The sequence below is a fragment of the Thamnophis elegans genome, chromosome 1 (assembly GCF_009769535.1).
Source record: "Thamnophis elegans isolate rThaEle1 chromosome 1, rThaEle1.pri, whole genome shotgun sequence".
Lineage (NCBI taxonomy): Eukaryota > Metazoa > Chordata > Lepidosauria > Squamata > Colubridae > Thamnophis > Thamnophis elegans.
Window position 1 is genome coordinate 156,143,984 of NC_045541.1, and position 144,179 is coordinate 156,288,162.

Genomic DNA, 144,179 nt, shown 5'->3' on the forward strand with positions numbered 1-144,179 from the left:
CATTTTTTTTTCTCCTTGCAAAAAGACAAAGCAATTACTGCAAATGGAAAGGGAGATGCCGAAAACAGAGGAGAGATTTTTGTATCCACAGGGGGAAACTATATGGCTAAATGAACAATAAATACTGTCTAATTTTATGAGTTGTTCTGTTTATAAATGAATAAATGAAGAGGGATTCAGCCATTCATGATAACAAAAGCCCTAGAAATCTGTGCGAAGCCTGCAGTATACTGCTTGTTGATCATCACCTCTCAAGAGTCACATTCACAGAATATATAAAGCAGCCCTGTCTTTGTATACTCAAGAATATCATATGCGCTGGGAGACTTCAGTGAATAGATTTCCAGCACATCTTCATTATATGATTCATACAATAAATTAGACATGTGCAATTCCCTCCCACTCCTTTAAATGATCTCACTCATCTGTGAACATCCCTATTCGCAGAGAGAACTTTCTTCTTTTATGGGATGAGGCTCACTGTGTGGTCTAGTGAACTTTGGGTGCCTTCCAGGATAAAAACACAGATACTCCCTGGTAATTCTTATTTCCAGCTGCATCCAGTTCACATCACAACCTTGAAATTGGCTTTTGGATAAAACTTTTCAGGGACACTCAAATTTTAAACAATTAATGCTAGGCGAAACAAAGGTTTGTTTTCTTAAGAACTGTGTAATGTTTCTTTCTAAATCAGTGTTCTTGATAGCCATGAGCTATGTTGACCTTATCTAGACCAAATTTATTCATAAATTGTCTCCTTAGCATTCACATGGATCCCAAACTTATCTCTTAGAGGCCAAATTATTACCTGATTGAAACTTGTCCCAACATCACCAGATTCTTCATACATCGTACAACAATACATGTCCAATATTGTTTCTTTGACAGGGCTGGTGAAGTGCTTGTCAATGATTTCCTGAGGTCAAGCCAAACTGTAGGGCTGTTTGGAGTTTATTTTGCACACCCATTAAGAACAAAACTTTGGCACATGGCACATTACGAATTTGCTGCGGCTCCCCAGAGTGCCACGTGCATAGTTGGGGAACTATGTATAAATATGGCATTAGGAAAATTGTACAAGAACATTCAATTTAGAACTCGTGTGTAGACAAAAAATACAATTGAAAATGATTCATAAACTGTGAGGTTGCTACCACAAGTGTAGTGACAGCTGCCAATTGGGAGAGCTGCCCACATTCAAGGCTATTAGTGGTTACTCATCATGTCAGAGTAGAACCAGGGAAATCCAGACTTGATTTCCCTGGTTCTACATACACAGCTATGGAAATACAGAGTAATCCTGGGTTAGCCATTCTTTCCCTGACCAACTTTGTCTGACCAGAGTGGAGGTAACATTGGAAGAGAGAGTAGAGTCCTGCTTCACCTCACAATTTTTAAACTTCCCAATGGCCATAGTTATCCCTTCTACTTTGAGATGCTGAGAAACATCAGGTAGAAATCAAACAATTGCTCTGTTTTCAATTCCTAGACAACAATAATCTGATAAGCTACTATAAAGAAGAGGGAATTAAAATATTTAAAAGATTTGTGGACCATCCATTTTAGAGTACAATCTGGGCATCTCACAACAACACATCAACTTAACCATCATTCCTCATTTTCCATACTGCTCTATATGTAGTCTTGGAGTTATGACCATAATGGAGTCTGCCCATTAAAGCTGTAGGTCGTAATTATTGTAAAATTTTATGATTTTTTGTGGTGGTTGTTAAGTGAACATGGCAGTCATAAGTGTGAATGCCATGGTCATCAAGCAAATGCCATGGTCATCAAGTAACCCCATTGTGTGCTATAGCATGGTTTTGCCAAAACCAAATGTGCTGACTTTTGGCAAAATTTGTAAGACATAGTCAAAAGACAACAGGATGCCTGAGACAGCCAAAACCTGGTCATGTTACCAAACACCCAAAATGAAAGATGTCAGAGTTTGTTGCAGCAATCAAATCCAGAAGCACACATAGGTAACTGATTCAGCGGGATTCATTAACTTTCTTTATATATAAATAACACATGAGACATATATACAATACCAAGAGTGGTTCTTCCAACATGGTAGAGAGGAGAGATTGGTTTCCAGTTTAGTTCAGAGTTGCAGGCCACTTTTAGCTTTTGCACAGACTCAGAGCTATAGAGCTAAGCCAAGCCAAAGCTCCAAAGTGTTTCAGCTCCCATTGGTTGACCTTGTTCCTAAGCCCTATTCCAGTTCATGTGTATATCTACTCTGACACAGTCACATGACCGTGGGGAGATACATCCATCAGAACTTTGGTTGCCTCATTTTTCAGGTTGGTCGTAACTTTGAATGCTCACTAGTGCTTTTACAACTGGTGGTAAGCTGAGGAATAATATCTGCCTTTCTCATGAATTGGTGCACTTTTTGACCTTAAATATTTCTGGTCTTCCTGAGAAAAACTAGAGGATAATTTTGTGACTTTCCTACATCCAGCTGGGAATGATACTTCAAGAACAGGAAGTGGATTGTCCCGAGAATCATTGAGCTTGAAATCTCTAAACCCTTTTGCTACCTCACTTCCTGAAGTTTTATTTGTTGGGGGCAATCTTCTTCCTCTGAAACATAAAGTAAAAAAAAAGACTAAAAGCCAGGTTGAAAATCACCATATTGATCAAGTTTAAAGCATTCGAAGCAGAGCCTTCTGTTTCATTTTAGAGGCAAATCTCCATGGTTTTTTAAAAAAAATTGAGCTTGGAAGGAAGCCTAGAAATTCCAGGGGTGGGGGCAATGAAGGTGGTGGACGGAGTGGTGAAAACAGGAAAGGGAAAAAGAGAGTGTTAATGTTACAATGAATATGCAGAAAAGCTGATCAGATTGCTTTGGGGGCTTCCTGGTCACTTGCCAAAGTTTTATGATGTAATTCCCTATGTAAACTTTGACATAATAATAATATAGGAATAATAATATTTCACATAGGGATAACATAGGAATAGTAATATTCCTAAAGGCCATGCATTTTAGATTTTATTTTTCCATTGTATGCTTTTATTGTTGTTTTATCTATATATAAAATATAAAAAGAAGTAGAAATGGGAAATTAGGAGAAGAAAAGGGAGAGAGAGAAGGTACAAGGGAAAAATGTGATTGGTTCTCTTTCGTTAGGTTCCCTTTTTTATATGTGTGTGTGATTATATATATGTAACATGTATGTATGTGTGTATGTATGTTACATTTTCAAATTTTAGATTAAGACTTTTTTCAATTACAAATATTGAACAAATAAAAATCCATCCTAGATAAATTTAAGTCACTCCTTTCAGCTTGTCTTCATGGAATACAAACTTTCCTCTCTGGAAAGTTTATCAAGCAGTCAGAGGCCTCCCTTTTTCTCAAGGATTTCTCAACCTGTTAATGTCCTTAAAAGTCCCAAACTTGTCTTTTAAAAGTTCTGAAAGCTCTTCTTTCAGCTGTGTTGAGAGATTTATGTTTAAACCATTATAATAAAAGTTGATGTCAGGTTTGTGTTCCAAAATTGCAACTGACTCCTCTGCATTTTCAGCTACTTGTGAAGATGCCTCTGTAGTTTGGTAACTTTCTACACATTTGCATCTCTCCAGTAGTTTGATAAGGTGTTTTTTATCATCCTTGGAGAACAGCTGGTCTACAAACTGGTGGCTTTTGTTTAGAGAATTTTCAAATACGTCTCTAATAATTTGCTCCTCCATCTTGATCCTCCTTTTTTATAAATCACTTAGAAATTGCTAGCCATTCAGGAATCATAAAAATCTGATTTTTATGATTTAGCCATCCACAGCAAGGCAGATCAAACTACACATTACTACAAATAACAAACTACCACAACTTTCTGCCTTTATGTTTCTCCATCATTTTTTTTTGCTCCACACTTCTTTATTTTGGTTTGCCTTAGCAGCCGTCTTCCTTATTGTTTAACACTGAAGAAATCCCCAAAATGGGGCAAATCTTCAAAAAGGCATAGCAAGCTCTGACTAAAGGTGAGCCTCTTTTAACTTAGTAAAGATTAAGAGTGCCTAAAGATTTAAATTTTGATGTGTGTTATTTAAGGTGACCAGATTTTCAGATTGGTAAAGAGGGACACCTTTGACTGGGGGGGGGGGGGGGGGCTTGATTAAAATTTTTATACGGAGCAACCAAAAATTTCATACAACGCAAAAATAGTATTGTATTTTTTTATTTCAACATAACTACAATTTACAAATATAAATTGTAACTGTTGCCAAACATCAAAATTTTGATCACGTGACCATGAGGATGCTGCAACGGTCGCTAAGTGTGAAAGGGTCGCTAAATGTGAAAAATGGTCATCAGTCACTTTTTTCAATGCCATTGTAACTTTGGTCACTATACCACCTTTCTTGCCACAGTTCTTAAGTGATAACTGCAGCTGGTATTTTGTATTTTGGATAGAATCTTTTTTAAGACAATTTAAAAAAGATTCTATCCAAAATACAAAATACCAGCTGCAGTTATTCACTTAAGAACTGTGGCAAGAAAGGTGGTATAATGGGCTTAGTGACCAATGTTACAATGGCATTGAAAAAAGTGACTGATGACCATTTTTCACACTTAGTGACCATTTTCACACTTAGCGACCTTTGCAGCATCCTCATGGTCACGCAATCAAAATTTTGATGTTTGGCAACAGTTACAATTTATATTTGTAAATTGTAGTTATGTTGAAATAAAAAAAAATATTACAATACTATTTTTGCGTTGTATGAAAATTTTTGTTGCTCCGTATAAAATTATTCATTTACCAAGACCCTTGAATCCAGATAGGCGGCACAGGCTCTGGTTATGAAAACCAGGATTTTGTAGCTACGGTTGTTATGCTCATGTTATAAGGCTATAACCATACAGAAAAAGAGATCGTTCTGTGATAAGTTGTCTTTTTCATAAGACCTCATGTCGGTACTTCAGCTGAGAAGTTAAATACCTCTCCACTGATTTTGTTCTAGGGAGAACTTTCTGGTTACTCTAGGGGAGGGTTACTCTAGAGGAGATTTCTCCTCCCCACTCCTCAAATTTCCTAGTCCAGTAACCTTCTTCTTCGCTTTAATTTCCTAGTTCTGTGGGGCAATACAGGTAGTTCTCGACTTACAACAGTTCATTTAGTGATCATTCAAAGTTACATCACTGAAAAAGTGACTTAAGACAGTTTTCACAATTATGACCATTACAACATTCCCATGGTCACGCGATCAAAATTCAGATGCTTGGCAACTCACTCATATTTATGATCGTTACACTCTCCCAGGTCGTGTGATCACCTTCTGTGCCCCTTCTGACAAGCAAAGTCACTGGGGAAGCCAGATTCACTTAACTATCATGTTTATTAACTTAACACTTGCAGTGACTCACTTTTGTGGTACGAAAGCTCATAAGATGCGGAAAAACTCCCTTAACAGCTGTCTTACTTAGCAGAAGTTTGGGCCCAATTGTGGCCGTTAAGTTGAATACCATCTGTAATCCTTCATACCTGCCAAACATTTCACAATCTGCAGAAGTGATTTCAACGTGTATTTTTCCCTTTTCTCCCGGTCTTCAGAATGCATTCTGTCTCTCAAGCCCTAAAGGGAGAGTCTTTATATAAGTCAAAGTAAACAAGTCATCCCAAATATTGATTTCTCTATGTTTTCATCATTATATGTTTACACTAGGGTGAAGGAATCTTTTATAGCCGAGTTCTGGGAAAGGTTTCCAGGGCCACTTTTCCAGGTCTGCTGGAGCCAAAGATACAATGAAAGCCAAAAAGTCCTATGCAAACAAACACATGGACCTTTCCAAAATAAGCTAAGATGTCAGCTGTAACACGGTTCTATGGCATGCCTGCCGAGGAAGGGGTGTGAGCTGAAAAGACATATTTGCTGCAGCTCTACAGAAAACGGAATCTCATTTGATATGGGCCCTTCTAGCAAACAAGAATTTCAGCTCTTCTGATTCCAGCTTAAAAAACATGTGAGATTGATCCAAGTTGTTCATATTCAGCTACAGGATTCTGGGGACAATGTATGTCCAGAGTCCTTGTGAAGCAGTATTGTCAACCGGTGCTCATCTTTTCTGAACAGAAGGTAAGCATAGAGAATCGTCATCAGTCAGTGCTTGCTTGCCAGCCAATAACTCAGAACTTTTGTCTTGCTGCCCCATCAGATCCATGTCTAGGCACACATTGCTTAATTCTCATCAGAAAATGAAATATTCTCCCTCAGGTTTGCTTTAGTAGAAAATCAACAATTTTACGCGTGTAAATCTCTTGCTTCAGCAGGATTCAAAGGTTGGAGAAGTTCAATTCCTTCCAATGAAGAATTTCAAAACAGGAAACAAGGCCTCCCCACTCCTCCCCACAAATAGAAACCTCTGGTTCAAAACAGATGTTCCTTGTCTATTGATATTATCCATATAAATCCAGATGTTTCTTAATTGTAAGCCTCTTCATGACATCATCTGATTACTGTATACCAAACCAAGGAAACACTGAGAACTGCACCTGGTCTTGAGGCTTATTTCCATGTGTTATAACACTATAGCCACCTTACAAGAATTAAACTTATGACCAGTTGCTTACAGTTATGATGGATCTCCCTGGAGAACTACTGACCTGGCTCAGATGTTTTGATGGCTAACCTCCACCTCCAGTCCCTGAGTATTGCTGTTTGCAATGTCTCATGGTCACGTGACCTTGTTTTACAATGTTTTGGCCAAAAAACAGCATTTACTTCTGGTTTTTGGCCAAAACGGCCCATTGTGAACAATTGGTTCATTTAATAACCATTGTGTTTCTTTACCTTATGTGTGGCCAGAATCTGAAAATAACATTTTAACACAGCACAATACTTAAGCAAAATGGTTCGGTTGAGATCTGCATATGTGGGACTGATTGGGGTAGATTGTAGGGTGACACCGAAATATAATTTTATCTACATCTTAAATTATTGTATTTTATTCCAATTTCATTTTAAATTGCTTTTATCAAATTTCAGTTATAATTTGTTTCTGGAACTCTGCATTTTGATATGGCCTAAGGGCTAATCAATCAAACAACCAACCAACAATGTTTTTGCCAAAAAGTAGCATTTATTTCTTGTTTCTGGTAAAAAATGGCCCGTTGTGAATAATTGGTTCATTTAATAACCATCATGTTTGTTTAACTGCTGCAAAAAGGGTCATAAAATCACGTCAGTCATGTGGGTGACCTGCTTACAACCATCATGACTTACTATCTTAATGGACAGACTCTATTACAGTTGTAAATTGAGGACTATCTTCATTTTGCTTCACTTTATATATCCCAGTTAATTAACTGATCAGGCTTGGGCATGTTTCTTTTTTAACTAAAATCTTTGCTTTTCTCTAATGTTTAAAATTATGTCTTGCAAAATCTAAACAATTATGTCTCCCAAATTATTCCAAATTTATCTGGACTCTTCATCCATTTCTAGGATCTTTCTAGGATCAGATCTTATAACTTTTTGCTGCTTATTTGATTTTTAAAACATTCTTAAACTTATATTTTAAATTTTCATTCATTAAGAATTAAAAGACAATTCACTTGGAGATTCAAATGCCTGTAATGACTTAGAAATAGCTAAACAAGCAATTTCCAAATGTGATTAGAAAGGAAATTTGCGAACTTACTATTCCAGTGCAAGCAAGATGGCTATTCCCATTGTCACCTTGTATATTAAAACCCACTGTCTTGCAATCTCATTGCAAGGAGCAACTGTTTGGGATGCATGTGGGCAATCGCCTACCTTCTACTTATCTGGAGAGATTCTGAGTCTACTCACCAGCTCTTTGCCTCTTTGCTGCAGTCAAGGGCTTTGCATTTTGTGGAGCTAACTTTAGTCCATTTCTCCTTTTGGAAGTCAAGAACATAGCAGTTCTGAGAATGTTTAGAAAAACTGGCCTGTTCTGTCCACCAGGCTTCTCCCATTCATTCCAAGCTGGAATTAGCTGCTCTGAATGCTTGAGGTCTTGCCATTTCTTTATATACTGCTTCACAGTGTTTTACAACACCCTCTAAGAGATTTACAGAGTTAGCACATTGCCCCCAACAATCTAGGTCCTCATTTTACCAACCTCGGAAGGTTAGAAGGCTGAATCAGTCTTGAGCATATTCCTTTGGAAACCCTGATGAATTTGACTTTGATACGTAATACTAAAGACAATAAATAGCAATCTAATGCACCTACTGTATATTTCACCTTAGCAACTTACATAGATTGTAGAGCAGCTAGTGAGAACGAAACAGAGCTTAGGTTCCTGGTTTAAGGCATTCTAAGCTTATCTTGTGTTCAAGCAGTAGTGGGATTCAGCCGGTTCGCACCACTTCAGGAGAACCGGTTGTTAACTTCTGAGCAGTTTGGTGAACTGATTGTTGGAAGAAATCATTAGGGCAGAGAACTGGTTGTTAAATTATTTGAATCCCGCCCACTGGGTCCAAGGTTCTTGCTACGCCTATCATGGTGAGGGAAAGATTATGAGCCGAGATGGTGCAGTGGTTAGGGTGCAGTACTGCAGGCCACTTCAGCTGACTGTTATCTGCAGTTCAGCGGTTCTAATCTCACCGGCTCAAGGTTGACCTCAGCCTTCCATCCTTCCGAGGTGGGTGAAATGAGGGACCCAGACTGTGGGGGCGATATGCTGACTCTGTAAACCGCTTAGAGAGGGCTGAAAGCCCTATGAAGCGGTATATAAGTCTAATGCTATTGCTATTGCTATTATTTTGAACAGGTCAAGTTTGTGGAAAAAATGTTTCTCATGAGGTTGGTGCTTGCCAATACTTGTGTAGCTAATTTGGAAATCCCTTCAAAACCATCCTTCTCTCAATGGAAAAAAAACACACACTGCCAAATTTCCAGTAGCCAGACAGCTTAAACAAATATGGCCTTTTCAAGCCATCCAAGGTTTAGGTGGAGCTGGGACAATCGTTTGGTCTGGGCTGGGGGGGTGGTGGCAGGCAGCCTCTCCCAACAGGGCTCTCACAGCAGTGTTTGGTGCCATTGCTTTTAGAGTGCTGATTGCACTAGACTAGAGGAAGGAATGACCTCGGATGAAGGGTTGTTTTCTGGAGGGCAAGAGTGACGCAAAAGAAGGCACAATAGAAGAAAGAGAATCTTCCCCCATGTTCCAAGTTCCTGCCTTCTAACAACTCACTTATGTTAATTTCTAACTTCTGTTTTCTCCTCTTTTCCTTTCCTCCCTCTGCCTTTTGGGAAAGCAACAGCCTCCAAACTCCAATCTGTAAGGGGTTTTTTGGTCTATGCACCATCCTGTATCTCTGATGCTTCTTTCTTGTATTTTTAATAGCTAAAACATCAGAGTCCGGCATCTGTACTATAAAAAAAATACAATGCCAAGTAGTTAGGGACATTTAAATATTTTTGGTGTATGTGGTTTCCGACAAAAATGCTTGATATATGCATGACTCAGCGTGAGTTGCTATTCTAGATACACCACTTAAATGGAAGGAAGCCAATTTAAAAGAGTAAGTCTCACACAGATGGACTAGCCCCACAATCTTGTTGCTTGAGATAAAGTGGGGGATATGAAGTCTTTCCACACAAGAGGGTTTACAGCAGCATGTTATCCCCAAATTTGTGGGTTTAAACAGCACCAGGCAGCTTTTTAGTCATGCTTAAACCCTGAGCTCTTCTGTCAGGTTCTTTTTGTGAGTGAAAAACTTGAGATTCCTCTGGTAATCAGAATCTAGCTCCATGATGGCAACCTATGGCATGTGTGGGCATGCACGCAATCGTCAGCTGCTCTTCTGGTTTCCAGCTGGTCTTTGCGGGCACTGGAGCACCAGAAAATGGCCTGAAAACAGCCCAAAAAACAGGTCACTTTTCGGGCCATTTTCAGGCCGCTTTTCAGGCTGTTTTCAGGTCGCTTTTTGGGCTGTTTGGGGGCTGCCTGAAAAACCACTCAAATGTCCTGAAAAACAGCCCAAAACAGCCAAAGACCAGGCATGTGCAGCCAGCTAGTCTTCGGATTTCTGGTGCTCTGGTGTGTGCCCAAGCACATGCATTCCAGTTTGGGCCCTTGTGCTGAAAAGATTCACCATCACTGCTCTAATTTCTCCAATCCAACTGCTATCTCTATGGTTTTGGTTGTGGAGAAAGTGGAGAGATTATCACTGGTTTTGTGTTTATCCACTATGAAAGTTACTTCATTGCTGACTTCCCAGAAGGGAGACATTTCTGCTCTTCCTCCACCTCTCCTTCTTTCTCTCCTCCTTCTTCTGAGCTAGGCTTATGTGGGCTTTGTGCTCATCTCCCCACTCGCCTTGAGATAAACATCCCTTCCTACAAAGGATGGTTGTGGTTAGAACCGGCAAATTGTTGGACTAGAGGGCATAAAGAGAAGGAATCCATTCAGTCTGATTTTCATTCTGTTGAGTTTCTCTGTAAAGGTCTAAATGGGCTTGCAAGGTATAAACTCCATGTGTACTTTGCTCAGATAGAAGGATCAGCAATCTAACAGGAGGCCAATTTTAACCAATTTTAAGATTTAAGCTGCCCACTGGGACCTACAAAACAAGCAAGGCTGGTAAAGATGATGCGACAGATTATTCTCAAAGCATTTGATTTTTAATTTGCTAAAGACGAGACTGGATATTACTAAGATGTTGTTTAGAAATTTTGTTTATTATTACTTTAAAAAAGTCTCTGTATTCTAGAGCAAACATAGCAGTCATGGGTTAAGAGAAAGGCTTCTCTTATGGTCCAGTAATTGGCTAAAGATCACGAAGGAGAATGAAAATAAACAAAATAGGTTAAACAGTTGAAAAAAAATGTATTTATTAACCTTGAATTTAGATGGAGTATGTGCATTATTAACAGAAATTCAATTCAACGTTGGAAAGTGTATGCATCTCTTAAAAAAATAACCACATATATATATTGAGGTGAGTAACTACTATAAGGATTTGATTTATTACATTTATAGGCTGCTCTTTTTAAAAAACTTGTAAAATTTAAGGTTTCAGAAGAGAGCTATTATGAAAGATACAAAATTCATTCAGGGATCATGAGAAATAAATTAAGAATTGAGATAGAAATGGCTAGTTATATATTCATGTGTAAAAGCAAAAGGTTGAGCTTGGAGTTTGTTTATCTTGTACTGTGCTAGGAAGAGTTGGAAGTCAATGCCCACTTTTCTTTCTTTGTCTCTTTCCTCTTGTATCTCACACCCCCCTTTCCCCCCCATTCCCTTTCTCTCCCTTAATTTCCTATTTTCTTTTCTTCTTCTTCGTACTTTATATAATAAAATAAAAACGATAAAAGGAAAGAATTGAGATTGAAGGAAACAGCTTAAGTTGCAAACATTAAACCAAAGTTCTTCAAACTTGGCAATTTCAAGACTTGTGGACTTCAACTCCCAGAATTCTCCAGCCAGCATGCTGGCTGGAGACTTCTGGGAGTTGAAGTCCACACGTCTTAAAGTTGCCAAGTTTGGGACCCCTGCATTAAACTGTACCGTCAATAGCTTTCCAGTGGTCCATTTATTCATTTAGAATTTATTATACACATTGATATGGCTGCCCAGCTATCCAGTGGAATTCTGGTTAATCATCAATTACAAAGAATAGCTGTATTTCTTTAAACATTCTTTGATAGAAAGGTTTGATTTCCAACAGCTGTAGGCTATATTACAAAACAGTTTTCTTAGGTGATGACCTGCAAACCTTTTTTTATAAGAAACAGAAGTCCTGTCAGCAGAAAGTTGAGAACTGCTGGAGTATTCTAGGGAGAATTCTTGAATTAACACTCATTGGAAATCTTAGAGTACCCTCTGTTGGATTTCACATGCTTTGCATCAAGCATTATCAACAAATAGCAACCATTTCTGGAGATGTGATCTGAGCTTTAGACATTTTCAGAAGGGCTGCTGTTGAGTTTCCTTCCATAAGAATGTACCTGTGAGTTACTCATTACAAATAAGTAAAGCCTTTCCTTGGTATAAATATTTTGATTGTATTCTGGGCTTTATAAGCCACACCAACCAAGCTAACTCTGAGCAGCTTATAAATACAATATACCTCCCTAAGTGTGAAAAGCTAATGTCAAAAACAAGAACTTTGATTTTTTTTAAATTCCAGGTGTGTAGATTTTAAGCATGCAGAGATGGTTTTTGTAGTACCCTACAAAATCTATATGCAATAAATAAATAAATAAAAATGACAGCTACAACATTTGTAAACAAGGCATGGGGCTTCATGTGGTTGCAGAAGTGTTGACTGTTTTGAACTTCTTATTGGACACTCCTGTTCTACGTTGTGAAGTTTCCCCCACATGGTCACCTAAAAAGTTGACCAACGTTGGATGGAGCAGAAAAGGAGAAAAGGCTCCAGCATGTTATTTCAGCAAGTGTTTAACGGAAGCGTTGTGACAGAAAGAATCCGTCTGATATGATGCTGTGTTTTGATTAGCTCCTTTCATGTGGATCAGTTCAATCATGTTTGCACCTGCCTGCTGTGCACTACACAGAATTGTATGAACAGAGCAGTTTACAAATTCATCGATTAATCAATAAAATAAAATGCTTCTGCTGCAGCCTCCTTTGTTCTTATTTGCAGCCAGACAAGTACTCATTTATAAACCTACAGTTTATATTCATTTTATAAATTCTGTTCCCACCACAACTTATTGATTCCCAAGTAACTGTACTGAATATGCTGGTAGCCCAAGTGAACTGATGCAATAGTTCCAACTCTCATTTTATACAGCAAAACTCCATATTACTGCTGCAAATTATGATACGGTAGCCTAATTAAAGTGAGTGTCTGATATATCAAACAGCTCAGGTACCAAAGAATGATCAAATCTGGCAAGTTTGTTGGTTCACTTAACATGGTAAGAAATGTAGAAGCTGTGTAAAAGGGAGTTTTAAGAGGAAGAAAGCAACAAAGGTGATTAGGGGTCTGGAGAACTGGGTAGGTCTAGTTTATTCTTGCTATTCAAACATTGTCCTAATTTTATTATATTTACCCTTTCTGGTGTTCACAAAAGTAATTTACTTAGCTGATCATCTGATTATACTTCTCCCTGACTCCATTGAGAGCTTCAGTAGAGTTTTTGCAGTGCTTCAAGTAAGCAAGTGGATGGATCCTTGGAATGGAGAACCACAGCAAGTTCTACTGTTGTTGGGCATGAAGATTCATCAGCTCCAGAGACTGTATTTGCTCAGAAATCATCTGTAAGCCAGCAATTAGAAAAACAATTGAATAGTCCAGAGTGTCATGTGTGCTTCTGAGGACTTCTTTGAGATCTAGAATCTGAGATCAGGAACTGCATCCTGTTATAACTACTTGTTAGGAATCTTCTCCAAAAGGAGAGGAGGGTTGTTGGATTGGATTGGATTGAATTTATTCGACTTGTATGCCGCCCTATTCCCGAAGGGGCTCAGGGCGGCTGAACAAAAGCCAAGGGGAGGGGAACAAATACAACAAAGACAAAAAACAAGACAACAATACAACAATTTAAAAATCACAACAAGCACAACCAATTCGAGTAGGGGTGGAACTCAACAGCCCCAGGCCTGCTGGGACAGACAGGTCTTAACGGCTATACGGAAAGCTGAAGGGTGGCGAATCTATGCCTCCCTGTGAAGGGAAGACCTTGCAGTGGCCATCATAAGCTCTTCCTTCCATAGGACTTTAAGCAGGGGTGGGATTCAGCCAGTTTCAGACCAGTTTGGGCGAACCGGTAGCTCCGACAATCAGCTGGGGAGCGAACCAGTTCGCTCCACCGATCAGATGAGCCCGCCTGCCCCTGCTCTTTACTTAGCTATTTCCTCTCAGCTGATTCTGCCGCGCCTTAGTTGTGTTACTCCCCAGAAGTAACGTGGAAAGTAAGTTTTGTTAAGACTGAACACACATGCGCGTCAAGCACGCAATCACCGAAATTGTTGTTAAACCGGCAGGATCCCACCACTGACTTTAAGGCAGTCTGCTTTCCAGCTATAAACTATGCACACGTGATTGTAATACTTGTTTGGACTGGAGGCATTTTTGTGTTTTGTGGGAGGACAGAAAGGAAGAATTTGCAGCTGTCAGAACAAAGTATAAAACTTAATAGATGACTAATAGTGAAGGAGGAGCAGATTTCAGCAAACAAACAGTGCATGAGCTGAAAAAGGAAGCCTCACCACTCAGCAGAGCTGGTATAAGCCTTACCACCAGCTACCAGCTGGTAAAGCACTTTCTTCCTCACCCACCCCTCCACAAAGCAGATTGAGAGGCTGTCATGTCAGAAGAGCAGTTGACAGCAACAGAAGCCAACTAACTAACCAACTAGCCATTTATCTGAAAAGGTATAGGGTTTCCTGCCTAGGCAGGGGGTTGGACTAGAAGACCTCCAAGGTCCCTTCCAACTCTGCTATTGTATTGTATAACTTGAAAGTGATTAAACAATGGCTAAAGACTTTGTTGTAAGCTCAGGCAATTAAGGAGAATAGAAATGTTCATAGGACTGTGCCTAATTTAAATACATACATACAGACATTACTGTAGCATGGATAGAATATAATAAATAGTATAGATTAGTGATAAATATTAACTTTACCTAGAAAGAAATATTTTTTTTAAGTTTTTGTAAAATGAAAGCACAGAGAACATAACCAAAGTTTTTTTTGTTGGTGACTGGACTATTTCCCCAAAGAGCCCCCTTGCAACCCCCAGGCATAAGAGAGCAGAGATAAATAAGGATGCAGGAGAAGAGTGGTCTGCTCCATCTAGTAATGAGGCATTACTCAAGGGAGATGCTCTGCTTGGTGGATTTAAGCCTGCTTGCCGAGTTCCCTTAATCTTTACCTGCGTACCCTAAATTGCCTGAATCCCTTGGAGTACCCTGAACTGTTGAGTCCTCTTTTCTATACCACTTCCACCTCTAAACTTCTAATATGACCAGGTTATGAACTATGGGCTATATATTGAAAAAAAAAACCTATATTAAAAGGCATCCTTTTTTTCTATCTCATAACGTGTTCGTGAATAAAAAGTCTACCAAATTCCATCTGATTTTTGGCTACTAGAGACTAACTCCGCCCCTCCCCCCAGGAGTCCCCCTGCGGCCCGTTTTGGATGCAGGTAAGTGCAGGGCGCGTGTGGAGGCTCTGGGAGGGCAAAAAATGGGCCTACCAGAAGTTCAGGAAGACCATAAATAGGCCTGTTTCTGGCATCCAGAGGGGCCTCCGGAGCCTGGGGAGGCCGTTTTTGCCCTCCCAGAGGTTCAAGGAAAGCCTCCAGAGCCAGGGGAGGGCAAAATTGCCAAAATTTTTGAAGCCCACCCCTTCTTGTATACTCTTTCCCTTAACATACCGTAATTAATTCTGGAACCCAACATGTAATGCTGGGTCCAGACAGAGCTCCAAATTTACAAGTCATTTTCACACCGAGAATTCTGCAAGGAAGATTTGGTGGAGAGGTGGGTTCCTACCAGTTCGCACCAGTTCGGTAGAACCGGTTCGTCAAACCTACCGAACTGGTTAGAAGAGGTTCCACCAGAAAGCAGGCGACACCTACAGAAGAAGTTCCAAATTTTTTTGAAACCCACCACTGACACACAGAGAGAGAGAGAGAGAGAGAGAGAGAGAGAGAGAGAGAGAGAGAGAGAGAGAGACAGACAGACAGACAGACAGACAGACAGACAGAAAGAGAAAGAAAGAAAGAAAGAAAACACATGGCTGGCAAGCCACTCCCACAAAGGAAGCCACACCCACAGAGTAGGTTCGAAATTTTTTTGAAACCCACCACTGATTTGGTGGTAGACTTGGGTGGGAGTTAAGAGAAAAGAATCTGCCTCCATGTTTCAATTTGCTACTGCCACTTAACACAAGGCTTCCCCGCCACGGCAATCAATTTATTCCCTTTTAGATTTAGCTACGTTAGGTAAAGTATACAAAAGGAGTAAGAGGAAGCCAAAGAAATTAAAGCCATGAAATATATAATCACTTCCATAATTCAAGACTTTTTCATTATCATGTGTTTTCTCTGCATCAACAAACATCAATAATCTTTCTTGTTCACTTTCATACATTTCTCAATGACCTGCATAAATCCCCCAATTTTACTCATTCTCAGCTGCCATATCTTTTCAACAAGGATTCTGAAGAAACCATCTTTAGATCCAGCCATTTTAAACAACTTTCGTCCTGTCTCCAACCTCCCCTTTATCGGGAAGGTTGTTGAGAAGGTGGTGGCCTTCCAGCTTCAACGGGCCTTGGAGGAAGCTAGTTATCTTGACCCCTTCCAGTCCGGCTTCAGACCTGGTTACAGCACAGAAACCGCTTTGGTCGCATTGACCGATGATCTCTGGAGGGCCAGAGATGGAGGCTATGCGTCCATCCTGGTTCTCCTTGACCTCTCAGCGGCTTTCGATACCATCGACCATGGTATCCTTCTGCGACGTCTGCGGGAGGTGGGAGTGGGAGGCACTGTTTTACGGTGGTTCTCCTCCTACCTCTCGGACAGGTCGCAGTCGGTGTTGGTCGGGGGGCAGAGATCGTCCCTGAGGCCCCTAACATGTGGGGTGCCGCAGGGTTCGGTCTTATCCCCCCTACTATTTAACATATACATGAAACCGCTGGGTGAGATCATTCGGAGGCACGGGATAAAATACCACCAATATGCGGACGATACGCAACTGTATCTGTCCGCCCCGTGCCAACTCAATGAAGCGGTGGACGTGATGAACCAGGGTCTGGAGGCCGTTAGGAACTGGATGAGTGCTAACAAACTGGTACTCAACCCGGACAAGACCGAGTGGCTGTTGTGCTTCCCTCCCAATAATTTGGCTAATACACCAACGCTTAGGCTGGGGGGTCAAATTTTATACCCCTCAGATAGGGTCCGCAACTTAGGAGTCCTCCTGGACCCACAGCTGACTTTTGACCACCAGCTGTCAGCTGTGACCAGGGGGGCATTTGCCCAGGTTCGCCTGGTCCGCCAGTTGCGGCCCTACCTAGACCGGGAGGCTCTCACAACAGTCACTCGAGCCCTTGTGATCTCTAGGCTGGAATACTGCAATGGGCTCTACATGGGGTTGCCCTTGAAGTGCATCCGGCGGCTACAGCTAGTCCAGAATGCAGCCGCGCGAGTGATAGTGGGCGCACCGCGGTTCGCCCACGTTACACCTGTCCTCCGCGAGCTGCACTGGCTACCTGTTGGTCTCCGGGTGCGCTTCAGGGTACTGATGACCATCTTTAAAGCACTCCATGGTAGTGGATCTGGGTACTTGAGAGACCGCCTTCTGCCGATTACCTCCCTAAATCGACCAATTAGATCGCACAGACTGGGCCTCCTCCGAATTCCATCTGCCAGTCAATGCCGACTGGCAACCACACGGAGGAGAGCCTTTTCTGTTGCAGCTCCGACCCTGTGGAACGACCTCCCCGTTGAGATCCGTACCCTCACCACTATCCAGACCTTCCGCGCAGCCCTCAAGATCTGGCTCTCCCAGCAGGCCTGGGGATAGGTTCCCAATTTACCCGCCCGAGTGTTTGATTGCTGAATGAAAGTTGTGTTTTTACTATGTTTTCTTTGTTCACATACTGTTCTGTTTTTGACACTGCACCCCCCTCCCTTGTGGTTGTAAGCCGCCCTGAGTCCCCTCAGGGAAAAGGGCGGCATATAAATCCCAATAAAACTCTAATAAAAAAAAAAAAAAACTCTTAAATACTCTCCCAGCCATCCTTAATTAACTCCTCTCCCCGCCATTTGTGCATTCACCCTTGCTATCTTTTAATTTGGGTAGAGGAATAATGGTGGATTTTCTCCCAACAGTTAAGCACTGACTTGGTCTTCAGGCAACTGTTAAATAGGTTGCACCGCCACTCGACACATAAATCACATTTTCAAAATTCTCCCTTTCTGCTGTCCACACCTGCAGATGGAACATTTTTCAACATATTCTCACATTGAAATCTTCTTTTTCATCTTTTCTACACTAACATTTATAACTATTGTTTCCATTCCCATTTGACGCTTCACTATAATTCCTTCAAATCAGTGGTGAGTTTCACATTTTGTTAATGTGTGCTTCGTGTGGGCGTGGGCGCTGTGTGGCACATGCACCCCTTCCGCACATGCGCCCAGCCTTCCGCACATGCACTTTGCTCACCCGCGTGCCTTCCGTGCATGCGCCCATCCTCAAAAAGTGCCTAAATAGGATGACATAGAGCCAGGGCAGATGAGAAGGCCCCTCCGTGATTTCTGGCACTGGTTCGGGTGAACCGGTGTAAACCAGCTGAATGCCACCTCTGCTTCAAATACTCCTGCCATCCTTCTATCACTTCAATTAGATCCCATATAGATTTATCACTTTTATTTGTAATTCTATTTATTCTGCTGGAAGCTCCTTGTTTAGCCCTCTTGCCCCACTTCTAAAATATTTGTAAAATATATTTCAACAAAATTGCTCTATGTTTTCTTTACCTTTTTTTAACTTAAACATTCCTTGTTCTCTTTGATTTACATTTTAGTTTCATTTTTAATCTCATTTCATTTTTTGCAGCAACCGTTCTCTTGTATTCATTTGTTTTCATTTACATCTTTTTTCACATTATAATTGTTTTTGTTATAATATTTTTGTATTTTTCCTCCCCTTTTTGAATTTTGCTCTCTTCTTCATTTTCTAATTTTTATTTTTCATTTTTCTCTAAAGCAATCCAATTTTTTAAAAAAATCTAAACCACCTTTTAATCATCCTAATTTTCTTTGTTGGTGAAATACATAGGAAAATGAAAGGAGAGGTATATTACTCCCATTATTTTTCAAGAATAAGTCTGCCTGTGGGGGCACATACAAATTGTTATTTACTTCCTTAGGAGGTCAGAAACAATGCAAGCAGTTCTCGACTTATAACGACTTATATATTTAGTGACCATTCAAAGTTACAATGGGACTGAAAATTGTGACTTATGACCATTTATCACACTTACAACCATTGCAGCATCCTCACAGTCACAAAATCAAACATTCAGATCCTTGACAATGACAACTGGCATGTATTTGTGATGGTTGCAGTGTCCCGGAGTCATGTAATCACCTTTTGCAACCTTCTGACAAGCAAAATCAAGATGTTGGTTCAATTAACAGCTGTAGTGATTCATTTAACAACTGTGGCAAGAAGGGTTGTAAAATGGGGAAAAAGTCACTTAACAACCGTCTTGCTGAGCGATGGAAATTTTGGGCTCAATTGTGGTCATAAGTCCACAATTAAGTACCATAAGGACTATGGTACCTCTAAACAGCCCTCAGAGAGGGCGGCTGTGGGTTCGCAGGGGTTTGGGAGAACCTCTAGCTAAGATTCTGTGCAGTTTGGAGAACTCCCAAATTCCACTCCTGGCTGGCCCCACCCACCCCATCCCTCCCAGGAGTCCCCCTGCGGCCCGTTTTGGATGCAGGTAAGTGTAGGGCGCACACGGAGGTTCGGGGAGGGCGAAAAACGGGCCTACCGGAAGTTTGGGAAGGTTGGAAATGGGCCTCCAGAGACTGGGGAGGCCATTTTCGCCCTCCCAGAGGCTCGATAAAATCCTCCAGAGCCCACAGAGGGAAAACACCCAAAACGCTCAGATCAGATCAGCCCAGCATCTAACAAACAGAGAACTAACAGTCATTCTGGCTCCCTCTTATGGCCGATTGAGGAAACAGCAACCAATCACATTTTACAGTATGATTTAAAGAAACAGGTTCAGCATTGTTACATGATTTATATATTGCCAACCCAACTGTTAGATTATATTCCTAACATTCTCCCCTTTAGGTAGGACAATATATAAATCTCACAAACTGAGAAGATTAACCAGCTACTCAGAAGGTTTAGGATGGAACTGTTATCCAACACAACTCTCACAATGCTTCTCTGAATGCACTCACTCTCCCAACGGGGAGCTTACCTAACAGTGCAGGAAGCTGACTAGGCCACGCCCACCATGGCCACGCCCACCCAGCAACCAGAGAACCACCCCTGCTATTCCTGATGTCATCAGTATCCTTACAGCAAAAAAAACCCCACCTTCCCCAAATGGCAGTCATGTTAGTCTGCAGAAAAAAAACAGTAGCACCGACACAATCTTTTAGCATCTTGAAAAACGTGTCATAACCTATATAAGCTAAGTTGGATCACAACTTTATGGATAGTTGACTTACGGCAGAGTTTTGCCAACATGTGTGTGTATATTGGAACTATGTGCACGTTCATGTATAGCTGTGCTTATATATCCCTGTCTCAGAGCGTATGTATAATTTTCCTTTCTGTTTTTGCATTCTGTCTCTCTCTGCGAGGTTCATCCAATTTAAGTCACAGCTTCTTTTGCAAGCATGAGCCACCACTAGGGGGCAATGCATCCTCTAATTACACCAGTAAAGTCAAGGTCCTTTGGCAAAGCCACCCCTGATGAACTTAAATGGATTTTAAACATTAATATAATAGGTGTTTAGTTCAGAATAGGGAGGGCGAGGTGAGTGAGAGTGTGTGTCTGTGTGGGCTTTAAATGAGCCAGCAGGTTCTGAAGAATGCATTAGGAATGGCAAGTTCTGAGTGGCTACTAAATTTATTTCGGTAGTTGTGAATTCCAATTGTCAAGGAGGCTTGGGGATGCTAATTTGAAGAAAAGCTCATTTTGATAAATGCCGGTGCAATGACCCTCATAAATCGTAGACTTATTTCTGGAGTTAATGGAGGGTTACTAATTTCACAGCAGCAGAAGGAGCTTCTTCATTTACTTATGATGCCTCCTGCAGGCCAAGCGGAGGGACTTAAAAGAATGCGAACAGAGGCGGCAATGTCTCCTTTCGAGAAGAATTGATGTACAATTCTGCTGGAATTACAAATGGAAAGGAAAGGGCAAAACCCCAAGAGGCAAAGTATAAAGTTTTGTGTAGTTTGGCTTGACACTCAGGTAAATGGGTTTCTTATTTAAGAATGCAGAGAAGAGGAACAAAGATGATTAGGGGACTAGAGGCTAAAACATATGAAGAACGGTTGCAGGAACTGGGTATGTCTAGTTTAATGAAAAGAAGGACTAGGGGAGACATGATAGCAGTGTTCCAATATCTCAGGGGTTGCCACAGAGAAGAGGGAGTCAAGCTATTCTCCAAGGCACCTGAGGGTAGAACAAGAAGCAATGGGTGGAAACTAATCAAGGAGAGAAGCAACTTAGAACTGAGGAGAAACTTCCTGACAGTTAGAACAATTAATCAGTGGAACAACTTGTCTCCTGAAGTTGTGAGTGCTCCAACACTGGAAGTCTTCAATGAGAGGTTGGATAACCATTTGTCTGAAGTGGTGTAGGGTTTCCTGCTAGAAGACCTCCACTCTGTTATTCTATTCTATTCTATTCTATTCTATTCTATTCTATTCTATTCAGGTGCTAAATGTGATCTGAAATTCACCTTGGAGGAGTGGGCTCAAATGCCTTGAATGTTCCTTTGTACTTGATAAATCCCTACAGGTAAGACAATATGAGACTAGTATCAACCAAATGATTTTCCTATCTATCTATCTATCTATCTATCTATCTATCTATCTATCTATCTATCTATCTATCATCTATCTATCTATCTATCTATCTATCTATCTATCTATCTATCATCTATCTATCTATCTATCTATCCATCCATCCATCCATCCATCCATCCATCCATCCATCCATCTATGTATCTATGTATCTATCTATCTATCTATCTATCTATCTATATCTATCTATCTATCTATCTATCTATCTATCTATCTATCTATCTATCATGTATCTATCTATGTATCTATCTATGTATCTATCTATGTATCTATCTATGTATCTATCTATCTATCTATCTATCTATCTATCTATCTATGTATCTATCTATCTATCTATCTATCTATCTATCTATGTATCTATCTATCTATCTATCTATCTATCTATCTATCTATCTATCTATCTATCTATCTATCTATCTATCTACCTACCTACCTACCTACCTACCTACCTACCTACCTACCTACCTACCTACCTACCTACTTACTTACTTACTTACTTACTTACTTACTTACTTACTTAGTGAAATTTAGGTACTGCCTATCTCACCCTCAGGGAGTATCATTGCACATAGTTCAGTTATAGGAAAGCCTCCCTGTAGACAAGCCCAGCTCAGTTGGCAGTATTTAGTCAGGTTTTGCTGACCTAGAAAGCTAAGGAGAGTTGGATCTGATTGGTACTTAGGTGGGGAACTGTCTGAGAAATCCAGAACCACTTATTAGACTGAGGTTGAAAAAATATCCCAGAAGATAGCAGTGCCAAATGATTTCTCTATTATCGTTGAGAAAACTACATGCTTGTGTCACAAGGAATTAAATTCATATTTAATGTTAATAAACATTAAAAACATTAGAATCATCTAATATAAAATAACAGAACAGACAAAATAAAATCTTGCCTTTCCATGATCACGTGATTTTCAAATGCCCAGATGCTTGAAATAATAAAAGACTTTTAATAATGCCCTAGAAGTCATGAAAAAGCCAACTTTGTATATTAGTCTAAAGTCATTAGACTAGAAACTGAGAGAATAGAATAGAATAACAGAGTTGGAAGGGACCTTGGAGGTCTTCTAGTCCAACCCCCTGCCTACGCAGGAAACCCTATACCACTTCTGACAAATGGTTATCCAACATCTTCTTAAAAACGTCCAGTGTTGGAGCATTCACAACTTCTGGAGGCAAGTTTTTCCACTGATTAATTATTCTAACTGTCAGGAAATTTCTCCTTATTTCTGAGTTGCTTCTCTCCTTGATTAGTTTCCACCCATTGCTTCTTGCCTCAGGTGCTTTGGAGAATAGCTTGAACTCTCTCTTCTTTGTGACAACCTCTGAGATATTGGAACACTGCTATCATGTCTCCCCTTATCCTTCTTTTTATTATACTAGACATACCCAGTTCCCGCAACCGTTCCTCATATGTTTTAGCCTCCAGTCCCCTAATCATCTTTGTTGCTTTTCTCTGCACTCTTTCTAGAGTCTCCACATCTTTTTTACATTGTGGCGACCATGAGTTCTAATCCTGCCTGAGTCACAAACCCAGTTGGATGACCTCAGGCCAGTCATTTTCTCCCAGCCCTGGGAAGAAAACAATGGCAAACCATTTCTGAAATCTTACTTTAAAAAATGTAGGAACTTCTCCAGGCAGTCACCCAGGGTCAAAACTGACTCAAAAGTGAAAAAGAAATAATATCTCACGATGTTCCATTACTTCTTGGGTCATTATAATAAACAAATGTAAAATATACTTTCTAGCCCTCCTTCCTCTGATCAGTATAACAGCTCAGAAAACAAGTTGAATACTGTACATCAGTGTTTCTCAAAATTAGCAACTTTATATGAATTCAACATTCATAACGTTCAATTAGTGTGGAAACTGAACTCCACACATCTTAAGGTTCCCAAGGTTGGGGAACATTGATGTAGAAGTTTAACGGCTTTGTTGTCACTTTCATAACATTTTCAATTGCTCCAAAGGTGCTTTTTCAAAGGACTTTCTTTGTTTTTCCTTGAAGATGTTTCGCTTCTCATCCAAGAAGCTTCTTCAGTTTCTCACCCAAGAAGCTGTCACCTCTGGGATAACCATGACCTAGATGACTGAGAATCTCCGCAGACATTTTCAGTTGCCCTGGAAGGCATTGCACTAACATCTAAATAGAAGAAGTGTGTGTGTGTGTGTTTGTGTGTGTGTATAATCTAGCCACATTTCTTTTATGTTTTGATGATGCCAAACTCCAAATTTTAGAATTCGTGTTTTGTGGTGAGATAGAGCCAATAAGAGCTTATGCATCTGGTGGACTAACATGTCTCTTTGACCTGAGATGGGTTTCTAGGATAAACTCTGGAAACTTCCTGTTGGAAGAAATGTCCATTTGGGTTCAGTCCCAAGTGGGAAGGAAGACACTGGAAACATGGAGGCTGTTTGTAAAGATGGTTTAATGGTGGACCATGGCTTGAGGTCCTGGGCAGTTTAGCCCAAGGAAGAGAGAGGAGAGCCCTGCCTTGGAGCTTCCTGTTCCTGTGTAAAAGCAGGTATCCCATTGGTTGCTGTAGGGGTCATGTGCAAATGCTAGGAGTTTGTCTGAGATAAGTTTTGTTGAACTGTGGGTTGATGTAATGTCCCTAGGTGATTTCACAATGCAGTGAGTCCTGCTGTTAGATGGGTAGAAGGCTAATCTTATCATGTCCTGAGGGCCATGTCTTAATCCCATCACCCTGGAGCTGAAGGCCTTTTGTCTTGTAGATAGGATGGCCCAGTCTTTCTGGGGCTATTAATAAAAGTGGGGGCTGCTTTCCTTTTCTCATCCAGAGTGGTGTAATATTCTGCCTTTTTAGTATTTCCTAGAGGTTTAGAGGTTTTAGAGGTTTTATTTGCATTTGTAGGCCGCCCTTTTCCCTGAGGGGACTCAGGGCGGCTCACAGAAAACCAGGGAAAGGGGAAATACAACATTGAGACAACAACACATAATAAAATAATGAGCAACATGCATACAACATTCGGGCGGGGTAGAAATCCTTATCCCCAGGCCTGACGGGCGAGCCAGTTCTTCAAGGCAGTGCGGAAGGCCTGGACGGTGGAGAGGGTACGAATCTCCACGGGGAGCTCGTTCCAAAGGGTGGGGGCTACTGCTGAGAAGGCCCTCCTCCTTGTGGTTGCCAGCCGACACTGGCTGGCCGATGGAATGCGGAGGAGGCCTAATCTATGGGATCTTATAGGTCGTAGGGAGGTAATTGGCAGAAGGCGGTCTCTCAAGCAGGTATAGGTGGTGTAGAATATTATAGCAGGTGTAGAATATTTCATTCTTCTAGGAGAGGGTGGGTGCTAACTTCCTCCATTTTTTGGCTCAGTCTTTTCTTACCATCTTAAAATGCAACAGCATACAGCTGACAATGAATTGTGCTGGGATTTGGACCCAAGGCAGAGAAGTGGTAGCCAAGAACTTCACTTTGAGTCTCTAATTACAAAGCAAGGTGACCCAGGAGAGAGAAATTGTGCGTACAGGAGACGGAACATTTTCCTGGTATTTTAATCAAACAAAGAAAAGTCCCACCCAAGGTTCCTGAAAGCAGATTATACCCATTTGATATTTGGACAGGTTTTTCTGCCCTCAGTCTGTGGAAAGGGCAGGCTGTGAATTCAAAGGGAAGAATGACTCAAAAGTTGAGAAAGTGATTATTCCGAGGGGGCTCTAGCTCAGATGACATCAAGCAAAAAGGCTGGGTGGGAGGTAGAAAGCACCTCTAGGCTAACCTGGGGTCAGCATGAGGTCTGTGTGATCTGAGCAATGAGATCTAATGCAGGTTGGATATTAAAGGCTAAATGGGATTAAACAAAAAGAAATTCCCCTTGTAGCAAGTGGGAGGAAGCTTCAAAGGTGGATTTTGTCCTTTCTCAAACAAAGAGAAGTCCTGCTTGCTGGCATAGCCTCTGGGCAAACCCACTGGGTGGATTTCAATGTGCTCAAGCGAGAGGCTTCTGTTGGTTTTTGAGCTCCAAAGATATCTCGGGGGAAAGACCTTCACATTCAAAAGCTCAGGCTGGGCTTACCCTGCTTGTTCTCATTAGTTATTAGTTGTTGGCATGGGGAATGGGTTGGGCCATTCTCCCATCTCCCAGGCTCACCTGGAGAGAATGGACAGGGATGTTCGAGACGCTCATTCAATTGGCACTGGGAAACCAGCTTCCTTAGTATGCTAGCAATGGGGAGAGACTCAAATTCTATTGACCTTTCAAGGACAATTACATTTTTAGAACTGGGTTTGCATATTGAGCTAAGCATAATATGATGGAATCTGATTTGGGGCTGGTGTGGGAACCTGGCTATTTGTTATTTAGTCAATGTAAATTAAGGTCAAGGTCAAGGTTCCCCTCACACATATGTGCTAGCCGTTCCCGACTCTAAGGGGTGGTGCTCATCTCAGTTTCAGAGCTGAAGAGCCAGCACTGTCCAAAGACGTCTCCATGGTCATGACTCAATGCTGAAGGTGCATGGAACACTGTTACCTTCCCACCAAAGGTGGTTCCTGTTTTTCTACTTGCATGTTTATGTGCTTTCAAACTGATAGGTTGCCAGAAGCTGGGACAAGTAACGGGAGCTCGCTCCGTTACGCGGCGCTAGGGATTTGAACCGCTGAACTGCCGACCTTTCTGATTGACAAGCTCAGCATCTTAGCCACTGAGCCACCCTCAATGTAAATGAATCCAGTCTACATTTGGCAGCCTAATTCTTAGCTGAAAAGCATATCCAAGGGGATATGAAGTCAGATTATGTACACATCAAGATAATGGTGCATAATGGAACACTGAGCATCTTCACTGTGGTCTGTAAAGACCTGGATATAAAGGATAAAATGTCTTTATTGTTGGAAATGGCTGAAAAAGCCAATTTGGGGGGCATTGGGGAGGGAAGGGGGGAGGTATCAAAAAGCTAAGATGGCATCCATGATGTGATGCACTTAAAGTGGAACATGGATGTGGTTGTGGGCAGCCAATTTGGCTTTTTTTACTGCCCGTGTGGATGTCCTCAAGGGGATCTTCCCCTTGGCATTTTAATTAACTGCTGGAAATAAAAGTGTAGAATAAAAACACAGAACACTCAGTCCCCATGGCCACCCCATAACTCAATAAGTATAGGAACAACACCTCCAACGTTCCAACTCAATTGTCTCTTTCTCTTCTTAAACATTTCAAAGCACATTCTGGTTCATCAAATTGATTGAGGACAGGTAGAAGACCCATACAAACTGTGTTTCCTTTATGGCATTACAAAAGGGAGCGGCCATGTACCCTATGAAGGAGAATCCTTTATAAGTGTGGCTGTCAGAGGACAGTTTCATTTGTGAACTGCTCTTCCTTTCATATCTGATCTGACCAGATACCGGTATGTTCAGAGAATGTGAAGCCTTTTGTTTTGCATAGAATTTTTTTTTATTTTCCATTTTTATAGCATATAATCGCATGTATACTATTGCATAGTCAATACCATGTTGTATTATTAAGTAATTACATCAATTCATCTTACCATCAACTACCAAAGGGAAAAAAAACCAGTTATTGGCTCTTCTGCTCTCCATACACCATATTTATACCTTATCCGACAGAGAATGTGAAGCCTTAAAGTGGCCAACCTGAATAGATTGAACAGCAGAGAGATGGCGTGGCTTTCTTGTTCACACACTTCTTTCTGTAGGGAAAGATACTGATTTTTTTTTGTGGTTTCTGTCAATTCTGTACTTTTAAAATGGGTAACTTATGCAGGTACATTTGCAGACACACTTTTAAACATATTTGGAGTCAAGTTGTAATAATTATTTATCAATTAGTATGCAAATCTGAGCACTCTTCTTTCTTTTTTTTTTTGATGCATTTCCACGTTGTAGGGCAATTCAAGGCCAGCTTAAAGCCAACTAATTCTTTTCAAAAATAAAACCATGATCTTGAGCAACGGATGCTTCTAAATGCCTGTTTAATTAGTTCAGGTAACCCAATTATACAATGGACTTTTAACTGAGTTGAAAGGAATGTTATTTTCTTTATAATGTCCAGGGATACAAGCCTCTCAAGGTACTGTACAGTGACCAACCAGAACAGTGCCAAGGTCTTCTAACTAGTAAGTGCCTCAAAGAGCCGAGGTGGCGCAGTGGTTAGGGTGCAGTACTGCAGGCCACTTCAGCTGACTGTTATCTGCAGTTCAGCGGTTCTAATCTCACCAGGCTCAAGGTTGACTCAGCCTTCCATCCTCCCGAGGTGGGTGAAATGAGGACCCAGACTGTGGGGGCGATATGCTGACTCTGTAAACCGCTTAGAGAGGGCTGAAAGCCCTATGAAGCGGTATATAAGTCTAACTGCTATTGCTAAGTGATACTGGGACCCACAAATGAAGACATGATAATATTACAGGATCCAATCTGGGGTTGGTCACCGGGACCAGAAGTTTAGCCTTCCGAGTTTTCGGATTCGTGCTGGGGCCCATCCTCAGGGAACTCCTCTCTACCGGAATATTCTGGTAGAGAGAACTTCCCTGACGATGGGCTCCAGCTTGGAAGATTAAACTTCTGGTCCCCAGATTGGATCCTGCGATATTGGGATTCTAAAGAAGATTCTTTGATAAACACAGGGTGCATTAAGTGGGTTTACACTTAATTGCACTAAACCAGAGTTCCCTCACTAACTATGATTTATTAAATCAGTCATAATCCCAATGGTTGTGTTCACTTAATATTTGGAAATGCTAGTCAAATACATTTTAACTTGGTAGATTTTGTGAACTTGGTAGATTTTGGTGAGATGAATGCTCAGTGTTGTATGAAACCATGAAATATGGAGTCTATTCATAAAGTTATGATTACATAAATCCATGGGTGCGTGTCATGGGAACGGAGTCAAAGGAACTCAATAAAATTCAGGAATCCATTCAATATCTGATTTTGCTTTGTTTCTACCCATCACTGCTCAATGATGTCACGGCTTCTATTAAGCCATTGGATCACTATCTGAAATCAACTAGGTGTTGTGAAACAAGCCAGCAAACAAGACAGAATTTATTCTCTTTAAGAAGAGACAGGATCGCCACTTGTCTGAAATGCTGCAGAGTTTCCTGCTTGAGCAGTGAGCTGGAATAGAAGACCTCTAAGGTCCCTTCCAATTCTGTTTATTCTGCTAAATAATGAGGTTTTAGGAAGATGTCTGTGAAATATGGCTTATCTACAACTTCCTATCGAATGGGATTCTACTGCAATATGCAGCTGACCTTTCTAGAGTTTGGCCTCTTAGATTTTCCTCCCGTCAAGAACTTCCACATTCAGAAGCAGTATATAAGCAACCTTTTATAAAAGGACAAGCCAAATAAGGCCCCCAAGAGTCACAATTCAAGCACATCTGCATCTAATGCAGATGAAAAACAGAATGCTGGCTTACAGGACACAACAAATATCTAACTTCAAAGTGCGTCCATAAAGCTTGATTTATTTATTTAAACAATAATAACCATGTTATTTCTGGACAATGTCTGATCTACATCACAAAGAAGAGGGAGTCAAGCTATTCTCCAACGCACCTGAAGGCAGGACGAGAAGCAAGGGATGGAAACTAATCAAGGAGATAAGCAACCTAGAACTAAGGCGAAATTTCCTGATAGTGAAAACAATTAATTAGTGGAACAACTTGCCTCCAAACATTGTGATTGCTCCAAAAACTGGAAGTTTTTAAGAAAAGGTTGGACAACCATTCATCTGAAATGGTACAGGCGTTCCTGTCTGAGCAGGGGTTGGACTAGAAGACCTCCAAGGTCCCTTCCAACTCTGTTATTCTATTTCTATTGCTATGAGAGCAATGAGGATCAACAAATTGTCCTCTTGACAGTTCCAAAACTTGAAATGACTTTCTGGGGCAAGATGGAAGAACAATCTATGGCAGTCCATTTGGAGCGGTGATTTTCCAGGACCTTGGTGGCACACATCACATTTGCTTGAACGTCATTTAAATATTACTGGTCACGTTACATTGTAGTTGTTTGGAAATAATTATATCCATATCACAGACAGTAAATAATAGATGTGCTTTCGGTAACATTTGATTCATGTTCTGTTTTAATATGGCAAACTTAGAAGTAATTTAATCTCCCAGTAAATTGAACTGGTAGGGGGTTCTTCACACAGAAGATTGCAAGTTATTAATTCCAGACAGTCTTCATCTTGTACAATTAGTCACTGTTTGCAGCTGGAAATGTTTTATTAATTTTCTATAGCAGTTGATTTTCCACAGTTTTCTCAGTTTAAATTAAGCAGTAAGAGCTGCTGTTCCTTCTTAAATAAATTTCCTTTCTGCAAAAAGACACATGCCTCTGGCTATGTCAATTTCCCCATTTGATTAAAGTGCCAGCAGGCAATTAATAACTTAATGCATTTTAAAGTACTTTTGGAAAAGTAATTTGAATAGCCAAACTTGAGGAGTTGAATTGATTGTTGCACAAGATTTAACACATGCTTTTTATGTGTGTGTACTGTATGATATACAGTACACACACACACACACAGAGACACACACACACACCTTGCAAAGGACAAAGAAGAAAGTATCACAAACTTGTGCAAATAGTTCTTTTTTCCTACTCCATAGCAATAATTTATCGCTGTAGCTATTAAAAATATAATATATAACAATACAAATGAAGGCAGAATGACAAGATTAAGGCATCCTGAAAAATGCATGGCTTAACCTGTTGGATGAGAACATATTCTTGTGGCACAAAGTATCTTCTAATCTAATCTCCTTCCAATTTTACTCTTCTTAATTTTTACATAAATTAAGTAATGTACAAGGTAAGTGTTGATGAAACATGCTTGTAATCTTGCACAGTTGCTTGATTGCTTTAGTCTGTTTATAATGTTGGAATCCTTGCAGACTCAAGTTTGTTCTAGATAGAACAATGCTTTTCAAACTTGAGAACGTTAAGATGAATGGAATTCAACTCCCAGAATCCCCCCCAGCATACTGTCAGAAAACATCACCAGCAGCCAACACCCAGGCAAGCAGGGATTAACACCGGACAAACAATCAAGCAGAAAACAATACCCTAGTCAAGGAACTACTAAGGAAATAAACAAGCAATCAGGCAGACAAACAAATAGAAAACAATATCCAAATCACAGGAATCACCAAGAAGGAACCCCCTCTCCCCAGCACTGGCAGAACAAGTTTTTGTATATAAACAGGGAGTAAACCTCACATTCACTAGCATTGATGACAGTATATGGTTGGGTATTGAAACGTGTACAAGCAAACAATCAGGCTCAGACAGTACCACAGAGTCCACGGAAAGTTATTGTGTAGTAGCTTCAGAAAACCTGAAGGAAGCAGATCAAGTAGACACAGTTTTGTCGGCTTTCAGGTCTGCACACCTGACCAAAATGGCATTAATCACACTTGTGGATGATCTGTAGCAAAAGCAGGATGGAAGCAGGATCAACCCATCTTTGCTTTCCTTATTCTCTCAGTGGTCCTTTAATACCATCAACTATGATAACTCCCTGGGGAGGGAGGGCTATGGGGAATGGAAGTGTGTTGCACTGTGGTTGGGCTGGTTCTCTTCCTTTTTTCCCCAGAGCTGGTTCCAGGCAGTGTTGATCCAGATGGAGAGAAGTCTAATTCGCAGCTCCTGTTTTGTGGGGTATCTCGGAAATTGACATTTCCCCATTCTTGCTTAATATCTATATGGAGCCATTGGTTGAAATTGCCTGATAGCATGGTGTGTACGCTGATGACACCAGTGTTATAGCTGCAATCTGGGCTGACAAAGGGGTACTGTAGAGGCTCTCCTTTGATGTCTGGAAGCTGTGAAGGTTTGGATGAGGAAGAACCAGTGGTCCTGGGTTTTAGGCTCCCATAGTTTGTGGGACTTTTCAACTCGTCTTTTGAATAGGGTTCCATTACGCCAAACTTCATCAGTGCACAATTCGGGGCTCTTCCTGCATTCAGGCTCCTGTTTGAGGAGCAGGCAGCAGACCTGGCTATGAGGACCTTTGCCCAGCTTCATGTGTAACAATTGCACCACATTCTGCTTTGCTCATTTATGCCATAGTCACTCCTGCCTGCATTCTATATGGGGCTACCTATGTCTACAGTATACAAAACAAAGCAATGTTAAAAGTGTACGGGCTTGTTCTTTTCAGGATATGAGTTCTATTAAAATTGCATTGAACTTGAATGCAATTAATTGGAAAATGACAACTGGTCCTTGAATCAGAAACGGAGCTGGTTGGCGATGAATATAGTACAAAGTGGTGATGATGATGATGTTGATGATTACTGGTCTAGATTAATGTTTTTCAAGCTTGTTAACTTTAAGATGTGTGGCCTTCAACTCCCAGAACTCCCCAGTTGAAGCCTACACATCTTAAAGTTGCTAAAATGGATAGACATTGGTGTAAGTTACACAAGTACTAATAAAGGAGAATATTTGTAGCCCAGAGCTGAAATGAGGGGTCCTTGGTCCTCAGCCCAATTACCTGGTATCAGAGTGCCATAAAATCAGCCATCAATAGACATTAACAACATCTATAGTTTATGCCAGTGATGGCGAACATCAAGACACCAAGTGCCCAAACTGCACTTGCACGCATGCCCAAACTGAAGGGTATGCACACACATGCATGGACATGCACCCATGCATAGCAGAGACCCGAAGACCAGCTGGCCAGTGGGAGGTGGGGCATCCCAATACCCGCAGGGTGGCAAGAGGTGAGATCTTCTTTCTTTCGTGAGCTTCTGTTTTGTTGTTTGTGGGGAAACAGAAGTTCACGAAAGAAATGCCATGGAGATCTGACCTGGGATGACGGCATGCGTGCCAGCAGAGAGGGTCTTGTGTGCCACCTTTGGCACGCATGTCACAGGCCAGTGGTGGGTTTCAAAAATTGTTCGAACCTACTCTGTGGGTGTGGCCTCCTTTGTGGGAGTGGCTTGACACCCATGTGACCAGATGGGAGTGGCTTGCTGCCCATGTGACCGGATATGAAGATGCCGACGACACTTGTCAGAACCACCTTAAATTACCTCACACACAGCACTGGCATGCATGAGAATATGATGTAAACTTGTTTTTTAAAAGGCATCTTTGGTTTGCGTTAAAACAACTTCAACACACTCAATGTTCTGATTGCACCACAAACGCAGTAGTTTAGTTTAGTTTTGGTTTATTTGTATGCCGCCCTTCTCCAGGAGGGACTCAGGGCGGCGAACAACTCAAAGGGGAAAGGGAACATAAACAACAGTACACATAATTAAAATACACGAAAACCGCACAGCCATACCAGTTGAGAGGGGAGGGGAACTCATCAACCCCAGGCCTGCCAGCACAGCCAGGTTTTGACGGCTTTCCGGAAGGCCTGGAGAGAGGTGAGGGTCCGGATCTCCGCGGGGAGTTCATTCCAAAGGGCCGGAGCTGCTACAGAGAAGGCCCTCCCCCGGGTAGTAGCCAGATGGCATTGGCTGGTGGACGGAACCCGGAGGAGGCCGACCCTGTGAGATCTGACGGGTCTTTGGGAGGTAATTGGCAGCAGGCGGTCTCTCAAGTACCCAGGTCCAATACCATGAAGGGCTTTATAAGTTACGACTAGCACTTTGAAGCGTATCCGGAGACTGATCGGTAGCCAGTGCAGCTCGCGGAGGATAGGTGTAACGTGGGTGTACCGAGGTGCACCCACAATCTCTCGCGCGGCTGCATTCTGGACGAGTTGAAGTCTCCGAATACTCTTCAAAGGCTGCCCCATGTAGAGTGCATTGCAGTAGTCCAGTCTTGAGGTCACGAGGGCGTGAGTGACTGTTGCGAGTGCCTCCTGGTTCAGGTAGGGGCGCAACTGGTGCACCAGGCGAACCTGGGCAAATGTCCCCCTGGTCACAGTCGACATGTGATGTTCTAAAGTCAGCTGTGGATCCAGGAGGACTCCCAGTAGTCATCCTTACCTTTCACAGAGGCACTGAGTTTTATAACTATGAGCATGATAGTGTAGAATAATCATATCAGTGACCAGTGATGGGTTTCAAAAATTTTTGGAACCTCTTCTGTAGGTGTGGCCTGCTTTCCGGGTCCACTGGTGGAACCTCTTCTAACCAGTTCGGTAGATTTGACGAACCGGTTCTACCGAATAGGTGTGAACTGGTAGGAACCCACATCTGTCACAGGCTCACCATCATGGGACTATGCAAAAGAGACAAATCAGCCAGCACAAAAGAGAAAAAGACTCCAATACCACTCCACCAGTCACCAGCACTCAGATCAGCATAGATGAACTCCAGGGTCAACTTCAAATCAACAGTCAAGTAAACAACAACCCAATCAAGAAACTGCCGAAGAGCCATCAATAAACAGCCCAACCAAAGAATCTCTAAGACTCCACCACCCCAAAGACAGGCAAGACACCAGACTATAAACTGACAACAAACAGCATTCCTTACTAGCACTGATGATGTTACCCAGTTAAGGTAATGAAACATCTGCAAGGAATCAAGCAGGCTCGGAGAGCACCTAGGACCCCAGTTATACAAGTACTAGCTTTAGCTGCCCAGCAGAGGTCGCTATTGTAGAGCAGCTTGGAAGACCATCCTCTGTACTAAATTTAGCCAACAAAGCTTTTAATCGCACTTTTGGGCAAACCAGTCCATTAGGATTACTACAGGCATACTAAACATTAAGCACTTGTTTTATGGCTTTGCTGGATCAAGGCCTAAGTGAGTCTTGATATTATCTTGAATCCATTCCAGGAATTGTCAGTCAGTGAATATGACAAACACTGGAAATGGGGAGCCTATTTTTAACTACCTTTTAAAACCAGTTATATTTCCAGGCTTAGAAATGGAAATATTTTCAATGAAACAGCAAGTGCTGCTAAGTGGCCAGTCTGGATGATAGTGGGCATAAAGGTCATATGAAAAGTAGGTTGTCTCCATCTCCAGGGGCTCTGGCTCGGAATTTGGCTCAGTTTCTCCATTATGCTGCCATGTGCAATAGAATGGCACAGACTCAATATGTGAATGGGTAAATTATAATATATGTGTGTGTAAATGCATACATGTGGTCCTTATCTAACAAACATGCATTTAGCAACTGCTCAAAGTTATGATGGCACTAAATGAATGGTATTTATGTTTGGTGCATGAAGTTGCCACTATCACATTTTTATCACAGAAGAGGAAAAGGAAAACAGGAAAGGGAGAGGGGAGACGGAAGAAGGAAGAAAAGGAGGAGGAAGAAGAAATATCTAATAATTGGTGGCTCTTTTGTCTGGTAATATTGGCACTTTTTCCAGGTTAAATCCCTCTGGAAAATAGATGGGATAATATCTTGATTCTGAAGAAGCATGATAAGTATATAGCCTTTGCAATGCTTGCTAGTTATCATTAGATGGGGATAAATAGTGAAATGCAATTCAATTTATTAAATTTATATACTGTACATGGTTGCTTATCAGCAACATATGCTTCAGTAAAACATAATATGAAATTATTCAATAAAATGTCATCAATGAAAACAAAGAAAAGGGTATTCTTAAAATCATTTAAACAAAGACAGTATACAACAATGAGGAAAACATTGTATGTATGTATATACATTGTATACTTGAATACATTGCATGTATTTATATACATTTTATACATTGTATGAATAAAAAGGAAAAATGTTTATGAGAAAAAGATTCACCAAACATTTTAAAGTTCGACTTGGCAGTGTTAAATGTGATCAGTGGGGGGATAAGCATAGTTGAAACAAAGATTTACACTTTACTTAGAAAACAGCTGCTTTGAACCTGTGTGCCAGAATCTTGAATTGTTATATAATTTAACTATTAAAAGTATATCTAAGTTTAGATCAAGAATAAAATAATCTTTTCTGAAAAAAACAACATGTTGAATTGAAGTTGATTCTCAAGGCTAAGGATATATTAGGGGTCAATTATGATTATTTTTTTGTTTTTGCACTACACTAATATAAATAATCTACTAGTATAAATAAACCTCCAAGTGGCCTCAAGAGTGCTAACAACCAGATGGCTGCAAGGAATATAAATCTTTCCACCTTCCACCATTCACTCAGAACCGAAGAAGCTTCTTGGATGAGAAACAGAATGTGGAAAAGAAACACAAGGAAAAACAGAAAAAGTCCAGTTGCCTTTTGAAAAAAGACACTGGAAACATGGAGGCTGCTTGGAAAGATGGTTTTAATGGTGGACAGGACCACATGGTTTGAGGTCCTGGGGAAAAAGGGGATTGCATGCCTTGAAGATCTTGAAGAAAAAGGCAGAGATGCTGAGGGTGCCTGGGTTTTATGCCCTCTCTGGGCTTTTCAATTTGAGCTTGTATTCTGATTGGTTGTCAGACTCCCACGGGGCCATGCAGGGGCAACTCTGTAGGTTGTCTTTTGAGTCCCAAGCTTGGTTGACCTGTTGCTGGGTGATGACGTAATGAAACGGCTTTGGGAGTCCTATTATGGCTCTGCCCGAAGGAGATAAATCTTTGTTATGTAGAATAGACTGGCTCAGGCCTTAATGGCCCATTGACAAAGGTGTGTGGGGGGGTGAGTTTCTGTCTCCCTTTTAGGGGAAATATTCTACCCTTTCAACATTTCCTAAAATATTTCATTTTCTAGGAGAGGGGTGGGTTTTAAGTTCCTACAGACCGTTTGGTGTTTTCATCTTTGAGCAGGGGACTGGACTAGGAGACCTCCATGGTCCCTTCCAGCTCATTTATTCTAATCCCATTCTAATCCCAATGAATTCAGAATGGTGAAATCTGGGCTCCTAAATTGAAGATAGCTACTGTTGGTGAGAAGGGGCTTGATTGATTTCTACTGCTTCCTCTGAAATGTGGAACAGAAATAATTTTTGAGACGGAGAGTACTGCTTTCCCAGACCAAAGTAGGAGAAGCCAGTCCATTTCCCAGAGAATCCATCTAAATGTAACTGACCAAATCCTCAAATCTCCAAATAATGAAAACAAACTGATCCAAGTAACACAAATCTGCCGGAAGGCAACCATAAAGTGCCCTGTATCTCAGCTGGCTTAGGGAAAAATATCCATTAAGGAGGGATTATTAACATTAACACAAGAGGGGTATACAGACAAGCAATATGAAGTCAGAAAAGAGTTATTTCTACTTTAAAGCCATTTCAGAACCCTGGGACGGGGAATCCACAGGCTAGATTTTGAGGAACTGACAACTATTTTCTGAATTTTGTTGGGAGACGCGTATACTAGATGTAATTGCCCTTTTTTGTGTAGTTATTTCTAATTATCTAAAAGGGAATGTTCATCTTGTTTAGACAAATGTTGTAAGGTAGATACTCATCCCACAGTCATACTGAATAAAGTATGTGTTTGAGCAGTTCAGAAACCTATTCCAGCCTGGATGATAAGATTGTCAAAACTTCAGTGGTTTACAGAAAGTACTGCTGTGAATCATATGATTTGAAAACACACCCACACCCACACTCACACCCCCACACACGCAATGATAAAAGTTTTCTTGTCAGTTGTGTCCAACTCTAGGGCATGGTGCTCATCTCTGTTTCTTGGCTGAGAGAGACAGTGTTGTCCAAGTCCATTTCCATGCTCATGTGGCCAGCATGGCTATCCACCAAAGGCACACAGAACACTGTTACCTTCCCACCACAGTGGTACCTATTAATCTACTCGCATCTGCATGCTTTTGAACTGTAGGGTGGGCAGCAGCTGGGCAAGTAATGGGAGCTCAACGTATTCTGTGGAAAACCCAGTTCTTTAAATATTAAAGTATTCAGAATGGCAATGGCAATTTCCAGATAAATCATCACCATCACCACCACCACCACCACCACCACTATCATCATCCACAAATACCACCAAGAGTCCTATTAAGACTGGACGTAGGAATAGACTCCATTCCTGATTGAATTAGAATTAGATAGCTACAAGTCTCTTTGTTGTCTTACTATGCAGACTGGCATGTCCTGCAAAAGAAGAAGTCCAGCTTCCTGGGCTTTGCATTGTCCTGGAACAGCTCATTATAGGCCTGGCTTATCTGTTTCTGATCACCTCCTGAAATCACCAGGTTGGCTGAGACTGCCAGCCTGCGAAGACTCACCACTGCCTTTAAGTAGTAACTGGGAAGCAGCCCCTTAGTCAGAGGGAATATGAGAAGGGAAAAACAAGAAGGGGAAAACTGCCTCCAGCCATTCTATACGTTAATTATCACATCTTCTGGTACCTTGAATGGCTGTTCAATGACAGTGTCAGCAAGTGGAAAGAACCAAATTACTTTAATTATGGAGTAATTGCACAGAGTGATGGTAATTAAATCTTGATCAGTTTAAGTGAGCGAATTAATTGCTCCAACTTGGAATGCAAATCCCAGCAAGAGGAGTTGTTTTGTAGTTTAATTAACACCAGCCACGAAATTCCTCTACTCTATCTAAAATTCAGTTCATTAATAATTTGGGATATGCGCTCACCTTAATGGGAACTCGGACAGAACGCATGCTGTGCGAAGTAGCTGGGCTTGAGGAAAAGGAAAAGAGAAAACTTAATATTCTTGTCGGTGGTGGAGATATTAGTTGCGCACTCCACTTTGCCTTCTAGTGAAATGTGCAAATGGAAATATTTCTATGTAATTACCTTCTGTCCCCTTTTAGTCAACATCCTCCGATTTGCTAAACAAGGTACCTTTTCAAATTTCAATTCTCATTTCCCTCCCCCACCTGGTCACACCATTTTTACATTTGCAACATGATTTTTATTATTTATTTATGCCATTTCTATTCTCAAATCCACTTTTAAAAGTCCTTTCCATTTCTGGACTTGTATTCCATCCTAATGAGGATACTGGATGAAGAAGGTCCCTTGATGATATCTAGTGTTACAGAGACAGGATGCTTCTGCAAAGACAGTGGGGGAACGGTGTGCTCGATGGGCAGCTCCAAATTCCCAAAGCATTCCTAAAACCTGGATTTAATGTGCTTCTGATATAGCTAATACCTAACTATTCCTTTCTTCGTTTCTGCCCAGGGGACTCTCTGAATTACTGGCACAAAGTTTTCAAAATTAGCCGGGGGGGGGGGGGCACAATACAAATCAATAGCTCTAGGACCATGATGGCAAACCACAGGTGGCACACAGAGCCATCTCTGTAGGCATACCAGCCATCGCCCCAGCCCAGCTCCACCACGCATTCACAGGCACCTCCCACTGGCCAGCTGGTCTTGGGGTCTCTGCTGCGCATGCGCGGGTGGTGGGGTGCATGCATGCCCCCCTTGCATTGTATTTTGGGGGATCATGCAGCGCTCCTGCACCCCGTTTTGGGTTCCAGGTTGGTGCAGGAGCCTTTCAAGGCTCGAAATGGGGCACGGGGATGGTGGTGCTGTTCGTGTATTGCACTATGGGTGCGGGTGCACATGGGCACTTTTGGCACACGACAAGAAAAAGGTTAGCCATCACTGCTCTAGGATCACAAGTTGTCCACCCCATTCTGGTGTTTGTGCTTCAGGATTTCAGGAACCAATGTGATCACAGTTAAGCTGTCAGATCAGATACCCACTGGATAGCAATAACCATTAGACAGCAACAAACAGCTACAAGTCTCTTTGTTGTCTTACTATCATCTTATTTCTTACTAGCATCATCAGTCAACTGGTTGCCTGCTAGTCCAGGAGAATTGGACAGAGTAAAAGGCTCTGCATCACAGTGGCACCCAAGAAAGAAAAGGCCTGGAACAGTGCATTGTGTGAGGACTCTGGGCCTTTCGGGCTCCAGGAAGAGAGTGGACATCCAGGCCTACTAGGAAATGCCTTGTTTTTCAACCACAACTGTCTGCAGCCTATAGGATAGACTCTCAAACACCAGATTGACTTTCTGACTTGAAATAGAAGGTTGGACTATGTTGTCCTATTGCATCGGAAGCTGGCAGGTTAATTGGATGCTTCAGAAATCCATTTCCCAGAATCAATTTGGAAAAAATCAGATTTGAACCTCTGAAAAACTAAATCAAATCACTCTGTTTTGAAGATAGGAATTGAAGTGCTAATTCTGATTTTCAGAATGGAACTCAAGCTGCTCAGAATCACCTTGAACTGCGAGATGGGTGGCAAATAAATGTAATAAAAATATATAAATGAACTAATAAATAAAAATAAATTAATGGGTGACAGTTTAAGGCCCACAGAAGCCAAACTGCCCATTGTTTTTTTTTAGTGCAATTTCTTCCTGGGGGGGGGAATGCCTCTCCTACATTTGTTGATCCAGAATCTGCTCCTAGGTTAGTCCAGGACTCAATGCTAGCTCAGGCTGGAATTGCTCTTAACATGGAATGCCAGAGAGATGTCCTTGAAAGGAATATTCAAAATCCACTTTATAAACAAAAAGAGGGGGGCAAAACTATTTGTTGTGTCCTAGCAAAGGGAGATAGCATTAAACAGAAACTCAAGCTGACACCTCCTATAGACTTTGTGGGGTATAAGAGGGAAGGGTGGAAAAGCACCAACTGGCTTGAAAAATGGTGTTGTTAGAGACTAGTTCCATAAAACATAGCACTAACTTTCATCTGAAGTCGGTTTTCCAGTCCAGTCCACCTCGCAGGGCTTGAAATTGTTTCTTCTACAAAGTTTGGGGACCCATTACTCAATTTGGCCTGATTGGACAGGGAAGGTTAAAGGGTGACCTTTATTGTAACCCACAATGCACATTATGTAAAAAAAAAAGGCCATCCTTTGGCTCAGGGTTCGGTTCCGGCAGGCATCACTGCCGGTTTGCTCGTGGGTGTGCTGCGCACGCAATTGATACATGCTGTGCATGCTTGATGCACACTGTGCGCGCATGCACGGTGCAATAAAAATTGTTCTGTGCATGCGTGGAAGCAAAAAACAAGATGGCGGGCCTATGGCGCCGCCGAAAGAACCAATTTGGGGGTGTGATAGACCTGGGTCACTACTGGTTCCAGCAACCCAGGCTGCTAAACCACTACAAATTCAGCCAAACCGGTCAAAACCAGTAGTAACCCACCTCTGCTTTGGCTTGATGCAAACTTGATTTCATCCTTACAACCAATGCCCAGCTTTGGTGGGGTGAAAGTATGAAGAAAAGAAGCAGCTGGATTCTCCAAGAGCACTTTTTCCTTTCTCTCATGAGAGATTTGGGTAAGGATTTTTTTTATTTTTTATTTTTAAAGCATTTTATTTTAGTCTCCTCCAACACATTTCTGCAAAGCTGCTTTGGGCTGAGTGCCTTTTAGCCTCCCTTAGCGTTTCTATTTAAACATATGACAATGTTTTTAAAAGCATGCGGATGAGAAGTTGGGCGGGAGGCTTAGTCAGAGCAAATTGGAGATATATTGCACTTGTTACTCACTTACCACCCGGCTCAACAGCACAATACATGCGACAGATTAAGATTTCCACTAAAATCTCTCCCTCTTTCTCACTCTGGGTATAAATTACAAAAAAAAAAAAAAGTCTTTGCAAAGTGCCGAATCTATTAGTTCTGAACCTTCTGCTTTAGTCTGAAGAAAGTGGCTTTGCACTCCATGAAGTGTGTTAATGCATAGCTAGAAGCCTTCTTATCCTTTTTGCTTTCGCCAGTTCCAATCAGCGGAATGGATTATACTTTTAATAATCTGACATTAGTATTAAAAGTGATATTTAAAGCATTAGTCTGTGTAACTGGTACAGAGTGTCAGGGGCGGCTGCTCCTGTTTTCCTCGGGGGACACAACATATGTTTATGAAACAATGCATTAGCGGCGTCCGTCCAGATTCACAGAGAGATCAACAGAGAAACTGGATTACTTTACTTCCCCTCTACTCCCGGATAGTGGTGACAAGGGCAAGATTTGAACATTATGAAACTGATTTTGGAAGTCTGGCTTAAAGAGGTTGCAGTGTACGTCCAGTGATGGGATAGGAATACAGGGAGGAAGCTGCTATTAATGTCGATAAGCTCATATTGACAACACTTTCTAGCCAGAATTCCATGGAAAAGATATACATCAGAGCTGTATCCTATTTTCAGAATAGTACAGTGGTGTCAAACGCAACTCCCGGGGGCCAGATCTGGCCCATGGGATGCTTAGATCTGGCCCACGGAACCACCTTGGAAACATTGACTGGCCCGCAGTGCCTCCGGCACTCCGTTTTCACTGGCAGAGGGCTTGGAGGAGGCCATCATGGCCGAAAACGGAGCTCAGAGGCCCATTTTCACTGGCACCCCAGGCCGCCACATTCCCTTACGTGAATGATGTAAAGCTGGCCACACCTATTCTGGCCACGCCCATCCCGGCCTCGAGGTCAAACACCACCCTGATGCATCCCTCAATGAAATTGAGTTTGACATCCCTGGAATAGTGGATTGCAGGTGCCAGATTTTTTGGGGGGGGGGGGGTAGTCTAGTATTAAGAGGGGAAAAGTCCACAAATTATTGATTATATTTGAATTATATTTCCGATTTGTAGCTCACTAGGTGATTCTCAACTTCTGATCCTTACAAGGGGTCTGTGAAGTCTTGAAGAAATGTTATGATTTAAATCTTGAGTTAAGTCTTGGGGGTCCATGACCACGGTGTGTGTCAGTGGTGAAATTCAATTTTTTTTACTACTGGTTCTGTGGGCCTGGCTTGGTGGACATGGCAGGGGAAGGATACTGCAAAATCCCCATTCCCACCCCACTCTGGGGCCAGCCAGAGGTGGTATTTGCTGGTTCTCCGAACTACTCAAATTTTCCGCTATTGGTTCTCCAGAACCTGTCAGAACCTGCTGAATTTCACCACTGGTTTGTGGCCAGAAAAGATATTTAAAGGGGGTCCATGGTGAAGAAAAGGTTGAAGTGTGTACATCTGTTAAAACCTATATTGCGAAGTAACCCTTGAGGAAAACCAGAAATGAAAAACTTACTGGTGTATTTTTACTACCACAGATAATCATTCTTCTGTGGAGTCCTTGGTGTTTTGTGACTTGATTGTTTTCTTGCCGATGTTTCGTTACCCAGCTAGGTAACATCAGCAGGGCAAACGACCAAGTTCAGAGAGCACCAAAGACTCTGCAGTTCAACTCTAAGCTACAGGTATTCTCTTTTGTTGGAATCATTCTTCTGTTGGTGCCAATCAGGGGTGGGTTTCTTGCCCCGTTCCAGCCGGTTCGGTTGGAACGGGGCCGGCGGCATCCTCGTGCACATGCGCGGTGCACGCATGCATACTAGCGTCTGTGCGATGCTCCAGCTGCTCCTGGAGGATCGCGCAGGCGCTGTATGCGTCCTGTGCATGCGTGGAAGTGCAAAACTCGTCAAAACCGGGTAAGGAGCGCGGGCGGGCCAATGGGCCCTTTGCCGTTCCCGGAAGTTACTTACTTCCGGGTTCGCCGACCAACCGGTTCGCGGGGACCGCCGCGAACCGGTTGAAACCCACCCCTGGTGCCAATGTCTGCATTTGCACTGCATCATAGAAGTCTTTGTTTTATTTAGACTGATTTTCTCCTTCCTTTCAGCTTTTGTGAGTTTATGCATTTGATATACAGTAGTAGCTTCAGTAATTTGTTCTGGAAGACACGATGAATACTAAAATGGGGCTGCCCTTGAAGAGCACCTGGAGGCTTCAACTGCTCCAGAATGCGGCTGCGCGGGTTGTCATGGGGGTACCTAGGTGTTCCCATGTTACACCCCTTTTAGGCGGCCTGCACTGGTTGCCGGTTGTCTTCTGGGTGTGATTCAAGGTACTAATTATGACCTTTAAAACGCTCCATGGCTTAGGCCCAGAGTACCTGCGAGACCACCTACTGTCACCAGTAGCTTCCCACTGTCCAGTGCGATCCCACAGGGTTGGACTCTTCAGGGTGCTGTCGGCCAGACAGTGTCGGCTAGCGATCCCCAGGGGGAGAGCCTTCTCTGTGGGAGCGCCTTCCCTCTGGAATGAGCTGGCCCCGGAGCTTCATATAATCCCCGACCTCCGGTCCTTCCAATGTGCCCTAAAAAGTTGGCTTTTCCAGCAAACCAGCCTGACCTGAACAAAACAAAATGAATTATTGATCATTGTTAATTTTAATCGATTTTTTTAAAAAAATGTTATTGTTAATCTTAATTGGGTTTGTTTTGGATATTCTATTTAATTTTTTTAACTTTTGTAATATGTTTTTTTTTTAATGTTGTACACCGCCCTGAGTCCTTGGGAGAAGGGTGGCATATAAATCCAATAAACCACAAACCACAAAAACGACGGATGCCGAGAGAATCAGGGGACTTACCACATGACCCGCTATTTCAGCTGAAGAAGTTATGAGGAAGTTAATGTCAGCAAGTTCTTGCACGTTGACTGCTGGGAGAAAGACAAGTGCCATGGACTAGATTTCTGCTTCAAAATGCGTCAAATAAAGAATTTAACGAGTTTTGAAGCAGTCGAGTGCCGAGGTTGGGCAGAGATTAGAGAGCCCTTTGTCCAGGATGGAATAAGGTCTTTTGCTTGAGTCAGGGTTGGACTAGGTGACCTGTAAGGTCCCTTCCAATTCTGTTATTCTTTCATCCCAGAGGTATCACTGTATAGTCTATTTCTGAAATAAAACTTTTACCAGGGCTACTTCAAGGCAAACACATTAAATGATGATGAACTTGAATAAAGAACTCCTGTGATACAAAGTTTAACGTAAACATGGTAAAAGTAGGATGAAAACTAATTAACTCATGGTTAATTGTTTTTAAAAGGCCTCGAGAAATCAAAGGAACTTTACATTCTACTCCAGAGCCTGAAGGGATATTATCAGTGCAGAAGTATCTTTCTGGAGAGAGTATAGAGGGACTGAGCTCACCAAGATTTTATTTTCTAAAGGTTAGTGGTTCAGGAGAACAATTCCTAATGATGGCCTAAAGGAATAACCCTTCTGAAATGCACCATTCACAGCAATGAACCTAAGAATTCAAAATGCAACCATAACAGTGTAATTAAAAAGGAAAAAAAAGCAGCAAGAGGTTGGCACAGAATTTAACCAAGTATAGACTCACACAAAACATCCAAGCTTTAAAAAAATCACTTATCACAGACCTCATACTGCACATTTTCCCCCAGATATTATCAGGGTAGTATTAGAAAATAGGCTAAATTAGTTTTCTGAGCCTGTCAGTTCCAACATTAAAGTGGCACAATTGAAGAACAACACATTTTATATATGCTCACCAAGTCTCTCCATCAACTGTCTTGAGTAGTGTTCCTTAACCTTGGCAATTTTAAGACTTCCAGAATTCTCCAGCCAACATGCCGTCTGGGGAATTCTGGGAGCTGAAATCCACACGTCTTAAAATTGCTAAGTCTGAAAAACACTGGACTTGCCATGCATTTTTAGGGAGCAAAAACTGTCCGTTGCATAGAAAGGCATGCTAAGTGGCCAGATGCACAGAAAAGTTTTTAAATGTTGATCTAAGAAAAGTTTAGCGGCACAAACTGGCCTACCACATTTGCATTGATGGAGGAATTGTGCTAAGATATCTCAGAGCAAAGGAGATGAAAATGGAATAACTTCATTTTGCATTATAGAAAGCCTCCTTTCTTAAGAACAGCGTTTGTCAATCTTGGCAACTTTAAGGCAGTGTGGATTTCTGAATGCTGCCTGGGGAATTCTGGGAGTTGAAAGTCCATACTTCTTAAAGTTGTTAAGGCTGAGAAACACTGCTTTAGAACGAAATGTGTTTGCAGTGGTGGGGTTCAGCCAGTTTGCACATATTTGGGACAACCGGTTGTTAACTTTCTAAGCAGTTCGGAGAACCAGTTGTTGGAAGAAATCTCATTTTGTTTTTTCCCTCACTTTACAGGGCTAATCCTGTAAGGAAGGCAGGAAGGAAACATTCTGATGTTGTTTCTAGCCTAATCTTTATTGCCCTGCTTACAGAAACTGCCTCTCCGGTTAACCCTTATTACATTGTAACAGCTAAGGCAAAGCGCCCACCGATGTGACTGACGTTGAGTTGGCCACGCCCACCTAGTCACATGACTACCGAGCTCCGCCTACCCAGCTGGTCAATAGGGCAGAGAACCGGTTGTTAAATTATTTGAATCCCACCACTGTTAAATGCCAACCAGTTTTTTTTCTAGTTACACTGAAAATATAGAAATAAAAAAAGCATTATTGAGTATTTGCCAGGTGCTATCACTAGCCTCTGGTGGAGGAATGCCGTGGGTTTGCTCACCTCACTTAAGCCTCTCATCTGAAATGGAAGCACTTATATTTGGGGTTGCATTCGATTTTTTTCCCCCTTTTGATTGCTGTTTGTTAAATAAAGGGCAACATACCTTTTCCTAGCAGGGTAAAAAATGGCAAATACCCAATTTTACCCATTCTCAAACTCCCATACTCAGATGCATGGAAAGGGCTCACTTTAGACAACTTGCATTGTCTTGGTGTTCCCCAAGAAGTCTGAGGAGTACGGTCAGTAAAATAAACAAAACGCTTAGAAGCTATCCCAGATCCGCCCTTTCCAGAATTCCAGGTAAATACAGAAGGGCTATTAAACCTCTTTAAGTTGGAATATCTTTTGTCTTATGGTTGGCTTGCGAGTTTTCAAACTGCTACTGCCTGCCTCTGATGTTCCACCCTGAAGTGTGGCCTCAAGTGTTTTCCTATTATCCTTATCACCTGAGGGACAAAAGAAAGGGTTTGACAGAAGCTTAGGCCTAATTGGATGGTATTTCTGTATTTTCTTATGTAAAACTGGTTCTGGTCCATTGTTTTTATTTATTTGCAATAACTGTGCTCATTGGAGTTTGTAATGACAATGCCATGGGTGAAGAGAATTTGCTCTCGGCATTATTCTCTCTCTCTCTCTGTGTTATCTCTGGCCTTTCCTTTAAACTGGGTCTCAGGGGAAAAGCTGCAACAGACTCTGATGCTGGAAAAGACACCTTGCTGAGTACACACAGCTGCAGTTGTTTGGGGTGGGGGGGAGATGCGTTCTCCAGCTGGGTTTGAAATTGCTTTGCAAATATCTTGTTTACTTCACCTCCCCACCTCCCCCACCAGTCACCTCCATTCCACCTTGCAAATGGGAGCAAGGAAGAAGACCCTCTTCGCGTAACCTTAGGGCTTAGAATGTCTGTCTTATCAACTGGGAAGTTCACCTTTTGGGATTTTCTTCTGGCAGAAGGTAAACTGAGAACAAAATGGGCTGCCCCTGAAGAACATCCAGAAGCTCCAGTTGATGCAAAATGCAGCAGCCCGCATACCTCAATGTGCACGTGTCTCACCTTCTTGTCCGAGAGCTGCATTGGTTGCCGATTTGCTTCCGGGTGCAATTCAAGGTGCTGGTTATCACCTTTAAAGCCCTTCATGGCTTGGGACCAGGTTAACTAAGGAACCATCTGTTGCCAATCACATCTACCTGACCCACTAGAGCAGGGAACAAGGACTATTGCATGTCCTGTCTCGTAGGGAGATACATCTGGTGAGACCCAGAAAAAGGGCCTTCTCCGTGGTGGCTCCCTCCCTCTGAAACATCACCCCCCCCCCCCCGAGATTAGAACGGCCTCCACTCTAACTCTCTTCCATAAAGTGCTAAAGGCTTTCTTCTGCCAGCGGCCTGAGGAACCCAGAACAGACTGGAGCCTATGAAATGGTTTGGGTAAATGCGTGTTGGGAAGTGGTGGTGGTGGGTATTATTTTATTATTTTTCTTTTTTTATATGGTGTTTTTATATCTGTGTAAGCTGCCTTGAGTCACCAGGTGCGAGTAGGTGGTAATATAAAATTTTAAAATCAAATAAATCAAATAAATCAATAAAATGGCACTCTATCCCATCAGCATTTGAAATCCAGCTGACCTGGTTTTAGACTTTTTCCTCAGCTTTAGTATTGGGCTATTCTTGAAAACATGTTGGTAGTTTAAGCCAGTGTTTCTCAACCTTGGCAACTTGAAGATGTCTGGACTTCAACTCCCAGAATTCCCCAGCCAGCGAATGCTGGCTGGGGAATTCTGGGAGTTGAAGTCCGGACATCTTCAAGTTGCCAAGGTTGAGAAACACTGGTTTAAGCGATACAAGAAATGCTTTATGGCATGCGGATTTTTCTTCTTATATGTGTTCATAACTTCCAAAATCTTTTCTGAGTTGTTAGCACTGTTACTATTATTCCTGTCTTAAGTATATTTAGTATTTAGTATTTTATTGTCACTTATAGGCCGCCCTTTTCCCTGAGGGGACTCTGGGCGGCTTACAACTCATGGGAAGGGAGTGCAAGACAAAACATAAAGTAATATGTGAGTACAAATAATAATAGCAATAAAACACAACATTCATTCAACATTCGGGTGGGGTGTATGAAGATCTTATCCCCAGGCCTGATGGGATAGCCAGATCTTAAGGGCTGTGCGGAAGCTCTGGACTGTGGTGAGGGTGCGAATCTCTACGGGGAGATCGTTCCAAAGGGTCGGAGCTGCTACTGAGAAGGCTCTCCTCCGCGTAGTCGCCAGTCGGCACTGACTGGCGGATGGAACTCCCACAGGAGTGGGAAGTTCTTGGCTTACGACCATAATTGAGCTCCAAACTCCTGTTGCTAAGTGAGACAGTTGTTCAGTGAATAACTGCACTTGTTATATTAGTAACTCTGTTGTTAAGTGAATCTGGCTTGCCCTTGCTTTGCTTGTCAGAAGGTTGCAAAAAGAAATCACGTGACCCCCGGGACAGAGCAATCGTCATAAATATGAGTCAGCTGCCAAGTGTCTGCATTTTGATCACATAGACCATAGGGATGCTGCAACGGTTGTAAGTGTGAAACGTGATCATTAAGTCACTTTTTTCAGAGCTGTTATAACTTTGAACACTCACTAAATGAACTATTGTACATTGAAGATTACCTGTACTCTGAGTAGATTACAAAACAGTTAAACACAAACAAAATGGTAATCAATCAAAATATAATGTAAAAACACACAGTGCCTTATTTTGCTGAAATCCAGACGTTCTAAAGTTGTCAAGTTCGAAAAACACTGCTGTAGGGTATAGTAACAAAATATTGGGTGCCACCAGAGTGTCCCTGTGGCCTCTCCAGTGGTGGGTTTTAAAGCTTTTTAGAACCTCTTCTGTAGGTGTGGCCTGCTTTGTGGGAGTAGCTTGCCAACCATGTGACCGGGTGGGGGTGGCTTGGCAGTCATGTGACCGGATGGGGGTGGCCAACTTGTAAAATGTGGTGAAACTCACTTAACAACGCTCTTGCTTAGCAACCAAAATGTTGGCTCAAAAACTCTGGCATTTGAAGCACGCAAGTCTTAAAGCTGTCAAGTTACAAGACCCTTGCACCCCTAACCCTTTAGAAAAAAACCTCAGGGGTGTTCAAACTTGATAGCTTTAAGACTTGTGGACTTCAACTCCCAGATTTCCTCCTCTCACTCTTCATCTTGATGATGTGCAGATGGGTGAGGGGAGGGAGCTGGAACCTGTTCTAAAGGGCACTGTAGATTTGTGGAACCTCTTTTATAGAAGAGGTTAGAACTGGCAGGAACCCACCCCTGGGCCACTCCTACAACAAAGAGGATCAAAGGGGTGTTTGTGCGTTTTGACTTTCCTTCTCTCACCTTCCATTTTACAGAACCAGGACTCAGTTGTCAGTGTTCATTTAGTGCAGTGTTTCTCAAACTTGTGAACTTTAAATATATAGGAACTTTAGAAGGTTGAGAAACGTTGTTTTAGGGGCTCCATAAAGTCCTTCATCAAGGTTACCCCCATTTTCCCCTCACACAATATTTACATGGCTTCATTGGGTTGACATACCTTATCTGCAACAGGTAAGATTTAGAGGGATACATTTCACATGGCTGTTACAAGGATGTAATGTCAATTACTACTACTCTTGTATATGTGAAATGCTTCAAATATTCCAAATGACTCCCTAATTGCTTACATTTATTTGTATTAATATTAGTCACATTAATAGGATGAATTTTAAAAAAAAATCAAAGCTGTTGAAAAGAAGTGATTATGGTGGCCACAATCCCCACTTGTTAAAGGATGATCCTCTGTTTTAAGAGCAATCTAGCCCTAATCTCATTTAAAGATAAAGAAGCATCAGAAAAGAAAATTGATCTGGAAGTTTGCTTATTTATTTATACAGCAAGCTATGTAATGCTCACTCCAAAGACTCTAGGCATACAATAACATCAGCATACAGGAAGGCAATCTACAAACAAAGAACTAAAATCCCAATCAAAATCCTATAATAATTCATTAAAAACAAAACTAGGATAGAATAAGTCAACCTAACACCACCATTAGCAAGCAAATGCTTTCAGAAAGCTGGGGGTGGGGAGGCCCAAAAACTGCAGAAGGCCTATCATTTCGCAGTGTGGGGCAATCCCTTAGGAGGACCACTGCTATCTAGGCCTCCATCCGCTTCATATCACATGGATCGGGATCACTCGGGAAAAACACATGAGAGGGGCAACATCTGACTGGAACAGAAGGTTCTATAGGAAGGCCAGCCCTTCAAAGTAGTCCAGACCAGGAAACAAAAACTAAGAATACTAATACTATCTTCAATTGAGCCGAGGTGACGCAGTGGTTAGGGTGCAGTACTGCAGGCCACTTCAGCTGACTGTTATCTGCAGTTCAGCGGTTCAAATCTCACCGGCTCAAGGTTGACTCAGCCTTCCATCCTTCCGAGGTGGGTGAAATGAGGACCCGGATTGTTGTTGGGGGCGATATGCTGACTCTGTAAACCGCTTAGAGAGGGCTGAAAGCCCTATGAAGCGGTATATAAGTCTAACTGCTATTGCTATTATAAGTGCAGCGGTAGAATTTTGCAAGTCTGAAAGCGCTTCTCCCCTCCCCTGCCTTTAGATTCTAGCTGGCTGGGGAATTCTGGGAGTTGAAGTTCGCCAGGCTTAAAGTTGCTCAAGGTTGACGGTCCCTGTTCTAGAGAATATGAGAAGGTCAATTTTGAGGTGCTTTCTCTACCCCCCCCCCCCCCATTCCTGCTTTAGACTCAGATTTCTCTCATCAAGTGGTTGTCTAGGTTGTGGTGCTTCGTCCTTTTTTCTCAAAGTTATTCCCACAGCCCATTAAAACAACCTGGCAACTAAGCAGTTAGGCCTGGAAACCTATGGATTATCCATTTATTTGATGTAATAACCAGTATTACACCAAAGCACTACACTGGTGTAATAGGTAAAGGTAAAGGTTCCCCTCGCTAGTCGTTCCCGACTCTAAGGGGTGGTGCTCATCTCAGTTTCAAAGCCAAAGAGCCAGCGCTGTCTGAAGACATCTCTGCTGTTACCTTCCCGCCAAAAGTGGTCCCTATTTTTCTACTTGCAATTTTTACATGTTTTCGAACTGCTACGTTGGCAGAAGCTGAGACAAGTAACGTGAGCTCACTCCATTGTGCAGTGCTAGGGATTTGAACCGCCGAACTGCCAACCTTCCGATCGACAAGCTCAACGTCTTAGCCACTAAGCCACCACATCCCTTTTTACTACCGGTAAATATTACTACTGGTGTAATACAGTAATACCAAATCAACTTATATGTGGTATGGTAGTAAGTAGGCTGCTGCAATGGGTTCCTTGGGAAGTTTCTGAGCTATGTTTAAGAATAGCATGCATGTCTAGAATTAGTTTTGCTCTCTCAAACTTGGAAACCTTTGGTAACTGAAGACCATACGTCTTAAAGTAGAGTTTGAGAAACACTGATCTAATTGCATAGAATGAAAGCTTCACAATTGAGAAAAGCCTGTAATTGGTCCAAGATGTCCCTGGATTCTATTTAGTTGCAACTCCATTGTTGGAGTTAACAATTGTCCCTGGACAGCTGGGGAGCAGAAATAATCTTTCCTGCTTTAATAAGACAGACCATTTCCCCACTTATACAATACTAATGCTTTTCAAATGTTCATCTCTACATATAAATTAGCATTTGCAATATTTATGCAGATATGCCACATTTCCTTTGGGAGTTGTAATTCTCCCCCTTTTTGTAGTTAATTGATCACCTTACCAGGCATTTTTTTAAAACTGTACTTTCTACTCTGCTGATTTGCCACTAGAGGGTACTCAAATGCTGCAAGTTGTAAATTGTTGCAGCAGCAGGAGGAGGAGGAGGAGGAGGAAAAAAAAGTTAAAGCTTAAAGCTTAGGAGCAGCCATCTGCATAGAGGACAATGAAAGTGGGAAATTTTAGCTTAGATCCAACCTTTTTTTTTTTTTTTGCAAAGGTTGCTGTAACCAGAGAAAAGTATGAAAAAATATCATATTGACCATAAATTATACTACTCTACTACTACTACTAATTAGTCAAAGAGCACACTGGAAAAATGGGACTAAACTTAAATATAAAGTACACAAACTAATGACCATGGGTACAATAGCCAGCCTTAGAATTGACAATGGAGACATCAAAGTGGTGAATAGCTTCTTCCTTTTAGGATCAACCATCAACAGTAAAGGAACAAGCAATCAAGAAATACACCACAGTAGAGCAGCCTTGGAAAAGATTCAAGTGTTATAATATGTCTGTATTTCCAAAGATCAGAACTGTGCAAGGCATGGAATTCCCTGTGACATTCTATGGAAGCCAAACTTGGATTTTGAAGAGGCAGGATAGGAAGAGTACGGATGCTTTTGGACTTTGGATTTTGGAGAAGATTCGTGATAAGACCATAGACAACCAAGAAAACAAACAACAGGATCATTGAATAAATCAACCCATTTGCATGTTTGTGGAAGACTGCAGGAACAATTTTTTCAGTTTGACATGCAGGCAACATAGACTCATCCCCAACAGCCTGCACCTGTCTTCAACAGTGAAGAGACACAGGGCAGAAAACATCCAGCAGCCAAGAAGTCTCCACACCCATTTGCACTACTCAGGTGACCCTGAGGACATAGTTAAACCTCCAAGTGGCCTCAATGACTCTCTAAAAGAATGCAAATGACCAGCTGTCTGCAAGGAATATAGATCCTTCCATTCTCCACTATTGTGCCAGAGCTGAAGAAGCTTCTTGGGTGAGAAGCAAAAGTCTTCAAAGAAAAAAAAGCAGAAAGTCCAGTTGCCTCCTGAAAAAGCACCTTTGGGGAAACCCACTAGAGGCACAAATGACCAAATTCAAATTATACTTTGGACATATTATGCAAAGACCCAACTCTCTGGAAAAAGATCTTAATGCTGGGAAAGACAGAAGAAAAGAGAATATGAGGACAACTGGAAGCAAGGTAGATGGACACATAGTGGTGATGATGCACCATTGAAAGTCTTGAAGGAACAATTAGATCATCACAGAGTTCTATCTTTGTGGTCACAAGGAACTGAAAATGACTTGAAGGCACATAATCATACTAATCATATCATATAGTAGTAAAGCACCATTAAAAGCCGTATCAGTAGATCACATTTCAAGAAGTGACAGGCTTATGTTCATTTCAAAGAAATAAGGTCTTCAATCGAACTAGAGTACAAAATAAATCTCTAGCTGTAAATTCAAATCTGGAAGAAAATATGTTAATGACATTGAGTCTTTATTGATTACCAGTAGACCTTGGGCCATATCAAAGTGCAAATTCCAGAAACAAATTATTACTAGAATTTGAAAAAAATGAATTTAAAATGGAATTTGATAAAATGCAATTTAAAAGGAAACTGGAATAAAATACGATTTAAAATGGAATTGGAATAAAATACAATCTAAAATGAAATTAAAATAGAATACAATAATTTAAGATATAGATAAAATACGATAAAATTATATTTTGGTGTCACCCCTGCAATCTACCCCAATCAGTCCCACATATGCAGATCTCAATTGAACCCTTTTGTTTAAGTACTGTGCTGTGCTAAATGTTATTTTCTGGTTCTGGCTGCACATAAGGTAAGTTGTTTTGACATGGGGATACCAATGGGTCATTCGTTTGGTATATAGACCAAGGTACCTGTGTCTCAGCCCGGAAGAAAATGTTATTATAGAGGCATGCCTTGACTAGTCCAGCAAAATCTTTTAATTTATACCTTATGAAGGAACATAAGAGCTGCCAAGGTTTAAATCATTTTTTTTGTACTGGATCTCCAATAAAAGTTGGTCTCAAATATTAGCACGGCACATTCATAACATTTACCTCTGTGACTTGAAAAGGGTGATTTTTTAAATATGTTATTTTCTGAGCAATTTTTACTAAAACTTTGTAAGTTTCAGAGAAAATAAATTGTTTGTTGGACAGTTCTAGTGACATTACAGAACATTAGAAATTTATATTTTTCAACTTTAATGTGACCCCTTTAGCAATACTTGGGGTGTTGTACACAAATGAATGATGTAAAATGTTTTTAATCGACATAAGAACATTTTAAATAGCCAAAAGGCAAAATTAAAGGAATGAAAATTAATTCCCCAAATATCTCTGATTAAATGTAATCCACATAGCTGATTTATCTACCCTGATAATTTTCACCTATGCTACCTTCTGTTATAATTATATTCAGTTTCTTCTTTTAATCATCTCCCATATTCCAGATTTTTTTGTTACAGTCCCATTATTTCGCTGTCGACTAGTCACATATCAAGACTCTTTACAATGCAACTGAAAATCTTCTGTAAATTTATGCTATAGTAGTTAGAACTGACATGGCAATTTCAGATGATCACTAGAGGGCAGCAAATATATTTGGAAAACTTCCTTAGTTGCTCCCCCTAGCGGTCATCAGGTATTATTAATATGTATATATGTATTTGCTTGGTTTTCTATTCCTTAAATCTTCTTTAAAAAAAAAAGCATGGATTATTGTTCAAATATGGACCAGGGAATGGGTGAATGTCATATATATCCATACACATATACTTCATCTTTTATGTTCTTACCCTACTTATGACCCAGCCTCCCTCAGAATAACTCAGAACTGTTAGGTAACCCTAACAACTCCCTGTAAAGCAGGTCAAGCTGAGAAAGATTAATTTAGCTTGTAGATATTGCTTGTAGATAAGAGCTGTGGTAGGGTACAGTGATTAGAATGCAGGACTGCAGGCTACTTCTGCTGACTGCCAGCTACCAGCTGTTCGGCAGATCAAATCTCACCAGGCTCAAGGTTGACTCAGCCTTCCATCCTCCCAAAGTCAGTAAAATGAGGACCCAGATTGTTGGGGGCAATATATTGACTCTGTAAACAGATTAGAGAATGCTGTAAAGCACTAGGAAGCGGTATATAAATGCTATTGCTATTTTCCATGTCAAAAATCATTGGCTATTAACCAGTTATTTAACTAACTTACTACCTAAATTGTCTACAGCAATTTCCTTGTTTGCAGTATAACCTTTTGGGTGAATAAGGCAATCCTTGACTTATGACCACAATTGAGCCCAAAATTTATGCTGCTAAGTGAGACATTAGTTGAGTTTTACCCCATTTTATGACTTTTCTTGTCACAGTTGTTAAGTGAATCATTGCAGTTGTTAAGTTAGTAATACAATTGTTAAGTGAATCTGGTTTCCCCATTGACTTTGCTTGTCAGAAGGTCACTAAAAGTGGTCACATGTCCCTGGGACATTGCAACTGTCGTAAATATGAAACAATTCCCTAGCATTCAAATGTTGATTCTGTGACCATGGGAATGCTGCAATGATCGTTAGTGTGAAAAAAGGTATTAAGTCAGTTTTTTCAGTGCCGTTGTAATTTTGAACGGTCACTAAACTAATTGCTTTAAGTCGAGGACTACCTGTACAGCCTACATGGCAAGCAAACAACGTACAATTGATTTTAGAAGCCTAATGTCGCTAGACGCAATACATCATCCAAAGATACGAGGAGAAGCATTTGCAAATTTATGCAGAATAGAAGGTGTATGATTGTGGTCTGTTGACAGTGAATTTGGGAATAATTCCTATTTTTTTTATTTTATTCTGACTACTTTTGATCTTGAAATGTGAGTGGAGATGACTAGGGTTTGCTAAATAGAATAGAACAGAACAGAATGGAATAGAAACGAAATGAAACCTCGTACAGTTTCGGGATGGATAGGGTCACCTTGGTTGCGTACGGCTTATGCGCGCTGGGCTCCCCCGCCTGGGGAATATCAGCATTGCAGGATATCGGAGAGCTGGGTTGGTAGCACCCCCTCTCTCACACATACACCCCCCCCCCCGGTCCCATCATATTTTTTTAAAAAAGGTAATATTTTGGGTAATACTTTGGATCTTGTTTTCCGGGCAGTTTGTCGAAACCCGGCTGGAAGTTGACATGTTGGAACGCCACATCGTAACCGTGAAACCTGGATCCCTTCACATGTTACTTAGGCTCAAACTAGGACTTAGAATAGAATAGAATCGCAGAGTTGGAAGGGACCCCCTGCCTAGGCAGGAAACCCTACACCACTACAAACAAATGGTTATCCAACATCATCTTTAAACATCTTTAAACAGTTTAAACATATGAAGAACTTCTTCAAGGCTCCAGTCATAAAGGAATCTCCTGATTTTCTCTTGTGGCTGGCCAACCAAAAATGCTTCCTCCTGAGTCTATGGGTGACTGTCTGAAGGTAGTGATGGTGAATAAACATCCAACAGCATCTCTTTCCTGCCTTTCTTACTTCGTGCTTGTTCTGGCATGGTCCAAGCCATCTCTTCAGGGCAAAGCAGTGCTCATCCTCTAAACAGTCTTTTCTTCCAGATTCTAGGAGGTGAAAATTGGTTTAGCATAATTGTTGTTTTACCTAGAATATTATGTCTGTTTTTTTAGGTAAAGTTGGCCGAGAGCTACGACTTGATTGGAAGCAAAAAGTTGCTGTTAAAACTAATGTTTATTTAATGTATATATCACCCAGGAACTCAAGCTTTGTCCTAACTGATAATAAACAAAACAGACAGAACAGAATAACAGCATTGGAAGAGGTCTTCTAGTCCAACTCCCTGCTCAGGCAGGAAACTCTATACCACTTCAGACAAATGGTTACCCAACATCTTCTTACAAACTTCCAGTGTTGGGGCATTCACAACTTCTGGAGGCAAGCTGTTCCACTGATTAATTGTTCTAACTGTCAGGAAATTTCTTTTTAGTTCTATTTTATTGGCAACACGGGTTCTTGAAAATAAAGATTTGTTGGAAAAATACTTCAATTAAAAAAAACTAGTCTTCTTGACACTGGAACAAGTAATTTTTTGTAGGCCCGAGTGAATTATTTTGCAATTTTTTTTGCTGTAATGTTTGTTACCAGGATATTGAGAAAGTTAAACCATTATTGTGTTCTCCTTACACATCCCTGTTCACTTTTTCAATTATGTCCTCCTTTACTTGTTCAACATCTGGCAATGCTAGGCACAAGGATGCTCCCTTGATCTTTGATCCTGTAACACAAGGAATATTGTGAAGTGCTATCCTCAAAGACCACTTAGAAGTTTCCAGAATAGAACAGGGTGGACCCTGGTAGGCATAGTACATTATCTTCAGGTCCTTCCACTCCTCTGCAAACTGCATTGATTGCCCTTGTGCGTACAATTCAAGGTGCTGGTTAACAACCAAGAAGTTGTTTGGGTCATGCGGCCTAGCCATCGGAGAGAAAGCCTATCTCCAATAGTTTCTGCTTGTCCTACACAATTTATGCTCCAAGTCCTTTATCAGAAAGTAGGCCTTTCCTGTTGAAGCGGCTCTCCTCTGGAACAGTATCTCCAGAGAGACTCTCCAGGGCTCTGACCATAACCAAGTCCCTGAGAACGCAGATGATCCTCCAGGTAGTGGCTTCAAACGGGTCCTTATCTGTTTGAGGATTTTTAAAAAAATGTTTCTGATTTCTTTTTGGTATTTTGTTTTGCTATTTTTTATTATGTGCTACCATAGTGTGATGAAATTGTTTTCTAAATTCAACAAGCAAATTAGAAAAGGGCAGGCTTTGGTGACCAGGGCAACATGGTAAAAATCAAAGTAGAATTAACACAAATATCTTCCCATCATATCCCACTTTTACATGGTCTGAGTAGGTCATTTAATATGAAGAGCTACCATGTTTTTGTGAGGGCCCAGGCAAGCCATGAACTCTCAGCTATCCACATCTACAAAATGGATGTGATATTAATTTACCCGAGAATGTAGAATTTAGAATAACAGAGTTAGAAAGGACCTTGAAGGTTTTCTAGTCCAACTATCCAACATCTTCTTAAAGACTTCCAGTGTTGGAGCATTCACAACTTCTAGAGGCAAGTTGTTCCACTGATTAATTGTTCCAACTGTCAGGAAATTTCTCCTTAGCTCTAAGTTGCTTCTCTCCTTGATTGGTTTCCACCCATTGCTTCTTGTCCTGCCCTCAGGTGCTTTGGAGAATAGCTTGAACTCCCTCTTCTTTATGGTAGCTCCTGAGATATTGGAACACTGCTATCATGTCACCCCAAGTCCTTCTTTTCATTAAACTAGACATACCCAGTTCCTGCAACCGTTCCTCATATGTTTTAGCCTCCAATTCCCTAATCATTTTTGTTGCTCTTCTCTGCACTCTTTCTAGAGTCTCAACATCTTTTTTTTCATCATGGCAACCAAAACTGGATGCAGTATTCCAAGTGTGGCCCTACCAAGACATTATAAAGTGGTATTAACACTTCATGTATTCTTGATTCTATCCCTCTGTTTATGTAGCCTAGAACTGTGTTGGCTTTTTTGGCAGCTGCTGCACACTGCTGGCTCATATTTAAATGGTTGTCCACTAGGACTCCAAGATCCCTTTCACAGTTACTACTGTTGAGCAAGGTACCATCTATACTGTACCTGTGCATTTTGTTTTCCTTGCCTAAATGTAGAACCTTACTTTTTCACCATTGAATTTCATTTTGTTAGATAGTGCCCAATGTTCAAGTTCGTCAAGATCCTTCTGTATCTTAAGTCTATCTTCTGGAGTGTTGGCTATTCCTGCCAGCTTGGTGTCATCTGCAAATTTGATGAATTCCCCATTTATCCCCTCATCCAAATAATTGATGAAGATGTTGAATAGTACTGGGCCTAAATGAGAGCCTTAAGGTACTCCACTGCATTCTTCCCTCCATGTAGATGCAGTTCCATTGAGGATTACGCGTTGAGTGCGATTGGTCAACCAGTTACGAATCCATTTGGTGGTGATGCTCCCCAAACCACATTTTTCTACTTTATCTGGTAGTAGGTTATGGTCTACTTTATCAAATGCCTTACTTATATAAAAAGAACCTTGTTGAGCTCAATCCTTCCACAATAGCTACTGAGCTTGAGAGACAAGCTACATTCAGTTCCAGAGTCCCTTAGCCACCAAGATTAGTAGCATCTGACATCCCATTTTCTCTTTAAATTAAAAGCCATCATTCCTAATTATGATCCAATATGTACTTCCATGGCAGAACCCTTTTGGATCCAAAAATCATTTTACTGGATTTATTATTTCTATCTATATAGCAGATGAGGGACTCATTTGCAGCATCACCTTTCAGGCCACACCTACTGCAACTCAACATATAATTAAGACTTTTGCAAGAAACAGGAAAGCACCAAGCAATAATTTTGCAGCTGGCTGTTGCAGCAAACCTGAATGGGTCAAGAAGAGCACCATCCTCACCTTTCATAAACAGTGAGGTGGACACCTGTATAAAAGTATACGAATTTCAAGGTTTTTCTGCAGGTTTTTTTTTCCTGTGGTAAAAATTCTGTGCCTTAAGAAGTGCAACTGGCTGGGTCATCAATCCATTTTGGCTTTGAAACAAGATCTTCGAAACAACAAGTCACCACAATGTAAAAAAGGTGTTGAGACTCTAGAAAGAGTGCAGAGAAGAGCAACAAAGATGATTAGGGGACTGGAGGCCAAAACATATGAAGAACGGTTGCAGGAACTGGGTATGCCTAGTTTAATGAAAAGAAGGACTAGGGGAGACATGATAGCAGTGCTCCAATATCTCAGGGGTTGCCACAAAGAAGAGGGAGTCAAACTGTTTTCCAAGGCTCCTGAGGGTAGAACAAGAAGCAATGGGTGGAAACTAATCAAGGAGAGAAGCAACTTAGAGCTAAGGAGAAATTTCCTGAAAGTGAGAACAATTAATCAGTGGAACAACTTGCCTCCAGAAGTAGTGAATTTTCCAACACTGGAAGTTTTAAAGATGTTGGATAACCTTTTGTCTGAAGTGGTGTAGGGTTTCCTGCCTAAGCAGGGAGTTAGACTAGAAGACCTCCAAGGTCCCTTGCAACTCTTCTATTCTATTCTATGTCCTACTTTGAGCCTAAGTAGCATGTGAAGGGCTCCAGGTTTCAGGGTTACGGTGTGGTGTTCCAACGTGTCGACTTCCAGCGTGGTTTCGACAAATTGCCCGGAAAACAAGATCCAAAGTCTTACCTTTAAAAAAAATATATGATGGGAGCGGGGGCGGCTATCAACCCAGCTCTCCGATATCCTGCAGCGCTGACCTTCCCCAGGCGGGGGAGCGAAGCGCGCATAAGCCGGACGCAACCACCGCGGGAAGAGAAAGGTGGCTCTCTCCGTCCCGAAACTGGGAAATGGAACAATCCAAGCAGGGTCCCTCCCACTCCCCAGCGAACCCGGAAGTGGCGCCCGCAGGCGGGAGCGGCCTGCAGGAGCCGGTTCTTGCAGCTAAATGGGGGCGTTGAGTGGGGCTGGAGCGATGGGAGCGGCTGTGGCGGCCTTTTACGTGACAGCTGCCCCCCACTCCGCGCTCGGGGGAGACTCTGGTAAAGTATCAAGATCCGGCCTCATGTCCTGCCTGGTTTTTTTTTCCCCCGCGGATATTCCCCGCCCCTAAGTTATACTGCATGCTTTTTTTTGCATATTCTAATTTATGATAATAATTCAACCCATTGGTTGGAAACCCAAATCGGCTTTTGTTGTGCATCTGTTCTAGCAATGAGGTGCCTTGATTTTTTTTTAAAAAAAACCCACAGCATTAGACTTATTAAAAAAAATAATGAATGGCTTTTGTGGCAGAATTTTAATCCTTTGGGGTACAGTGGATCCCATGTTGTAGATTGGGGACAACCTGAAAATTCAGTTCTCCCTTCTGTCGGATAATCTGCATATCAAGCTTTTTTTTTTACGATGGTCAAATGAAAATGTGGTCCTGCATGCATTTGATAACTGTCCAAATTTAATTGCTTTGGGCAGATAACTTGGAGTTATATGAGTAAAATGGAAATGGGGGGAGTATATTAAAAAAATTAAATTTCAGCATGTCAAATTTGTGGTGAACTGTTCCTATAGTCATAGGTGGCATCCATCATTAGATTTATATTTGTGCCACCTAATGTTTCTGGGACACTATAATAAAATACCAGAAAAGACTGTTTATTTACTGCATGCAGATTTCACGGATATGATACAAAAGGAAATTCTTTTATTTTTCCTCTTAAATACCTATGCACAGGGTGCTGTTTTTTCTCTGATGGAGATACCGATGTTTTAAACTCACAGAGCCAAAATATGATTCGGTTGTTTACCCCCTACACACAAAATGTAGTGCACATGCCATCATCTGGAATGCACCCAAAACATTTTTTTTCTTATTGGGGAGTATGCAAAAATGTTGATTGATATTTGCAGTTCAATCATTCTGTGACATCTATGGACTATCTTAATGAATAATAATAATACTCGCATGGCAAGATTATAGTGGAAAAACCTTCCAGTGTGAGCCAATCTAATGCAAATAAGATGAAGCAGTGGTGGTATTATTAAATAGTTGTGTGTGATGATTAGAATGATGCTTGACTGGCATACTTCTGAAAATGCTCTGGGTGAGAGAGTGCAATTTGCTTATAATATGATAGTGATTTCCCCACAATAGTTGAGGAGAGATTAAGGTGTTTTTCTAGGATTAGCGAGACATGGGTTCAAGTCTGTTCTTAGTTCTGGAAGTTGTCTGGTTGACTTTAGGGTGTTTACTTCGTTTTAGCCTAACTGACCCTAACCTTAGCCACAGAACCTTGGGGGTGATGGTGGAGGAGGAAGGAATGTTACATATGACATGTTGAGAGCCATATTGAGAAACGTTAGGATATAACTCAAGGAAGAGAGAGAGGGAGGGAGAGAGGGAGGGAGGAAGGAAGGAAGGAAAGAAGGAAGGAAAGAAGGAAGGAAGGAAATCTCATAGTTTGATTTCTGCACCATTCACCATCTACAACATTCACCATCGTCCTTTGCTTGTTGTCTTTTAAAAGAGCTGAAATCTAATTTAAGCAACCATGAAGGATGAGAACACCCAGAGACCTTTTTATAGCAGGCTAGACTTCCAATCAAGGAAGCTAACTCAGACAAAATGATTAAAAAGCAGCAGAATAACATCAACAAAATCAAAAATCAATTCATCCATTGTTCAGAAATATAAAAACAGATTTTAAAGTATTATTTTAAATACTTTAAAAGAGAAGCAATGCAAACATTGGAAACTCCAGCAAAGTTCTAAATAGCAGCACCAATTTAAACGGATTTTTTTTTTTAAAAAATAGCATATTCAGGATTAATGACATTTTCCAGAATTATGGGAATAGATATTAAGTGGTGCAGCAGTTGGAATTAATTTTTTCTTTCACATAGCATCCTCCAGATATGATCCGGAATTTTCCCGTAATTTTCTGGTATGCTTTTGGAGGGTGTACAAGCTGCTGTAGAGAGGGAGAAAGCCCTTTTCCATTAGCAGCATCTGTTTTGTTCACGGCTACAGACATGCGGAGTGTTAAATATAATCTTATGAGTAAATCTGTATCGAACATGAAAAGGAATATGACTCAGGAAATGCTCTGTGGAGCTTTGACAGTTTTAAGCTAGGGACAGGCAAGCTGCTATGCTCCAGATATTTTGGACACAAATCCCATAATCTCTAACCAGCATGACCAATGGTCGGGGGGGAATGGATATGTGTCCTCCAGATCTTTTTGTTTATATGCCCTATATATCCCCATGTATTTGAAGGTGTCTTCTCTTTGAAAAGCTGTCCAATCAACACCCATAAACAAGAGTTGGAATCTTGGCTGTTGTCTCTTAATTTGCAAGCAGGATGTGCAGCAAAACATACAGGTTACTTATAAGTAGGCTATCTTTCTTGTTACAGCATTGATAATAATGATGATAACAATAATAATGATAATGTACCTGTACCAAGGCACAGTACAAAATAAGCAACCCCTCCCCAAATAATGACAAATTGCTCCAACAAGATTTGCTTAGAACTCAGTAAACAAATATTATTGTTCTAGCAGTATACTTAAAACAGTTGTTTAGGATAAGACTAAGTGTTAGACATCCATAGTTATTTAAAATGGGTGTTAATCTGAACCTGGAAGTGAAATAAGAGTAAGTTAGAACAACCTGTATGAATCTGCTAATCAAATAAAAAAGGTCTTTACCTCTCTATTAAAGGCCATCAGATTTCCCTAAAGAGACAGGGAGTCAATCCCAGTTTTATGGGGCCAGATCCCTCAAGAAATTTAAGATGTGCACTTGTACATATGAATCAATGTGCAAATTCTATGCAAATTGAAATCTTCTTTTCTGTCCCTCTTCCCTTTTACTTAACAGTGTAGAAATATAGCACTGCCTTTTGATTCTTCCCCTGAGCCAATGAAGTAGATTATGATGTTTTGACTGTGCGTGAGGAGTTAATGATTGATTGTACCAATCCTCCATAGCAATAAAGACCAAAATAATCCTAATAGAGAAAACTCTTGAAGAACCGTGTTGACAAGTTCCTTTAACAACAGTACAGATCTGTCTAGAAAAGGGGAAGAAGGGCTTGGAGAGAGTGTAGTTGCTGTCTAGTTTATACTCCCCCCCGCCCATAACTGAAATATTAACTGCACGGAAACTTTTTTGATGTGTCGTGGGCCATTAGATACTAGATGAATTATCAGGCAGGTTGTGAAAGGACATTGGCATTTAATCCTGTCAACCGGATTTCAAGAAATAATATAAAGGAGTCAGGACAATAGTGGAAAAACTGATTGATTCCAGCCAATGACTGGAGAGATCTAATAAAACTGGTTTATTTAAGCTAGCATAGAAATACAGTGACCAGTCAAGGCAGGAGTCCTGATGTCAGAGAGCATTGGCCCTATGTAGGTTCCATCCCATTAGATCATATTCTAAAGGTATTTGAATACTTGTTTTGCAATTATCAAGGTAAGGGAGTAGATCTTTGAAAGGTGAGGCTCCTTATTCACCACATATAGGCAAAAACATATCAAGTTAAATTGGCCTTTTATACTATGAGTCTCTATGTTCTATAAATTGAAAACTCTGAACCAGATGATCACCTTTATACTTGAGTAAAATCGGCACAATTGGAAGGCATTTGACACACATCTCAAAGCCTCCTTTAGATCCAGAGAGTATAATACGTAGCAAAGAATTGGGGTTTGGCTAATATCATAAAGATAGCAATTTAACCTTGATTATATAGGAAGTGAGAAGACTGCATAGCACAGCAAGTAATTTTATGCAATATGGACCAACTGCTATAGCCTTCTAAATTATTACAAAATTATTATAGGGGGCTGGACTAGAAGACCTCCAAAGACCTCCCTTCTGACACTATTATTCTATGTTCTACATGCTACTACTTCTAATGCTACCACAGGACCTGCCTGCATTAGCACTTTCTTCCTGCTCATATTTTATCTGTGATGGAACATTTTATCTGTTATGAATTTCTGACGTTCTTCGATAGATAATTCTTATCAGAAGTTCTTGGATTTTATGTTAGCTTGCCTGAATAGTTTATAAAAATAGTTAATGTAGCTGCCCTAAACAGTTGCCTGTAGGTTGAAACCTGATCCCTAATCTCTAAAATATTTTTCTATACAAGAAAACTTCTGGGCTCTGTGTAGGCTACACACGATTTTACACAATTAAAATGGAATATGTATACAGAGTTGCACTAGTAGTTTTTCTTCTTTTCTTTGGAAAAATACTTAGCTCCCCCAGAAATTTTTGAAGGGGGGGGCAGATTGGGACAGAAAAAAAAACCTTCATTAATTTGCCTTCTGGGTATTTTGCAGCAGGTCCCACTCTCAGTGATGATATTAGCATGATATTGATATGATACAATTTCATATTCCCTTTAAACATTTCTGTGCTCTTGAACCAGTTTGATACTGAATTTAGTCTGGCTTTATTGTCTCTTTGTATCTGTTGGTGACACATCCCATCTCAGAATAGTTTGATCTATTTTATTTTATTATTTATGAATCAAATTTATATAGACACCCATCTCGCGGAAAGTGACTCGGGGTGCCGTACAACAGTCACACATGATTTGTGTGTGAACTTTGCATTTAATTATGATGTTTTTTCTTCCAGTATTTTAAATATATATGTTTTATAGCCAGTGCTTTACTTTGCATTGCAATTTACTTATTTCTCCTGCATTTTTATTATGCTTCTTATAGGTTGCTTCGAGTTCATTTAAAGAAGAGATGGAAGTAAAGAAATAGATCAAACAAAAATAAGATATCTTTGAAAGTTGGACATCTGCCATGGCATGAACTTGTTAAGTAGCATTAGGCATAACACCCCACTCCTGCCTTCAGCTTCAGAGCTGTAGCTCTCCCAGTAGGATTCATTTAGTAGGGTTGATGCAATATGATTTGCTCTGCAAAGGGTTGGCGGGGGGTGTTATTCACCTGAAGCTTGGTCTCTAAGCTGGCTTCTAGAGATACCTGGAAACCACTTGGATTGGAAGGGTGGGTGTTGCACCTTCCCTTCTTTGCAATTTTGCTCAATTCAAAACCTCATTGAAGTGAAGGGCCCTTTTGAATCTCCCAGAAGTATGGGACTTCTGAGAAGGAAATGGTGAACTGAAGATGGCTCCACAAAAAGTGGGTCTGATGACCTCAATGGAATGAAAAATGTCTCTTTAATAATTCCTCCCTGGACAAGGAGAGGGCTTGAGATAGCCCACAAATGCTCCATACAGTTGCTTCTTGTAAGGAGATCTCAAGGCAGAAGTCTCCAACAGGTTCAGAGCTCTGGAAGATGAGGGAATAACCATCCTGATCAAACTTGGTGAAACGGTAGTCATTGCCTTTGAAAAGACACTAAGTTCTCAACTTTCTTTTCTAATTGGTTTTGGAAATGGATTGACAAGTTTTATAGCATCAGTTGAGTTTCCTTCAATCCTTCTTAACAAAAGGAATATTAACTACAAGTTTAAGAATGTTAGACTTTTTTTTAAAAAAATGAGATTTTGGAATTCATTATAAAGAATCATTCCTGTAGGAAAATATTTTTTGAATTTTTCTTTTAAAAAACACAAATAGATAAAGACTTTAAAAATGGGACACTAGAGGTAACTTGAAGGAACTAAAGATTAAATTAAAGAAGAAGAACATTTAAACTTAATTTATAATTACAAAAGGAAACAAAACATTTTAACATTGGACACATTGAAGGATATTTTTGAATAATGGTTCCAGAAGTTAGTGCATGCCTATGTAGCTAGACTGTGCCTAAAACATTATGGAAGAGGAACAAGTTCTATCTGACCCAAATGAGACTGAGTTGAAAGGTGATTTAAAAATAACAGTCTAAAAGAATCACGTGGAAAAAGATGTTATTTGGACATGGAAAAGAAACTGGCTGATGTCTTAGTAATAAAAACGAGTATACAAATAACAAACCAAGAGTCTGAGTTGGATAATTTTTGTACATTGGATTCACAAAAGAAACTTGTTAAAGTTTCAAAGAATTTTGTGAGAAGGAACAAAGAAGGAATGAAAAAAAAATTACTTGACACTAAAGATCAAGACTGTTAGAAATAAAAGGAAGGAATATAAAGCAGGCTTATTTGATTAAATAAACCAACTTGGCTAAAATACATATATTGTTATCTCTGGTAATCCTTAATGGACTTTTGCTGGCATCAGGACTGAAATGATGAAGTTTTATGCATTTGTTTCAGAGGTGGGTTGCTCCTGGTTCGGCCCATGTGCAGAAGCGTGTGTGAGCACGTGCCCTAGTGCACCTGAACTGGTAGTAAAAAAATTGGCAACCCACCACTGATTTGTTTATGGATAAAGGATGGGGTGTAGGAAAAATAGATCATATGTTGCATTTTAAGAAACAGTGATAAATTCTAAAATTATTTGCACTTGAGGATGGGAAGTTATTTCTTTATATCTCTCTTTTTCTTTACTTTTTTCTTTTCTATTTCTTTTTCACTTTTTCATTTCCCCCCTACCTTTTTCTTTTTCTTCTTTTTTTAGTATTGGTTTTATTGTAATGAAAATTTTTGATAAAATTACTATAAAAAAATATCTCCCAGCAGTATGACTAATATGTCTTTATATAAGTATGTTGTGATTAGTGCCTGTTCAAATATAGGTAGTATTTGCTTAGCGACCTCAATTGGGATCATTAATTCTATTGTTAAGCAAGTGATGTAGTCACTAAGGGAAATATCACGTGTCTGACATACTTAACAACATCACTATGGATTCGGTTGTTCAACAAGTTATTCTTCATCAAAACATTAAGTGACCATAACTCATAGTTGTAATCCTGGCTTCTTCATTCTGGTTGTTTGAAGCTGGTTGGAAGTCTATAAATGACAACCACAGGGCCTTGGGGTCAGAGGTTGCTCCCAGTTCAGTCTGGATCGGGCGAACCAGTAGTACCGGCATGGGAGCACGCCTGAACCGGTAGTAAAAAAAAGTGGCAACCCACCTCTGCTTGAGATGCTGCAAAGATCATAAATGTCTGCTGATTGCAAAACTGTGACTCCCATCTTTTGGAATATTCTTTACCCTCATAGCCTTTTGAAAGGGCCTGAAATCTTGACTTTGTCAACTGGGTTGTGGCCCTGAAGGAGACATCCCATTTTGGAGATGGCTAGTAGTCTAGTACATGATCTCACTTTCACTCGGTCTATATAGTGGCTTTTTATCCATTTTAATATTAATTTTTAATGTTTTAACTTTTAATATCTAATGTTTTATTCTATAATTGTTTTATTCTGCTATTTATGGTTATTGTTAACTTCCCTGAGCTGCTTGGCAGAGAGATGGGCAGCATATACAAGTCTTGATCACATGGCCATGGGGATGTTGCAACAGTCATAGGTGTGAGAACTGGATTTTTTCAATGCTGTCATAAATTCAGATAGTCACAAAACAAGGAAATTGTTAAACAAAGTCTACTTGTAATGCAATATTCAACTTAGTGTGATTGTAAATTATACCAAGTTGCATTTAATCCAAGCCAAAATTCACTTAATTCAATACGAATGCATGCACAAAATAGCACACTGTACACTGTTTAAAAATTGTTATTAAAGGTAAAGGTTCCCCCACACATGCATGCTAGTCATTTCTGGCTCTAGGGGTGGTGCTCATCTCTGTTTCTAAGCTGAAGATCCACCGCTGTCCAAAGATGTCTCTGTGGTCATGTGGCCGACATGACTAAACACTGAAGGCGCAGGGAGCGCTGCTACCTTCCCACCAAAAGTGTTCCCTATTTTTCTTCTTGCATTTTTACGTGCTTTTGAACTGTTAGGTTGGCAAAACTGGGACAAGTAACAGGAGCTCACTCCATTATGCGGCGCTAGGGATTCGAACCGCTGAACTGCCAACCTTCTGATCGATAAGGTCAGCATTTTAGCCATTGAGCCACCGTGTGACCTTAAAATTGTTATTACATTTAGCCAAAAAATTGATGTAATTGAACTATATGATTGTGATCATAGCAATGCTAAAATAGGACAAGATGCTACAAAGCTGGAATCTATAGTAGAATTTATTTTTGTTTTCTATAACTACTCTATGACTTTGTTAATCATACATTTAAATTTTATGTATGTTCTTTGTATAGAATAGAATAGAATAGAATAGATTTGATTTATTGGGCGAGTGTGGTTAGACGCACAAGGAATTTGTCTCCAATGCATAAACTCTCAGTTTACGTGCAAAACAAAAAAGAATAATCATAATAACAAAGGATAATCATAATAAGGATACTAATAGAGAAGGTAGTGAAACAGATGAGAAGAATAAAACTGTGGAAAAAGAAGTGTTTATTGTAACATTTCATTCGTATACATATAAACATTTAGGTTAAAAAAATTTCAGTGCCCATTTTCATTGAGCTGAAACCAATTATTACATTTTCCATAAAAATATCACTTCAAATAGCACAAATTCAAATAATGTGACCAGTTTGTAGAATTCATGAACTGTATTAATTGAGAACTACCTGTACAATCATAAACATTTCAAAAATTATCCCTGAATCTTTGGATTCAGTCCTTAAGAATCCAAAGAATCAACAAGAATCTTGTTGTTTCATATGAAAACATCAACATTTGAAGAAAAATCTGATACAGTATTTTGGTTAGGTTTTTCTTTTTTTAAAAAAAAATCACATCAAATTCCCTCCCCCCCCCCCCCCGGGAAGTTCTTTGTGTAACCAAATTTACCTTGGGACGTCTGACATATATAATGTTTTGAAGGTGCAGCATGCTGAGGAGGATATTAATGAAGCTGAACTGTAACACAATTGCATTTTCCCCCCCTTTAAAATAAAATGATCAGTGGAAAATTCCGTAGGGGCGGCTGATGGGTAAAAACCCCCTGAAAGCTAGGGAAATTGTAACTCAGTATAAAATTTGCAAGGTGCTTGGGGAATAAACCTATATCCTTATTAGGATAATTGTCCTTCTCCAAAAAAGAAGTCCTCACTGTTTGAAAAAGGACAGTATCAAAGAATCCATAACACAAAGTCGGAGGCTGAGCTGTGAAATCAAATTCTCTCGGTTATTTTGCCTTTTTCACGTGGCCTCTGCCCTTACGTTAAATTGCTCCAAACTTTAAAGAACGATGTTGGTGTTTTTGTTGTTGTTATTCATTCTTCCTAGCTACAACTCACCTTCGCTTTTCTGCTGGTAGGAGAGTCAAGAAAATATGACAAAAGAATACTTTGTGCATTGACATCAGAGGGGAAAGAAAATACTCATGGAAAATTTCATGCTGCTAAATCTCCACAGATTTACACTTTTATGCAGTCAAATTAATGCAAAACCCCCAACGTAAGGGTTTGCATTTTGAAAATTTGGGAGGAGTGTCATTCCATAATAGTAATTATTGGTTTTATATTATTTTTTCACAGGGGAACTGATCACAGCTGCCTATGAGCTTGGAGTGAGTATTAGTTGTATTGTTTAATCAATGCTCTCATTAACAGTTTTAGGAATTAAGGAAGTTTAATTAAGCATGGAGTTAAAGTAGATTAATATATTTTCAAACCACAGTTTTTCTAACTTATAAGTACGGCACACGACAATTTACTCCCAAGTTTTAAATCCAATTAAACTAAATTATAAAGTAAAGGCTTTACTGTATATACAGTAGCTGGCTTATTATCAATCCAAATTTTGTATAAGCTGGAGAGAATAAAAATAAATCGGGTTAACAATTTTAATAAGTTTTATTATTCAATAAACTTTATTAAGGCGCATGATCCCCTTTAGGCAAAACCTTAAGGACTGTCATCACGGTGGTAATCCGATAGCAGTGTGGTCTTTCAACTTGCTAACCAATAAAATAGTTCAGCATCTGTTTTCTCCCTCTTTTCTCTCTTTTATAATTGTATAATAAAAAGAAACCCAGCCTTTTGAATGGCCGGAATACATGCTGAATCTAGACTTCAAGCCATTTAAGGGATAATAGTAATACGTGTCACCACTTTTTAAAGTGATCTCTCATCTATATTTTGTGCATCCACATATGTTAAGGCAAACATTTTGCTGTATTTAAAATTAGCACTTAACAGAAGAGAGAGAGAGTGAGTGTGTGTGTGAGAGAGAGAGGGAGAGAAAGAGAAGCTTTTTAAGGCATAGTACTCTATCTGTTTGTGATTAAGCTAATAAGAAAGCCGTTTCTCCATTCGATTGCCATTGTGACCATCTCAAAACAGAAGCCTTTTGTTTGTTCACAGGTTGCTCATCCTCCTGGCTACCCCCTCTTCACTCTTTTGGCTAAACTGGCCATTGAGCTTTTTCCCTTTGGTTCTGCTGCGTATCGTGTCAATCTCCTCTGCGCCTTGTTGGGGGCAGCTGCAGCATCGCTTCTGTTTTATACAGTTGTCAGGTACAGTAGATCCTATGGGTGCGCTTCAATTTTATTTACACACACACACACACACACACACACACTCACACACACTACTGAATTGCAGACTGCATCATATGCAATATATTTGTTGAACCATCCTTATGTTAAATAAAACCTATCGAGTGAAATATCTTCATGGCATACCAGAAAGGATATTTTTCTGTGATATAATATTGCAGTTGGATGTAAAAGTTCATAATAATTTGATGGCTTTCACATCTAGTGGGCCATTAAACTAGCAGTTCCTATGGCGTTGGCTCCAGACTGTTAATTGATTCAACTGCCTACTGTTTACATAATTTCAGTTGGCCATTTGACATTGAACTCATCGGGGGGAAAAAGAAAAAGAAAAAAAAATACGAAACACCCAGAGCACAAAACTGCCAAACTAATTTATTTCAGGAGAGTGATAACATTGTTCTCTCTTATTATCATACATCAGTGACCAGGTTTATCTAACCAGAAGTAACAAAGTTTGTCATTAAAAGAAAGATGCAGATGGCTTTAAAATATTAAACAATACAAGTGTCAACTGTACTGACAAACTTTTTAATTGTTAGCATTACAAAATGGAGGCAGATGCCTCTTGATGGTCTTTATCCTCTCTGTTTTACCTGTGTTGAGTACAGTCAGCAAGAAGTGGCTCTGACTGAACTGCACAGAATTAAAATTAAAGTAAGAGAATTGTGGTGTGAAAAACGCCCCCACAGATTACGAATATGTAGCTGTGTGTGTAGGATTGTTGGACATTGCCAACAAAATCTGCCTTTTTCTACATTGGATGATGTATTCTAAGCATACAAAAACAAGAACATAACGAATAACTGGTATTTCGTTACTTTTGCCCATCCTTCTGTCTTCCAATCCTCACATGAGGGGGTTTCTTTGCATACTATTATAATTCCTGATAAGGATAGCTTTCTCCAGATTTTGAAGGCCTCTCTTATGCTCCTTTCATTTGTATTTTGCACACGCAAGATATGATTCTCTAGGCGTTAATTCAGCAGAGCAGATGCAGGGGTGACTTTTCCCCTTAAATTTGGGGATGACCTGTGGCATATATACCAGACAAAATTGAAGTTATTCAAGTGGAGCTCAGATGCCTGGTGACATTGTGGTTATAGTGACATGTCTTCCAGGTAGATTTGGCTCCCGGGGGTAACGTGGATAAGTCCATGCACTTTTCTAGACATCCTTTTTGAAAGTGATTTGCCACTGTTGTCTTTTTGGGTCTGAAAACGTGTGAGTGCCCCTTCATCATCTAGTTGGCTTTGTGACTAAGGTGGGACTAGAACTCAAATTTCCTTTCTCCTAGTCCAGTGCCTATAAGCCTTACCCACTGATGCAAACTAGCTCTCTGACTACATGGACACATCTGTGTAAGATTTTTTTGGGGGGTAACAATAGAAACCTGGATTGCTTAGTGATCTGCTATATAAATACTAACTGAGTCCAGCCCTATTTAGCTTTAGATTTACATAAAATTTGTTTGGGTCCACCTAGATGGAATAAGAGCCAAGGTGGCACAGTGGTTAAATGCAGCACTGCAGGCTACTGCTAGATCAGCAGTTCAGCGGTTCAAATCTCACCGGCTCAGGGTTGACTCAGCCTTCCATCCTTCCGAGGTGGGTAAAATGAGGACCCAGATTGTTGGGGGCAATATGCTGACTCTCTGTAAACCGCTTAGAGAGGCCTGAAAGGCCTATGAAGCGGTATATAAGTCTACTGCTATTGCTATTGCTATTGCTATTTCACAGTGAAATTTCTTTCTTTCTTTAGTAAATTTAGCAGCTGCTTGACTCCCAAATAACACTGAGTGGCTTACGTTATCAATCTGTAAGTAATAATACTGTAGTACTGAAATGTTCACAGGGTTCAACTGCATTGCCTGGCTGTGAATTGTAACTTGCAACTACAGTTGTGCCAGTATGCCCCTTATTTCAAATGGGGAAACTGAGGCTGGGAGAGACAGCCTTGCCTAAGTTACCCTACTGAATTCTTTGGGAGATGATACTCAAATGGAGGACTATATGACTTTCCAGTGTACTTATCTGTGTGCATTCTGGGACCATATGGATAAACCGAGTCATAGTAATCCTGGCTGTCAAAATGTGATCTTTCTTCTCAGTTGATCATGGATTGGTTAGGAAAGACAGATAAAACTGAACCCGTGGACAAATGTTGGGGATTCTTATGCAAACCCCAAGTGAGGGGGATTGTCATGTAAGAGAAGCAGCTTCTATTCCTTTGTGAAAAGCATGTTTTATTTGACATAGTGAACATTTTAGAACATTTAGATAGTATACTAATGACTTGAGGGCAGAGCCCTTCTATATTTAGGTTACCCCAACGTCCCACTCCTAATCACTTTAACTTGTCCCTTATTTAATGGAGAACTGGATAGTTTTGCAGACATTAAAGATTATTACAACATAAAAATTATTCTGAAAGCATTCAAAATACATGAAGCTTGATCGCTTCCACATCCTCCCCCTACTCTGTAATGTTGGAGAATATTTACTTTTATATAAATACATTGGTCTTAATTAAGGGATTGCAGAAACCTCTTGGGCAGACTTTCTAATCTTATTTAGAAAATACAGTTAATCGTTGCAATAATCCCATTTTATGGGTTGGGAACTGAGGCTGACAGATACTGCATTGCCCAAGGCCAGTCTGTAAAAAAAAAATGTTCTTGGCCAATTAACGTCCAAGCATTGACGTTGTCAATGCGCCACACGCCAACACACCGGGTCACCCTGGCTGTTATGATAGGTTTCTGTACTTTTATGAAAAGATGAAAATAATGCCCCAACAATGCCTGGGAATATTTTGAGAGGAGTCAGATTTCTCAATTATTAGGAGGAAAAAATATGTATAGTAATTAAAATCCTATGGTGCATAAGAGGTAGCCTGGAATTTCTCAGGAAGGTGAATGCCACCTCTAAGTAGAGGGATGGGAAGAGTTAGCAGTCTTTGAATGTTCCTTATTACACACACGTCCTTTTCGGTTGAATAAGGATTAGCATCTCGTGTAATGTTAATTTGAAATCCAAACCTGTCCTGTACTTTGCCAAGCACTCTTGCGATCTTTGTTAAAATTAATGCAGGACGATCGGGGAAGAATGCTCAGTGGATGGTTTTCTGATTTTCTTTCCTTGGCTGGGTTAAATGCTTTCCATACTGCCTGCCTGCAGGGAGAACTCTCTTCAGTCCCTTATTTGCTTAAGTACACTTCCTTAAGATTTTATGAATAGGACTTCCCCTATCAGATAATTCATCCTTAACTAATTTTTCAGTTGTACTGTAGTGCAAAGAAAGAGGGTTAAAAATTATAAAAGGCCCCAAAGCTTTTGAAGGAAAATATTTAAAGCAGAAACTCTCAAGGCAACGATGCTTTTTGTCAGTTAGTAACAGCATTGAGCATATATGTTAGAGGAGAATAAATAACGGCTCACATTCCATTAGTGGGCGTGATGATGGAGAAATCGCATTGAACTCATTTAAATTAATCTTTAATGCATTCCAACTAATACTGCTCCTTGAAGCGATCCACCTTCGTCCTTCACCTTTTTTAAGTTCACAGGCTGAAACCTTGCAAAGGAATGGCATTGGAAGCGGGTAATTTTTGTTGCATTTCAGTTGGTTTGTGGGAGGTCAAGAAATGGGCAAATAAATTGGGGGGAGTGTTTAAAAATAATGCCATTAATATTTAGTTATACCTGCATCATGAATGCAAAGCTGTACAAAACTGGAGGCATACTTTAAAGTTGGAAAAAAATGCTAGTTTCCTTCCTTCCTTCCTTCCTTCCCTTCCTCCCTCCCTCCCTCCCTCCCTCCTTTCTTCCCTCCCTCCTTCCCTCCCTCCCTCCCACCAATTAAAAAGATAGGTTAATAGGTATGCATCTACTGAATTTCTGGGAGAGTTTAGACTTGCTGATTAGGGGGTGTCACCATTTCCTGGCTGATTTTGTGTGTTTGTGTCTGAGTGAGAGAGAGGGAGGGGAGTGGGGGAGAGCACGAGTGTGTGTGTGGGGGGGTGAAGGGAGGTGGGGGTGAAGAGAGAGAGAGAGACTTTAAAACCTTCAGAACTAAATATTTGTGCATGCATTTTTGATTTTGTGGCCTGGAAATATTCCCTTCCAGCAATGTTTGCTGGATGTACTGTGAGTTTCAATGGTTTATAGATCATGCCAACTCTGTGTGCTGCTGCAAAGGAATTTGCATTAACACTATAGATGCTTAAATATTGCTAATATATTTTCAGATTTGCTTGTCAAATCTGCCTTGAGATGGCAGCTGCTGTTTGCACGCACATTGCGATAATCTCTTCTTAAATAAATAAAAATTCAAAGGACCTTCAGGTTCCTTTGGAATGGCTCAACCAGTTTGTTTTCCACGTCTGAAGAGTTGCTTCTTTTCCTCTCTACTTTAATGGTTTAGACAGATCATTTTAACTGGAAAAAATTCACTGGGGTCTAAATATCCTGGGGCAAATTTAGAGACCTCAGACATTCCTAACCTTTACATGAGGTAAATCCCCCCCAAAAGACTTGAAAGGGTTCCCCCCCCCTTGGGGAGGTAGGTGGGATGATAAAAAAAAAACCCTGTCCATTCTGTATCCCGATAGATGCTGTGAATACGGATGGTCTCTCATTTTTTTTAGAGATGATAAATAATAAAGGATGCATCCTTCAGGAACAATGCAGTTCAAGTGGGAAATCTGTTGTCTCATCAAACAATACAACCCCCTTCAGAAAGGAACAAGCTATCTCTATGGCAATTTGTGGAGAGAGTGGCCTATTGATTCAGGGGAAGAAGACATTATACAGTGTCACTCGGGGTTGTTACAATTTCATTTGTCGGGTGACCTGAACTTAACCTTCTAAAAACCTTTTCTTCTTTGTACATAACACCGTCCTCTCGTGGGTTTTCTGCACCAACAGTGGAGTACAGTGAGGAATTACAGCTGGGCTTGTTGTGGGTTTTGTTTCTTAAACAAACCGCCCCGTACACGGGTTTTTCTTCATTTATACGCTATGTAAATCAGTTCTTGTAATAGATTTTGTTCCTTTTATTGGCATCTGCTCTGAGACATCTCTTTAAGTTTCATGTTGTTTGCAGATCACGATAGTTTCATTTTAATGTTTAATTGGGCGACACTCTTGTAGTTTAATTCATTCCCGCTTAGGAGGACATTGTTCTACATGTGGATTAGTGTTAAGTGAATTCTGACACTTTGTTCTTCTAATCAGAATTTCAATCCTGCCAGGTAGCAAAGCTTTCTTTTCTCCTCCCCTCCTATTTGATGTTTGTGTTTTTTAAAGCCTCTCAATTGCCTTCTATATTTGTCTGAAATTGATGATTTTCAAAATATACTTTTAATCCACCCCCCCCTTAAGATGTAAGATTTTAATTTCGGCTGTGGGAGAATGTTCAATATTGCTCAGTTTTAAAACTGCATACTTTCCTTTGCTTCTCTAAAATTTGCCTGCTTGTAAAATCACAGTTTATATGGCATTGATTATCAGTGGGTGCATTGATTATTTTTTTTCTATGAGGCAAAGCAGGAAATAAAATTTAAATATTGTTTTGGGTGTTGTGGCTTTAGAAGTTCCGACAAAGCGATGGAGTGTTATTGAAATCTGAAAGTCTTATTTTGCTGACAAAAAAATGTCATGTTTTTATGTAAGAGACGTTTTGATTGCTTTCTCTTAGCTGTGGAGGATGCGGCTGGTAATTTGTGTTATCACTTTTAGCAGATGAGAAATAGACATTATATCCCAAATAGCAAAAAAAAAAAAAAAAAAAAAAAAAAGTCTTGCCAGCATTTTTCAGAATTAAGTTGTCATTGTTTAATAAATCTCTTGTTAAGGATTTGCAGTTATAGCGGTATATTTAGCATTTTCCAAGGTTGCTGAGAAATAGCATTTTCATTCATTCCATGTATATTTGGAATTGCGTAACAGATATTAGACATCAGAACATTTTCATGTTTGCTTAACAGCATGAAAGGAAGGATATAAGCATAAATTGAAAGTATGCGTAACTTTTTGCTGTAACACAAACCCTGTTATGAAATTCTCTTTACTTTATTTTGAAAAAGATGCAGTTGTCGGCTAATATAGAGAGATGAAAAAACAAATTTAAAAAGGCTTGTCTGGCTTTTGTTTTAATTTTTACTTTCTATTTCTTGCAAAAGAAGTGGAAATCTGAAGACTGAAAATGAAGTTTGCTTCGTATAATAGCAAGGATTTACAGGGGCAGTTAAGCAGAATTGATTCTTTTGCCTGTTCCTACGCATAGCCGAAGTCTGAAGCAATAGGAATCATAAACATTCTGTTGGTTGCATGTATGTGAATGAAGAACAATAGGGAAAGTCTAATCTTTAAAGTTAAGGCAGAACAAAATACGTTATAATTCAGTGCGGTTTTAAAGCCACAATTGCCTTTGAATTGCGTTCACTTACTAAATGAAACTTTGCTCCTCATTGGGTGCATTCACACATCCCCTAAGCCAAAATAGCTTTTATACATTTGTAATTCACTGAGTTGTATAAACCCAACCATTGGCATGTAATCAATAAAATATTGTTAAGAAATCATATCTGAGCATGTTATTTGAACCCCATTGTTACATCTGTGGTTAAATCTTTGGCATGAAGATTTCAAATCTAATAGGATGAAGTTACAGTTTATTCTCTTCTGTAACAGTAACAGAGTTGGAAGGGACCTTGGAGATCATCTGGTCCAACTCCCTACTCGCAGGAGACCTATACTATTTCTGATAAGTGGCTGTCCAGTCTCTTCTTAAAAGCCTCCAGTGATAGGATATCCACAACCTCCGAAGGCAATTTGTTCCACTGTTTAATTGTTCTCGGCATTAGGAATTTTCTCCTTAGTTCTTGGTTGTTTTTTTAACTTTAGGAAATTTCAGGTGAGGCTTTAAGGTACATTTGGCTTTCTTCTGGTGCTTCTTCTACCATTAGGATTTCTGTGCACAGGACTGTGGTCTTCCTTTCTTCCTGCTTGGCAGAGGGTTTGTTAGTTAATGGGCTGGATGAGGCCTCTGTGACATGCTTCTCCCAATTTCCTTCTGTTCTCACCTGCTTACTGTGAAGGAAAAATGATTGGTCAGGTTTTCAACTGTCCCAGTTGTGTGAGTTTGTACTTCTATTTACTAATACAATTATCTTCATTTAGCAAACATGTTAAGGGGCCAGAAGTTGTTTGATAAGTTAATAAGTGAAGCCACAAGTTTGCTTCTGACCTTACTTCAATGTTCCTTTGCTTTACAGACATATGAAGATTGATAATGTGGGAACTAGTCACAAAGTTATTTTTTCATCACTGTTGTAACTGAATGGTCATTAAATGAGATAGTTGCTAAACAAGGACTACCTGTCATCTTTACCCAAAAGTAGATAATTTATTCCTTTCAGAGGTTGCCTTTGTGGCTACTATCCCATACCATCGGAAGCAGAAAATTAAAAATGATGTACCTGAAAAAATTGTAGCATATTCCAAAGGTATATTTGGAAACATTTCTTCAGAGATTATTCTAGATAAAGGCCTTTTTGTGGTGTATTGCAAGCACTGTTGAAAATTCCTGAAGAAGCTCATATTTAAATGAAAGTACATACTTAAGTTTAACAAAGCAAGGATGTGGAATAAAAGACTACCGAAAGCTCTTGTATTAATTTCTTTTTTAGGCGACTATCTACCGTGACCTTTTGGCTAATTGATCTCTCTCTCCCTCTCTCTCTCTCTCCCTCCCCCTCCCTCTCTCCTCCCTCCCTCACTCCCCCCCCTCTCTCTCACACACACAGATTTTTTTGCAGCAAATTTGCATTGAATTAGACTTAAGAGTTACATTAAATAAATCTTACCCCCACCCATCCCAATTTGCATTTACTTAAAAAAGAGACACAGTTTAGGTTTGAGGATATGAGCCTCATTTTGAAAGTGGGCGAGTGGAAGGGAAGGAGGGTGGGGGGAAACAGGCCAACTTATTCCCTTTCTCTCCTTAAAATAAAATTAAAAAAGAAAGACTGAAGAGCCCTTTCATGACAGCTAGTCAGAGTTAGAATTAGTTCAAGGAAATGTTAATAAAGCACTGCCTAGTCTAATCCTCTTGATATCACCAGGTATCCTCCTGTTCATGGGTTAATTGCTTTAAAAGCGGAGGCAGTATTCTGAACGGTGGGCCGCTTCACCTTTTCACAGCTGTTCCCATTGAGTGACAACTAAATCCCATGTGTAAGATGAGGAAGAGCTCAGTCTCCAATTGGGAGAAAATTTATGTAAACCACAATCCCTTCAGAATGTGTGGAAGTCATAGACTTTCTTGATTTACTCTGCTTTTCCCAGAAAGCTCCATTGTTCCCTTCCCTAAGTCCCATCAACCCTTTGTAGCAGAATATCACAGCCGCGGCAGATAGCTTGAAATATATAAATGCTATCATAGCTCTGATTAATAGCACCGCTTATGAGTCAGGTCTGATAACGGAGCTGCTCTCCACTCAATTTCAGATACCGCTAATGGAATCTGTCTTCTGCAATTGTAATGTGAGAAGGTCTAATTTGCTATGGAGCTTGGATCTGTCAGCAGTAGGGGATTGTGGGGTCAGGAGGGAGCTGCCAGGTTTTTGCCCTGAAGCTTGTATCTCTAGCTTTCAATGGAGCAGTCCCCTGCCTGCCAGGGAGCTGATAGGCCCTCTGTGGGGTTTATGCCACTTCTCACAATAGGCCAGGGCTTCCGAGCTCCACTTCATAATTGTGAAGCGAGCTCATATTTCCACAGCTACTCTGCTGCATAATTTCTAATAAGTTGCTGGGTTTTTTAACAAATGTCAGATTATGAAAAGTTTCCTCAATTATCGGGGGGGGGGGGAAACCCCACCCCCACTTATAAAACATTTAAATTGCTAAATCTGTTTCCTGCCAAGTTCATCCCCTTCTCCTCTCTTCCTCCCTCCCCGCCTTCACCTTTCTGTTCTGTGACTGGCATCCAAGCTCCGCTTAAAGTGTGCCAGAAAAAAAAAAAAGCCTGCGTTTCAAATGTATATGAGAATGTGCGTCTCAGAATGATGGACTGGGGTCATAACGCCTCCTGGGCTGCCTGGAGAGATCCCTGCCACCTGTAGAGGTATAGGAACCCCATCTGATGACATAGTTTTCATCACATCTACCCAGGAAAAAGTGGATTTCACTGCCGTGTCCATTTTGATGATGCCCTTACTTTACATAATACTTCTCAGGAAATGTCCCATAAAGGAGCATTCAGGTAGAAGTAATTATCTCCAAGTGTACTGTATTTTCCCCAAAGAATTTCTGGGCTTTGAATTTGCAGCACTTAGCTGGATTGTATCAAGAGAGCTGTGACAAAATAAAAAAAATGAAAAAGGTTAGAACCAAACTTTGTAAACCCTGGTTGGATTTACCAGGACATTTCCCCAGATTTGAAAGAATGTTGTACAGAATTTTGGGAAGAAGTTAAGCAGGAAGAGCAACAAGTGGCCATATAATGTCAAAAAAATACAAATATACAGCTAGTCCTTGCTGGCTGTAAGGTTTCCTAAAAATGCCCTAATTGATTCATGAGTATCGAGTCCAGTTTCAATACAAAACTAGTCATTTATTAGGAGGATTTTAGCCAATATCTTTTCGCAGTCATGTCTAAACTTTGTTTGATTTATAGCTGAACTTTACCCCTGTTCCTTCCCTCCTCTCAGTCTGTGTCATAAATCACATTTTCCTATGAGATGCTCCCCTCCCAAGCCGGCTGCAGTAATCTGAGCTCCAACTTCAGCCGACTGTTTGTGTGGAATGCACTCCCTCCCCCTTCTCTTACTATGACAACGCTTGGAGTTGACACTTGACTTATGAACAAAATTGAGCTCAAAATAGTTGTTGCTAAGCACAACAGTTGTGAGCTTTGCCTCATTTTATGACCTTTCTTGCCACAGTTGTTAAGTGAATCAGTGCAGCAGTTAAGTTAGTAACATGGATGTTAAGTGAATCTGGTTTTCCTATTGACTTTGCTTGTCAGAAGGTCGTAAAATGGGATCACATGACCCCAGGGCACTGCAATCATCATAAATATGAGTCTGTTGCCTAGCATCCAAATTTTGATCACATGATCATGGAGATGCTACAACCCTGAAAAATGGTAATGTCGCCCTTTTCAGTGCTGTTGGAACTTCAAACGGTCACTAAATGAATGGTTGTAAGTTGAGGATTACCTGTATATAATATTTCAGAGATTTGAAGTCTGTCTGCCTTTCAGCTAATCACCCATGAGTTAGTCCAGATAGTTTTTATTTTCATGAAGTAAAAATAAGCTAAACACACTACAGACGACAAAATAATTTTGGTGTGCTTAAGCCTGCTTATCATTTATCTGTGATTAGATGTCTTTCTCTGACTATTGCTCCCCTTTGACTTATGTTGTAGGGCTGTGCTGATAACTCGGGACTTATCCTAAGGAACAGGTCTAGTAAATCCAACCAAGGAAGATTTATGAGAGATGACTTCTATAAGTTCTGCAAAGGCTCTTAAATGTAACTGGTCTGCTCCTGATGACTTAATTTTGTGAAGAATTCCTCAGCTATCTCACTATATGTCTTGGGTTCCTGCTTCCTCCTGTTGTCAGTTTTTCTGCTTAGTGCAAGGGTGTCAAACTCGATTTCGTTGAGGGCCACATCAGGGTTGTGTTTGACCTCGGGAAGGGGGGCACGGCCAAGGTGGTACTTATTCTACCTTTCTTTCCTAGCAGTAGACTTACCCCTTCCTTTGACTTTTTTCTACTGATGAAACCAAATAGCCATGTGTATTATTTCTACCGTCTCTTGCAAACATAAAACCTCTTTTAGTATTTTTTTTAGCCTTTGTTCTATAACCGTGTGCTCTTTGCTAGTATACCTCCTTAGTGATTATACTGATTTTCCATGTTCTGTTTCTGTCCTTTTTAATTCTTAGCACAAGTAAAAGTTCACTATGGATTCGGAATGATTTTTTAGGCTTCCTTTCCCCCACTTTTTTTCCCACTGGAATGAGGTTCAGTTGTACATCATTTAAATTGAGAATATCTCTACAGAAGATCCCAATTAGTACTTCTCTGGTTTTCAACTAGCTCTTCTCCATTGGTGGGATCAGATCTAGGAGACATATGATCCTCTTAACTCTGTTCCAGCTATTTGGAAAATAAAACAATAAGACATTTTTTGCCGTCTTGGCCATGACAGTTGTTCATTCCATGCCAGTGTGGTTAAAATTTCCATTATTAATATGTTTCCTCTCTGAAAATTAATGTCCAGCAGAATAGTATCCTGATCCTCGTATCTGCTTCAGTTGTCTATAATACAACCTCATCATAACCTATCGTATTTTTCGGAGTATAAGACGCACCAAGGTTTTGAAAAGGCAAATAAAAAAAAAGGTTTTGTACTCTGCAGACCTCCCCAAAAATGGCGCATTTTTCGCAAAAAAAGGGCATGTGTAGCTTTTAGGAGGCTTATAGAGTGCTCCTGGGGGCTTGGAGGTGGGAAAATTGAGCAAAAAAAGGACTGTTTTTTGCTCATTTCTGCCCTCCCCATCCCCCAGGAGCACTCTGAAAGCCTCCTAAAGGCAATGCACGGCCATTTTGGTGAAGGGGGTGGGGTTTTGGGACACAAACAATGCTGTATTCAGTGTATAAGATGCACCCAGATTTTCAGCCTCTTTTTTGAGGGGAAAAGGTGCGTCTTATATTCCGAAAAATACAGTATTTGTTGTTTCCCTTCCATTGTGTTTTCCCCAAATATTGGTCATTGATGCTGAGATTTCTGGATGTGGAGCATCCACATGGAGCATGGCTACACCTCCTTCACATGTGACAGTCTCTCTTTGTGTGTGGTCTGTTCCTTTCAAATGCATTGTACCCATGCATTCAATCCTTGCATTCCACTTATGAATTTCCTCCCCCTATGTTGCACCATTGCTCACTAAATCATATTCATCTTCCTGCATTAAGACTTCTAGTTCTCCCCATTTGTTCTCTACTTGTGAAATAGAAGATTATTGTTTCCCTAAGGAAAGTTTGCCCTGAGCTATTTGGATTCAGAATAAATGCATTTTAAATACGTTTAATAGCTTGCGACTGAGGAGGCTTCTGCTCTATTAAGCTTCCTTTCGAGATTTCCTATATGGGCCATCCAGAAACCCTTACAAGAAAAAAATATATGGGAATAATATATTTTGTCCTTGTTGCATCCTGACATCGTTAATTGCAGTAAATTTGGCTTATACCAAACTTTCAACTCGGAAAGACTTTTTTTGAATCTGTTGGTTGGAATCAGATCTAGAAGAGATGACTCTTTGGACTTATCCAGACCAATAGAAGAGGGGAATACGATTTACCCCCCCGTATACCTTCTCCGGACTATAACTGGACGCTAATCATACCACCTATTTTAATTATTTTAATTATGGAGAGCCATTTGGCTCTATCTGGACTCGCTTTTTAACAACTTAATAAGTGCGCAATTCTATTCTTTTCTTTCTTTTTTTTTATTTTTTTAATCTTTTTTTCTTACTGTGTTTGGGATATGTTAGAAGTATGTATGAGATTGAATGAATGATCCCACTTTTTATTATTATTACTGTTGTATTTTTGTGTTTTAATTATCACATGGGGATTGTTTGAGTGAGTGAATGAGTATGTATGATTCGGAGGACCTGGTGGGATTTGCGGGGGCCACCGGGGTGGTTGGGGGAACTACATCCACGGGAGAGGGTCGGAGCATTGCGGTCATAACAGGGAGAGGCAGATACGGCGGGGACTTTAGGGCTGGCCATTACCGGGGAAGGAGGGTTCGCTATATTACAGAGATCCCTCCTTCCGGCCCTACGAGTCCCACTCCAAGGTCAGATGGCGCGAGCAGTCAGGACCCTGGTCTCAGGCTGCTGTCGCTAAATGCCAGGTCTGTTGTTCACAAGGCTCCCCTCGTCCGGGACTTGATAACAGACGAGGGCGCAGACCTGGCATGTATTACTGAAACCTGGCTGGGCACAGAAGGAGGAGTCCCCCTCGTAGAGATGTGCCCAGACGGATTTCAGGTGCTTCATCAGCCGAGAGCCCAGGGAAGGGGTGGCGGTGTGGCTATTGTAATCTGGGAGTCCTTAGCACCTCGTAGGATCCCTGCTCCGGAGCTTGTCGGGTGTGAGTCCCTACTGGTGACGCTGGACCTCAAGGGTCAAGTGGGTCTGCTGCTTACGTACCTGCCTCCCAACTGCGTTGCAGCAGCCCTCCCCTCGCTCCTCGAGTCAGTAGCCGAGCTGGCGGTTGAGTTCCCTAGGCTTATGGTTCTGGGGGACTTCAATTTGCCTTCGCTCGGTGAACACTCTGATGGAGCGCAGGAGTTCATGGCTTCCATGACAGCCATGGGCTTGACCCAAGTAATTCGAGGCCCAACCCACTCAGCGGGTCACACGCTCGACCTCGTATTCCTCTCGGAGCAGTGGAGTTATGATCTTGGTCTGAGGGGAAATGAGATCATTCCCCTGTCGTGGTCAGACCACTGCCTACTGAGGCTAGACTTCCGGAGGCCAAACCCCCACCGTAGGGAGGAGGAACCGACCAGGTGGTTCCGCCCCAGGCGACTTATGGACCCAGTAAGGTTCCAGACGGAGCTTGGGGTTATTCCAGATGCTCTCGCCCACAGTTCGGCGGAGACTCTTGCTGCTGCCTGGCACTCGGCAGCATCAGAGTCTCTAAACCGGATTGCGCCACTACGGCCCCTCCGGGTCAGCGGCCCACGGAGGCCTCCTTGGTTCACCGAGGAGCTCCGTGAGATAAAGCGCCGGAGGAGACGCCTAGAGCACCTGTGGAGGTCTGATAGGTCCGAGTCGAGCCGGGCACTGTTGACAGCTTGCACCAAGGAGTATATTCGGGCTCTAAGAACAGCCAAAAGATCACACATTGCCTCCTTGGTAGCGTCCGCCGAGTCCCGCCCAGCCGCCCTGTTTAGGATAACCCGCTCCCTCCTGAATAGGAGGGAGACGGAGAACCCCTTACAGGGTAAGGCTGAGGAGTATGTACAGTTCTTGGCGGACAAAGTTGCTCGGTTTCGATCGGACCTGGACTCCACTCCTGCAGATCCAGCCGAGACACAAGGGAATGATCTGGCAGACCATCTCTGGGTTGAGTTTCAGGATGTTGCCTCCGGGGATGTGGACAAGGCTATGCGAGCTGTGAGCGCCTCCACCTGTATTCTGGACCCGTGTCCCTCCTGGCTGGTTGCCAGCAGCAGTGAGGTGACACGAGGCTGGATCCAGGCGGTTCTTACCACCTCTCTTCGGGAGGGGCATCTCCCCACCGCGCTGAAGGCGGCGGTGGTGAGACCCCTCCTGAAGAAACCGTCCTTGGATCCAGCAATTCTTAACAACTACCGTCCAGTCTCCAACCTCCCCTTTGTGGGGAAGGTTGTTGAGAAGGTGGTGGCTCTCCAGCTTCAGCGTACCTTGGAGGAAGCTAACTATCTTGACCCCTTCCAGTCTGGCTTCAGGCCCGGTTACAGCACAGAAACCGCTTTGGTCGCATTGACCGATGATCTCTGGAGAGCCAGAGATGGAGGCTATGCGTCCATCCTGGTTCTCCTTGACCTCTCAGCGGCTTTCGATACCATCGACCATGGTATCCTTCTGCGACGACTGCGGGAGGTGGGGGTGGGCGGCACTGTTCTGCAGTGGTTCTCCTCCTACCTCTCGGACAGGTCGCAGTCGGTGTTGGTGGGGGGGCAGAGATCGTCCCCGAGGCCCCTTACTTGTGGGGTGCCGCAGGGTTCGGTCTTATCCCCCCTACTATTTAACATATACATGAAACCGCTGGGCGAGATCATTCGGAGGCACGGGATAAAATACCACCAATATGCGGACGATACACAGTTGTATCTGTCCGCCCCGTGCCAACTCAATGAAGCGGTGGAAGTGATGAACCGAGGCCTTGAGGCTGTCAAAGACTGGATGAGAGCTAACAAACTGGTGCTCAACCCGGAAAAGACCGAGTGGCTGTTGTGTTTTCCTCCCAATAATTTGGCTAATGTTCCATCAATCAGGCTGGGGGGACAAAATTTATACCCCTCAGACAGGGTCCGCAACTTGGGAGTCCTCCTGGACCCACAGCTGAGTTTCGACCATCATTTGTCAGCTGTGACCAGGGGGGCATTTGCCCAGGTTCGCCTGGTGCGCCAGTTGCGGCCCTACCTGAATCGGGAGGCCCTCACAACAGTCACTCGAGCCCTTGTGATCTCTAGGCTGGAATACTGCAACGTGCTCTACATGGGGCTGCCCTTGAAGAGCATCCGGCGACTTCAGCTAGTCCAGAATGCGGCCGCGCGAGTGATCGTGGGCGCACCACGGTTCGCCCACATAACACCGATCCTCCGTGAGCTGCGCTGGCTACCTGTTGGTCTCCGGGTGCACTTCAAGGTCCTACTTACCACTCACAAAGCGCTCCATGGTAGTGGATCTGGCTATTTGAGAGACCGCCTTCTGCCAATTACCTCCCTGCGTCCCATCAGATCGCACAGGGTAGGCCTCCTCCGAATTCCATCCGCCAGTCAGTGCCGACTGGCGACTACGCGGAGGAGAGCCTTCTCAGTTGCAGCTCCGACGCTATGGAACAATCTCCCCGTGGAGATCCGCACCCTCACCACCGCCCAGGCCTTCCGCACGGCCCTTAAGATCTGGCTATCCCGTCAGGCCTGGGGATAAAAATCTTAGTTCGTCCCCTCCCGAATGATGAATGAATGTTGTGCTCTATTTTTTAATATTATGTACTGTCTTATGCTTTTTGTCTTTGTACCCCCTTTCCCGTGTTTTTGTAAGCCGCCCTGAGTCCCCTCAGGGAAAAGGGCGGCCTATAAATTATAATAAATCTACAAATCTACAAATCCTCTTGTCTTTTCTTCAGTTTTTTGGAAAATGAAATTTTTTGAGCTTTGCAGTCCTAGCTATGAAAGTTGGCCAACAGAAAATATAGTCCAGATCCTACCATGAATAGCAGCCAACCGATTGCATTTGGAAAACTCACAAATACAAACAGTCTTTAGTGAGTGGTATTCACAATATGCTGCCCTTGTTTCCAGAGATACAAATGTCATCAAGTAGCCACTGATATTTTGGATTTCCATAAATACTCATCCCCCTTGAGAATTGTGTGAATTAGTGGCTAACACCAAATTTGATGGCAGTGAATAACATACTGTAGTTAACGAATACTTTTTAAAAATCACTCTTGAATTTTCACATATTTTCTTTCTGATCTTTAAAAACAAAATACAAAACATAACTTTGTACACTGGACTTTGTCAGCTTTTCAGAAAATTTTGAACTGGATTTTTTCCCCCTATGTAAATAAGCATAAATAAATTAGTGTATTTCTCTCAGCATCCATAGCCTGTGTAAAATTATTTAGTCTACAATAGTTTGGGGGGCGGGGAATCTAGTATATTTTGAGGTCTGAATGTGGCATTTAAAACGTTGATGTGTAGAGTGAAATATAGAGATGTTTTAGACTAATTCCCATAAACAAATAAGGACAGTGTGGAACACAATTAAATTATTGGATTATCATTGAGGAGATCCAGATTCTGCACACTCAGCCACAGAAGCTGACTGGATGGTTTTGGGAAGGTCTCTCCTTCAGCCCAACTACCTCACACGGTTGTTGCTGTTGTGGGAAAAAAATCAAACTTATACTGGCTGTGGCTTAGAGCAGCAATCCCCAACCTTTCTAGCTTTGCAGACTGGTAGGTCGGGAGGGATAGGGAATGGTTATGTGCGACTAGCCGTCAAGTGTGTGTGTGTGTGTGTGTGCATGCAGCTCCATTTGCACAAGCAGCAGCCATACACACACACCGCCTCTTGCACAGATGGAGCTGCACACCCGCACTCACCCACCACTTCTGTGACCCATTTCTGAATGGGCTGCGGCCTAGTAGTGGGCTACGACCTGGGGATTGGGAATACCTGGCTTAGAGGTAAACACATACTAAATAAAAATATTGTTTATAATACTTGTACAAGTTGTAATTCACAGTATCTAAGTACACTATGTGGTTGGTTTGTTGCGTAAAGGCATTTCATGGGCTCATCAAATTGGTAGTGACCGTTAAAATCCAACCTCTGCTCAAAGCAAAAATTCATTGAGTTAGAACAATTCAAGACAACAGTAGTATGTATGCTTGGACATATCCAATGGGTGAGAGCCCCCATCACTCCAGGTCAGTGTGTCAGGCCTGCAGTTATCTCCCTTTTAGGATCTTTGGCCTGCCACACACTCTCTTATTTCATTATGCTGTTTCATTAGTGTAGTATTTGGGAGGGGGGAATAGAAAGGAGTAGAATTGTGGAATGTGTTGTTGTCATTCTTTTCTAGAAGCCCAAGGTCATCTTTTGTCTCCGCACCTCTGCACCTGACCGCAACCAGCTGGGTGGAGATGCCAGCGTGGAAGAAGAAGATTGGACCATGAGATGGATTTGTGGGTGTGGGGTCAAGATCATGAACTTTCAACTGGGTGGGAATCCTAGGTAACTTCCAGAATTGGGATTCCACAGATGTGCCAAGATGTCTGACTTATTAAATTGGAACTTTAAGGATCGTTTTGCCTTGGACTCTGATTTAATTCTGCTTGGAACACTGACACAGTGTTTCTCAATTTTAGCAACTTTAAAATGTGTAAACTTCAACTCCCACAATTCCTCAGCCAGTTGAAGTCGACACGACTTAAAAGTTGCAGTTGGTTGAGAAACACTCGAGGTAATTGATCCCACTCCCTGTAACTTGAATCTGTAATTCCATATCCGGCACTCTGAAATAAGAAAGAAGAGGCCCTGACCTTCTCCTTGTGATGCCCTTTCAGGCATGTTGAGGAGCATATTACATTTCTTTCTAAACATTTTTTCTCTCTGGGCTAAGTCCTCCCTTTGCCTTGCCACTTCAGTCTCTCCTCACAGGGCTTGGTTTTTAGTCCCACATTATTATTTTTTGCCAGACCTATACTTGAATACTGCTCACCTGCTTGGAACCCACTTTGGACATTAAAACATTAGAGAGGAGTGTCCAGAGGAATTTTACAAGAAGGATACTCAACTCCTCTGCTCATAATAAAATTCCTTATACCACCAGGCTTGAAATTTTAGGCCTGGATAACCTTGAACTACACCATCTTCATTTCGTCCTAAGCTTAGCACACAATATTATCTGCCATAACGTCCTACCTGTTAATTACTACTTTTACTTCAACCGCAATAACACAAGGGCTATCAATAGATACAAACTAAATTTAATATGTTCTAATCTTGATTGCAGGAAAATCGATTTCAGCAATAGAGTAGTAAATTTGTGGAACACCCTACTTGATCCTCTTGTTAGTTCCTCTAACCCCCATACCTTTTACCTTAAGCTGTCTACCGTGGCCTTTAAGGGGGTGTGCATAAGCGCACCAGTGTGCCTACTATCCCTGTCTTACTGTCCCGTTTATATGTACTCTTTTTATGTGTTTATGGCTATGTTTTGCTTACTTATATCCATTTATCTGTGCCATTTTTGTATGTGTTTTCATACTTGTTTCCTGGTACTTGTTGACAAATAATAAATAAATAAAATAAATTATCACGTCCATGTTTTCTTGGCAACATGGATGTGGTTTGCCCTGGCCCATATCTAGGGGGTTCTTTTCAACTTTCCAGGGCAATAACCAGCTCTGGTGGTCCCAGGCACTTCCCCCCTCAAGGACAGAAGCAGGACCAACCTTGTTCAGCTTCCAGAAAGAGCAGAGCTGACTAAGTCTGCATTTGTGGAGACTCTCCAGATGAGTGCTTCGGAAACTTTAGCAACTTTAAGATGCGTGGGCTTCAACTCTCAGATTACTCAGCATGCTTGAAGTCCAAACAACAATTGCTGATGTTGAGAAACACTGATGTAGATAGAAGCTAATAAAGGCAGGTGCACCGCATTGCCTTATGGTGGGCCTTGTCTCATAGCATTTTGTAGTTCTAGCAGGTGTGAAGCTTCTGTAGTTTTGATTTATCAGTATCTTGGGATGCTGTTCTTCTGTAATAACAACCTAATTAGTTATTAATTTAAAATTCAAGTGTTAAAAAATACGCCAGCAGCCTAGCCTTTGGTGGGATCCTGCCAAAAGACAGATATGTTTTTTTCCATGATGCTACAGTATGGGTTTTGGGATGATAGCAGGAGAAGCACCATGAAGGTGGCATCTGTTTGTTTGTATTTAATTCTGATGAGTGGGGACTAGTAATAATGGAGGAAAAGATGCATTTTCTTGTTATCTATGTTTGCAGGCTTTCTGGCTCGCAGGCGGCAGGAGTCTTTGCTGTGGGGATGTTTTCGTTTTCCCGTCTAACGTGGCAATGGTCTATCACAGCAGAGGTTTTCAGCTTAAACAATCTGTTTGTGGGGCTGCTGATGGCGCTTTCCGTGCAATTCGAGGAAGCAACAACTGCAAAAGAGAGATCAAAGGTAGCCTACTCGGGATCAAAAGGCTTCAGGAATGGTTTCCCTTCCCCTTAAGCCTCTAGGGAGTAGGACCAAACTACATAGGGTGGCTTAAGCCAATTGTTCCTCACCCTTGGACTCTTTGAATATATTGGGGTTGTAACTTGCCAGATATTGCTTGGGAATTGGACATGTTTGTAGCTTTCACTGACAGTAGCAGCAAGATCTTGACCTAAAATCCTTACCCTTCATTGATCTTAAAAGGAGGTATGTGAGCCTCTTTGTATGAAAAGTGAGGGTATGGTCCTGCCACCTGTGTGACAGGACTTGATGTGTGAGTCAAAGTAATATTTCAAGTTGATCTTGGGTGTAATCAGGAACTCTTCTCCTTGCTAGAGCTGTAGCTTCCTGAAGTCTTTCTTAATATACCGTATTTTTCGGAGTATAAGATGCACCTTTTTCCCTCAAAAAAGGCGCTGAAAATCTGGGTGCGTCTTATACACTGAATACAGCATTTTTTGCCTCCTGAAACCCTGCTCCCTTCACCAAAATGGCCGTGCATAGCCTTTAGGAGGCTTCCAGAGTGCTCCTGGGGGCTGGGGGGGAGCAGAAATGAGCAAAAAATGGGCTGTTCTTTTGCTCAATTTTGCCCCCCTCCACCTCCTAGGAGCACTCTAAAGTCTCATAAGGGCTATTCATGCCACTTTTTGGAAAAAAACAGGCCCATTTTCACAAAAAATGGGCCGTTTTTGGGAGGTCTGCAGAGTGCAAAACCTTTTTTTTTTTAAAAAAAAATTGCTTCTTCAAAATCATGGTGCGTCTTATACTCCAGTGCGTCTTATACTCCGAAAATACGGCATCTCCCTTCCCCCTCTTTTTTTCCTGATATGCAGAAGGGAGCCCAGTTTGGGGATGGGGGAAGCCTAGGACAAGATAGGCAGCATGTGAGAGTACATGGCTCCAGAACAAACAAGGTTTTTGCAACCTTGGAGCCCTTCAGTCATGATTGTCCCAAATTTGTGCGGTAGTTTTACAGTCTTCCCTTCCAATCTAAGAAAGCAACAAGATCACACCTACCGCAATCTCAGCCTACTCACTGAAGTTCTCCAAATACTGTGTGCAACCTCTGGCCACCTAAGATAACTTCTTGTTGTCTACTATTGTACAACGCTTGGATTTTCTCATAATCCCGATCAAGTACTAACCTGTGTACCTTTTATGAGACCAGCCAAGGTCATCTTTTGGCTTCCAGGATTGTAAATTTGGAGCCATGTGAACAGATGTGGTCCATCCTCCATAGCTCTGGCTGCCTTTTGTCCAAGAAACAAACACAGTATTGGGCAATGGTGAAATTCAGTTTTTATTACTACTGGTTCTGTGAGCGTGACTTGGTGGGTGTGTTGTGGCTTGGTGGGTGTGGCTTGGTGGGTGTACAAAATCTCCATTCCCACCCCACTCTGGGGTCAGCCAGAAGTGGCATTTGCTGGTTCTCTAAACTACTGAAAATTTCCGCTACTGGTTCTCCGAACTACTCAAAATTTCCACAACCGGTTCTCCAGAACCTGCTGGATTTCAACCCTGGTATTGGGCCATTATGCTGCAAGCTCCACCCTTTGAAGCTTGAAGACTCCTGTAAATGCTGCGGTGAGAACCAACTGCTTCAGGCCCCAGAATCACTGTAAGAGCAAAAACAATTTGGAAAACCAATTTAAATCCATGGTTAGAATTGATGTTTTCCTTTTTTGTTTTGCAGATCTGTAAAGTGGGTGCCTTCTCTTGTGGACTTAGCATGTGCAACCAACATACCATTGTGATCTACGTGCTTTGCATTGCTTTGTGGGTTTCCTCTCGCTTGTTCAGAGAGAGAGTGAGTATTTGGAAGTCTAGAAACATGCTTGAGTTAAAAGGCAGAGTTGGAATTTTAAGAATAGTCCTTGCTTTAATAACCAACACTGAGACTGGCAATCCCATCACTAAGTGATGTGGTTGTTAGGCAAGACATCCTTTATGCAAATTTGCTGCATAAATTTGCATAATATTTCTGCATAAATTTGCATAAAGCTTCTCAATTGATTCTACTTTTTGGAAGCTGACTGTGAAGCACGCTTATGGTGAACATGTGATGGTCCATGAAGTGCCCAAATCTCAATTCTGAGACTGTGACAGTCGTAAATGCAGGACCAGTCATAAGGATACATTTTCAGCACCATTGTAAGTTCAAAAGGTTGTTAAACAGGGCAGTCATTAAGTGAGAACTATCTATATGTGAGAAAGATGCTGGGTTGGAGGTTGCTCATTCATAGAATAGCTATCAATTATTTGCTACTCTCTCTGTTTTCGCTATCTGCCTGGACATGCCTTGTTTCCACACCAGATTCTGGTTCTTTTCATTTTTATATGTTGATGTAAAAAAATGAAATGAAACAAGAAAATATGTCGGTGGCTAAAGAAGATGTTTGGAGCACATTGATACTTCTGAGTACTTTGGGGTATTATATTATTAATGCTAGAATTGTTATATTTTTGAACAAATGTACAATATATTTCACTGCACTACTTGGTGTTATAGTTCTTAGCTGCCACCATAGCAATTTGGAAGCATCTTTCTGTTCAGCCTTCGTTTGAGAGAATCAGCTTCTGTTTTGTCTATGGAGATTCTCAATCATCGAGGTCATGGTTGTCCCCAAAACTGAAGAAGCTTCTTGGATGAGAAGCGAAACATTTCAAGGAAAAAACCAGGAAAGTCCTATGGCCTTTTCAAAAGCACCTTTGGGACAGATTCTGTTTTACAAATCAGGACCAGAAAATGAAGAAGGCTCTCAACAAGTCTTCAAAAGCAGAACTGAAAGCTAAGATCACTTTTCTCTTTCCTAAATAGTTTATTGAGATACTTAACTTCTTCATCCTCTTGTTGTATATTTAGAGATTCCAAAGCTGGTCTTTTTGTTTGAGGCTCAAATCCTCTCTTGAAACAAGGGCCAGTGGATTCCCTTTTTAAAAACACTTCTAAATGGAGATGTACTCTGCAGGTAATGCTTCTTATAAATTATATTTAATGGTTACTCCACTTCAGTATCCTTGGTTGGTTTTTGTGCTCTTCCATGAGACAAGTCATGTGGTCATGATGACTTGTCACTTATTTTAACAGGAAAAAAAAGTGGCTTTACTCTTTTCTGCCTCCTCAAGAATTTTTTAAAGTTTGAATCTCTCAGGAAAAGGGATGTGATATCGTTACGGTAATATCACTATAAATTCTACCGTGAGCTTATAATATTTAATAATTTAAATTGGCTAACTCAGATTATGTCCCTGTATAATCCATAGATCTCAGAAGATTAAAGATAAAAGTAAAGGTTCCTGCGCACATGCATGCTAATCGTTCCTGACTCTAGGGGGCGCTTCTCATCTTTGTTTCAAAGCTGAGGAACCAGCGCTGTATGAAGATGTCTCTGTGGTCATGTGGCCGGCATGACTAAACACCGAAGGCATACTGAACACTGTTACCTTCCCACCAAAGGTGGTCCCTATTTTTCTACTCGCATTTTTTTTTACATGCTTTCAAACTGCTAGGTTAGCAGAAGCTGGGACAAGTAATGGGAGCTCCCTCCCGTTACATGGTGCTAGGGATTTGAACCCCTGAATTGCTGATCTTCTGATTGACCGGCTCATTGTCTTAGCCACTGAGCCACTGTGTCCCACCTCAGAAGATTAATTGCCCTTTTTTGGTACCCCTAAGAGTAGGCCTCATGGGTTTCCATGGAGGCGAGGTTATCAGCAATATGGAGAGTATTGTGATTGTAGTCCTGACTCTTTTGTATGTGACATCGTTGCACAAAAAAAGGGGGTGTATGAAACATCCATCACAATGTCCCAACGATGCTTTTTCAAAAGGCAAGTGGAGTCGTCATCCCTGCCCCCGAGACGTTTCTTTTCTCATTCAAAAAGCTTCTTCAGTTCTAACTGAATGGTGGAAGGTGGAAGGATTTATATTCCTTGCAGTCATCTGGTCATTAGCACTATTTCTGAGAGTCATTGAGGCTGCTTGAAGGTTTATCTGTGCCCTCAAGGTCACCTGAATAGTGCAAATGGTTGTGGAGCCTTCTTGGAACTGCTGAGATTGCTGGCAATTCAGATCTAGATGACTGAGAATCTCCATAAACGTCCATCAGAATGCCATTCCTGCCACCTTGCAGATTTCGTTCCCCATCTACAGATGCTGCTGCTGAGAAATCTTCAGCTCCTCTAAATATGGATGTTCCAATTGGTAATGGCCTTTAGAAGATCAGCACTAGACTTTTAAGACATTAGATTTTAATTTAATTATTGTGTGTGTGGGGGGAGCGTTGATCAAAACCCATCCAGTTTTTAATCATTGCAAAGTGGTTTATCTCTCCTTTGCAGCATTTCTGCTATCTGGTCCTGTCATGGCTTAATTTCAATGGCCAAAGGTGCCAGTGATGTGATCCTTGGGAGCCTCAGATACTATTTGTTTCAGTCTGAAATTGCATCCTGCCATGCAGAAAGGATCAGGGTGATGTCATCCTCCAAGAGTAATCCACGGAGAATGCCATTTTTAACATCATGTTTTGAGACTCCACATGCAAATTAAGATATCAGCTCTTATGCGTCAGTATATTACTTGTTTGCTGCCTAATTTAGAAGATTTGTGCACTCTAGGCATCCAACTCAACATATTTGCACATTCCAGGGGATGCATTTCAAAACAATATGGCAAATTAAGAAATAATACTAAAAAGGCATAAGTCAATCTTAAGTACATCTTCCGGAAGGTGGGATCATCTATTACCTTGGCCCAATATCTGGGGGGGGAGCCATCTTTTTAAAACTTTCCTGAAGATTAGCAGGATCGGGGCCAACTGAAGCTTAGCTTAGACAAGATTTCTCTCTGTCCACTTGCTGCCCCTTTTGAGGTTGGAGCAATGTAATGCACAGGCAAACAATAGATACAAACGCAAGGTAAACAACTCCAAACTCGACTGCAGAAAACACAACTTCAGCAGTAGAGTGGTCAACATCTGGAATGCTCCACCTGACTCCATTGTTACATCCTCAAACCCCCTTAGCTTTAACTTTAAACTCTGCGATGGACCTCACACCATTCTTAAGAGGTCTGTAAGGGGGTGTGCATAAGCGCACCAGCGTGCCTACCGTCCCTGTTCTACTGTCCCCATTTATTTGTACTCCTGTGTTCATGTCCATGTTAATACTTATACCTGTTATCTCGTACGTGTTTGACAAATAAATAAATTAAAATAAATGCAAACAGAGGACTCATGCAGTGCTGTAAAATGGTTTTATTTTTTTTTGGTGTAGGAGGTGACCCTGAGCAATGTGCTGAAATTAGGCTCCTGCTTCTTGGCTGGTTGTCTGCCTTATCTCTACTTGCCTATCTCTGCCTACCTCAATAAAGCCCGATGGACCTGGGGAGACCAGACAACCTTGAAAGGATTTATGACCCATCTTCTCCGGGAAGAGTACGGCACATTCAATCTGGTAAATTGGAGTTCTCCTTTTAAGAAGAAAAAAAAAGTTTCTCTTAAATTACTAAACCTGCGGGGTGATATTGCATCTTTTCAACTCGCAGGTCAGGCTCTGAAAGGCAGAAGGGATTTCGAATCGTTGCCGTTTTTGTTATTTGTCACTTGCGGTTTTGATAGTCCTTGCACCTGTTCCTTAGGATAGCTGTAATCACTTGGTGACTGGAGAAATCATTTAAATCCCCTCCAGCTGTTCAAGTCATGGCATTTTCATTTAACATGAAGGTTAATGCAACCCAGAGGCAGCCTGGAGTTCTCCTCTGGCAGAGGAACGTGAAGGCTGTATAGATCTGAATCGTAGCTTTCCTCCTACCCTAGAAATCCTCTCTGTATCCCATTGCCAACCCTCTTAGGTGGGCTGAGCCAAGACAAGGCAACTGGTCACCCACTACACTTCGTATTGAAAGGTGGACTTGAACTTCCAATAAACTCCAGTGGTTTATATTAAACTGCACTGGTCCCCTTTTTTTCTAGCTGTATAATTCATATTAGGTAGGTGCATCTTAACTGCTTTTATGTTTTGAAGTCGGTGGTGATATTTTAAACTTACTACAGTACATAATTGATGTGTAGCTTGTCCTTGAAGTGATCAGAGGAACTCAGGCGTTGGACAGGATTATGTTTGGTATTAGCATTTCCCAAAAGGGGTATTTTGTGTGTTAAGGCCAGTCTGATTGCAGCAGTCAAGCCAGCTTCGGGTCTATCTGGGCATGAATATTCAGTGGATTCTCAGTTTTTCTGACTTAGGACTTTTCGGTGAGTAAAAATGACAGCCTTTGGCCATGTGCAGCTGGCAGGGTTTATTCGCATGACAGCCAGAAAGTAGTTCAGATAATTTCTGTTTGAACTGGGATGGTGCTTACAAACAGGAAATGATTCCATCAATTTCCCTGTCCCCTTGCTTGGTTTTACTGGTAGACGTTGCAATCTTGTACAGCGTTGTTGTGGTTGCACGGGATTCATCAGTTTTCATTAACTCTTTGTGAACACATACTTGATTGGCATTAATGAAACCCAAGTAAGGAAGCAACTATTAACTGGGAATCTGGAACTCATTTTCAACCATTTGTCATTATATAGTTGTCCCATAATGATTGGCACATGTGTCGACTGGCAACTACGCGGAGGAGAGCCTTTTCAGTAGTAGCTCCGACCCTTTGGAACGATCTCCCCGTGGAGATTCGTACCCTCACCACCGTCCAGACCTTCCGTACAGCCCTTAAGACCTGGCTATCCCGTCAGGCCTGGGGATAAAGATTGTAATCCGTCCCCACCCGAATGATGAATGAATGTTGTGTTCTATTTTTACTTATGTGTTGTTTACGTCTCATTGTTATGTATTCCCCTCCCCATAAATTGTAAGCCGCCCTGAGTCCCCTCAGGGAAAAGGGCGGCCTATAAATAATAAACAAATACAAATACAAATGATGTCAGGTCTTCAGGACTATAGGTATATGTTGGGTGAATAGGGAGGAACTTACAGGTGAAAAAATGCTGAAACTGTCCGGTCAGAACTGAGCATGTTCAGTATTGATTGTCTGAAGATATAGGACCATGATGGCAAACCTGTGGCGTATGTACTGGAAGTGGCATGCAGAACCATCTCTCTAGGCTCTTCTGGGATCCAGTGCACCATCTAGCTGGCCTTCACACGCACTGGAGCAACGGAAACTGGAAGAGCAGTCACCCGGTGTCCGTGAATGCCCCGGGAAGATGATCTTCCGGTTTCCAGTGCGCACATGCGTGCTGGCCACCTGGTCTTCCGGTTTCTGACCAGTTGGTCCTTGTGTACCCATGCGCGCCAGAAACAGGAAGACCAGGTGGCCGGCGTGCATGCACATGCTGGAAACTGGAAGATCAATTTCCTGGTGTCCACATGCGCACTGGGCAGCTGCTCTTCCGATTTCTGGGAAGTGCATGTGCTCTTCTGTTTCAGCACTCGGTGCCGAAAAGGTTCACCAATACTAATATAGGGGTTATATAAAGGGAAAAAGGCTGGGATGGATTGGCTGGAGTTCTGAGCAGGAATCCTTAACTGCAATATTTTGCTGCAGAGCCCTTGAAGTTGGTTTGAAAAATGCATTGTTTAAGTTAACATTGCATAGTGTGGTTGCAGGCCAGATAGTGACCAAAACCCCTCTGTCATAGCTCGGAATTGCTTGTTCCTGATGAAATGCATGGATATTCCAGAATAAAGATCCTGGCTGCCGGCTGGGTTAACCAAAATGGACTGTATAGCTAGACTTACATTATATAAATAATCCTGATTTTCTTCTTTACTGTGCAGGTAAAATTGGAAAATGGATCCAGTACGACTGATGTATTGCTGTAAGTGAATGCAAATTGTATGAATTATAGTGTAATTATAAGCGTATCTGACATGAACATTTCCTGTTGGGTTCAGTGGAGCTTATTTGCAGTAAGTGGGTGCAAGATTGCGGCTTTAATTTGTCCTTTAGGCAATGGAAGATTTAAAAGACTTCGGGGAAAGTACTGTCTTGTGATCTTCATCCTATATTCCTTTTCGACATCCCAAATGTTTCATATTTCAAATGTTTTATTCATTTTCATTTTCAATTTTGTACATTCACTTATATACTGAATATTTGCAATAATAATAATATAATTTAAAAAAAAAACCCAACCTAAACACAACTCATCATGAACCCAACCTGTCGCTTTCATACACCCCTTCTTCTCCCCCTCCAACTTTCCTTTCTCCCTCCAACAAACAAAAATGTTTCAAGATCTTAGCAGAAAGAATAAGACACATTTTTAAATGTATGTGTTTACAAATAACCAGTCTCTCGCTTTCCATTAAAAAACAGTTCCCAAGTGGAGTAAATAACCAAATGCAAATTCAAGTGTGGATTAAAAAGGATGGATTGCAATAACAAGATGGAATGAATTTAGGGGTGAACCTGTGAAAGGGACATGGGTGGGAATAACTATTCTCCTGTGACATTTTGAGTTATTTGATTGTGATAACTGGTGGACCCCAGCTGTTTCTGAGTGCCAGATTCAAGCAAATATTAGAAAAAAGGGAGAACAGGTATGAACCAGGCCCTGTTTGGGTGTGCTATTAGATTGGATAAGAGTTCAGCACTTCCTTTCCAGGCACCTAATCCCTATCTGATCCAGTGGTTTTTCTCTGCCCTGGGAAAGCATCCAAAGAGTCGTACTGGCGCAGTGGTTAGAATGCAGTATTGCAGGCTAATTCTGCCAACAGCCAGCAGTTTGATCCTGCACGGCTTAAGGTTGACTCGGCCTTCCATCCTTCCGAGGTCAATTAAATGAAGACCCAGATTGTTGGGGCTGATTCTGTAAACCACTTGAGAGGGCTGTAAAGCACTATGAAGTGGTATATAAGTGCTACTGCTTTTGCCAGATGCTCTAACATCTGCCGTTAGCTCTTATGCAAGAGATGATTTTATAATGTGTGGCTCCCTTCATCTTCCCATGAACTTTTGCTGTCATGATAGTTGCCAAACACTCTTGTTCTCTGGCTTCCTTGCAGTTTTCAGGTAACCCACATGAAGATGGAACTTTCCCTGGTTGTCCTGGCCTTTGCAGTTGCTGCATGTGTATGCTGTGCAGTGAGGTACTGGGGTTTATTTCAGGCTTAAATATTTCCAAATTGGAGATTTATTTGGAGAACCAGAAAGTTGGACTGAACTAAGTTTCTCCCTGACGCTTATGCGTCTTGCTCTGCCTTTTTTAGATTATAGCTTTTGGTGGAAGTGTTTATATATGGGTTCCACCACAAAACCGCGGACGACAAAATCGCGGTCGACGAAAACGCGTATGTGACATCATCACAGCGCGACGAAGAAGATCGAAAAATGTAAAAATAAAGCAAAAACCTTACCCTAACTCCCCAAACCTAACCCTAAACCTAACCCTAAACCTAACCCTTAACCTAACGAAAAACCTAACGCTAACCCTTAACCTAACGCTAAACGTAACGCTAACGCTCTAAACCTAACCCTAACCCTTAACCTAACCCTTACCTTTATGTGAATCGGCTTGGTTTAATTTAATTTTTATTTCAATTTTTCGATCTTTTTCATCGCGTTGTGATGACATCACACATTTTGTGTGTGCACACAAGTATGTCACATACATTTATTGTAGAAGACAAAGTCTTCACGATTGGCTTCATGTAGAGTTGGTAACCCTAAATCAGGGGTATCAGACTCAAGGCACACGGGCCAGATCCAACCCGCTGGGTGCTTAGATCTGGCCTGTGGGGCCACCCTGGAAACAGTGAAGGACCGGTCTGCGGGGCTTCCGCCAGCAAAAATATATGGCCCTCCCAAGCTCCATTTTTGCTGGCAGAGTGCTGAAGCAATTGCTCCCCCCAGCCCCACTTTGGCCACCACAGACACCCCTGACACCACAAGCGCCCCCAACATATATGCGGCCCTCTTGAGCTCTGTTTTCAGCTGCAACAACCTCCTGCATGCCGCCCTCCTGAGCTCCGTTTTTACTGGCAGAGCACTGCAGGAGGACGTTGCAATGGATCCCCCCAGCCCTGCCTGGGCCTCCATAGGTGCTCCGACACGAGTGATGTTGAGGTGGCCACACCAACCCCAGCTACACCCTACCCCAGCAATGCCTCCCCCCAAGGTCAAACACCACCCTAACATGGCCCTCAATGAAATTGAGTTTGACACCCCTGCCCTAGATTAATAAAATAGGGAAGAGTTTGCCTAGGGTTGCAGAGAGATAGATGTAGATTTATCTGCTCTTAGATTGGGGTACGGGATCATCTTCAGTTCAGACTCAATTTTCATTTTGGGAAATTCAGTATATTTGTTATATTCAATCATTTATTTTTGAAAATTAACTTTAGAAAAAACGTATTCATTTATTTCTTTAAAACAATCATTCCCAGCTCAAGTCCTCTGCCATAGTTGGGAGTACTAGAATTGTAGTATAAACCAGTGTTTCTCAACCTTGGCAACTTGAAGATGTCTGGACTTCAAGTCCCAGAATTCCCCAGCCAGCGAATGCTGGCTGGGGAATTCTGGGACTTGAAGTCCAGACATCTTCAAGTTGCCAAGGTTGAGAAACACTGGTATAAACATACCTGGAGGGCACTAAGTTGGAGAACAGCTGTGCATGATTTTATTTTTCATGATTTGTTCCAGTTACTGTCACTGCTGTTCACCTGTGCTTTTAATCTGAGTCATAGGTAGAATCATGTAAGTAATAGGCGTTATTCATTTTGCAATTTCTTGTTGCATGTGTAAACTGTCTTCATAAACTTTTCAAATTATATTTTTTCCTCCACTTTAGGCCGAAGACAGAGAAGTCACAGCTGATTTGGCTCTTTATGTCAATGTTATTGATATACTCTCTTTTCTTTGCTTGGAGGGCAAATTTGGATATTTCAAAGCCCCTGTTTAAGGGGGTGGTGAGTTTGCTTAATTAAAAGGGATCATTTTAATTAAAAGCAAAAGTGGGATTCTGAAAGGATGGTACCATACATTTTAGAAACTTGCTTTCATTTTGCAGATTCATATTCAATGTTATTATAAACAGCCTCCAAACATGGTTGTTTAAAAGCTGGAATCACGCAAATAAAAAGTACTTTTAGTCCAGGCTAAGATATTTGTCTGTTTGGCCTCAAATGGTCTCTTTTGGATCACAACACTTCACTAAGGTCTCTGGCAGAGAATGCTCCTGCTATTTGATCCTCTTAACGGGTGGGAGGGGATGGGCTGGAAACCAATTTGAAAGTGATGTTGTAAACGACCCAGGTTAGATGGGCAGTGTAGAAATTTAATAAAATAAAAGCACCTTTTAGACTGGGTTACATCATCTTCAAAATCCATTATCCCCTAAAACAGTATTTCCCACCTTATCCATTTCTGGGTTTGTGGACTTCAACTCCCAAAATTCCGCAGCCAGAATAGCCATTTATAAGAATTCTGGCACTTGACGTCCACATCCCTGGCTATGGCCAAGGTTGGGAAACACTGCCCCAAGAGCACCATATTCTCAAAAGCTGCATTCACAGGCATGGGAAATGTTGGGAAAAGTGCAATAAACCATCACTCTTCCAGAATAGGACAAAACCACAATATTTTGTGGAGCCGAGGTGGCGCAGTGGTTAAATGCAGCACTGCAGGCTACTTCAGCTGACTGCAGTTCAGCAGTTCGGCTGTTCAAATCCCACTAGGCTCAAGGTTGACTCAGCCTTCCATCCTTCCGAGGTGGGTAAAATGAGGACTCGGATTGTTGTTGGGGGCAATATGCTGACTCTGTAAACCGCTTAGAGAGGGCTGAAAGCCCTATGAAGCGGTATATAAGTCTAACTATTGTTATTGCTATTTTCTGTGGTTCCAATAACACTGTGGGTCCAGTGTTCCAATATCTCAGGGGCTGTCACAAAGAAGAGGGAGTCAAGCTATTCTTCAAAGCACCCGAGGATAGAACAAGAAGCAATGGGTGGAAACTAATCAAGGAGAAAAGCAACTTAGAACTAAGGAGAAATTTCCTTTCAGTTAGAACAATTAATCAGTGGAACAACTTGCCTCCAGAAGTTGTGAATGCTCCAACACTGGAAGTTTTAAAGAATATGTTTGATAACTATTTGTCTGAAGTGGTGCAGGGTTTCCTGCCTAAGCAGGGGGTTGGACTAGAAGAGCTCCAAGGTCCCGTCTAACTCTGTTTTTCTGTTCTTCAACAGGTCGAGCGATTCTGGATGCAAAGCAATGCAGTGATTGTCGTTCTAGCTGGCTTTGGCTTCTCTTTACTCTTTTTTCTTGTTGAGATATTTATTGGAAACAGCAGAATGGTTTACAGTTTGGAATGGCTTCTGGCAGCTGTTCTTGTTACTGCTCAAATCTATTCCAATTACAGGTAATTAACAGGGATGGCAGCAGTTAATAATGTTTAGTGGACTGAGCACTAATGTCCATGTATTTTTCTTCTCTATTCCCCCAAGTTACTCAGGGCCATATGTACATAGAACATAGAACTTCTGCTGTCTTCCTTTTTAAATAATTTTTATTAAGCTTTTTAAGAAAAACATTAAAAAACAAAACACACATTTCCACTCATTACAGCGAGTCCATATCAGTATCATTGATATTCATATTTACATAAGCTCTATTTCTATATTCTCGAATATATTCTATATTGTATATATATACAATATAATATATCATATAATATCATATAATATAATCATATAATCACTTAACTATAATAATATTTAGACATTTATACAGTGTTATCATAATTGTCATAAATAATACTTAGTTTTTATACAGTATGTCATGTCTGTCATCCAACCATTTATACCATCTGTTCCACACCTTACAGTACTCCGATTCTTCTCTATCTTTCATTCCATGGTCAACCTATCCATCTCTGCACACTCATGTATCTTTCTTACAATCATTGCATCTGGAGGGATATTGTTCTGCTTCCAATTTTGAGCAAATACTATTCTTGTTGCAGTTAATATATGTAGTGTTAAATACTGAGATTTTTTTACACATTTATCACCTAGTATGCCCAGTAGAAATAATTCTGGTTTCCATTCAATCTTTTGTTCTATCATCTCTTCTAGCCATTTCTTTATTTTAAGCCAATATTCTCTAGCTTTGGCATAGGTCCACCACATATGGTAGAAGGTTCCTTGTTTATATCCACATCTCCCACATTCCAGTGAGCGATTGGGAAATATTTTGGTCAATCTCGCTGGTGGTAAATGCCAACTTCTGCTGTCTTCTATTATCTCCATAGGATGTAGTAGGCAAAGATTTACCCCAAAGTTCTAGCTGGGGATTTGATTCTTGCACTTCTCTATCATATTCCTATTTTTTTGACTATGGTAAGGACAACCAGTGTAGGGTAATTGACTGAGGTTCAGAAAGATGTTTCAGAACCAAGAACAAATGGATGTTGCTTCTTGGGAAAAGGGAGCTAGTCTTTCTGTTCTGCACTTAGGGAAAGAGAGGTTCAAATCTCACACAGCTTCCTTTAACAAATTGATTCGTCAATGAGAGCAGGAAGTTTGCTTATTCAGTTTCTGAGAGGTCTGCATCCTAAGCCCTCGTATCCTAACATTAGCTCTGATGAATGAACTTCATGTCAGTCTTGCTTTCTTGGTAGTGTTTTTTCATGCTAGGGGCTTGTATGTTTGAAGTTTGGAAGAGCAAGCTGTTGACATGAGTAAAAAGGGCTACCTTCCCTAGGGAGGATTCCTAATCATAAAATGGCTGCCAACTAGCAAAGCAACCCTGGCCCTGCTCTGCCATAGGCAAAGGGGATGGGAAAACAGAAACACATTCCAGACACATTCTCTCAAGGCTGTCTCCCAGGCTTATCCACAGCGGCCGGAGGGGAGTGATCGCTAAAGCCCACAAAATTGCTCCGTTGGCAATGACCCACCCTGGGGGGAGGGGGGAAACATGGTCAAGTCGGGCCATAAATTACATAGGGTCAGAGTTGGCTTCACTTGGAACATGCCGACATGAAGCTCCTAATATATAACTGGATTCTTTTGAAGCTTGGCTTGAGGCTCATGATTTAATTAAGGCATCCGCTGGAACCCTGACAATGGCACTATAGGCAAAAAATGTGCAATTTATCAACAAGCCAGTAGGAGAAACTCCTGTATCTTGGTCGTTTTCTGTTCCTAAGCAGTGGGTCTATTTCCAAACGGAAACTTGGGCTATCGCCATAGGTTTTTTTTTTTTTAAAAAAAAACTTTAAATAATGCATTTTTGGTTTTTGAATTAGTTTTGAAATAAAGTGCTGATGCAAGAATGGAGTGCTTCGTTTTCTGCTTGAGCGGGGGATTGAAATATGGGTACACAGTGCTTCAGGTTTAACACTGTAGCCATTGCAGCACACCTCAGGTGTCTGATGGCCCATTGTTACCATCAAGGATCTCTCCTGTGCGTAGCTTCATTCCTTTCAAAGGCTGTAGTTTGATGTAGCTACCTGGGGTTGAACTGAAAACAAAATGTTTGCTTGATAGGTTGACAAATCTTTCTTTTTCTTCTTTTTCTAATTTTCCCTTTTGAAACAGTGTCTGTGACCAAAGTAACAACCATGTTGTTGACCGGTTTGCCATGAATGTTTTGTCCTCCATGCCTCCAGATGCCATCATCTTGCTAAGAGGGGACCTGCCTGGGAATTCTCTTCGCTACATGCATCACTGTGAGGGTATAAGACTGATATCACCTTAGTTGACCAAGAGGTCAGTAGAATATCATAGAATGGCTGCAAATCAGAAGTCCCCCTTTTGAATTTTGCTTCTGCCATGGAGATGCTGAATACTAGATAACTCTCTGCATTTTAGCACCTTTAATCACAACTGAATAGAGATCAGCATAGGATAATAGTGTCCCTATTGCCATTTCCTATGCTACCATATTGCATCTGTTCTGGGTCATTGGTGAATTGTGTTTTCCTGATTATGAATGTGCTTCTTGTCACAAGATTATTATGTGCAACTAACTGGGGTCCTGTAGTACTGAATAATAGAAACTAGCCTCTGGGCTAGTTTCTTGCTTCTGAGGGAGCTGGCAAAAACAGAAGGCAAGTTCAACCGCTGTCAGTCTTCTTTGAATGTTGCAGTGATGGAAAGCAGGAATCACCTTGCCTTTAAATGTGGTTCACTTCTTCTCCAAAGCAGGCTGGAAATACCAAAAGAGAACATTGGGTCATGATATTCTATGAGATGTTGTTCATACATGTCCTGCTTTAAAGAATTCATTACCTCCTCCCTCCCTCTGTCTCTCTGCCTCCCTCCCTCTCTCTGTCTTCCTCTGTCTCTCTTTCTCCTTCCCTCCTCCTCTCTGACTTCCTCCCTCCTCTCTCTCTCTCTCTGTCTCCCTCTGTCTCTCTGTCTCACTCTGTCTCCCTTCCTCCGTCTCTGACTCCTTCCCTCTGTCTCCCTCCCTCCATCCCTCTGTCTCTCTGTCTCCCTCTGTCTCCCTTCCTCTGTCTCTCTCTGTCTCCCTCCCTCGGTCTCTCTCTGTCTCTCTCTCCCTCCCTCCTTCTGTCTCTCTCTCTGTCTCTGTCTCCTTCTCCCTCTCTCTCACCCCCTCTCTTTCCCTCTCTCCCTCTCCCTCTTTTCCTCTCTCCCTCCCCCTCCCTCCCCCTCCCTCCCCCTCCCTCCCTCCCCCCTCCCTCCCTCCTGTCTCTCTTTCCCCTCTCTCTCCCCCCTCTCTCCCTCTTCCCCCTCTCCCCACTCTCTCCCCCCCTCTCTCCCTCCCTCCCTCTCTCCTTCCCAAGAGAGGGCACACGTTTGTGTGTTGGCTAATACAATTTCTTTCATGTGCTAGATGATGACTTACCATTGGTATTTGCCAAAGCTGGCTAAACATTACCTGGTGTCACCTTTCCTGGGCACCGTTGGAATCCTGTAGAAGGGCCATTACCGGATGGAACAATCACATTCAACCTTCATCATTTCCTCAAAGTAAATAGACAGTAAGCATTCCTTTTCACCTACTAGCATACATTCACCTACATTCACGCATGCCTAAATACATACCTCTCTTCTCTGCCATGTTTAAACAGTGGTATGTAGTGTTCATGAAAAGGAGTAAGTGATGTAAAGTCAAGGATATTAAAAACTTCAGATAAATAAAAGGAAACATGTCGAGCCTTAATTATCTTTACTCTCACTTTCATATAATGAGGGCCATTTTTATATGTAGCGGTATGTTGCCCCAAAGGGTGCTTTTTTCAAGAGGCAACTGGACTTTCTTTGAAGATGTTTCACTTCTCATCCAAGAAGCTTCTTGAGGTCTGACTGGATGGTGGGGAATGGAAGGATTTATGCTCCTTGCGGACAGCTGGTCATTTGCGTTCTTTTAGCAAGTCATTGAGGCCACTTGAAGGTTTATTTGTGTCAATGGTTGTGGAGCAGGGTGTCAAACTGGCGGCCCGTGGGCTGGATGCGCCACATGCAGGTCATGCGTCCCCAGCTTCATGAAGGGGAAAAATATCGCAATTATGTCATGTGACAGCAATGTGAGTTTGTGAGTTTGTGGTGTTTTGAGAGTATGGAAGGATATCACACAAAAAATTGCTAAGATCTGTTTCTATCATTTCAGACATAGAATAGTTGATTTAAGTCAGAGTTCTCCAACCTTTCCAGGTGGTGGCCCATGGCCGCAGGTTGGGGACTTCTGATTTAAGTTATAGAAGAAAAATTATATTGAATATTGGGGGGGGGGGTCTTCCCAATAGCAAGAACGGTTTGTAAGAGAACAGAATAACAGAGTGGGAGGGACCTTCTGTTGTGGCTGCCGGGAGAGAGAGTGTCTGGCAGGAGAGTCGGAAAGTGAAGAGGTTGGGAGGAAGATGGACCAGTCCTGGGGCCTGAGGAAACGACGAGGGCTTTGGGTTAGAGGCAGAGAGGAAGCTAGACAGCAGTGAGGCAGAGTTTAGTATAGTTTAGTTTAGTTTTATTTGTCTTGTATGCCGCCCATGCCCGAAGGACTCCGGGCAGCTTACAATAAACAAGGGAGGGGATAAATAAACAAGACAATACTTTAAAATACACAACAGTCACAGTTTCCGTGGGGCTGATATTTCGAAAGCCCCCCGGCCTGCTGGAGCAGCCAGGACATAATGGCTTTGCGGAAGGCTGGGAGGGTAGTAAGGGTCCGGATCTCCACGGGGAGGTCGTTCCAGAGGGCTGGAGCTGCACAGAGAAGGCTCTCCCCCGGGGAAGTCGCCAGCCGACATGGCTGGCAGATAGAATCCGGAGAAGACCAACCTGTGAGATCTAATCGGTCTATGGGAGGTAATTGGCAGGAGGCGGTCTCTCAGGGTACCCAGGTCCGATGCCGTGTAGGGCTTTATAGGTAACGACCAGCACCTTGAAGTGGGTCTGGAGACTAATGGGTAACCAGTGCAGCTCGCCGAGGATAGGTTGTGATGTGGGTGTACCTGGATGCACCACAATTGCTCGCGCGCTGCGTTTCTGGGACAGCTGAACTCTTCGAACACTCTTTAAGGGCCAGCCCCATGTAGAGCGTGTTACAGTAATCCAGTCTTGAGTTCACAAGGGAATGCGTGACTGAAGGGCCTCCCGATCCAGGTAGGGTCGCAATTGGTGCACCAGGTGAACCTGGGCAAAGGCCCCCTGGTCACAGCCGACAAATGGGTGTTCTAAAGTCAGCTGGGGATCCAGGAGGACTCCCAAATTGTGAACCCTCTCTGAGGGGCGTATAATTTCACCCCCCAGCCTGAGAGATGGAATACTTGGCCAATCTTTGGGAGGGAACATCAGTAGCCACTTGGTCTTGGTCTGGATTGAGTGCCAACTTGTTTACGTCCCATCCAGACCCTAACAGCCTCCAGGCACTGGCACATCACTTCTACTGCTTCGCTGAGTTGGCATGGGGCAGACAGGTACAACTGCGTATCGGTCCGCATATTGGTGGTACTTAATCCCGTGCCGGCGTATGATCTCACCCAGCGGCTTCATGTAGATGTTAAATAGGAGGGGGGACAGGACGAACCCTGCGGCCACCCGTAATTGAGGGGCCTTGGGGTCGACCTCTGCCCTCTGACCAACACCGACTGTGACCTGTCCGAGAGGTAGAAGGAGAACCACCGAAGGATGGTGCTCCCACTCCCACCTCTTGTAACCATTGCGAAGGATACCATGGTCGATGGTATCGAAGGCCGCTGAGAGGTCAAGGAGCACAAGGATAGAGGGGTGACCCCTATCCCTGGCTCGCCAGAGATCAGCGATCAGCACGACCAAAGCAGTTTCCGTGCTATAACCAGGCCTGAAACCCGACTGAAAGGCATCTAGATAATCGGTTTCATCCAAGGACCGTCGGAGTTGAGAGGCCACCAGCAGCTGGAGCCTGTTCCCAGTGTGTGCATGCATAGAGCTGCCAGAAGCCACGAACAACTAAGAAAGCAGGGTCGACTTAGGAGTAAAGCCACACCTTGGAGGTGATTGGCTCCCCCCATAGGAAACAAAAGAGGAGCGAACGGGGAGGGGCTTTTGCAGGAAAACAATTCGTTCCTTCGGTCGTTTCAAGAGTGGAAAATTCTGTTTGTGACTATAAGAGACTCTGTTGCCAAGTGTTGCCTTGCCCTGCGTTTGAAAACTAGTTATCTGGCAGCTCTCCAAGCGAGATAAGGTTCATGTTGATAAATACTCCTCTGAAAAACTGTTGCCAAGCCTTGCCGACTGAATGAATGAGAGGAATTCACAGTCGTGTAAGAGGTTTTACTGGGATCAAGACCCTGCTTCATGCTTTTAAGGAGCCTAGATCAGAACAACTTGGAGTCTTCTAAATTGATCAATTACTGTGAGAGATGGGATATTCCCATCACTGGTGATGTTTCAGGTAGAGGATATTGGTTGTTGTCTGGAGCAAATTTCAGTAGCCTCAATGGCTTGACCTGTCTGAATTTCTCTGAAGCCTTGAAGTAAACTCTTCTCATCCTGTATCTCGAGTTTGACATGGGAGTCAAACTCGCAGTGTACACTTGCCGTCCATGACGTTTCTTGATGTTGTTTTCCCCTTCACGGAGCTGGGGTGGGCGTGGCTGCACAAGACGGCATCTGGCCCATGGGCTGCCAGTTTGACACCCCTGATCTAGCACAAGATTAGACAATATTTCTAATCAGTAACACAACTGAAATCATTTAGACAAACTATTCAACATAAAATAAACCAACCATTGCTCCTAGCTTCCTTCATATTGGTGCTGTTAGTGCTATCGCAGGCACGCACCATTGTACAGAGCCGAGGTGCGCAAGTGGTAAATGCAGCACTGCAGGCTACTTCAGCTGACTGCAGTTCTGCAGTCGGCTGTTCAAATCTCACCGGCTCAGGGTTGACTCAGCCTTCCATCCTTCCGAGGTGGGTAAATGAGGACCTGGATTGTTGTTGGGGCAATATGCTGACTCTGTAAACGGTTAGAGAGGGCTGAAAGCCCTATGAAGCGGTATATAAGTTAACGGCTATTGCTATTTGCTATCCACTTACCTTTTTTAAATTATTAATTTGTTTCTTTGTAATACGCAAAGACACCTTTGTCTGTATTGGACTCCATGAAGGGGACCCTACCTGAAAAAGACTATTCCCTTTGGCCCTGGGGCTCTTGTGATAAACTTGAATCTTCAAAAGTTCCCTTTGATCCTGAAATGTGGGGTGAGCATACCCAAAACCTCTACAACTGGACTGAGGAATATGGAAGGTTAGTGACATGTAGTTGACAGTAGCTTCTAAAAATTGCAAGAAGGGAGTGGACGAATGCTAATTCTTTTTATCATTAGTGAAGATACTGGTAGCATCAAAAATATGTGTGGTATGGATCAGTGGTGGTTTCTGGATCCACATGGGCACACGCATGCGTATTAGCATGCCTCCACGAGCTTCCGCAACGCTCCAGCTGCTCATCAGAGATCGCGCAGGTGCTGTACACGCTGTGTGTGGAAGCGCCAAGACTTAAAAGAGCGGTAAGGAGCTCAGGCGGGTGGGTGGGCCCTCCGGAGCACCATACCGGAATGGTATTTGGTGCTCCGGGCAGGCTCCGGTATGCCCGTACCGGGGCGTACCACCTGCAATCCACCACTGGAATGGATCCAGAGAGGGTTTGGATAGAATCGCTAATGGACATGACTGAAGGGATAACACCATCTTACTTGTTCCCATTTCCTCAACTTTATCTGGAAAGTTTTAGTTATCCTGTTCATGCTCTGTCTTTGTGGGCCTCTACCTGGTCTTGCATATCAATTTACCTGTTTTTTTTAAGGTTTGACTCATCTTCCTGGGAGTTGGTAGCAAATGAAGAGATGTGGCAAGCCAGGTGAGAGCCTGTTTCCTTCCCATGTTTCAGAAAAAGTCTGAAAGAGAGGATAATTGTATCAGTCTACATACAAATTAATTATATTGCACATTGCAGCACTGAGCAGGTAAAACTCAGAGGAAGCACAATGACAATCTAGGGAAGCTGGTGTGGGATGGAATATTAACTTCAGTTAATGAATTTAGGCAATTGGTGCCCTTCAGATGTTCTGGAGTACAGTTTCTAATGCCATATCCAGTGAACACCAGCTCAGTATAGTGAACTGGGATACAATCATTCCATGTGCCATCCCATATTTGGGTAGACCCAGGTTTCCCTGATAAAAAACATTTAATCTCCCCCTAGTATAGCTGCCAAAGCAAGGAGAACCTGTGGCTTAGAGGTTAATACATCTACCTAATATGTAAGTAGCCCGGGTTTGAATACCAGAAGGGTATGGTTAGCTGACGAGAGCTAAATAGCTTGAAATAGATCTACACTAGTCTCCCTTTATTTCTTTGTCGGCAAATATGAATTCAACACAATCATTCCATGGGGAAGTGAATCCTACCTCCTCCTTCATGCATGCCAGTTGGTGTTTAAAGAATATGCAGTTCACTTCTGTTGTTGTTTTTTCCCCCCTCCTAGGATGAAAACAGCCTTCTTTCTTTTTGACCTTGCAGAAACTGGTTCCACATCTGTGGAAGAGAAAGCAAAGCTTTACATCCTTGCTTATAAGGTGAGAACTTTCCACTTTGGGATAGAAAAGCTCAAGTGGTCTATATATTTGCACAGGGATAAGTCACAATTTTGGGACAGGAATCATTTGTAAGTTTGCACTATGTAATGGATGCAGTCAGAAAGTGGCTGCAGTATGAAACCTAGCTATACACAAAATGTGTGTCAGGGTAGGTCAGTGTTAATGCACCTGTTTAGACTTTGTGTTTAGATGTGTGAATTTCAACTTCCAGAATTCCCAGATGGCTGGGAGTTGCTGGGAGTTGAGATCTACACATCGTAAAATTGTCAAGGTTGAGAAACACTGCCCTAGATTATTATGAGGCTCCCTCTCAAGGGATTATTATGCACTCAAACATCTCTGAAAATCATTATGTTGCTAGGGGCTGAGGCTTTATAACAGACCAGCTTCATATTTAATTTTTTTTATTAAATAAACTTTATTTAAAATGTCCTTTGGGCACCAAGGGATGGGCCTGAGGTCTGGGTGGTATCTATATGGTTGATTAGTGTTGATTTTTCCACTGGTTCCAGTCATCAGATCAATTTATATAAAACTAGCTGATAACATGTCGTTGCCTGGGTATTTATTTATAGGAGGAAAATATCCCGACCAAACACAATTTCTAATATTGGATTTTCCTCCTTACCAGAGAGAGACCCCTTGGGGACTACTGTTAAGCCGTTACCATGGCAACTCCACTGTGCTGTACAGTAGAAGCCATTTTACAGCAGTACAGTAGAAGCCATTTTAAGGCACAACAAAACACACACCTTGAGGGATGTTAGGGGTGTCTTATCACCACAGTATTTTTTTTCAGAGAATAAATCATCTATGTATTAAGTTTGGGAATCAAACCTGGGCTGTATTACATATTAGGCAGTTATATTAGCCACTAAGCCACAGGATCTCCTCCTTTATCAGCTAAGCCAGAGATATGTATCTATGTAGGTAGGTAGGTAGAGAAATAGATAGATAGATAGATAGATAGATAGATAGATAGATAGATAGATAGATAGATAGATAGATAGATAGATAGTACAGCTGCAACCAGGAGATCTATTTCCATCTGTCTGGCCACAGATGTCTGGGTTGGTATCTTTTCCTCCCTGCCATTACCTGCTTTAGGGCTCCGAATAAGGCATGACAGCTAAAGGATCCAATCTGAGTCACTCACAGAGACCAGAGTTTTAGTCTTCTAAACTTTCGGACTCATGCTGAAGCCCATCCTCGGGGAACTTCTCTCTAGTAGAATGTTCCTGCAGAGAGAAGTTCCCTGAGGATGGGCACCAGCACAAGTCCCAAAGCCTGGAAGACTAAAACTCTGGTCCCAATGACTGACCCAGATTGGATCCTGCAACATTATCCTGGGATACATATATTTGCCTTCATTCGTGAGGGCATGGTAGCTGTTTCTACCTCACTGCTCTTGAGTGCTGCCTCTATATAGCTGGAAAGATTGTCCTTCACTTTGCCCCAGAACTGTGGGACCTTTTCACTGTCCTGTAGTAGCAAGCCAGATGCCACAGCTAAGCTTACTTGGGGGGTTATCCAGGGGTGGGCTTCAAACAGTTCAGCAACAGGTTCTTGGCCCAGCTGCTGAGTGGGCGTGGCCATGATGGGCATGGCCTAGTCAGCTTCCTGCACCATGGCGTGGTTTTCGCTTTCCCCAGACTCCTGAGGGTTTCCTCGAGCCTCTGTGGAGGGCAAAAACTGCCCCCTCCAGGCTCCGGAGGCCCTCCGGAGCTTCCAAGAGACCCAGTTTCCCCCCTCTGCGAGTCTCCGCGTGGGCACTGCACATACCTCTCATCCAAAATGGGCCGCATGGAGACTCCTGGAAGGAGTGGGGTGGGGTGGGTGGGGCCAGCCAGGGATGGGATTTGGAGGTTCTTCAAACTGGCCATATCATTAGCTATGGGTTCTCCCGAACCCAGGCAAACCCGTAGCTGCCCACCCCTGAGGTTAGCAGACTAGTTGGATGGCAACTGTGAAAGCCTGCTTAAGGTAGTGCCTTGAGGTTCCAGTAGAAGAATAGGACCAAGTCCTCATCTACAACCTGTATAACCCAAGCAGAAGCAGGAAGCTATTCCCAGCGAGCAAAGGCAGACCCATGGCCGATTAGCTAAAGAATAATATCTCAGCAAGTTTTCTATGTCTCCCTCTCTCCTCCCCCCCTCCCTTAGGAACTTTGCTCATGGTTTGCTACCTGCAGGTCTTGTAATTGTGTGAATATGAAAAAGATGGGTGTTGATTCTGTTATCAGTAGCAACTCAAGTGCACGGACATTTTTTCTTTCCCCTCTCCTACGTTGGAAAAAAAATGGTGGCTTAGCAATAAAATGGATACAATTTAGAGGAAATAACCCAAGTTCATTTCTTTTCTTTTGCTGCTTTCATAGGCAGAATGGCTCCACTAGAAATAAAACACATATCTTCAGTTCATTGTTGCTTATTCCTCACCCTTTTTGCTCTCTGGCTTCTCTCTCTTACGTCTCTCTTCCAGTTTACCTTTCAGATTTATCCTTGGGATTATTATTCTTTAGTTTCCCCTTGAGAATCCTACATCTTTATTCCTCTTTTCAGTTGGATGACATCAGAGCAGTATGCCCAATCATCAGCCGCACACATGAAACCTCTTAGCTCAAATCCTATACACACTGACTGGGGAGTGCTTAGCAGAGCTTATTTCTGAATAGAAATGCAGAGAGTTGCATTTCATGGTTTAAAACATATGCTCATAAACGGTGTCCTATTTTACTTCACTTGCAGAGGCTTTATTTTATATAGATGCTGTTTATGCCAAGCTTGACTGCTTTAAAAAAAAAAAAGTGAGCAAATATTTGTAACACGGGGAAAATGATATCTCTGAGATTCCTCTTCAATCCTGAACCGTCTTCTGTGATTTACAGCTGTACAAGGAAATTGTAAACATGTACAAAAGTCATCCAGTGAACTGGCACAAAAATTACGCCATCGCCTGCGAGAGGGTGCTACATCTTCACCCAGCGAAGGAAGACCCAGAAGTGCTACTCTTAGAAATCATCAAACACTTCCGCTTTTACTTGGAGGAAGCTGCAGATGATCCCCAGCAGAGCAGCATTTTGCAAGCCATAAAGCATATGAAGAAAGAACTTCGGGAAGTGAGAAAACTGAAGAAGGCAGCGAGGCGGCTTGCATAGGATGTGCTGATGAGGTCCAAGGGAAAATTTGTTGGAGAGGAAATGAAGAGTAAGAGAAGGATTCCGTAGATTGTGGGGGGGGAAAACAAGCTTAAATGCAGGGTTTTGGATAGGAGGAAAAGACTAAATCAAAAGAAGGGGGTATAGAGAAGCATAAACAAAGGCTGCGGGGACATGAATTGGGATTTCTCTTCCTTTTGATGTTACAATGTGGGAGTCATTAAACAAAGCTGAACTTTGGAGATTCTAACTGAAAACATCTTAATAAAGTACATTGATAATTAGAGCCCTGGTGGCGCAGTGGTTAGAATGAAGTATTGCAGGCTAACTGCCCATCGTTGAGTTCAATCCTGATTGGCTGAAGATTGACTTAGTCTTTTTCCTCAGGTATAGTTGACTAGGCACTGTCGTTTGCTGTGAACATGGCTACCAGATAGAACAGGGATGTCAAACTCAATTTCATTGAGGTCCGCATCAGAGTTGCGTTTGATTTCAGTGGGCTGGGGTAGGCATGGCCAGCTTAATGTCACTCCTGTTGGGTGCACTTGTGATGGCCCGAGCACTCTGCCAACGAAAACGGGCTCCCAAGCTCTGTTTCCAGCTGTGATGGCTTCCTGCAATCCTCTGCCAGTGAAAATGGGCTCCCAAGCTCCGTTTTTGGCTGTGATGGCCTCCTGCAAGCTTCTGCCAGCGAAAATGGAGCTCAGGAGGGTGCTCCTGAGCTCCATTTTCACTAGCAGAGGCAACACGGGCCAGTCCTTCGCTGTTTCCAGGGCAGTCCCACGGGCCAGATTTAAGCACCCCCTGGGCCGTATCCGTCCCAAGGGCCTTGAGTTTAACACCCCTGAGATAGAATAAAAGGCAGATTTATATCAACAGAGAGTTTGAACAAAGGCTAACAGTCATTATCACTTTTGCCCTCATACCAAGCATGGAATATCACAAAAGCATTCCATTGAGTACTGTTGGGAGTACAATGTTGGACTTGAGATGCCTCTGATATTCATATCTTCTGTTTTGATGTATCCATTTGTATATATTTCTGGGCTAATATTTAGTGTTAACATCAGAGTCAAAGTCTTAATAGCAAAAACTGACCTGATGGAATTGGGCATTTGATAATCACAGAATTCATAGAAATAATGGACAGCTTACCTCTTGAAAGCCAGTGGCCTCTGAACCACCAACTTCTTTCCACAAGATAAAAATTTACACTACTTGCAGCTTTTTCTGAATAGGCATAATCTGACCAGAATTAGTACTACAGGCAATCCTTATTTAGTGACTGCCTTGTTTAGCAACTGTTCACATTTATGATGGGGATGGAAAAGTAATTTTGCAATCAGGCCTCACCTTTACAATTTTCTTAGTCTGTAAAGCAAAAGAAAGCTGAAGTAAGATCATAAACAGATTTGTAGTTTCATTTAGTGACCACTTCGTTTAACGACCAAGTTGCTGGTCCCAATTGTGGCCACTTAACGAGGACCACATGTTCTCTAATCACCTCGGAAGTAGATTATTGTAGAAAAATTCAAAAAGGATGCACCCTATTTTATAAATTGAGTATTTATTATGAACATCAAAGGTCTCCGCTTCAATCACCTACATTTCTTCAAGAAGAATCAGAGATGCAGCTGATAGGAAATATATTTCTGTCAGATTTTAGAAAGCCATTGATTGTAATTTCTGGTATTTAAAATAAGTTGTGAGGGGACTGCTTTACAAACTGTAGTAAGAAATTGGATCACTTCTTACACTTCTGAGAAGAGCTGTACTTTCACCCAGTTTTTCCCTTACAAAGTGCTGATTTTGAGCATTATAATCCTCTACCTCTATCCCTTTTTGCACCAGATAACTTTTAAGGATTGATAATTTCTACATAAACTACTCTGATTGCTGAGATCTTCCTTGGATACTGCCTGCCAGTTGAAGTAAGATACACTCAAAATGGGGTATATCTGAACTTGGACATCATGTGCAACTGTACATCCTTGAAAATAGAAATGTGTACTTCCAGTCATAATGTTGTAGTTCTGCCACAGGAGCAAAGGCAACCCACTAAATAGTTTTCTAACCATTGTCACGTGTCTTTAGTGGCAGAGCTCTGATAAACATCTTTTTATTGTTCCACACATTTTAATTGTAGATTTTTATATTGTTCTGACCCGGCTTTGTTTTATTTAACCCTCTTTGTAGCTTTTGAAGGATGATCTTGATGTTTGTTTTATTTATATAATGCTGTTTTTTTGTATTTACTAGTTGCACTGAGGGATTTTTACCTGAATAACAACATGAACATGCTTTTAATAAATAAGTAAATTCTTGCATTTCCAGTCTATCTTGTTGAAAGTGCTCTTGATATAAGAACACCTGGATTATTTGATAATTGGACTGCTAGAAAATTGAAAACAGCTTCTCGTTCCTTCGTTTGCAATCTCACCAACTATATATTTTCTCAGGATCATCATGTTTTGTACCAACTCATAAAAGATAGATTTGCATCATAGAAAATGAAAATCTTTTATAGAATGCAATTCCATGTAAACAAGATGAACGAACTTCTCTGGAATATTATGATATTTTTGCACCTTTAGAGATAGCTTTTTGGGGTGTAACTATCACATCTTTTCAGGAACTTCATCAAAGACACAAAAGCCACATTGTTAATTAGAAATTACTAGTTGATAACCTGGCGTTGCTCAGGTATTTATTTTTAGGGGGAAAATGTCCCGACCAAATGTAATTTCTAATGTTGGTTCCCTCTTACTTGAGGGAGCTCCCTTGTGGAGTACTGTTAATCTGTTACCATGGCAACTCCACTGCACTGTACAGTAGAATACATTTTACGACAGTACAATAGAAGACATTTTAAGGCACAACAGGCTGTATTTTAATAGAGCACACACACCGAGGAGTCTTAGGGATGTCTTACCCCCACAATATTTGTTTCCAGAGAGTAAGTCATCTATGTACCAAGTTTGGTTGAAATTGCTCAAGGCTATTGCTTGAGGTAATTGCTTGAGATGTTCCAGAGTTATGCTCAGAGTTACACACATCCATATATATATGTTTTCTGAGGTTTTCGCGGGTGTTAGTATGTAGGTCTTTGGTTATTCGGGTTTTCTCCCGCGTAAAATTAGAAGTGTCTTGGCAACGTTTCAACGAAGTCTCATTTATCATCTTCAGGCTTGTTTGCTCGGCTTCGTGCTTCCTGGAATTTCCAATTTTATGTGGGAAAAAACCCGAATAACCAAAGACATATATATATGTATATATATGGCTTAGCTGATAAAGGAGGAGAGCGTCTGGCCTAGTGGCTAATACAACTGCCTAATATGTAATACAGCCCAGGTTCGAATCCCAGTAAGGGTATGGCTAGCTGATGAGAGCTAAATAGCTTGAAATAGATCTATACTAGTCTCCCTTTATTTATCAGCACAAATGAAATGCAACACACACACACATATGTATGTATGTATGTATGTATGTATGTATGTATGTATGTATGTATATCATCTATCATCTCTCTCCGTTCCAATAACCATGGCTCATATAGGAAGGATACTCTTTTATTCTAGCTTTAGTTAATTCTCTTATGATAACAAACTGCATATTGATTATTCTTTGTGGATAGCAACGTGGTAAAAGGAGATAAAGAATTTTTCTTAGATTCCATGGAGAATTCCAGCATGCATACAAAAAAAGTAAAACTCTGAAATTATGAAAGGATTTTCTTCCCAGAAATTTTGTTTATTACTTGGATATGTGTAACTCTGTTTTGCTCTGTTCTTTTTAATTCGACATAGAGATGTTTTCTAAAGTAAATCTAGAAATTCAGTGTAAAGGCACTTCCTTCACCACCCTGTGCATACAGAGAGTCCTCTTAATAAAAAAAATCATTAGATAAAACTTTCAATTGCCTAAAACCATGATAGGCAGCAGAAGTTCATTTTTGGGGTTCATCTAATAATGATCATAATAGTATGCGAAAGACTGACGAATGTAATATGAAAAGATGGTAAAAGGCATCAAATTGGAAATGAATGGAAAAGATGTATTTTTGAAAATTAAGAAAAGAGGGGTCTAAGAGATGAGAATAAAGATGTCCTGCTCTTAAGGAGTGCTCCAACAGTAGAATTAGTCAATAAAAGATTAGACAGCCAGGAATTCTCATACAGTCCAGGGTGGTATAAGAATTCCTCCATTGCAAAGGGAGTTTGATTAGAAGACCTTCACGGTTTCTTTCAACTCTTTCATTCTACACTCGAAGTTCTGTCTTGGTGCTAATATGATAAAGATGATTCAATAATACCTGAATGAAAAAAGGCTTCTATGTGATTTTATTCCATTTGGATCTTCCATAGCTGCTCAGTTTGCTCTTTACAAAGGAAATGACTGTTGTTCAACTCTGAATACAGTATTACAGAATAGCAGAACATAGAATTGGAAGGGACCTTGGAGGTCTTCTAGTCCAAATGTGCTTAAGCAGGAGACTCTATACCAGGGGTCTCCAAAGTTGGCCACTTTAAGACCTGTGGACTTCAACTCCAGAATTCCCCAACTGGAATTCTGGAATTCTGGGAGTTGAAGTCCACAAGTCTTAAGTGACCAATTTTGGAGACCCCTGCTCTATACCATTTCAGACAAATGATTATCCAATATCTTCTTCAAAACCTCCAGTGTTGGAACACCCACAGCTTCTGGGGGCAAGTTGTTCTTTTAGGACATTTCTCCTTCGTTCCAGGTTGCTTCTCTCCTTGGTTAGTTTCCATCCATTGCTTCTTGTCCTGCTTTCAGGTGTTTTGGAAAATAGGGTTGACTCCCCCTTTTCTTTTTGGCAGCCCCTTAGATATTGCCACACTGCTATCCTATCACCACTGGTCCTTCTTTGCATTAAACTAGTATGTCAGGAACAGGCTGCTGTCTCTGAACAGGAAATACTTGCAAAATGTAAATTTCTCAGCTGCCCCCAGGCCCCCTTCATCTGTCACAAAACGGATCGGATCAATGGCCAACCTGGTCTGCTACGTGTTTGAAAGGTAGCAAGCCATCCTGCCAACAGACGGAGATTTGTTAATTCCATATGGCATGTCTTTAAAGGTGAAAGGTTTCCTTCGCACATATATGCTAGTCGTTCCCGACTCTAAGGGGCGGTGCTCATCTACGTTTCAAAGCCGAAGAGCCAGCGTTGTCTGAAGATGTCTCTGTGGCGAGGTGGCGCAGAGGTTAAATGCAGCACTCCAGGCTACTTCAGCTGACTGCAGTTCTGCAGTTCGGTGGTTCAAATCTCACCGGCTCAGGGTTGACTCAGCCTTCCATCCTTCCGAGGTGGGTAAAATGAGGACCCGGATTGTTGTTGGGGGCGATATGCTGACTCTGTAAACTGCTTAGAGAGGGCTGAAAGCCCTATGAAGCGGTATATAAGTCTAACTGCTATTGCTATTGCTATTGTCATGTGACCGGCATGACTAAACGCCGAAGGCCCACGGAACACTGTTACATTCCCACCAAAGGTGCTCCCTATTTTTCTACTTGCATTGTTACATGCTTTTGAACTGCTAGATTGGCAGAAGCTGGGACAAGTAACGGGAGCTCACTCCATTATGCGGCGCTAGGGATTTGAACTGCCAACCTTTCTAATTGACAAATTCAGCATCTTCCCACCAAAGGTGCTCCCTATTTTTCTACTTGCATTTTTACATGCTTTCGAACTGCTAGATTGGCAGAAGCTGGGACAAGTAACGGGAGCTCACCCCATTATGCGGCGCTAGGGATTTGAACTGCCAACCTTTCTGATCGACAAGCTCAGCATCTTAGCCGCAGAGCCACCATGTCCCTATGGCATGTCTTTAGATGAGCAGAAACCTGCCTTAAATAAGGAAAGAGAGAGAGGAGCTCTTTGACATAAATTTAATTCTGATTGCTTTCATGTAGTATCGCTCTGCTAAAGACGATCAAATGCAGGTGAGGAGAGAGGGGGGGAAAGAGAGAGAGAGAGAGAAAGAAAGAGACTCTTCCACTAGGCTCAGTTGCAGAAACCGGTTGCCAAGTAAAGGCATTTTCGCATTCTCCTTATTACTTTCCTATTTGTGTTTTCAACCTCCCTGTTTGTTCACTTGTAGATCTGGTCCTGTAATTAGCTGCAGAGCCTACAGCTTACATTTTGAAAGGGGGGTCTTTCATGGCAAGCTTTCCCCCACCCCTCTTTTCTCCTCCTCCCCACCTTCTTTCTCTTTCTTGTGTGAGTGTGTGCGTGTGCGTGCGTGTGTGTGTTTATTCCAGCCTTAAATTCATTTTTTTTGTTACAAGAATCTCTCCCTCCTCATCCCACCTCCGCACACGAACTAAAAGGGAACAACGTTAAGAAATGCAAATAATGGCTCTTTCTTTGATTATGACAGTTAATTAATAGCAACCTGTTTTAATGAATTAAGTCACTCATCGGCCCCTTCAGCACTTCCTAAGGAGTAGCCAGAATCTGTAGGGATTCTTTTCCCCCCTCCAATTGTATAGCGCCTAGACTCCCGAGCTCTATGTAGGCCCCTGTATAGAAATGTCCGCTAATGATGAGGGAGGGTTTTCCAGCTTGCCTGCATTCAAAGATCACTGGTGAGCTATTCAGGGGCAGAAGAAAGGCCCCTTCTCCCCTGGCGAGGAGTAGTCACAGTTCCGCACCATTGTGTTAGCCGAGGTCCTGATCAAAGGCCTCCTAGTGAACTCAACTGGGCTCTCTTTCAGACGACGGCCATAATTAAAGCCACTAATTCTCTTTTAAAAGTGCTGCAGGATGCCATGTAGGCATCTGTTTGGAGTGCCCTTTGTGATGTCATAAGCTGTTCAGGGCTGGGGAAGGGGGCAGGGAGGGAGCTTTTTCTGAGCCAGATGCCAGTCACCGAGGTGCTTCATGACAAGGGTCCCTGGGAAGACCTTGACAAGGTCTTGACTGCACAATTCCCAGCCCTGAATTTCCCTCCTTCATAGCTGCTGGGAACCGACCCTCAAAAAGAGGTCTGGACTTTTTTAGGAGGAGGTGGGGGTGGGTGGAGAAGTGCCAGTTGTGGTGGTAGAAGGAGAGGTGGCATCAAGGGCAGCAAAGAGCTCAGTTTTCATCACCCCACCTTGTGGGTCCCAGGGAAGCCCTCTTGCCCTCCCATCCTCCATGGGTTGAAGGTGCCCAGTGGAGCTTGCAGAGGGCAGAGGAAGACCCTTTGAAGAGCCTCAATGGATGTAACAGTTCAGCTGTTAAGGAGACAAATACATGGAGGAGGCTCATTAATTCCTTTTGGCTGTCTCTGTGCCTTTTGCCCTTTTATCGCAGCCTTATTAGTCTCCTACTCATCTTGAATGGGGAGGGGCTGGGGGGGAAATGAATGGGAGCTGTTGAGTGCTAATTGGAAAAGGCTTTTAATCACAGGCTAAAGACTTTACATTGACTTGAAAGTTACTTCTGCCTGGGAAGGGGCCCTCTCTACACAACAGAGACAGTCATTTTAATCTATCTACCAAAGCATTATAAAACAAAACTCAACTGGCTTTCAAAGAAACTGCTGGTCTTTAAGGTAACACAAGACTGCTGTTTTGCTTTTAATTGGGTATCTTATGATAATAAGTATATTTAGAAAATGAAGTGAGAGTAGGTAACGTTGCTGATATGTATAGTAATATATTTATATAGTATATAAATATACTGTAAAGTATGTTTATAGAAAATGAAGTGAGATGCAGGTAAGGCTGCTGATATTTATAGTATATATATTTGATTTTCCTCCCCTCCTATTTACATATCCCTTTTCCCCAGGAAATTGAAAAATCTGTGTACAGTTTAGGGTAAAGCAATAACAGAAAAAAAATTGTAGTAAGTAAGGTAAAATAGGGAGTAAGGTGAAAGAGATGTATCTCCAACATGGCTTCTTCATCCCACCTTCCCCGCAACTTGGGAGTCCTCCTGGACCTACAGCTGACTTTTGACCACCATTTGTCAGCTGTGACCAGGGGGGCATTTGCCCAGGTTCGCCTAGTACGCCAGTTGCGGCCCTACCTGAATCGGGAGGCCCTCACAACAGTCACTCGAGCCCTTGTGATCTCTAGGCTGGAATACTGCAATGTGCTCTACATGGGGCTGCCCTTGAAGAGCATCCGGAGACTTCAGCTAGTCCAGAATGCGGCCACGCGAGTGATCGTGGGCGCACCACGGTTCGCCCACATAACACCGATCCTCCGTGAGCTGCGCTGGCTACCTGTTGATCTCCAGGTGCGCTTCAAGGTGCTACTCACCATTCACAAAGCCCTCCATGGTAGTGGATCTGACTATCTGAGAGACCGCCTTCTGCCAATTGCCTCCCTCCGTCCCATCAGATCGCATAGAGTAGGCCTCCTCCGAATTCCATCCGCCAGTCAGTGCCGACTGGCGACTACGCGGAGGAGAGCCTTCTCAGTTGCAGCTCCGACGCTTTGGAACGACCTCCCCGTGGAGATTCGTACCCTCACCACCGTCCAGACCTTCCGCACAGCCCTCAAGATCTGGCTATCCCGTCAGGCCTGGGGATAAGATTCGAACCTTGCCTCACCCGAATGCTGAATGAATGTTGTGTTTTATCGTTTTTTTTTTTAATTCACATTTTTTTTCTTTCTTGTGTTTTGTCCTACACTCCCTTCCCATTGATTGTAAGCCGCCCTGAGTCCCCTTAGGGAAAAGGGCGGCCTATAAATGTCAATAAAATCTCAAATCTCTCAAATTTATGGGAAAAGCAAGAGGTATGAGACCTGTATGGCCTCAGCTGACTCAATATGTTCGAACTACTGTGAGATGAGAAACTAAACATGGCTAGCTACAAATCTTCAGTAATTACATATAGATTTAGATGGAATTTGCATATGTGAAAGAAAAACTGTCCTTTTCTTGTAATCCACCAGGAGATTAATGGGGATCTAGTCAGAAATCAGATTGTGGGTTTTGTGAAATATCAGTGTGATTATTTCTCCTGTAGGGTACAAGAGTCAGAATCAACAAGGTTCTTGACATTCAAGTATTCTTCTCTCTCCTGCATTGCTTCTTTCCATCACTGTTATTTTTACCTGGAATAGGCAGAGCATCTATTTCAATCCTGAGAGCTTGCGAGCAAACAAGAATTTTTGATTAGTGTTATCTGTTACTGGATCATGATTAATGTTATCCATTACTGGTGCAGGGTAGTGAGTAATAGACTTCTTCCTTTGGGGTTAAATCACCAGAGAGTTTCAACGGGAGCATCATCTGTAATAACAGGACTGTCCAATTACCATGATTTTGTCAGGCACAAGAAATCAGGAACCAGAATTATTCAAATGAATACAAGTTTATTCTGTGCTATCCCTAAACAAGAAACTGAACTACTGAAAGTCAAGAGGAATTAGCGGTAGATAAGAGTCAATGGAATTCAAGGGGGTTGGACTTAGATCTCTTGTGGGCACGAAGGGTCTCCAGACTTAATCCCTCCCTCAGGCTGAGCCTCGTAATCTCTTACAGATTTATCCAGAAACTATGAATCTATTGAGAATGTCTCAACCTTTAGAAATTACTTCTTGTTATTGGTTTTCATTCTTCAATTTTCACAGTTCCTTGTAAATCTAAACATAGACTGGAAATGGCATAATCTATACAGTTATATAAAAGCCAAATACCACTCACTCATCGTGAAATCTCGAGAACCGTAAAGCCTACAAACTTGAAATTTGGCACGTATGTTCCTCTTGGCTTCTAGGTACTCACTAAAAAAGGATTTTTTTTGAAATGAACATCAGATAATTAGTGTTTCTTATACAGTAATTAACATGCTCTGATGTTAAGGAATTCTACTCTCCCTCCCCACCTGAAAAGAACTCTGTTCCAACTGCCAGTTGCCTTATATTAACATGCTCTGATGCTAAGGAGTTAGATATTCTACTCCTCATCCCCACCTGAAAAGAACTCTGTTCCGACTGCCAGTTGCCTCACATTCCGTTACCTCAGTTCAAACAGGTAGACATTCCACTCCTTCACTCCAGTGGTCTTGAGCTCCTTACAATACTAAACATCAGTACCTCACCAAAACGTCTACACCTTCCACCTATGGAACTGCTTCCGTACTTAAAGCGCAGGAGCAATATTCCCTTATGTGTTTCAATCACTGACTACCACTGAGCCAACGGATTGAACCAGAGTTTCTCCTGCGTTGCCCGATCACATACGTTTCGTCACGAAGCACGAGTATCTAGCTAGTCCATGATAAAGGATTAGAAGATAATTTCCCTTTTGTCTTTGAGAACTATATATTTGCCACATACAGAAAACCAAAGCAAATTATGATCCGCAAAGCTGTCTCATCTGCCTTAGGGGAGAAATCTTCAGCGATGAAGATCTAGATGCCTTCAACGGTTTGTGTAGAAAAGGATACCCTGAAATACGTCATCTCTAGTCTGTCCCATATTCCAAAATTTCTCATTGATGCTTCACAAATTGTTCAGATGACTGGCCTGCCGCTTATCACTCAGCCAACCTGAAAGGTGACTAAATCCTCTGTGCCAGGCAGCCACGGGCATTTGCTTAGCTCTTCCCTTCCCAGATGCAGAAGAATTGATAGCTGCTTCTTCCATCAGCAGGTAGTGGGAGTGGAAATCAACCTGAGGGAATCCACCATTTGTTTTCCTTCACTTGACACACATTAGAAGTGTAAGGATAACGTTATTTACTGGCCTCACTAGGGAGACACAGTAAGACTTGATCAGAGGAATAGTACAATTTATGCCGGCATACTTTTTAGGGACTGAAAGATCCTGTGTTAAGATAGCCACAAGGAAGACCTGGAAAGCTTCAATTCTTCATGAATCCAGAAGGCTGGAGGGGAAAAGATTATGTTAGGAAGATTGCAGAGAGATGGCTGGTGGCTTTCCTATATTACAGGAAATGTCAACAAGATATGTAATTTGGGGGAGAAACAGTGATGGGTTTCAACAAGCCAACTTTCATTTAGAAATGAGCAGAGGGACAATGAGGAACAGGTGTGGGATGTTTTGCAATGAAAACAGAATTTCTAATTGGGCACAGTACTTAGTTTAGGGACACAGTGGTTCAGTGGCTAAGATGCTGAGCTTGTCAATCAGAAAGGTCAGAGGTTTGGCAGTTCGAATCCCTAGTGAGTGAGCTCCCGTTACTTGTCCCAGTTTCTGCCCAACCTAGCAGTTCAAAAGCATGTAAAAATGCTGGTAGAAAAATAGAAACCACCTTTGGTGAGAGGGTAACAGTGTGCTGTGCGCCTTCGTCATTTAGTCATGCCGGCCAGATGACCACAGAGATGTCTTTGGACAGCACTGGCTCTTCGGCTTTGAAATGGAGATAAGCACCACCCCCTAGAGTCGGGAATATGTGTGAGGGGAACCTTTACCTTTATTTATACGTCACTAGGATTACACTGCATGTATCCAGTATCCTTTTTAAATTTGAAAAAATGGAATGACTCCTATTTAATTGGGGTTAACTCAGGCACCTGATAAGCATAGGTTGCTTGCCCATTTCTCATTAAATAACCCCCAGTGATTCATGCATCATGCTAAGCCATAAAGCATGATTTCCTAGCACCGTGGCTAAGTCCACCCAACATACTGAAACCTCACCAAACAACATCATATAGCTTACAGTAATGGATAAAACCAACTGGTTTTTAGGAGCTAAAAACTTCAGTATGCAGTTTGTGTGTACAAGGTTTCCAGTCCAGTTTCTGGCATAGCCGGTTGGGAAAGCCTCTGCGTAGAAACAGATCTTCTGTTCATCTCAGAAGATAAGACTTGGCTAGGGGAGCCAAAAGGATTATGCAGTTAAAGTAATTTTCAATGTCTCTGTGTGCCCTTTTTAAAAGTTTCTTTGTTTGCCTTGTCCTTTTCCATATGCCTCAGTAAGCAAATAATATAAATCTGGCTACATAGAGTCAGCAAACATAGAGGGCTGTCATATGTGGATTGCAAAAATGTGAAAGTTTTACTAAATTCCTGGGCCATCATATTAGCCATACATCCATGCAAAAAATAAAATAAAATAAAATTGTAGGTTGCCATAAATCTTTCTCAAGTTCATGGGTGTGTATATAAAGTGTGTCATCAGCAGTATTCAAATAAGAGCACACTTTTTAAGCGATAATATGCTAAGCAATACGTTGTACTATGTGGGAAATTATTCCATGAAATTATTCCTGACATGTATTTATTTTGGTGACAGATAGTTGGGTGCAAAGGGAACAAAGTACAGAGACTAATAGCCTTCCTCCAAGACTCTACTCTAAGTAAGTCCTCCTTGCATTTCTTTTAGGAGGGTGGTGCAGTTCAAACGTTGAACCAAATTTTACATGAAAGCAGATGCAGCCAGATGTTGGCAGGCGATGCCAATAATTAATTGGAGGAGCGGTACCCTGCTTTGGGTCCATGCATCCAGCAGAGGGCGCACCAGAGAAGAATCAGGCAAAGAGGCCATCCTTGTAATTGTTTCCATCAAAATATTTAGCTCCATGCTTTTGTGTGCATATTTACATTCTGGAATGTGGTTCAGAATGCAGGCATCAGATTTAAAACTTTGTTTCTACTTATCGACACACTGGAGACCCTGGTTGATTTGCAAGCTGCTCTATTTACAGATGCAAGCTGTTAAATGGTTGGATTTAATTGTCATACTAGAGTGAGCCTGGGCATGTTACTTATTTATTTATTGCTCCCTTGTTTTCTTTTCAAATGTAAAACACAGAGTTGTGAAAAACAAATGGAGAAGGGAAACTGGCATTTTTGGGGGGTGGATGGGTGGCCACAGTTGTTGAATACTATGAAACATTCTACATGTTTAGAAATTATATTTAAAATTTATATTAATATTTCTGCTAGAAATATTAAATTTGGCATTTCACCCATATGAGAATCTTTAAAATGACTTCATGTACTTGAACTCCACAGTGAAACGCCAAGGCAACAATCCTACAAGGTTGACTAGCATTACTTGGAGAAAGTAGGTATTTTTTTACTGAAAGATTTAGCTATACCATTGAAAAATAGGATTACTGCTTGTGGGGGATACATCCATTCTTTTCTCTCTTCGATATATTATTTTAGCTTGCTTTATGTAGAATAGCAGAGTTGGAAGGGACCTTGGAGGTCTTCTAGTCCAACCCCCTGCTTAGGCAGGAAACCCTACACCACTTCAGACAATTGGTTATCCAATCTCTTGTTTAAAACTTCTTGGAGTGTTGGAGCATTCACAACTTCTGGAGGCAAGTTGTTCCACTGATTAATTGTTCTAACTGTCAGGAAATTTCTCCTTAGTTCTAAGTTGTTTCTCTCCTTGATTAGTTTCCACCCATTGCTTCTTGTTCTACATTCAGGTGCCTTGGAGAATAGTTTGACTCCCTCTTCTTTGTGGCAGCCCCAGATATTGGAACACTGCTATCATGTTTCCCTTAGTCCTTCTTTTCATCAAACTAGACATATCCAGTTCCTGCAACCGTTCTTCATATGTTTTAGCCTCCAATCCCCTAATCATCTTTGTTGCTCTTCTCTGCACTCTTTCTAGCATCTCAACATCTTTTTATATCATCAAGAAACCACAGCAGTTTACTCATAGTTTACTCAAAAGAAAGGAATGTTTATTATCAGAGTTTCCTTCAAACCTTTTCCAGGTCTCTTGTTAGACCCATTTTGCAGATAAGGATTAAAAGAAGGAGGCTGAAAGACAAAATCTATAAATTCCAGATTGAGATTAACTCAGAACTGAAGCTCTCTGGTTCAATCCCTCATATTCACTGAGATAAAAATCTGAATTTTTTACTAATTCAGGTGTTAAATGGTGACCCTGTAAAGTAAAACATCATTACACATGGAAAGCTACAATTTAATGGGAAAACCCGACTACCATGATGGTGATTGTTGCTTTCTTCTGCATAAAGAAAATTTTGACCTGCCCCAAATTACTATCTGAAGTGCTATGGACCTAATACAGTATAAATCGATAGAGCCCCATTTGCATTCCTATCTGTGAACAAGCAGGCTTTGTTGATGTGTATGAACAGCATATTTATATTTTCCAGATGGCAGCAGAGTCTGGTCTCTCAGATTTTTCAGCCTGGCATTTCTAGCCCTACACAGAGTACAATTCTTCATACTGGAGATCTTTCCAGAAGTAAGCCCAACTGAGTTCCTTCAACTTTAAGGTAAGTGAGTATAGAACTGAGTATAGAACATTCAAGGGTGGGCTGCAAAAATTTCAGCAATGGGTTCTCTGCCCGGTTGCTGGGTGGGCATGGCCATTGTGGGTGTGGCCTAGTCTGCCTCCTGCACCATGGCGGGTGGTGTGGGTGTGTCTTCCCGTCCTCCCCAGGTTCTGGAGGCTTTCCTTGAGTCTCTGGGAGGGCGAAAACTGCCTTCGCCAGACTCTGGAGGCCCGTTTCCGGCCTTCCAGAACTTCCGGAAGGCCCGTTTCCCCCTCTCCCTGAGTCTCTGGGTGGGCCCTGCAGTTACTTCGCATCCAAAATGGGTCACATGGAGACTCACATGGGGGTGTGGGGTGGGAGAGGCCAGCCAGGGGTGGGATTTGGTGGTTCTTCAAACCAGCCATAATGTTAGCAATGGGTTCTCCCAAACCAGGGCGAACCTGTAGCAGCCCTCTCCTGAGAACATTGCTGATTAGTGTTCCAAGGGCTAGATTGTGTCCATCATCAGAAAGAGGGGCATTCAAATTTATTTGCTCCAAAATGGAGACAACACCTTATAGCACAATTCTGAGCATTTGTCAATACAAAATCATTTACTGTAGTGGAGAGGACGTCTTCAAATTCTCGGGAAGTGAAAAATTGTTTGCCATCAACTTGCATTCTCTGAACTGTTTTTCATGCGGGCATTGGATAAAAGCTTGTCTCTGCTATTTTCTGTCCCTTAAAAAGACACTGCCATGTCCATAAATTACAAAAAGACTACAGGTAGCCCTCAATTTACAACAATTCATTTAGTGACCATTCAAAGTTACAATGGCCCTGAAAAAAGTGACTTATGACCATTTTTCACATGACCGATGCAACATCCCAGTGGCCACTTGATCAAAATCCAGATGCTTGGCAAATGTCTCATATTTATGACATTTGCAATGCCTTGGGGGGGGTCATATGATCACCCTCTGCAACCTTCTGACAAGCAGAGTCAACAGAGAAACCAGATTTGCTTAACAGCCGTTACTAACTGAACAACTGCCATGATTCACTTAACAATTGTGGCAAAAAATAGGGAAAAATGAACTTAACAAATGTTTCACTTAGCAACAGAAATGTTGGACTCAATTGTGGTGGTGAGCAGAGGACTTCCTGTATTTATTTGCACCCTCTATTGTCAAGGAACCAGTTTACCTAAATTTGGTCTCCATGTTTGACTTTTGATCATCACCCTGACTCTCTTTTAAATTTCAGCTTGTACAACAGTTTTCTGTTGTGAAGCAGGGATCAACTCCCAATTGCTTAACAGCAACAACAGGAATATAATATTTGCATTTACATTAGATTGAACCGGTTCTAAATAAGAGAGTAAAAGAATTTGGATATGCAGAAATTGGCTCAAGAGGCATCAACAGGACAACACAGAGATAACTAGATTTGCTTTTATCACCAATAGTGACTAAGAAGGAAACTTCCCCTTCCTTTCAGGATTTCCCTGGAATATGCAAAAAAAGGGACAAAAAAACCCTATCCTGATGTCAAGTTTTTAAAGATAAAAGGACATTTGAAAAAACCCTTCAGCTGCACATTCTCAAACCCAGAGGCATGAATTGCATTCAAACAGGCAAATATGTCTGTTTGTACATATAAGCTAAATTGTTGTTTTTCAACCTTCTCAAATTGAAGATCGGTTGGCTGGGGAACTCTGGGGGTTGAAGTCCACCCATCTCCAACTTGGCAAGTTTGAGAAACACTGATCTAAATGGTCCTGCATGGCAAACCTGATGGCAAATTTTAGCTCTGATATACAATGCTGGCTGAAAACTATGGAAATTGAAGTCCAGCACACCTGAACAAACCCTGTTAGGCAAAGAGTATTTTAAACACCCCAAAGGCAGGATTAGTTGGCTTCTTCTAATTGCAGAAAGAATGACATCTATTGGAGGTAAAGTCAGAGTAGGGCTACCTTTTGCTCAGGAGATGAGAAAATCTCTGACAAAATGCATTTCTCCAGGGCTGAAATAATAGGACCCCACTGCCAAACCAGCGTTAACTCACAAAATTAGGAACAATTATTTTCCCTGTTAAAGGTAAGCGGCACTCTTTCCTCCTTGGAAATTCTCTTAAGAGTCAGGGTGGCGCTGTGGTTAAGATTAAGATGCTGAGCTAGTATCAAGAAGAGCCAGGATCAAGTCTGTCTACATCCATGGTAGCTTTCTGCAAACAATTGGGCTGATCATTAGCTCTTGACCTACTTCAATGAGCTTTTGCTGTGATAAAGAAAAAAGGCAGAAGGATATAGCTGTGATAAAGAAACGAAGGCAGAGTGATTTCCCAAGCAACGGTCTAATAGTAATCTAACAACTGGCGTCAAAGCCTGCCAAGGATGTCGCTTTCACAGAAACATTTAATCCAGTGTTTTTTAATCTCAGCAACTTTAAGAAGTGTGGGTATCAACCCAACCAGGCTGGGGGAATTCTGGGAGTTGACATTCACACATTTTAAGGTTGCTGAGGTTGAGAAACACTGATCCAATCAACTGGAAGGAAGGAGGACAACTTTTGGTTTTAAGAATCAGGTTCATTGTCAGTCCAAGGACAGAATTGAAATCAAATAGGTGTCTTCTGTACCACCCCAGAGAACTTGATGAGTAAAGGAATGGGGAAAAGCTCATTTCACCCCTGTCAATTTTCTATCACTGGCTTTGACTTTGGATCAGGAGTTCCAGAACATATATTGGTTTAAATATCTCTATCATCTCTATCCCTATCATCTATCTCTATCTTGATCGATAGATATAGATATATAAATATACAGTATGTATATTTAAACCAATTTTATAGCCTGCAAAGAATGTATCGTAATCCTCTGAATTAGGGCAAGTGAGTTGAAATTGTTTTAATTATCAGCAACATTATTATTGGTAGAATTTGTATTAAAATAAAGATAAGGGAACTCAGTGGCTAAGACACTGAGCTTGTCGATCAGAAAGGTCGGCAGTTCGCAAAGACTGTAAAACGGAAGGTTTTTATGACAAAATGAGTGAATTAGACAAACTTTGGACAGATACTGATGAAAAAGTAATTAAAAATTATATGGACACTTACTAGAGGTTAAGTTGAAGGAAGACAAGTTAAAGAAACTATGATAGCTTGGGGGAAAAATTTTGGTCATGGGATTGAACTAGAGAAATGGCTGAAACTGTGGTCTCAAAATTATAAAATGACAATGTCAATAGTATATAAAGAAAATTTGTATAAGATGTTTTACAGGTGGCATTTACCCCCAATGAGAATAGCAAGAATGTCCAAGAACAAGTTGGAAAAGTGTTGGAAATGTCATCAGACACCGGGTTCATATTACTATATGTGGTGGACTTGCATAGAAGCTAAAAGATACTGGACTAAAATCCACACGTGGTTGGAGAAAATGATACAAAAACACATAGACTTTAAACCAGAGATTTTTTTATTGGGAATTATATCAGAAACATACAATAAAGATTTGAAATATTTGACTGTAAATGTTTTAACGGCAGTTAGAATTGTATTTGCAAAAAATTTGAAGAACGAGAAAATACCATTGCAGGAGGAAGTTATTCGAAAAATAATGGAATGTGCAGAAATGAGTAAATTGACATTTGAAATTAGAGAGCAAGAAGATGAACAATTTCATAAGATATGGGACTTGTTCTATCAGTGGTTAGATAAAAAAACATGGAAATGAAAAATTTTGGAGAAGTTTTTTATATTGTAAGAATAATAGAATGAGATAGGTGATATCATAAACACATATTATTATTAAATAGATTTATAATGATGTAATGAAATATTGGTATATATGAATCGAATATTTAGAATACTTTATTTAAAATAAAGGAATAACAACTGTAGTTGAACATATGATGTACAATGATAACAACGTATCTATGTATTTTTGATGGATAATCTGCGATTTATATACAATTGAAAATGGTGATGCATAAGTATTCTTTCATATTGTAAGAACAATAGAATGAGATAGGTGATACTATAGACATATTATTACTAAATAGACTAATAATGATGCAATGGAATGTTGGTATATACATGAATCTAATCTTTAGAACATTGGTTTAAAATGAAGGAATAACAATTGTAATTGAATATATGATTTACAATGACAATAATATACCTATGTGTACCTGATGGACGATCTGTGACTTTATATATAATTGAAAGCAGTGATGCACAAACAATTTGTAACCAAACGACATGCTATATGCTATTGATGATGATTGTATGTTTTATGTATTTGTCCTTGTCTGTTTTAAAAATAATTATACACACACACACACACAAACACACACATACAAATATATAGAGAGAGAGAGAGAGAGAAAGAGAGAGAGAGAGGGAGAGAGAGAGGTTGGCTAGGGTTGAATCCCTAGCGCCGTGTAACGGAGTGAGCTCCCTTACTTGTCCCAGCTTCTGCCAACCTAGCAGTTCGAAAGTATGTAAAAATGCAAGTAGAAAAATAGGAACTGCCTTTGGTGGGAAGGTAACAGCATTTCGTGCCCCTTCAACGTTTAGTCATTTGGGCCACATGACCATGGAGACATTTTCGGACAGCGCTAGCTCTTCAGCTTTGAAACGGAGATGACCACTGCCCCCTAGAGTCAGGAACTCAGAGCACATATGTGCGAGGAGAACCTTTACCTTTACTTTTAAAGATAAAATAGGAAGGGAAATCATTTTGTATCTACAGTTAGGAATTTAATGCACTCTTCACCACATTCAAGTGACCACATAATGGTCACATTATGTGACCAGATTCAGGCTAAACAATAGCAATTCTTACAGAACAGAGCATGGAGGTTGGGTTCCTATGCTTTGCAGAAGTTCTTGCTTCAGAAACACAATCTGGATAAAAAACTGGCTGTTCTTTAAGATGAGCTGCATCGATAAGAGAACAGCCTTCATAAAGTGCAACTTAGAGCCACTTTGGTGTAGTGATGAAGGCACCAGGCTAAAAACCAGGGGACCCTCAATGGAATTGCATCTACATGGAGGGAGGTATGCAGTGGAGTACCCCAAGGCTTTGTTTGAGGCCCAGTACTCTTCAACATCTTCATCAATGATTTGGATGAGGGAATAAATGGGGAACTCATCAAATTTGCAGATGACACCAAGCTGGAAGGAATAGCCAACACTCCAGAAGACAGGCTTAAGATACAGAAGGATCTTGACAAACTTGAACATTGGGCACTATCTAACACAATGAAATTAAATGATGAAAAGAGTAAGGTTCTACATTTAGGCAACAAAAACAAAATGCACAGGTACAGTATAGGTGGTACCTTGCTCAGTAGTAGTAACTGTGAAAGGGATCTTGGAGTCCTAGTGGGCAACCATTTAAATATGAGCCAACAGTGTGCAGCAGCTGCCAAAAAAGCCAACACAGTTCTAGGCTGCATAAATAGAGGGATAGAATCAAGATCATGTGAAGTGTTAATATCACTTTATAATGCCTTGGTAAGGCCACTTGGAATACTGTATTCAGTACTGGTCGCCACGATGTAGAAAAGATGTGGAGACTCTGGAAAGAGTGCAAAGAAGAGCAACAAAGATGATTAGGGGACTGGAAACTAAAACATATGAAGAACAGTTGCAGGAACTGGGTATGTCTAGTTTAATGCAAGGAAGGACTAGGGGAAACATGATAGCAGTGTTCCAATATCTCAGGGGTTGCCACAAAGAAGAGAGAGTCAAACTATTCTCCAAGGCACCTGAGGGTAGAACAAGAAGCAATAGGTGGAAACTAATCAAGGAGAGAAGCAACTTAGAACTGAGGAGAAATTTCCTGACAGTTAGAACAATTAATTAATGGAACAGCTTGCCTCCAGAAGTTGTGAATCCCCCAACACTGCAAGTCTTTAAGAAGATGTTGGATAACCAATTATCTGAAGTGGTGTAGGGTTTCCTGCCTAGGCAGGGGGTTGGACTAGAAGACCTCCAAGGTCCCTTCCAACTCTGCTATTGTATTGTATTGTAAGTCATTGTAGGCAGTGATGGCACAGTGGTTAGAATGCAGTACTGCAGGCTACTTCTGATGATTACCAGCTGCCAGCAGTTTGGCGATTCGAATCTCACCAGGCTCACGGTTGACTCAGCCTTCCATCCTTCCGAGATGGGTAAAATAAGAACCCAGATTGTTGGGGGCAATAGGCTGACTCTGTAAACCATTTAGAGAGGGCTGGAAAGCCCTGTGAAGCGGTATACAAGTCTAAGTGCTATTGCTATTGCTTTCCTTGGGCTAGTCACATTCTCTCAGTCCCAGGAAGGCAGCAGTGGCAACCACTTCCAAAATCTTACCAAGAAAACTGCAGGGACTTGTCCGGGCAGTCTGCAGGTGTCAAGAATGATTTGAAGGCATGCGCGCGCACACACAACCTATTTCTATTTTGTGACTTGATGAACCCATGCCAGGGTGTGGAAGCGTCTGTGCTCACTAGATAGGCCCGCTGTGCCTCATTTCATTTCTTTTAAGGAGCTTTCTGGGAAGAGAATGTGTGACTGCAGCCAGACCTTTCTGCCAATTGGCAGGAACAGTTTCTACCTGGAGTATTTTACTTTCATCCCTTGTTGCAGAGGGCAACGCAACTACTGCCTAGGACTCTTCCTACTTCCCGTTGGCTGGGGACCCTGAATCTGCTGGTAATCCCAGTTGTTTTCTTGGCTCAGCACAAATTTTGCAGATTGTCCAATCTTCCTTTCAAAGTCTTCTTTTTATGCTGGGGCAGCTTTCAAATGTATCTGTCTCTCTCCGAAGAGCCAACATGTTTATCTTCATTTGTGTATAAACACCATATGCTTGGTGATGATTCTTGATATGGCTGGAAATTTAATAAAGCTGCTCAAATATTGTTGCGGTTTTAGCTTTTCCTCTTCTCTTGCCAAAAAGGAGGACTCTTCTGGTTTCATAGGCATCTTTCAACAACTTTAATTTCATTTGTAGATTAAGAATGGAAGTAGTATTTCCACTTGGTTGGCTGCTGGGGTTGAAGGAAACAAAACATTCATTGTTTGCAACATTTTGAAATGTCTTTTTCTTTCTTTCTTTCTTTCTTTCTTTCTTTCTTTCTTTCTTTCTTTCTTCTCTTTTTTCTTTCTTTTCCTTTTCTCTCTCTCTTTCTCTCCTTTCTTTCTCTTCTCTCTTCTCTCCCTCTCTCTCCCTCTTCTCTTTTTTTCTTCTTTTCTTCTCTTTCTCTTTCTCTTCTCTTTCTTTCTCTTCTTCTCTCTCTTCTTTCTCTCCTCTCCCGCTTTTCTTCTTTTCTCCTCTTTCCCTCTTTCTCTTTCTTTCTTTCCTTCCTTCCTTCTCCTCTCTCTCTTTCTCTCTCTCTCTTCTCTCCCTCCCCCCCTCTCTCTTCTTTTCCTTTTTTATTTCACTTTTCTGACATGGCATATTAAGCTGTAGGTGGCATTATATCTGATGTTCAGAGCACTTTTATAAGGTGTTGAGTTGACAGGATTACTTCAAGTTTATTTTATATTTGGGAAGCATTGGAAGGGGAAAGTGCTGCTCTTTCAGAAGAATGAATGCAGAAAGCATGAGAACGATTGAGCAAAACTACTTGGATAACTACTTCTCCCACAGAGAAATGGCAGATATTTAGGAAAAATACATCGACCAATCATAGCACTAAAACACAGTGGGTGATCAAATAGTGGAAGCAACCTTCTCATACTTCACTTAGGGCTTTCCAGGCTTGTTAATGAGAGAGAGATTGATTATCAAGTATATTGTAACTGACAGCTTGGTGGATCCAATGCTTCAGGGATTTTTTAAAAAAAATCACACTAGTGGGCAAGTAGCTGAGTCCAGATTCTTCATAAAGTAGAAGCAAAGGAGAAGGAGAAGACCAAATTGTACCTTTCATTGTTTCCTCCCTCTTTGTTCCCAGAATAAAGACAAGTCTGGAAGAAGGAAGATCCATTCTCCAAGACCCAAGAAAGTAATAACAGTGAAACTACAAAATCTCATTTTAACATATGCTGATTAGTCTACATTTAAAGTGACAATAAAATAATTATTCTATCAGATTATTCAACTAATTTCAAAGGAATCTTAGAATGTTCTGTTACTCATTTGCTCAGTGTCATGGATGCTTTTAGTCAGTGTTTTTAAACGATGGTAACTTTAAGATGTCTGAATTTTAACTGCCAGCATGCTGTCTTGGGAATTCTGGGAATTAAAGTCCACAAAAGTTGCCAAGTTTTAAAAAAATTGCTTTAGATGGACTAATTCCAAACTCAATTTCACTCCCTCTCCAAGACAGCAACAAACAGGGAGCAAATCAACTCCTCCATCAAACAAAATTGAGAAATATGCCAGAGGTCCTAATAGACAGGTGATACATTTGTATGCTAATTGTCAGCCATAATCTCTAAGCTGCTTAATATCAGCTTTAGAGTAAGTATACTTTCCTCCAACGAGTGGACCTGAATACCAGGTGCAGTTAGTGGAATCCAACAATATTCTCATATTCAGAGTCCCTCTCCAGCCAGGAGTCCTGAAAAATGAAAAGCATTTAAATGAAAGCAATTATAATGATTGCAGCAGAGGCAATTCATTTCAGATCCCATGCAAGAAAAAAAATATCCTGTGTTAAAATACGCTAAATGCATACCAAGGCATTTGGCTCTGGTGCTTACATTCATAGATGATGAAAGATTTATTTCCTGCATCATCTCCAGAGTAGTCAGTTAACCCTTATTGCAACCTGGTTCGAAAGACTTGTGGTCCATAGTTTTAATAGATCTGCAGGAATGAGATTCTTGCAAAGGGCAGTTTCAAGATCCTTAAGGGAGGAAATTAAAACAAATCTTTGTGATTTACCTAGCAAAGCCTATTTTGACTTCTTGCAGATTTTCATGTGGGCTGCTTCCAGTGGGTTTTGTTTGATTAATGCTAGCAATTTCCTCAGGCTGTTAGGTATGTGGAGCCAATGGCTGCCCACTACAGTTTCTCTTTTGTTTTGTCTTGTTTGCATTAATTGACAGATAACATTTTGGCTCAAGAGGAACAAGAACACTTTATTGTGTCACATAAAGTGTGATGATAAGATACATATCTGCGCATCTTGACATTCCATCTACTTGATAGAAGTGCCAATTGAAAAACTAGAATAAAGCCAAGGATGAAGCTGAGTGGTGAATCAACAGATAAATGAGGCCAGCAGCTTTTCATAGTCTATGTGCCATAGCCTATAGTTACATTTTCTGTGATGTCAAATATAATTTGTATATATATGTACTCTGTGTATCTGATCTGCCTCTTTTCTATTCTCTCTGTTTGACTGAACCTTTTTTTAAAAAAACCTCTGAGCCAAATAAAGTTTGTAAAGTGGGATTTAATCTACTTTTTCAGTTTCTCAGCTAATTGTGACCATTCAACATTGGCTATGAATGGTAAGGGTGCTATATATGTTAAAACCCAGAAATCAAGAATTCAGCCTGGATATCTTACATTTTACAAGAGCCGAGGTGGCGCAGTGGTTAAATGCAGCACTGCAGGCTACTGCTAGATCAGCAGTTCAGCGGTTCAAATCTCACCGGCTCAGGGTTGACTCAGCCTTCCATCCTTCCGAGGTGGTAAAATGAGGACCCAGATTGTTGGGGGCAATATGCTGACTCTCTGTAAACCGCTTAGAGAGGGCTGAAAGCCCTATGAAGCGGTATATAAGTCTACTGCTATTGCTATTGCTATTCTATCACTCCTTCTTGCATTTTGATATTATCATTCAAAGCAATAAAGTTAGGAATTCACCTCTAATCCTTAAACTGCTGATATTCCAGAATCAATAGGATTTTGTGGCAATTATCTATTATCTATTTTTGTTCTTACTGGGTTTTCTATATTAATATTTATATCTATGGGATTTGTAAGAATAGAAATGAGAAAGAAACCACAGCAATTGCCAAATTGAAATGCCGTATCTAATATAATTGATAGCATTTTTTGGACCATAGCAACAAATGGAGATAAACTTTTTTGCTGAACAACCCATTTGGTGCTTGTTGGAGCCTGTTGTTTCGTTCACATGTCTTTCTGTGTGTGGCCATATCAACTTTTTCAGATGTGTTCTTAGCAGTTGCTCTCTTTAGATGACTGCTGAGGTTCAAATCCAAAAGCTCCAATGTACAGGTAGTCCTCCACTTACAATCACAACTGAGCCCAAAATTCCTCTTGTTGTCTGAAAGATATGTTAAGTGAGTTTTGCCCCATTTTATGACCTTTCTTGCCACAATTGTTAAGTGAATCACTGCAGTTGTAGCAGTGATCGTCCAGTGCGATCCCACAGAGTTGGCCTCCTCAGGGTACTGTTGGCCAGACAGTGTTGGCTAGCGACCCCCAGGGAGAGCCTTCTCTGTGGGCGCCTTCCCTCTGGAATGAGCTGCCCCCGGAGCTTCGTATAATCCCTGACCTCTTCTGACGCGCCCTAAAAAGTTGGCTTTTCCAGCAAGCCAGCCTGGCCTGAACAAAACAAAATAAATTATTGATCACTGTTAATTTTAATTCGATTTTTTAAAATGTCATTGTCAATTTTAATTGGGTTTGGGATATTGTATTTAATTTTTTAAAACTTTTGTTTATGTGTTTCTTTTAATGTTGTACGCTGCTCTGAGTCCTTGGGAGAAGGGCGGCATATAAATCTAATAAACCTAAACCTAAACCTAAACCTAAACCAGTTACTAAGTTAGTAACCTGGTTGTTAAGTGAATCTGGCTTCCCCATTGGCTTTGCTTGTCAGAAGGTCCCAAAAGGGGATCGCATGACCTTGGGAGACAGTAGTGGTCATAATTATGACTCAGTTGCCAAGCATCTGAAATTTTGTCACATAATCATGGGCATGCTGCAACATAAATGTGAAAAATGTTACATCTAAATCAGGGGTCTCAAACTCACGTCATCATGGTAGTGTGATGTGACGTATCAGGACTTCCCCCCCCCTCGCTAAACCGGCCGTGGCCAGTGCCTGACGCATCCGGCCTATGGGCTGGGAGTTTGATAGCCCTGATTTAGATCATCTATCTCCAGACAGCACAGATAAATCTCCAGGTGGCCTTAACCACTCTCTAAAAGGATGCAAATGACCAGCTGTCTGCAAGGAGTATAAATCCTTCCATTCCCCACCATTCATCAGAGCTGAAGAAGCTTCTTGGATGAGAAGTGAAACATCTTCAAAGAAAAACCCAGAAAGTCCAGTTGCCTCTTGAAAAAAGCACCTTTGGGACAACCATGACCTGGATGACCGAGAATCTCCATAGATTTTTGTGAAAAACGGTCATAGCTCACTTTTTTCATTGCTGTTGTAACTTTGAACAGTCACTAGAAGAACTCTTATAAGTTGAGGACTACCTGTATGAAGTCAATTAGAAAGGTTAGTTATGAGGTAATATAGTTCAACGAGTATTTGGAAGGCCAGAGGTTCCCCATCCTTATATTATGGTATTACTACTTTTTAATGGATTACTTCAAAGTGATATAAAAATATCAGCCTGCTTTGCCTCTGCAAGTCTTGAATGTCTCTATGAGGTAAAGTTAAATGAACTGATTTGGCCAATTGGTGTCCTTCAGTCATTCTGGATTTCAGTTCCCCCCAGTCCCTGCCAGCATGGGCCACATCAAGGGGCCTTTGTCCAAAACTTGGACAAAAGACACCAGATGGCTTTCTGTTGATGGAGAGCCACCACCTACCTGAATGAGTCTGAGGAAAAGGCAAGAAGAATGACACAATAGACAACAACGGACTACTGCAATATTCTCCCCTTTAGCTGATATCTGTTGTTATTCCCTCATCTCTGAAGATAATGGAGGCTGGCATTTTCAGGAAGGCCTTTGAGGAATGGCTGTTTGCCATCAGGATTTGGATGTTTATTTACTTATTTATCTTTGCAAATTGTTTTTTTTAATTGATGCATTGGTTTTTTTAAAAAATACTATGAATGTTTCATACTATTTGGGTATGGAATTGATGTGAACATTTAAGTCATGTATCACCGTCATCTCTCAGTCTAGATCTTCTCCCAGAAGAGTCTACTCCTCACTGCTCTAACCAGGAATGGGCTTCAAAAATTTTCAGCAATGGGGTTCTCTGCTCGGTTGCTGGCTGGGTGTGGACATGGTGGGTGTGGCCTTGTCGGCCTCCTGCACCATGGTGGGAGGGTGGGGGGGCTTTTTTACCTTCCCCAGACTCTGGAGGCTTTCCTCAAGCCTCTGGGAGAGTGAAAACTTTCTTCCACAGGCTCTGGAGGCTCTCTGGAGCCTGGAAACGGCCTGTTTCCGGCATTCCAGAACTTCTGGGAGGTCCCATTTTCCGCTTCCTGAGCCTCCATTTGGGCCCTGCAACATTACCTTGCATCCAAACGGGCCACATGGAGACTCATGAAGAGGGCAGGGTGGGAGGGAGGGGGTGGACGGAGCCAGCCAGGGGTGTGGATTTAGAGGTTCTCCGAACCAGCCATAATGTTAGCTATGGGTTCTCTCCCCGAACCCAGACGAACCATAGCAGGCCACCCCTGGCTCTAACCACGAGGCTCAATATGCAATATAAGGTTTTAGTCCATGTATTCAAGCAGCCCACCACTTTAGCATATATTTAACCAGTAGGTCTCTTATCCTAGTCAAACCTCTATTCTTTTTGACCTTCTGAGTCAAAGCCAAAGGGGGATGATGACTGGAGGCACCAGGTTTAAAAGCTGCTTTACATCCAGCTTTTATATGAAGATCTTGACTCAGCTCCTCCTCTCTTTCCAACTTTTATTGCAGGAATAACCCTTTTTTTTGAGGTGAAAACCATAGAACCATCGGCTGGAAAAGACCTCAGAGGTCTTCTAGTCTGACCCCTTCTCAAGGCAGGAGACTTTATACTATCCTGGTCAAATGGTTGTCCAGTTTATTTTTGAAAACCTGCAGTTATGGAGCTACACAACTCCAGGAGGTAACCTATTCCATTCCATTGTTCTCACTGTTAGAAAAAAATATCCTTCCTTTAACAGGCTTCCACCCATTGCTTCTTGTCCTGCCCTCTGGTGCTTTGGAGAATAAGTCAATCCCCTCTCTCTGTGACAGTCCCTCAAGTACTGGAAGATGGTTGTCACGTCTCCCCAATCCTTCTCTTCAATAGGGATTCATTTCAAATTCTGATGATGCCATAAGTACTCTCTGAAAAAAAAGAGAGAAAGCCTAGGGCAGGGGTGTCAAACTCTACTTCATTGAGGGCCACATTAGGGTTGTGTTTCACCTCGGGAGCCAGTGTGGGCATGGCCAGCTTAACTTCACTCATGTCGGGGCATCTGGGGTGACCCAAATACCCTGGCAGTAAAAACAGGCTCCATAGGTCCATTTTCAACTGCGACAGTCTCCTGCTGCCCTCTGCCAATGAAAATGGAGCTCGGGGCAGTCCCCTTGAGCTCCGTTTTTACTGGCAGAGGGTGGCAGGAGACAGTCACCAGCCGAAAATGGAGCCTGGGAGGGGATGCACACGACCCTCCCGAGCTCTATTTTCGCTGGCGGAGGCATCACAGGCTGGTCCTTTGCTGTTTCTAGGGCGGCACCGCAAGCCAGATCTAAACACCCTGTGGGCTGGATCTGGCCCCTGGGCCTTGAGTTTGACACCTAGGAGACACAACCAGTTATAAAAAGCAGACTTACTGTTGATCTGCTTTCTTTAGATCATCTGATAGTTCTCCCTCTTTCTTCTTTTCCCCTTTTCCTGGGCAGGTTGCCATACTTCCAAATGAGAGTGAAGCCATTTGCTATTTTATTTTAAAAGAACTTTATGGTTTCAAAATAATTAGTGGAAGGAATGGTAAAATTGGAGGCTGATGTATTTTTCTATGGCATTTAACTTTCTATTAAGTTTATTTTTAAGTGGAGCAGGAAAACTGTAGGGAGTAAGGGAGATACGTATTTATGATGACATACCCAAGTGCTATGTTGGAAACCCAACTTTTGTTCTAATTATATGCAACCCAATGGTGTACTTTTCTCATCTCTAGTCTGTTCCATTTTTCCTGATGTCCTTTTGCTTTTCCTATTTCAAATTTTAGATTGTCAGTTCTTTGGAACTTAGAGTAATATGTTCTTGAATTGTGTTAAATGAAATACACAAGAAATGAGGAAAAAGCTTTGCAGAGATCCCAGACACACTCTCATTATGTTCCTATTGTCAGGATTTACTTGCTAGAGAAAGTATAGAAACTGTAAACCTGTGTAGCCACAATGACAACAACCACTACTACAAAAGGTACGTGAATTTTGCATAATGCTTTCAGCCGACCAGATAAACATGGCTGCAGGCTGTAAAGTTGTTGTCCTTCAGGGCACAAGGGGATTAAAAAAAAATCTTAAAAAAATATAATACTGTTAAAAGCACAGATTACAATCAAATAAGATCTTTTTTATCTTTTCAAATCAACAGCATACAGGGAAGAAATTATTGTCAAGTGGTTTAGAAGAACTGTATCGGAGAACAATACTCTGAAACATGAACATAATGGGGCCAAGTTTGGTACAAGGGGAACAAAAGAAAAAATGGGTGTCAAAAATCTTTTCTGTGTCCCCCCTCCCCCCAATATAAAGCTGAATCTGAATTTTTTTTTTACTCCATCCAGAATGTCCAGATGGAGAAACAGTTGGGCCGTGTATTCTGAATACTGCCAGTTGCATTATTCTAAATACAACTCCTTTCTGGTCATATGGCCCTAGAGTAGAGAAGGTGCAACTACCCCTGTGCTTCTGAGCACACATGTGCACACAAACACACAAATGCAGCGCGAGGGGAAAGTAAAAACATCTCCACCATTACTTCATTACGTAGAATAAAATGTAGTTTTCTCTATGGCACCTGGGCTCGGCGTACTTTCCTTATTCTGCATGTACATATTTTGCATGTAGATATGTTTATATTTATTTAACTTGTATAACACCAAATTCAATGAACTGATTCACAATTCATAGCAAAAATATAAAACATATAAAGTTAAAACATTACAACATCCTCAGTAGGTAAAAGCATCATCAAAACATATAACAAACCTGATGACACCTGTATGCTAAATATATTTAATGTATTATTACATTAATTATTCTGAAATACTCTTACAGCTCAACAGAATGTTGGGGAAAAATTAGCAAAAGATTTTAGAACCCTGTTAGCAGGATATTTCCAGAAAAGAATGTCATAAGCTTTGGTGAGGTGGTTGAGACTAACAAAAGAAGACTCACTCTGAAAATACCTCAAATCCAGGTGGCCAAATTAAAAAAAATATCAGAAGAAAACTCCCCAAATATTTCTTAGCGGGAGCAGCAGTTGGGCAGTGATTCTACAAGTTGCTGATTGCTCCATTCTAAGCCATCTCTCTCAATCCTGGTCATGTGATTCAGAATGGGGGGCCTTAAAGGTAAGATTCCCCTCGCACATATGTGCTAGTCATTCCCTAGGGGGCGGTTATTCATCTCCATTTCAAAGCTGAAGAGACAGCACTGTCTGAAGACATCTCCGTGGTCATGTGGCCAGCATGACTAAATGATGAAGGCACACAGAACGCTGTTACCTTCCCACCAAAGGTGGTCCCTATTTTTCTACATTTTT

General features: G+C 41.5%; 1 protein-coding gene and 1 long non-coding RNA gene across 2 annotated transcripts; both read left to right on the top strand.

Annotated features, from left to right (window-relative positions):
- The first annotated feature begins 59,986 nt into the window (after positions 1 to 59,986).
- On the top strand, positions 59,987 to 114,434 carry TMEM260 (transmembrane protein 260). Its single transcript, XM_032236223.1, is given in 19 exon segments — positions 59,987 to 60,157; positions 69,576 to 69,607; positions 70,404 to 70,555; positions 89,926 to 90,103; positions 91,833 to 91,946; positions 95,414 to 95,593; positions 97,925 to 97,965; positions 99,155 to 99,238; positions 100,939 to 101,056; positions 102,335 to 102,507; positions 104,690 to 104,832; positions 104,835 to 104,860; positions 105,951 to 105,990; positions 105,993 to 106,099; positions 109,672 to 109,715; positions 109,717 to 109,845; positions 110,404 to 110,457; positions 111,085 to 111,175; positions 114,084 to 114,434. Coding segments are annotated over 19 exon segments (2,070 nt in total). The 5' UTR covers positions 59,987 to 60,063; the 3' UTR covers positions 114,354 to 114,434.
- Positions 114,435 to 126,577: 12,143 nt separating this feature from the next.
- Positions 126,578 to 131,024, top strand: LOC116516574. Its single transcript, XR_004256376.1, has 4 exons — positions 126,578 to 126,643; positions 127,302 to 127,353; positions 128,429 to 128,551; positions 130,557 to 131,024. It is a non-coding gene; the product is annotated as an uncharacterized LOC116516574 (long non-coding RNA).
- The last annotated feature ends 13,155 nt before the right edge of the window (positions 131,025 to 144,179 follow it).